At 38.8% G+C, this 144,179-nt stretch overlaps 1 protein-coding gene and 2 long non-coding RNA genes across 4 annotated transcripts; 1 reads left to right on the top strand and 2 right to left on the bottom strand.

The window, feature by feature from the left end:
• The first annotated feature begins 60,131 nt into the window (after window positions 1-60,131).
• LOC121065749 lies at window positions 60,132-93,252 on the top strand. The gene is made up of 3 exons (XR_005817291.1): window positions 60,132-60,272; window positions 63,675-63,713; window positions 93,112-93,252. It is a non-coding gene; the product is annotated as an uncharacterized LOC121065749 (long non-coding RNA).
• LOC121065750 lies at window positions 72,080-78,881 on the bottom strand. Its single transcript, XR_005817292.1, has 2 exons — window positions 78,552-78,881; window positions 72,080-72,375 (listed from the first exon to the last, which is right to left on the bottom strand). It is a non-coding gene; the product is annotated as an uncharacterized LOC121065750 (long non-coding RNA).
• An 11,142-nt stretch (window positions 93,253-104,394) lies between the features above and the next one.
• On the bottom strand, window positions 104,395-140,970 carry LOC121065748. 2 transcript variants are annotated; one of them, XM_040548760.1, is made up of 3 exons: window positions 140,860-140,970; window positions 124,358-124,487; window positions 104,395-106,231 (listed from the first exon to the last, which is right to left on the bottom strand). In XM_040548760.1, the coding sequence occupies exon 3, from the start codon at window positions 106,204-106,206 to the stop codon at window positions 105,412-105,414; it is 795 nt and encodes a 264-aa protein (XP_040404694.1). In that variant the 5' UTR covers window positions 106,207-106,231; window positions 124,358-124,487; window positions 140,860-140,970; the 3' UTR covers window positions 104,395-105,411. The 2 variants fall into 2 exon arrangements, with proteins under 2 accessions (XP_040404694.1, XP_040404695.1); XM_040548761.1 differs by lacking the exons at window positions 124,358-124,487; window positions 140,860-140,970 and adding an exon at window positions 106,821-106,949.
• Between the last annotated feature and the right edge of the window lie 3,209 nt (window positions 140,971-144,179).

Below are 144,179 nucleotides of genomic sequence, written 5' to 3'. Positions count from 1 at the left end.
TCTCTTTTCCACTTCAGAATTGATATTTTATAACAGGCACCCAGTCTTTTCTGTAATTTTCTCATTTGCTCCAAACAGCAAGCATTAGAGAAATGTGAGAACTGTGAAAACCTGTGGACTGAAATCCAAAAGGCCCAAGAAATTAATACCCACTGATAAGCAGTGGGTACAACCAGCAGAAGATCCTCTTACAACAGAAGGTCCTCTATTCTAGTACCAAATCAGCATCTTACTAGCTAGATTTGGGGCTTGTGGATTTGGAGCTAAAACTGGAAAAAAAAACACCTGATAAGGGATAGCTAAAGGAAAAGAGAAACTTTTTTTTTTTCCTGTTAGACTTTCTTCATCTTTTCCTTATACTTCATGTTTCAGTCATTTCCAACTGTTGACTAAGGAAGATGAAAAGCTGTTATTGTTTTATTAAAAGCTCAGTGCTCTTTGCTACTCCTTTCCTGTGGGTAGGAAGCATCTAAACTGACAATGCCATGGTCTCCAATGGTTACAGAGAAAAACAAATATTCCAGTACACATGCACCCTAATAATTAGCACTTTTAAAGACATCGAGTACTCACTTGCACTGGAGGACCCATCTTAATATTATACGTGTAGTCATACACCTTACTCTTGAGACAACTTTATATGACAGAACAATGAGAATTTTAAATTAAGACTGGAAAAGTACTAATATTTTCCTTTTTAACTTGTGGAATGAACCTGCAACTACATTTAATTTTCTTTATGCTAAGATTTGGCCATATGTAATGATCTTATCTTTCCTCTACTAAAATTATAAACCACTGGGAAAGCATAATTGCTATTGCACAGTGATTTTGGAAGATGAGTTATGTACCGAACCATATTTTAAGGAAAGGTATATAGACCTTACTAAATGGTGGTGTCAGAACAGCTGTACTATATATTGAATGTTATTGGCTTTTGACTTAACTGAAGGTTTTTAACTGAAGGTAGAAACTTCATTTTGGCAAAGGGGTGACTTCTGAAAGATGGTGCAGTCTCACAGCGAAAGAATGAGCTATCTACTGTGCTAATGTAAATACCACAAGACTGTGCAGGGTTAATGCAAAACTACTGCAGAGATGCTCAGGGAATACCTCTGCCCAATTTAATACAGTGAGGTGTTAGTCAACGGAGCTTTTGATGGTGGGAACTGTCTGTCTAGCTCATTATGGGAAAAGTCTCATAGTTTAACTATGGAAGATTGATATATTATTTTAGTCTGTAAAATGAATACCATCATTTAAATGGTGAGTGTTGAAGGATTGCTGGGTGAAATATAACCAAAGCTTAGTATGAAATTCAGTGAAAAATACCAAATAAAAATAAATGCAGATGTTTTAGGCTATAATCATCAAGGACATGGACTAAATCTGACTATTTTTTTGACAAATTCAGAGGAAGCATTAAGAATAGGAAACTGTGTTGTAAAATGTTGACAGGATCAGGGCCTTAGGTATTGCAAAGCCAATGTCTATGTATGATCTGACTAATGTATATATTTTGTAAGCAATTACTATCATTTCTCTTCTGACAGGGGTTTCTGAAACATTACGGAGAAATGAATAATACCTTTAATTTGTACTGTATTAAATTATATTTGTATTAATTATTAAATAAAGATTATTACTAAAAGTTAATGAAAGAAACTATCATTATTATATTTGCCACAAATAAAAAATCTACCTGTTGTATTGTAGAAATGATGTCACCCAGTAATTAGTTTATATATCCCAAAAACTAAGGGAATGTCAAAAATTTCCCAGATTTCCTCAAATACATCTTGCTAGAATATATATGAAATTTCTGATGCAGCCAAAAGATATTCTTCTCACTTTACTACAAAATCTCTCCCTTGTTCAGATTGCTGGATGTTTAAAATTAAAAAATAAAATAAAATAAAATAAAATAAAATAAAATAAAACAAAAATAAAAAGTTATTGTTTTACATCATCTATATCTTAGGGATTAGTCATTGTAAATTTTCAAGGAATGATTATTTGCCTGATTTAACATCTTGTAAGTTAGAAGCAAACTGACTGATTACAAACTCCAGCATTGCTTTTTGGTCTGTCATGACTGAGGTTTGTCCAGATTCACAGGTGCAGGGGAAATTTATAATTAAATTCATTCCAGAACTGCATGTATATTATGTATATGTCCTTAATTTCTTAAAACAGTATTTTTTTTTTTCCAGGGTATTTTCAAGGCAGTATTTTGTCGTTACTATTCAGGGTGACACAAGACTAAATAATCTTGACCTTCTTATATTTTGTTACTTTTGAAACTTGTCTAATTTATAGGAAACCACTGCTTTGTTGCAAATTAGGTTGAATTAAGGAAAAGAGATATTTTTAATTTCTCTATTTTGAAAGAGAAAATGTCTTGTTTGCTGAGTATGTGGGAGAGGAAGTGGCTTTTTTTTTTTTTAAGCCCCCCATCATCTCCCAGGATGTGCAGTACCTGTGATATTCTGTGAAAAAGAACCCCATTGGGCTGGGGCTGCAATAATTATGTTGTACACAAAAACAGTCTTTAAGGGCATGAAGCCCTCAAGCATAGATCTACTGTGAAGAGAGGAAAAAAACGCTATTTGAGGAAAAGATGAAGCATCCACTGCCCTTTTTATTGTTATGTTCTACAGTAGTTTTCTTGCACTAGAGGATGTGAGGTATTTTAATGTGGTTATACCTGCAAAGCTATACATCACTGCCCACAAAACCAGCATGGCCACAACACCAGCAAGTGCTGACTACGGGGCCCCCACCACGTTGGGAGAGAAATCCACTGATCCTATCTTTGCTGATCTTTCTTTCTTTCAGTTGTTTTGCACAGGCCCTGGGGAATTCAACCGTACTAAAAAAACAAAAACAACAACAAAAAAAACTTCACAAATGTGTGCAAGTAGGACATGCAGCTTTACAATTTTGATGTGTCCAGAAAGTCATGCAAATACGATATGAATATGTGATGTACTAGTCAGGGAGACAGTCTCAGTTAAAACAGCTGACATACAGATCTGTAAAAATAGATGAACTATGCTGGGGTGAAAAGTATAACTGTGCTTTTAATATTAACGAACAGTATAATAGCTATACAGCTCTTTAGGGACAAGACAATACAGAGCCAGATGTGTTCAGAAAAGTTGGATATCACTGGACAAACACGTGACTGTGTTTCTGGAAGCAATGCTTCTCAAGGACATTATTTTTTTATAGGGATAATGTCCTTGATCTTGAATGACTACAGGTTTTAAGCGAATGCAGAGTAACAGTATGTCAACACTTTCACACTGAAATAATTTCATGTGACAACTTTAAAACACACAAAACATATTCCACTGATAGAGATGCTTAAACTAGTGCAGCCCAGAAATAAATATCTGGTAGCAGTATGTATGTATATACACACACACAAACACACCCCTACAGATATATACATAGACATGAATATGCATGTATATACACGAATAGGTATAGGTATAGAGAATCATAGAATCATCTAGGTTGGAAAAGACATTCAGGATCACCAAGTCCAACCGACAACCTGACCTACCAAGTCCCATCACTAAACCATGTCCCTTAGTGTCACATCCACATGTCTTAAACGCCTCCAGGGATGGAGAATCCACCACTTCCCTGGGCAGCCAGCTTGACCACCCTCTCTGGGCAGAAATTCTTCCACATACCCCTTCTAACGCTCTCTGGTGTAAGTTGAGACCGTTTCCTCATGTCCTATCACTTGTCACCTAAGAAAAGAGACTGACATCCTACTCTCTGAAACTTCTTTTCAAGTAGCTGTAGAGAACAATGAGGTCTCCCCTCAGCTTCCTCTTCTACAGAATAAACAACCAAAATTCCCTCAGTTGCTCCTCATAAGTCTTGTTTTCACCAGCTTATTGCTGTTTTCTGCACACACTCAAGCAACTTAATATCCTTCATATAGCGAGGGGCCCAAACCTAAACACAATATTCAAGGTGCTGTCTCACCACTGCTACATACATGGGGACTGTAAGCCCCCACTCCTGCTGGCCAGACTATTTCTGATGCAGGCCAGGATGCCATTGGCCTTCTTGGACACCTGGGCTCATGTTCAGCTGCCTATCGACCAGAACCCCCAGTTTTTGGCTACGCAACTTCCCAGCCACTCTTCCCCAAGCTTAAACCGCTGCATGGGTTTGGTATGACCCAAGTGCAGTACCCAGCATTTAGCCTTGTTGAATGTTAATGTTGAATGTTAATGTTGATCCAGTCTATTCAGATCGCTCTGCAAACCTTTCTACCCTCAAGCAGATCATTACCTGGTATCATCAGTGAACTTACTGAGTGCATGCATTAAATGTATGGAACGCTACACAGAAATGCATATAGAAAAACACATATATGAACATGTATATGCATATAGAATCATAGAATCATTTAGGTTGGAAAAGACCTTCTAGATCATCAAGTCTGACCATCAATGTATGTGTATGCATATGTCTATAATAGTCCTATAGCTGACAATAACAAACTATTCAGAAAGCAGCAGGTTCATTTACAACAAACAAGACATTTTATTACTGCATTTCACTTGGTCTTTTTTAACCAATCTCATATCTCTTAGCTGCTGATTAGAAAATGCAGTCATATGTGGCACTGTTGTGTTTCAAAACATACAAAATCTCATCTTCTAAATCATCGCGATGAGACCTGCAGGTACTAAGCTCCTCTGGAAATGCTGACCTACTACAATGAATCCTTGGTAAAAGTATCTCTATCTTCAGGTTTTGATATGGTATCTGACACCTGGCTATCAGGTTTTAGACATCTGTTTGACAGTTTTGACTTGTAATTATTATGATAAATCCTTAAACAAACAGATCATAGTAGACAGTGGAAACACACGAACAATGTAGAAACTTGGCTGTTGCTAGGACATGTTTCTGGAAGAGGAATCAATAAACACCTATGCTTTTATTTATATATATATATATGTAAACCAGCAATTTGTTTTACTTTAATGCCTACTGAAAGCGTATACTACAATGCATTTGGCGTTGACGGTTTAAATTGTGAATTATGTGGTAGAACTTCATAAGCATAACATCTTCATAAGCAAAAATATATTATTGATTTTACTATGATGTATTTACTATGGCACATACTTACAAAATGAAGAACCTGAAGTAATACTCCTAACACCCTATTCAGACACTCAGACCTAAGCAGAATGAAATCAAAGCACCAATTGCTCTCCTTTAATTCAATAGGATTTGTGAGAGTATGACATGTTAAGAAGATAAGGCCATTTTTACTTTGATTCCTTAATAAATGGACTTAGGATCCTAACTGGAAAGCCGTAACTTATGTGCATAGCAAGGGGGTTAAGGTGGCACAGGGTTAAGGTGGGAAGGCATCATAAGTCGCTGCTCTGTTTCAATCTTCTGATATTTGATGCCATTCACCAGAGGTCTCCTAAGTGTAAAAAGTTTGTCTCCTCTTGTTAAACTGCCACCTGCTCAGGGAAAAGCTAATCCATTAAGGTCAAGCGGTTCTGAGAAGGTGCTGCAGTGCCTGGGGCAGCCTCTTGAGTTTCACTTCTAGCAGCTGCAGGAAGATGAAGTCGGGATGGTCCTTGTTACTGAAATTAGACAGATCAGGAAGTAAACAGAGCTTGCCTTTCATCTGATCTGGCTTTGAGATGGGAAAGGTTGGGGAGGGGGGCAGAGAAGAGGGTGAATTCCTCTTCTAATTACTTTACAGGTCAGTTCCCCAGACTTTATGTCAATGTCAGACATGCATAATCTTTTTTATTTTTAAATGAGAGAAAAGGAAAAAAAGAAATCTCATGGACTACTGAAGATTTTAGGTATTACTATTGTTTAGCTCTCAATATCATGACTTTCATGGGGATTTTCATTTTCCTTTGAGAATGCCAACAGAACTAAGGCAGAGGAAGCGCCATATTCTCTGCATAAACTTCTTTTAAACTTCTTTTAAAACTTCTTCTTTACATATTAAAACCTTCACCTTCTGTTTTTTACTTTGCTCCTTTCCTCTGACGTGAATTTGGGGCTTATGCAGGGTGCTGGACTGACAGTACTTGAGCTGCTGGGATAGCTGCCCTACCTTCTGAGGCCACCTCCTCCCTACCGAACTGAATGGACAGCCTCCCACAATCAGGAAGGGTCATGCACCACCTCCATGGCAAAGGCTTCTCAGTTCCTCACCCCCCACAGCCTGCACCAAGTCCAGCTGGCCCCCATCCCATGGGAACCACCACAGCCCTCTGGAGCACCACCTTGCAGGACTCCCTTGCTCCTTGGACAGAAAAGCAAAAAAAATTAAATGACGGAAGATCATTCAGGAGCAATGCATGGGTGTGCTCAGCATGGGCTATATCTTGCAGCTGCATTTGGGTGAGCCACAGCAAATGAATGGACTGGACTCAATCCTGTTTTGTCTCACTGGGAGCCAATATTGTCTGGGATCAGCTGGTGCAGAAGCAGACTTTTCAACACCTTATTTTGAGTAACATGGTGATATGAATTCCACAGAGGCAGGCAGCCTTATTGCTTCAGTCTTCGCTTCTCACACACCCACTTGGAGTCCTATTTTTAAAAGCTGCTTTAGAGAGCTGTGATAATCTGGGGGATTAATGAGAGCCAGAGGGGAGCCAGACACATGATGCCCCACAACTGAAACATGCAGATGCTTTGCTTTGATGTGATAAGGCACAAGGAAGCGTTTTAAAACTGAGATGAAGGAGTGTTTTGTAGAGCACTGCAGCATCCTAAGTCTACCAGGGCCAACAGAAACCAAGATGCTGTGAAGACAGCTGGTCAACCACTTTATTAAGTTATTTTTTCACCCTCTTGATTCTGCTCAGCCAAATCACTCTTCTGCTCCCCCAGTTTATGGAGTGGCAGTGGTGAGCAAGCAAACTGTATTTTACAGGTGGTGTCCTAAGTGAGATGACAAGATGCCTTCCTCCACAGACAACTATGTTTGGATTATAGGTATGCTGAAGAAGGCTTTTGACTAAATGAAAATTGTCTTGCTTTAGACAAGTTCTAAAATTCACTTTATTCCTCTGATTTGCAGCAGCCTTTGAGTCTCCCAGAGCCAATGGTTTATTTTGAAACTTTTTTCTCTTCTAAGCTAGGCAAGATACCCAAGTGCCTGCCTTTCCTTCTCTGAATTGTCAGCATAGCTCCCACCAAAGACAGAAATATGTTGCTACATTTCTTTTGCATAACTGTTTCTCCAAATATGTACCAAAAAAATCTCCAACTTGCATGCAGATGCAAATAAGTGCATATTCAGTCATGTATCAATATCTACATACATACAATTTATTTGGGAATCTGAATGTTCACTTGGGAATTTTCATTCATGCAAGAAATTTATATGCACACATTTGGTATCAGTTATGGCATTAGACCTTAATGAGAATTATATTGTGCTGAGCATTTTACAGAGATTAGAGGAAAAACAATCCCAACACCATAGTATTTACAACATACATAGCACAAAATAGTAATAGTGGATAATGTGATGGAAGAAAACCTTTTCTTTTTCTTCTAGTTAGAGGGTGTATTTTTCTAAGACAACACCAAAAATTCTATTTTTTACCTTATGTTAAGAAAGTACAAATATATAATAGCACTTAAATTTTTAAGTCAATAGTTCATAAGTTTTTAGGCCTTGCAGGCCATCAGCAACATTCTGTTTGAATTTATAAAGGATGCTCATCATTAGAAATGTCTGAAAATATGACTTGCTGCTTATGATGATTATGCAGACCACAGGTTAAAAAGTGGGCTCTAAGATGCCACCTAGATGTGTCCTCAAGCTCCATAGACTGACTTTTAATTAGAAAATATACATTTAATGGAAATACCACTAAAATACTGTCACAGACCAAGATCATGAAGCCAGATGTGTCTGCTTAGATCTTAAAATCTATAGAAACTGAATTCTGGACCAAGTTCTTAAAAACTAACCCTCAGGCTCATAACTACTGTATGAGACCAGAATTCTTTCAGAAGTCATCACATACTACCAAATCTCAGACAGATGAATAGGATGGGGAGAGATAATACCACTGTCTGCTTCTTTGTAGTATTGCTACGCTGTTTTCTATGTCCTCCTTTTTTTTTTTTTTTCTTTTTTTTTTAACACTCTGGACTTCTTTTATTTCTCATATCTCAGGTGAAAGTCCTAAAGGGCAAGGTAGAGTGTACTGTGGAGTCATTGCTTGTAGGTGTGTGTGCTTGTGTGTGTGTGCTCATGTATGTGTCTGAGAAAAACTCCTGAAGGTTTTGGTTTCATTCTGCACTGAAATGAAAACAGATCTTGAAACCTCAAAATTTGTCATTAAATGGAATTTGTTGGTTTTTGGCCAGCCTAACTTTTCTCCACCATCTGCTTGGCAAACCATCTTGTCTTTGGGATGCAGTTGGAAAGGGCTTATTATGATTAGTATAAATGCTGGTGGAAAATAAACTCTTTATTGGAATTTTTATGTTATTCTATCAGACAAGGAAACTCTTGCTAATTGGATCCTATCCCTCTACTGCCAGTTTCAGTAAAGGTATGTAAGTAGTACACAGTTGGGATTTTGTCATTGTGATTAAACACATAGTTACTTAAAAGCGATCTAGAGTAGATACATCATTCAACCTTCCATTAGGTATACTTCTTTCCTCAGTCCAAATGTTTGCCTATTGTTATCTGGTACAATCATAAAATGTATGTTTAGTCAAAAATGCCAACTGAATTCTCAAAGTTGGCAAGACTTGAATTGGCAATTCAATTCTAAAAGTTGGCAAGCCAAGACTGGGCACAAACTGAATATTTTTAAAATAATGATGAAAAACCACCAAACTAACCAGACACATTGTTGGAATTGATCAATAACTGTGAAGTGGTTCTAACATGAGCCAAGGTCTGTAAAGATGATGTTTTGTAATAGTCTCACATAAGCAAATTTCTTCAAGACACTCTTTTTAATCTGCAATATCTTGTTTTCAAAGTCCCTGCAGAGTTAGTGATTCTCTCTTTCATTTCAATGCTTAGAAGGTACCACATATTCTTTCAAAAGTCACTTGACAAAGAGAACAGAAGATGTTATCCCCCTTGCCAAATGGAAAGCTTTAAAAAATCCTTATTATTATTCCACAAAATGCAAACAAAGCTCAGGAGGGGTCCCTGTTAGGAAGTGATTTGCATCTCTTGGAATGATTTAAAACTGACGAAGACAACGACTTGAGTGACTTTTTACCCTCTGTGGACCTCAAAGGCTCTGGCAGAAAAGGAAGTTAAATATTGAAATTATTTTGCTATTGAAAGACAGAATCAGATCTGACATTTAGGCTTTCTGTCCCTGCTTCTGGGCCTTTGGCATTTTGTCATCTGTGACCTTGACTCAGGAAGCCACTGATCTCCATTTTATCAACAGCCAGTGGCTGAACAGTCTTTTACTGTTATGACCGCACATTATACTGCTTAAAAATGGTGCCATCTTCCTTGAGAAATTAGTTCCTTTTACAGATTGCTTTAACTAATGGCAACATTGAGATTTATTTATTTTATTTTAATTTTACAACAAAGTCCATTTAGCTCCAGGAGAGCAAGCTGGAGTTGGTGAAGACTCTCAATCAACAGAACTGTTTGCTAAATTTTATTTCTAGAGAAATTCTAAACAGATTCATTATGCTCCAGTTATGCCTCCACTGCAATTTGGCAACTATGTCAGAAGCCCAAGGCATACCTGCTCATAACTAATGGCATTATCTGAGCATGGTAAAGTTACATCAGTTTTAGAGTAGAGCAGTCAAAGATCCAGAAAGTATTTTAAGCAAAAAGAACCTAACCTGACTTTTCCAACACAGTCTGCTATGGTGACAACTAACAAAATATTACTGAAAGTGTAAGCTAACAGTTCTCATTATGGTTGTCACTGTCACATACCAAATGTGGGGAAACAATTGTTCAAAGCTGTTCCTTGGAGATCAGTGGAATTATTGATATTTTTTTATTCAAGTTTCATGAAGGTTTCGTTTCTTTGTTTGTTTAAAACAAAAACAAAACAAACAAAACAAACAAAAAACCACCAAATGTGGATAAGTAACTTCTAAAGTCTTCTGTAAATGGAATATAGTTTATAAGGCATGCAAAGATAGGATCTTCCCATCCATCAATTCATACAAAGTCTTTGAAGGCTTTTGTTCTTTGTCCCTAATTAAAGTAACATCATACATTCTGTTCTTAATAGTGTACAGGATCCTCAATGTGAAGTGAGCTGGAGAGGACTTTTAAATACAACTTAAATGTTTGGGAAAACCACTCACTTCAGAGAAGCAGAAAATACGATCATATTGCAAAGCGGCATAATTTCAGATACAGTCAAAATGATCCTTGGTGTCATTTATACTAAAAATTGGGAGAATTGCATGAGAGGAAAAGATGAAAAAGGGAAGACCAAACTTCCATTTCACTGGGCCTGAACTTAAAGAAGCAAGCAAGCCTGTCTATAAATTCATTCCCATTTAGGAAAACAGATAAATAAGTGTTTGTGGTCAATCGACTGTGAGGAGTTTAGCACCTATTAAGATATTCTAAACATTATCCTTTGATGTTCTTTAAAAAATATCTTTATTCTAAAGAATATCTTAATATTCTTAAGAATAAAAACAAAAAATGCATTCAAGATTTCTTTTTCTCTATACAATAACAGGGTACCAAATAATAAAACCATAATTTTAGATAAAATATACTGTATGCCAAAAGTAGTGGTTTATAGAGAAACACCTCAGGAATGTTAGATAAATACATGGAGGATAACAAAATGCTTCGGTCCTTCTATCTGATTCAGTAATGTGCTGGAAATACAAAGCCAGATGCCTCAGCAGGAATTGCTCTGAGACAACAGAATATTTGTTGTGTAACACAATTTGACAAAAATGAATACAAATTTCTAGTATAAGTTGCTCATCTACTAGACGGGAGTTTGTCCATGCAGTCTGTGAAGTCAACACAAGCTTCACCATTTACTTCAATAGGAACATAAAAAGGCCCGTAAGGACAGAAAAAAAAAAAAAAAAGGAGTGAACCTAACCCATCATACAAATGCCAGGGAAACTATTCATCTAAAGCATGACATAAGTAACACAACTTCAAAAGAACCCCAGACCTCAGTTTGCTTTCCTGGATGCAGTTATTGTTGCTACGTATGGAGCCACAGACTGTCATAAACTAAAAAGAAAAAGCTACAAGGGCCAGCCAGCCGCCGGACTCTCTACACACTGCCTTCCAGTTTTGTCTCCTTTGGGCCCACCACACCCAGCCTGGATCTTTGTCCATCAGCCACAGACAATTAGTGTCTGGGCTATATGACACAATAAGCAACTGTGGCGAAATCATAGCCCATTGAAGTCAATGACAGGGCTGCCATTGACTACCACAGGGGCCATATTTCATGCAGTTACAGTTGTCCACACAAAATGGAATAGCATTTAAGGCCGTCTACTTTACTCTTCTATCTTCTACAGCTGTGCATCCGAGGGTAAATTTTGACTAGCGGGAGTCAGTGTAGTATTTTCCAGCACACCCTCTTAGTGAAGTTGCATTTTTCTGTCAGCTGTGTCCAGAGATGTAAAAGAAATCTTATTCCAGACAGTGACTTTGTACAGCTGTGGTTAGCTGCCAAAGGTAGGGAGTCGATAACAAGTAGGCTGACAGTGACTGCAAAGGAATGAGATATTACCTCTTCCCCCAACTTGAATTTGAAACCCTATTTTAGCAAGGTAGTAAAGGTCAATTTTCTTGCAATCTGAAAGATACTTCCCAGTTAATCTAGGCTTTGGGGAAATGCTAAATAAAAGCCTAACAGCACATAGCACAGTGGTGTTCTGCGCTTTATTAGAGCTTCTAGAGACCACAGCAAATGAAATTAGTAAACAGCAATTATAACAACCAGTCATGCCTCTTGCAACATCAAATATTCAGAAAATCAAAGAAAGGTATTCTTGAAAAATTTAAGTTGTTGTCTGCAGTGCCAGGTGAGAAGAAATAACACAGGGAAAATTCAACATGCAGAGTTACACTTGATATTTCAGATGGACCAGGATGTTGCTTTTGGCTGAACTGAGAAGCTCATAATCTTTTGTATAATGCATCTAGCAAGTAGGTAGCCAGCCATGATTGGGTAATTGAGAACAAAAACAGGCTCTTTTTGGCAGCAAGAATACAATAGTGCCTCTGTTATTACATTCATTTTTTTTTCTCCTTATGTTAGGTTTCTTGCTCATATCTGTTTCATGTTAAAAGGGTAAGGATGTGCACTAAGATCAGAAAGCTGCATGCAGGAGCAAGGATTCTTTTGCAGTGGAATGGCACTGCATTTAATAAGTGTCCTTAGCCTTAGTTCATTCAAATGGATTTCGTAAGGAAGCCTCATTGTTTAATCTTCTCTCCTCCCATAGTTAATAATATTCTAATTATAATAATAATAATGTCTTTGCATTTACATAACACTTTACATCTTCAAAGCATTCTCTAATCATGAATCACCTTGCTCATGAGTTAGGTTATAGAACTAGCCAGAATTTCCCTTCTATTTTTTTTTTTTTGAAAGGAAAACATTTTTTTACAATTTTATGGGGTGGAGAGGTATAGCTCCTACTAGCTCATGTTTGAATCTAAATATCTGGGGGACTTGGGCTTAAAAAATACCCTGGTTCTTGCAGGAACAGATGAGGACCACAGTATGTCCACCTGTAGCATCTAAACAGCTCAGAGTTATTCATATTAATATTGAAAAATAACAAAAAAAAGAATGTGTAAATTTGGTTCAAACAAGTTGAAATAGAATGTTTAGTCATTTATTATTTAAAACTGTCTGAAAAATCTGTAAAAATAATTTTAAAAACATAGAACTTTGGCTAAATAGTGAAAAAAAACATGGAGAGACTTTTTTAATATTGTAATTTGGAACACATAATTTTTGAAGTAATGGAATTTCCTTCAAGATTAACATCGAAGTTTTCATCAACTCTTTTAAGTCCAAAACTGTGTGACAGAGTGTTGTACCATTTCCCTCTCTCCTCTAACCAGTTGCTACATGAATGAATCATGGTCTCAGAAAGCAAATGAGGAAATCACTGTCTCCAGACACATCCAGTTTGAAGAACAAACACAGGAGATGGTGTTTTTAGCTAGGAAAAGGCCAATGGTGAGATTTGTGTCCCCTATTAAACTATTACACTCACCAATAAACCAGGTAATCTGCCAGGAAAACAAGCACTACTGTGTTTAACTTTATATGAGATGATTACTCTTGGACTATGTATATTAATGAGTTTTGAATGAGTGACGTTTAATAAAATATTCACTATCTCTTCAACTTTCTTTCATTTCTTTTCTTGCTGGAGCCCTTTCATATTTGAAAATTAATTATGCACACCATATTCAACCAGGGTGAAAATGAGACTTACATGGAACCTTTCCAGCTCTTCATTACATATTTAATTGTTAAAATAATCAAGCTATTCATCACACATTCTGCCACCCAGTCGTCTGTCACCTTGGAACCTGAGAGATTATAGACAGAGAAGACTAGAAACAAAAATTTCATGTCTCTCATGCTGAACAATTTTGTCTGTGAGAGGAATGGTCTCTGGGTATCTGTGTTACATTTGCAAAAGTAGTAAACAGTATCTTCATGGAATCTTCTACACTTTGGATTACATCCCATTAAACACTAGAAATTCTGGCCATGTTAAAGCACAGTTCTTTAGCACAGAATAAATTCAAGGTCCTGTGTTTTGTCATTGATTTTAGGCAGGCCAATACAGAGTATTTTACGTAGTACACAGTGATCTATCCAGCATTTAGTAATAGCTACCTACTATGTGATGCTGTTCATCAAAAAATTGTCCGTGCACTTTGCTAAAATGCCAAGTAATATTTTCTTTGTTTTATGGAACAGAAATCAGAAACTCTAGAACAGTATTGGGGTATAGCAGTAATCCATTAAACATAACAAGGCACTTTGAGGAGCAGTCTTCTATGCAACAAAACCACAAAACAAACACAGGATCAGGGAAGAAACCTACATCTTCTGAGTCTGACTACAATGCTGTTTCCACCAAGTCTTCCATATACCAAGAGCTGTGAGGAGGCTGCTGGGATGTTTCATTTAAATGCAGGGTTCAGTGCTTGCAAGATCAGAAGCCAAAATGATGCCATGACTGCACAACATTTGAAAGACGCAAAGTACAAAGAATTCAGATCTGTGGATTTTGGATGGGCTCCTGGATTTTTAGAAAGCAGAAGATGATAATATGTACAAAGAAGACAATATTAATTTCATCAAAGTTGTTTTACCCAGACAGTTGTCACTCCTCAACTATCTGACATGACAAGTGTTGATAATATCACCAGCAAAACAAGAACGTTGCACACTGCAGTGAGAACATTTTACAAGTATAGCTATGTTTCAGTAGTCATAGAAATCCAACACATTTTTGATTCAAAAAGGAACTTGAACATGGTGCAAGTTTTAACTTTTCATTTATTAGTGAAAACATCATCATCTTCCATTCTAGAGATGGAAGGTCAGATTTTCAAAGGCATTTTAGTGGGAGCAGAGTACTCCAGTTAGTGGGTTTTCAAAGCCCACTCTCAGTATGTGTTTGTCTAGAAATTAAATATGATTTAAATATAATACTTGATTTTACATTACCAAAAGGGATTTAAAAACTAGATAGGCTTAACTGGGCTCAGGAATATTATAGCTTTAAATGGCTACTGCCTAATGTTTTAACTGTACATAGCCTTAATTGTACATTTTCCTGCAGTCTAAAGGGAAAACAAGCTTTCTCTTATTTCCTGCACAGAGGCAGAACAAAAACTATTAAAATCTAACTCAAGAGCTTTCTAGAGAGTATTAAATAAATCTCAGCTCAGGCAGACTGTGATGTATTGTGAAGGTCAAAGTTGATATGAACAATGAGCTAGCTACTTGCATAGAAATAATGTGTTTGGATGAAGAAGTTGTCCCTACCAAATAGGGATATGAGCTGGTAAAAAAAAAAAAAAAAAAAAAAGAATTTGTAAGAAGCACAAAACAAAAGTCACCAACACCACCCACAGCCTGAAAAGTATCAAGAACAGAAGGACAGAACCAGTGAAGCGAATGATCTATCTTATAAATTAGACTTCAACTAGTGTAAAAGCAGCCAAAGTGAGTGCCCAATTGTTTTTGTAGCCTGTCGGAAATAATTTCAAACCTGACAGGATGCCACAGCTCGTAGTGTGATCTCACAGATTTCAGTGGTCACGCTGAGAGATAAGCAGAGAAGCACAGGAAAAACCGTGGTAGCAAAAGCACTGCAGCCAGCTTTGCTGTACTAAGAAATTATCATTCACTCCAAATAGCAGAACAGGCAAGCACTGAATGACTTCCCTTACCTTTCCTCCGCTCTCCTCCTGCCTCCCTGCTACCTCTTTCTTCCCCTTTCCCCTCCCTGGGAGGACATGAAATGTGTTTTACGGTAACAAAACCAGCTGATATATCCATTAACAACAAACAGCAAAAGAAATTACATCATCGCCAAACTATCTTATAATATCATTAGTGACCTAAATTAAAGCAATCTAATTGCCCCAGAAGACAGCAAACAACCATACACGAATAATAATAGCACTGCGAGTAGGTTCTAGCTCTTCACCAGAGGAGAAGGTGCCATGCACTCGCTCTGTAATTATGTTGGGAATCAACTGACAAAGCTCTTTCTTCAATTACAGATAGCAATGAGCAAAGCAGTTAACTTGGCGTGTGTGCCTCAGGGAGCCGATCGCCCACTCCTTGGCTCCCCAGCTGCTGGTGGGGCCCAGAGGGTTTTGCCAACCTGCCTAAGAAAAGGAGCATCATCATGGCCAGGCTCTGAGGGGGGAAGTGCAGGTCTCAGCATCCCTGCAAAACCATGCTACTGCTGCCTAGACCAACACACAGGGACAAGCGCCAAGGGGACAGGTGGAAAGGGCTGGTACCTCTGCTGCTACAGAAACCATGGAGTTTCCTTGAGAAGCGTGGCAAGAGGACTGACACAGCCCTGGTGTAGACCAAGAGATCTTGGCAGAGGCACGTGGTCTGGAGCACCAGAACCTCTGAATGTGGACTGCTGTTCATTGCTTAACTTGTAAACTTCCATCCTGATAAAGCTGCCTATACGGCTGTTGCCCTCTCTTGGAAAAATCCATGTTAGCCTGCAGAGTGGGAGCGCTTATCTTGTATAGGTCTGCTAAGCTTTATTTCCGCTGACTTTTAAGTATAACCTCATACACTTTGATTAGTATCACTACTATTTGGATTTGTGTAAGATTACAAGGTGTGCACCAAAACAGGACCCCAGAAAATCTATTTATCTGGCAGAAATGGCTATGAATTCCATAAAAGGTACAGTCTGAATCCCCTCTAAGTATGCACACGTTCTTTAAGCTGGCGGGGAGGAAAGAGGGTCCTGCGAGAAAAACACTAAGTAGGGATTTCAGGGAACTGATTTCATTTTCTAGTGTTGCTGCAATTTTGACTGTCAACAAATTACTTCATTAGCCTGTACTCACTATCCCAATTGGAAAACAGAGATAATATTTCCTTTGTTCAACATATCTAATTCTACAGTAACATTTCAGGACAATAGTCATTTAACAAATGCTCACATTTCTAGGGTCTATCATAATTTGAATCCAATATCAATTTGGCTGTCTAGCTACTGTGATGTAAATAACAACTGTGCTGATGGGGTTCATGCACAAGTAGAAGACAGAGTACAGCTCCATGTATCTTTTTCTCAGTAAAGATGCTGAGTTGAGGCTTTCCAAGACCTCTCTGCTCAGTGTCCATCAATTTAACAATCTAATTCAGGTTAAATGCTTTAACACACACACATTTTTATTTTTTTTCCCAGATCCTGCAAATACTTGTACTAACACAGATAAAGGGCTGGAAGAGGAGGCACATGAGGGGGAGAGCAATTTTCCTTCCAAAATTTTACCCTGCTGCTGGAAAGAGGTAGTTGGCAATGTAGTCCTGTAGACAGGCAAAGACAGTATCATCTCCATTTAACAGTCAGAGAATGAAATCACAGAAGTATTAATCGGTTTGCCCCAGGTCACAGAGGAAGTCTGTTGCAGGGCCAGAAATTTGACATAGATCTCCCATGTCTCAGATCAGTACCTTAATCATAAAATAATCACCAGAAGGCTGAATACATAGGTTCACTGTAGAAGAATAAGTTTTAGGTTTTATTTATTTATTTATTTATTGCTGTGGAACATAAAGAAAGAAATGGCAGCAATGAATGTCTAGTTTCTGGAAATCCTTAAGTTCATTTACATTCTGAGAAGTGACTGGGAAAAATGACCCTGTGGGGTTCTCTCTTTATTCTGTCTCAGTTACTTATATGAAATTTGCTCAATTTGTGGTTCAAAGGAAGGTGTTTGCTCAGTGTCAGCACAATGCAAACTCAACTGAGGACTGAAAAATCACACTCTATTCTTTGACTCATGCATCATCAGTAACCAGAAAGCACCTACAAAAATGTTCCAGAAATCAAAGGTACAGATAAAAGAAAACAAAACATTAAATTTATTTTAATTTTACCTGCTCCTACTAGTGGCAGAACAGTGTCCAAAATCTGGAGGCGTAATTTTTTCCAAACCTACTTTGAAATTAAAAATATATTTTTTTCAGTTCAATCCAAGCTATCTAGTTTCCAAGATGGAGTTATCCTCTAAAATACATAAATATGAATACAGTTAATAGAATAATAATATTCCTTCCAACTTGGTTTTAACCAATTCTTATATTAATTTCAGTACAGCAGGAAGGATTTCACTTGTTCATTTTACTTTCTCTTTATGTGATGGATCCTCCTCACTGTAAACTTTCACTAACATGCAGTCTGCTGTGCTACAGGTGCCAGACAGGCAAGAGTGCAGCTTTGCTCGTGCACAGATGTGGGAGAAAGGCAAGGCTTATAGATACCTTTCTCCACAAACAGTTCCAGCAGGTAACTCTCTGTCTAGTGTCTACTGGCATTCACCTCTCAGCCCACGGTCCCGTGCCTGCTGGAACAATGGGCCTCATTCCCTAATGAAAGACACAAAGGTGTCCTGAGACACTCCTGTGAACAGGGTTTGTGGCAGTGAAATGCATGGTCAAGCCCAGGTCTAGCTGATTCAGCACACATACACCTCCAATTCCATCACAAACGAAAATGATCATGTCATGTACAGCCCTTTCCCTTTTTAAGACTGTAAAGCAAACATCCAAAATTTCATCCCAGTGAGTCCAGCCACCTACTATGGTCTTTTTTTTTTTTTTTCTCCCTCAAAGTCTTGAAAGATTTATCCATTGCTCTGCTCTATTCCATATAAAGAAGACAAAAACAAGAACAGGTTTCAAGTTACTGACTCAGAGTGTCAATGGCTTGGAATTTTGTAAGAGTATCCAAAGATGAACCTTCTTGTAAATGTTTACATCCAAGACAAAGCTTAGATTTTAGTCTTGTGTTTGCACAAATGGGCAGCACAGCAGGAGCTCCTCTCCTCATCTCGGGGAGCTACGTACTGCTCACATCCCACATAAGCCCCACTTTGGAAGGCTCTATATCTGGCTAGAATTCGCCACAGGGGAGTGTTTCCTCTGTAATGCTATTGCCTCTATTGCTACATGACTTTTTTTTCCCCTCCTATTTTGAAAGAGTTCTCAAGTTGCTTTTGCAAAATAAATACTAAGAGATCATGACAACAACAAAGTCTAAAGGTTAGGAAGGTATAATAAAACTTAAGAACTGTAATAATGCAGTAGGAGTATTACAGTTGTGTAGTATTCAATAGAGATTGCAGAAGAAAGCATTAGTTAAGCTTCAATCATTTAACTTCTGAGGTAGGTAATGCTACTATACCCACTCCACTAATGAGTAAACAGAGGCCTTAGCATATTACATGCCTTGTCTAAAGTTACCCAACGAGTCAGAAGAAAGGGAAGAGAACTAATTAAATTAACAGCAGTAGTAGCAGTAAATATCTCAAGCATGACTTCATGCAAATTTTCCTCCCCACTTCCAGCAGCTAGCATTACTGTATTTCCCCAATTATGGTATTTTCATATGCACAACCCATGGGCTAACCATCTTTCTGCCTTGATTTAAGAGAAACTCAGGTTGCACTCATGTCTAAGGGTATTTACTCCAGGTTCCCCCTGCTCTTCATTTGCCGTGCTGTCTCTCCTGTCCCTATACTACTTCAGCTTCCTCAGTTGCCTCCCTTTTCTGAGGGGTCAGCTGAGGCTACAGGTATCAGAGGAGGATAATTTTGTGGGTGTACAGGTGTATAGGGTGCCTTTAAAGCCTGAAAATATGCCAACTGGTTGTCAACTGCTTTTTAGCGAGTTCATAACTGCAGCAGCATCTACAGCAAGGAAATCTCTGTATCTATTTCACATATGAAAAAGCGAAATCTATACACAGTCCCCTCTTGGGATAAAGTTAAATTTGGGGAAGTCTCCCCCAGGAGGAGACACATAAGTGATGGCTTACAAATTGACCAACTTGATTTAAAATTCCTCAGACTTCATGAAAATTTCCCTTTTCTACAGAAAGTAGAAGAAAGAGGGCTTCAGACAAATAAGGAAAATCAGGATAGATAACTATATCTACAGAGGAAAGAAAACCAACTGTCTCAACTTTACAGAGACTTCTGAGGATCAGCTATAAATGAGTTGGACCTTAAACCTCTTGCTCAGACCTCAGGTGGCTCCAGACAGCTGGGGAATATTGGAGTAGAGAGACAAGTTTTCACCCCCATGCTGAATTGTTTGGATCTGTGGGCAAGCCACAGCACTATTATGCTTTGCAGCAATGGTAAAGCTTCTTAGCTGGAACATGGAGATGCAAAATCACTTAGCCTTGCACCTCTTACAAAACTGTACGAGACATAAATGATAGCAGTAATACTAAAGGTAGGTAATGAACCAAAGCTGATAAAGGATCTGGCCCACAAATATTTTAAACCTTCTTTTTTGCTTAATTTCTATGCTAACTTATAAAGTTTCCTTTCCTTCTCATTTTGATTCACTAGCCATGACAGACATCCACAGCTCCCGCTCTCTCCCATTTATTCCAAGGCATAATGTAGTAATTATACTCACATTTTTAAAGGTAGACATTTCTCCATAGGCCCTATCAAGCTGTGGCCTCATGATTATAATTACTTGATCTACAGACTGCTATTTTTTTTCTTCCATAGGAATAAAATAGCACAGGAATAGGACCAAGGGAAAATGCAAGAAAGTTACAGACAGATACCAGCTAATGTTTCTCTAATTACTACCATCAATGACAGGAAATATGAATATTAGAGGTGTCAGAAATGCAAGACTCCTACTCCCCCCCCCCCCCCCCCCCCATTTCTCTTTTTTTTTTTTTTTTAACATGTTGACAGAGATTCAGTGAAACACAATCAATGTTTAGGTTGCTTACTGGGTTATAAGCAACAAGAAAACTGTCCATATAGGTTTCTGTTTATTACTTTTCCAATTTGATTTGCATGGCACTGATGCTTGCTCTTGGGAGTCTATTTTCAATATTGGGAAAGGGTGTGAGTGCAATGAGGCCAAGTTCACGACAAGTTTCTACTTAGCCTAGCTTTCCCTCAGTTGCTTATGACATTTCTGTTTTTCCAGCCTGTAAGCTAGATGAAAACCAGGAAAAGCAAGACTTAGTAATAACACTGCTTACTCTAGCTGGAAAAAACTGGTCCAAAAGCGCAAGCCTGGCTTTGATTACATCTAGCAATCAAGTTGTGTTCAGAATTACTTGACTTAATGTCTCAGGAAACATTAATCTGCACATGGAAAGCTTGGTCCACTGACATTGGGTAAAAAGTAAAAGTACTTCATGTTTCCTTGTCTTTTTTTTTTTTTTTTGGTCTTTTTTTTTTTTTCTGTTAGGTCTGCATTTTAGTCTCCTATTTGGGGAACACTAACAGAGATAATGGAAAAGCTGGTAAGTGTGCATTTTTATCTTCTAGGTCACTATGGGAACAGTACTAAACAAACAAACAAACAAACAAACTAGAAAACACCAAACAAAACCCTGCAGCAAGTAAACGAAGCTGGATGTAACTTATGTGGGAGTTTTGTATTGTGCTGTACTTAAGTACACTAATCTGACAGTATATATTTTAGTATACTGTGGCAACGAGAAAAATACTTTGCTTGCGGAGGATACACAATGCAGCAGAAGTATTTAATAATGAGGGTGGATCATAATGGTGATAATTTAAGGTGAACTGTAAATTTTCAAGTACTGTTTCCTCAAAGTCTCCTAGAGAAATGCATACATTAGATCTCAAGACTGTTAACTGTGCCACAGCGAATTACAAAAATTGCACATCACTTTCAAAAATCAGATATGCTGTATAGTGCAGAAGCGGTTTGACTGTTACTGGGAGGTGTGGGGAGACTAAAGAAGCTCAGGGGATGTGTGTTGTCTTGTTTATGTGACCATGGAAGTAATGTGGCACTGCACAAACTCTCCCAATCCCCATCAAGAGTTCTACTTCATTTGGTAAATTTATTTTCATTTTGATATCAAATACCAGCTCCTTCTTAGTATCTATGAACACCTTTCCACCCCTCAACTGCCCAACTGCCTCCCATTGCTGTTAGATATACAAAGAACTATATAGAGAGAATTATAATTATAATAATAATAAAAAGCAGTTTGGGGGGAAATTCATACTAATTATGCAAGATAAATGAGGGAGTGCTTAAGACTGTAATCAAGTTTAACAGAAAAATGAAAGATTAAGCAAAATCTAGCAATCTGGAGAACAATCCCAATAAATTGTCAATGATTATTTTGACAAGGTGTCTTGAAAATAGGTATTTTTAAGCATTTTAGAAACCTGGATGTTATTTTATCTTGTTGTCACTGAGGCTTAATATGTTGCCACAGATCGGAATGATTTTCAAATACTTGTCATAGGTATGGATTTTCTGCGTAAAAGGCTGGAATATACTTAGCTGCCAATACATCCTAGGACTGCATTTCCCTTTTCCACAGGATCAGCCTAATAGGTCTTAGCCATCAATGTGATTGCCTCTTGTGATACAACCAATTCTTTCCCCTCTGAGGTGTTCCTAGATGATGAACTCTAACAAAATGTCTGAAATTGTTATTCCTTCTTGTGTGAATGACCAAACATTTTGTGCTACTGCTGTTCTCTTGTGCAGCATTGCCTAAGACTCCAGTTCCGCCTCTTTGGTATGCATGCTATTTCTCCTCAACCTTAACAAGGCTTTCCCAAGGTTAGGGAAACCTCAACAAGTTTCATTAGTACTCTTCTGCTTTTTATGACATGGTCAATCATGAAAGTATTAAGTAAAACCTGTCCTAAGACCTAGCCTGCAGGAACTTGTGACTGAAATACATGTCCTTTCAGCACAAAGTACTGTTGTATTCCCTTTGATTTGTTCTGCCCTACCTCAAAGTTGTTGACCTAATCCTCCCTTTATGCCTCAGTAATTTCCCCTCAATATGATAGCAGTGCTTCACAAAATTCCAGACAGACAAACAGAATCTCCTGCACTTCTTTTGTCTAAGAAAATCTTACCAAAGAATAACATCACTTCAGTCTGACAACCATCAAAATCAATAAATCTGTGGTGCATTTCTCTCTCTCCCTCTCTTTTTTTTTTCCCATTTGCTTCCATTCTTTTCCAAAGACACATTCTCCAAAGACACATTCTCCAAAAATGTGTTCCAAAGACTTGTGTACTGCAAAATCAAACTAGTAGGCTTGTAGATACCCAGATCCCAACTTGGAGTACTTTATCCCTGTCTGGGGACCCCAGCACAAGAAGGATGCAGAGCTGTTAGAGAGAGTCCAGAGGGCCACAAAGATGATCAAGGGGCTGAAGCATTTCTATGAAGACAGGATGAGGGAGTTGGGGTTGTTCAGCCTGGAGAAGAGAAGGCTCTGCAAAGACCTCATTGCAGCCTTTCAGTACTTGTATTAAAAAGAGGAAGAGCAGCTTTTTACTCAGGCACATAATAATAGAACAAGGGGGAATGGTTTTAAACTAAATGAGGAGAGATTTAGATTAAATGTTGGAAGGAAAATCTTCACTCATAGGGTGGTGAGGCCGTGGAACAGGTTGCCTAGAGAAGATGTGGATACTGCAGCCCTGGAAGTGTTCAAGGCCAGGTTGGATGGGGCTTTGGGCAACCTAATATAGTGGGTGGTGTCCCTACCCAAGTCAGGGGGGTGGAACTAGTTGGTATTTAAGGTCCCTTCCAACCCGAGCCATTCTATGATTCCTGTTTTAAAATCTATCTTGAATAAGAGTTACAAATCATGGCCCACTAGCTTTTAAAATGATAATAATAAAGAACCCATTTAGGGTAAATAGAATTTTCCAGTTAAGAGTTTATCTGAGATAAGCAGCATGGAAAAGTTTCCCACAGGTGTCAATAGCTGTTCATAAAATTTTAGTTAGCTATCAGGGCACATGGTAATTTATTGAATCAAATCACATTTTTGGAAATAAGTTCCCCATAAGCATCATAGCTGAATAGCATTGTGACACACAGTAAGTTTGGCAAGAGCAAAAACATGGTGATGTTTCCATGTAAAATGCAAATAGAAGAAAGATGCCTGACCCAGAGCTCCAGAAATCCTTTGTTCTTTATGGCCAGCAATTTAAAAATAAATAAGCATACGAATTAGCCCATTTCAGGACTTCACCATGCATAAAGCTTGATCCCCACATATTTCCACCCTGAAAATATCACTGCATTATCTTCTGTTTGCAAAATACAAACTGGCACAGCTATCTTAGAGTGACTAATATCTCACTGTAATCAAGGACAGCTGGTTTTCTTGCAGAGTTACCAAATTCTCTTCAGGAGCCCCAGATTCTAATTATCTCTAACTAGGAGCAGCCTTCACCTTCCCTTCCCTCCCCAGCAATACAAGAGACTGTAGTGCAGCACCACCAGCCTCCAACTCTTGTTCCCACACAAAGAAATGCAATGTATTAAACATACAATGCATGTTCTAATAAGTGGAGCCAACGAGAGTTAAAGGGCTTGCAGCTGCTGGTACCACCTGTGTCCCTCAGCTTCCAGCCAGAACAATCTCCTCTCTGCAGTCCCTAGTTGTGGCGAGAGATAAAAGAGGCAGAAAGTAAGAGTGACATGTCTGGCTCGTGTCCTGCTCTCGTCATGAAGGAGCCAGTTGATCTGGAAAGCTTGTTTGCTCCTTTTGCAAATGTGGATGATTATGCCTCTTTCCCCCAAAAGCACACACGCAAAGTGGCCAACTATGAACTCTCTACTTGCTCCTCTGTGGAGTATGCCCCATGTGCTCATTGTCACAGTTTACCAAAATGCAGTTTCATTAGTTGTTGTTAGCTCTCCTGGATCGTGAGGATTGCTGTGGGATGGTAAACTTGGGCTGAGCAGAGCTGGTGGGTAAATGTGGTTTTGGCAGACAGAAGAGAAATCTATCCTGAGGTCCATTTTATCTTAAGTGGCATTTTTATAAAGGTTTTTGACAGGGAACTGGGGCATTTTTTAACCTTTTTTTTTTTTTTTTTTTTAATATGTATATGCTGTTTCTTATCCCCTTATCTGACTGAGTGGTGATATGGACGCCTTTCAAAGTTTGGAATTATCTGCTGGCTACTTCAGTGCCTCAGGACAACTGGCATCTATTCAGGGATCAGAAAGACCATCAGTTGTTTGAATCTTTTTCCTTTCACATAGAGTTTTGTTTTGCTTTTTCCCTTCCCATGTATTCTGAGTTTCATTTCTGCGTTGGTTGTTTTGAATCAATGCCCATCTTGGGACAGATTGTGCCATTAAAGCACTGGCCAGTATTGTAGCCTGAATAGAAGGCAGGGTTGGCAGAAATAGGCAGTCACATAGATTATTACCAATATTACTTCCCAACAATAAGAACTGAAGCTGTTCCTTACATAATTCCTGCTGCATCCCCAAACTAGATGCCTTTCTGCACAAGCTTTTTTTTTTTTTTTCCCAGTTTCTCCTTTATTTTATTTTATTTTTTATTTTTTTATTACTTTTCTTATAGTCTAAGCATGAGTGCTGGAGAAAATTCCCTCAGTCATGTTGCAAGGCCAGCACCAATATTCCTACTGTCTTGTCCTTTTATTAGTTCTAAAATCCAGGCTTTTTATCCCTCCCCTTCTCTTTCGTCACAATGTTATTGCAGGTCTGATAAAGACAGCATATAATGGGCACAACAAAAACCCTTTTCCCGTTCTGTTCCAACATGGAACTGGCTCCTTCTGTTTCAGTTTAAGAGAAACTAGTGATTTAAGTTACAAAAATATTTGAGTTTTGTGGTATATTCTGTTCTTCTTAAAGCCTTCTAAAGCTCTTCTTACAGCTATCACAAGGCTCTGATTTTAACACCATGGACTTCCCGCAGACATATCTTTTCTTCCTAGAAATAGTGTTCACAAACAATTTGAAAATTTCTTGTACTTGTCCAGTGTTTCTGAATCTATGACAGCATTGTTAGGGAATTTTTTTCCCAGAATTTTCTACTCTATCTAGGACCACTCCCTGACTAAAATGTATTTCTTCCCTACTTTAGAAGGAAAACAATACAATGTGGGGCTGTGATCCCTGTTCCAGTCATTGCAGCAGTGGTCCTGTTGCTCCTTTATAGACAGTATTCATGACAGCTAAATGAATTTACCTAGTACAAGCAATTGAATTGATGGAAGACTTTCTCAGAATTTCTCTGAATTGCCCTATAGTGGACTTCTCCCTCTCCACTGACTACGTAAAGAGTCTGGGACTCCTCACTACCTAACTTAGTATGTGAATGAAGTTGGTGGTATGAATTCCCTGCCATGCCACTGCCTATTTACTCTGCTGTGTGTCATTTGTTTCATGTTTATTGTTACGTGCTTTGTTCTCCTTTGTAAAATACTCAGTAAAGCCTTGGATGCAGTGAGAAAAGATGCTTGCGTTCATTGCGTTGATTGATTATGACTGGCCTTGGAACAGAGGGAGCACAAGGGGTAGTACAGCAAACACTTTAGGGGACAATATAATTTGATATTCCTGCTAGTAAATATATCAAGCAGAAAGTGACCGTGTTAAACTAACAACCTACTCTATATCTGTACTATTACTCCCCCTAGTAAAGAGGGAGTAAGTTGACCCTCCAGCTTTGCATGTTGTCCCATGGCAGTTCCTAGCATTTGATTTTGTATTTGCACTGTAGCTCAATCTTTTCAATCATTGCAAACTGGCATTAGACCAATTTCATTTCTCTTGGACTGCTTCTTGCTTATCCTCTGTATGCACTGATGGCCCAGTCCTATAATGTGACAGATGCTGTCCTGGAGCAGACAAAAATTGAACAGCGTTGCCCTGCACCTTCCAGGAATGAACCATAAGACAGCCTAGACTTTTCCAAATGGTGCTGAATTGTACTTCTCTTTCTTATCGTTTTCTGTAGTTGTTGTTCTGGCATCAAACGCATACAGTTAACATCACTTTGCAACTGATACTGAAATTCTACCACAGTGTTTATTTTCTTTAGGAACAATCGGATCTTCATTTTAATTGTGTTCCTCCACTCCTTTTCCAAACATACTATTTATACAGGCCTTTTAGGGAGCCAGATATTACTCCATCCACATTTCTATAAAAACATGGTATGCCAGTTTGAATTCAGATGCATTTATGAGTGCATGAGAGAGAAAATAGTAATGTACGAAGTTGGGTGTAACTCAACAAACCACATTGCTGCTTTGAAAATGTGATCCAGTATTTAAAATGTTGACATATTAAATTAGGAAGTGTTTAAGAGTATTTAACATTTCAAATGTATTTTTTTCTCCCTCCTTAGCATATGCAATTATAGATTCAAAACTTAAAGGTATTCACATTGCCATCTCCTGCAAAACATTGGCGGGGGGGAGGGGGTGTAGTGGTTCTTGCAGGGCGGTACAAGAAAATTATATTTCAATAGCTCTAGTGTGTGGAGCTTGACTAAGAATGTGCAATACTGACCTTAGTTACTCAGTAGGTGGTGTTCAGGCAGAATGTTGATTTAAAATTGCTCTAGTTTAATTATTTTTCATTGTAATAATGTTAACATTGACATTCTACAGAACTGATGCTTTCATAGTCTAGTTATAAAAGATCCAGGCATTTCCTTTCTCTCTCTCTCTCCCTCCCCGTTCTCTATGCCCTGCATCCCACCCCCCACCCCCCCTGCCATGGGTAAGCATGGTCTTCAGATTTCCATGTTTCCAGATTTCCTTTTCATCATTAGTGTCTCTGTTGTAATGACCAAGTTAATGAGATCCAATTTAACATCGTATTCTTCAGCTAGTCCTTTTTTACAGGAAGTAAGAGGGACCTTGGAAGCTGCAGTTCTATGAAATCCTAAACTATGGATCCAAGTCTTGCTGATCTGCCAAGTGTGCAAAAACCACTACTAAACTTAAGAAACTTCAATTATTGCAAAGATTTTCATTTTAGGTATTATTTTTGTAAGTTGCCTAGAGTAAGTGCAAACAGCATGAGTTAAAATGGTATCATTTGTTCATACTAACAGAAAATTCTCCATTCTACAGAAGATTCATAACACATGAATCTGTCAGTTATTCTTACCAATAACATGTATTGATTTCAGTATGGCATCAATCAGTTTGTGTGTATAGTTCACTTAGATATTAAAAAGCTGGATTGATTTTTATTGTATTTTATTTTTAAATTTATTGGTATATTCATTTTCAGACTGGATTCACAAAAAATAGAGAGAGAGAAAAGAACCAGAGGAGACTTCTGAGAACAGTAAATTTTGTGCACTTAGGGCTGGATACAAGCGTCCACTGGTAAGCAGTTATCGCTTATTTAACTATATTATGTTGTCCTCTCAGGATAAAAGGATAGGCAGAACAATATTTTAATGTCATTACCAAATGTGTGTTATAGCAAAAATGTTCAGCAATTATAGCGCACACTGAGATACCTTAACAGATGACATAACCAGAAACAGAAAGATTTGTTGTGTTGGAATTCTTTCTAGTAGTCATTTGCTGTTGAACTGACATTGTGATTTAAACATGGATTTTCTTGTAGAATCACATGCAAGACACCTGCAAACCAGGAAACCAGGCAGTAAAGTTCAGTCTTAATGCAGGAAAACATACATAGAAGGGGGAAAAAAAGAAAAGGAAAAGAAAAGGAAAGGAAAAGAGAAGGAGAAGGAGAAGGAGAAGGAGGAGGAGGAGAAGGAGGAGAAGGAGAAGGAGAAGGAAGGAAAATAAGAGAGAGAAAAAAGAAGCATACAAAAGGGAATTATATGGATCCTGGGCCTGATTCACTGCAGTAGCATACCAGTGAAGTAACTCAAAAGATGTTAAGTCAGCATAACATTGGATGAAATTCACGGTGGTAAATCAGGACTCCTTTTGGCACGCTCATGTGCAAAAGAGAAATTTGCTCATTGGATTCTCCTCTCACTTTCACAGCATAAATCAGCAGTAATTCCACTGAAATCAATGGAGTTAAGCCAGGTTAAAATGAAGGGAAGATGAGAATCAGATTCGCAAAGCACAGTTTGCTGTGATTTAGCACACAAACGAGTGCCTTATAATCTGTTTACTAACAATGGATGAAATATGCAAATTGTCTTTCTGGAAAGCGACCACGAAAGCTGAGCTTCACAAAAGCAAAATGAGGGGTGGGAATGTTCTTAGTTCCAGACTAAGTCAGAGGTCTGATACACAAACACTGCCTCAGCGAGAAGAAAACTGCCAAATGTTGACGACACATGCAGAAGTAAGGTAGATTATAACAAGATGTGAGACCACGATTTGGAATGCCCAACATCCCTCACAGACGCTGGGATAATCCGGCAATCAGGCTCCAAACAATGTGCCTCTGAGCAAACCCGGGGAGGCTGACCATGTCATTTCACAGCATGGGATGTGCCCTAAATCAACTGCAGAGCCACACAAATGCAACTGGGTCCAGGTGGTACCAGTGTCTGGTGGTCCCAGGCAGGAAAAATGTTCACAAATATCCCCTTATATTTAGGAAACCACTGAGGATTTAGATGGCTGCAATTGAGAATCCAAATGTGTAAAGCAACTGAATGAAAGATCTGAAATAACAACACAGTGAAATATTTTCATGTTCACTTACCCATGGAACAGAAAGGAAGAGTAATTTTAATTGGCTCTGAGCAAATGCTCATTTTGGATTTCAGGATGCTGTTGTGTATAGTCCAGTGAAACTGCACCTCATAATTAGACAGACTATTGCCATATGTTGTCTTTAAATTGAGATTTCCTTCTCTGGATTTTTTTTTTGTTCTGATCCTGATCCAGGATTAATGTAGAAATGTATGTTACCTTTGAGAAGACATCTGCCAATTGCTGTATTATGGTATTCAGGATCAGGTTTACTGTGCAGGACACTCAACACAGAGAGATTGGGATTTGCGTTAGCCATATCCCAAAGCATTTCCTGATGAGCACTCCACATACCACAGGAGCACACAAGGGAGAAGGGCAGAGATTATTTTTCCCAGCAAGCTTAACAGCTGATGACCTCTTGTATCACTTCAATTCCTGAATTCTGTGATTTTGTAATAGATTTGAGAATGGCAGTATCACAGTTTGAGACAATAGGGAAAACAAACAGGAGGAGGTGGCAGAATGCACGGGGTCTGGTTGGTGGTAACCATGATTACTCAATAGCAGTGCACTGACTCTCAAATCTTACACAGCTGGCTGTGACGGAATATGAGGGAAACCAAAAAACCTGTTGTCACAGCAGGCTCTGGAGCCCTCTTGCCCAGAAGGGGGCAGACCTACAGTATTTTTCCTTAGACAGTGGCACTCCAGCAGAGCTACTTGTGTTCTGCCTAGTCTGCTGCGTGGGCTGGAGAAATTAAATATAATGCAAAACTACAAATAACCACAACTCTAGAAAAACTCAGACAGTTGTCTCAGTCAATGGGCTCAATCCTTTACTTTTTCAGTCAGGCAAAGGTTTCAGGCAAGGTACAATTTTCCATCTGCCTAATGATCAGCGTAGTCAAGTAAGGAGATTTGAACTAGGTCCATTTCACTGCTTTAGATCAAGACAAAAGGCAAAATGTCCTGCCCCGAATTAAAACTAAAACTTAAGACAGAAGAATTTAATTTTATTAAAGTTCTTGTTTCACCTCCCTAATTAAAATGAAAACTGACTTTCAACTTCTGATTATTTTTCCCTCTTCTTTCTCTCTTCACCTCCTTCTGCTTCCCCAAAAGAAAATGATCGAGAAAAGAAGACCTGAATACATGATGATTCATGTATTATATTTTAAAGAATATCTAACTCTCCAAAAGAAATATTTGAATGGATGGTTCTATTTCACTTAAAGTGCATAGCAGAGAATACAACGAATTCTTGACCAGTTGGACCTAGTTAGTAATATCAGTTAGCTATGATGATCCTGAATAATGTACAAAGAGAAAATAACATCACTATGAATCCAGTTCTTAAAAACACCTCTTTAAGAAGAAGTACTGAATCAGCTTTCTTAGGTTCCAAGCATTTTTACCTTCTGTTTAACTCAGAGAAACAGCTATGAAAAAAAGACACCATTATTTTTTTTTTTTTTTGCTTTAATACAAGCATAAATTCTGTTCTGAAGCAGGTTGTACCGGTAGTGAAATTGGTGTTTGCCAGGTTGTATTTCTTTCTTTTTCTGTGTGTGGTTCTTGCTGTTGAAGACTACTGCTCATCACTCAGCTCTTGCCTACTCTTGCAGTCTGCTTAATACAAAGTCTTACAAGGGTACAAGACATCAGGGGTGCACCACCAAAGCCTAGGTACTCCAGCAGGCAGCCTGACCCAAATGGACCTCTAGCCCAGTCCCTGCACAGGGAAACATGGTACAGGGAAAACTTCTCCAGGTTTTCACTCTTCCTTGATACTGATCTCCCTCTCCTTTCACGCACCTTTAATCAGACATCACTTAAAACTAAGCAGAATCTGGCATAAAATATGCAATATAAACCTACACTTGCTTACGTACACTCTCCACAGACTAGATTATTACAATTAGCTCATCGTCAGGATTCCCTTGAAGCTGACTGGAAAACTGCTGTGGTTGCAGAAGGTGGCTGCTCTCTCACTGTTCAGACAGGCGTGTATGAATCAGACCTGTACTCTTTTTGGAAAACCGCAAATATTTTACTCCACTAATGCATTAAAACTTAAAAGGTATGGAGAAAGTACATACAGGACTATCCTTATTCTTATGTAGCATCAAAGCACTTGAAATCAAATGGGATGCTTCTGCTCCCCACTCCAAGGTTAACACAGACCAGGGCAATGCAAAGATCATGTAAGTGAATTTCACCATGGCATTCTCTCTCCAAGAAAGAGAGGGACCATGCATGCAGTGAATCAGCAATGTAGTAGACATTCTGTGTCAGACCAGATTAGGACTCCACTGCTTCAGAAAGAAATAAATGAGGATACCAGAAAAGTAAACCATAATGCCAATGGCACAGAGAGAATGAATAGGTAATGATTATCATTAGTTCTCTATACATAAGAACATGAAATTATTACAGCCAGTTTAAAGCAAACAGGAGGAAATACTTTTTCATTTAATTAAACTATGGAGCTTATCACTCCGGGAAATAATGGATCCAGAGAGAATAAAGGGGTTAAAAGAGCAATTAGATTGTTATCTAGAAGAAAATTCTATTAGAACTATCAAACACAAAGATGTGCTATCCTCTTTGCTTCTGGAAGGCGTGTATGTGTCCAATGACCTTAGGGTGACAAGTTCTAATATTCAAATTAAAATTTTAGAATTAAGTCTCCCCAAAAGGAAACAATTCCAACAAAATCAGCCCATCCACCATGTCCCAACGTTTATTTATGAGAACTACCTGAAGTAATGTTTGAAACTGAACCTAGCCTCTAAGAGTACTGTTCAGGAAAGGAAAATATTTATGAAATAGCATTAACTTTGGATTTTAAACATTTTCCAGAAAATAAATAAATAAATAAATAAACCTCCTCAAATACCCCAACTATTTAAGCCAACTAGCCATTGTGGTTCCAAATTGTCTGGCAAAAAGTGTTAAATAATTCTATCCACAGCCCACTGTGTCTCCAAAGCAGCAAATAGTGCTAGAAGATTAAAATTTTAACAATATCATCTTTAAAACTTAAAATAACCTACACATAGCCTAATTCAACAACAGATAAATAGTGTCTGTTGCCTCAGAAGTAGAACGAGCAGTTATTATTTACAGTACCATGCAAGTCAGGCTCAGTAGTCTATACTTTCCTCAGATTTAAAGATCTGGATGTGCCAGTACTTCCCCAGCAAGCACTTGTCCCTCCCCTGGTTTGCCTGTCTCTCAGAGGGCAAAAGCAGTAAGAATAAGTGGGTAACATTTCAAAAGCAATGCTAAAACATAAATGAAATTCAAAGGGGGCAAATGTGAGCATCAGTGAGATGCATTCTTAAAACCTTTCCCTATTCTTGGCTCTGTTAAAAAGGCAGAGCTTGCAGAAAGACTAGTTCCTTGTTGAGAGACAAACTATATGGAACAATGGGGACACTTGACCTCAGACCACACACATTCTCTGTTGCTTCATTCCCAGAAGATCTCTGGACACCGAGTAATCACTTTTCCTGAAACACCAGTCTCTTCCCTCCACAGAATTATCCCAACTCTTCAAAAGCCATTGCTTTATTCAGCCCACGGTGAATCAAAGAACACCACATAAGTTTTCAAAAAGTGTGTCTAGCAGAAATGGGACACCTCTTCATCTGGATGCCAGGAACCTGATTTCATCAATTACATGCTGTATATAAAAAGCTTCTGCTATCTGCTTTCCCAGTACTCTGGAGAATGCGTATGAATAATTTTAAACTAGGAAAATACTGCTGGGAATATTGTTTTATTTGGGAATTCTAAACTTTGAAATGCATCTACAAAGACTAGTTTATAATTAATAATATTTAAGTTTATATATGCATGTATCTATTTTGGATTAAAATAAATAGAGTAGGGAAAATACATCTAAGAATTAAATATCATTTAATGCAGATCTTGAAAGATAGTCCAAAGTGCCCTAAAAAGAAATATCTCTGGACAAAGGTGATAAGCATAGGAAATCCTTTGATGTCCTTTGTTCAGACCCACTGGACAAATAAGTGAGAGATGCACTGTCTGCAGCACAGAAATTATTCCAATTATCAGCTATATACCTTCCTTTGTGACATAGTTTTGGAAAATTCTTTAAACATGTCAATATTTATACAGTTTCCACATGGTTTTTTTGACAAATAGGAAGGCTGATATGCTGTAAAGAAGAAAAAGAATGCTGACATTACCTTATAAGAGGTAGTTTAGGATGAGTTGATCTGTGATTATACAACTGATCGTTTTAACCTTCTGGGTCTTTTTGATGCTGCCTCATCGTTACAATAACTTCATTTATTCTCTCTTTTGAACTACAGTCACTCGGTATCATTTGTCTCAGAAACTTTACAGTGATGTCTTAGAGACTGCTGATAAAACACTGTTTTCTCAAAAGAACAATTTTCAGAGCAATACACAGGGGAATTATGCTGTTTCCAAACTGCAATTGTTGGCCACTTCTTTTGTGTTTCATGCTATTCTTTTTGGCGATTTTTTTGATGTAGCAAACAAATTGAATTCATCTTGGAAAATAAATTACAAACTGGGAGTTTTCTGAGCTGTCCTCACAGTATTTGTTTCATCTTCCAGCATATGTTTCAATATGTATCACTGGAACTGCCACTAAGAAAGGAGGTGTTTGCCAGCTGTCACCACAGAGTGGTTTCTGAACTGTTGCGTTATTTCTGGATCTCAAGTGCTATTGCATAAAAAATTATTAGTAAAAGCTGATCTTTTACAGATGGCCAATACATACTAAGGATCAGAGGAAAGTTTGGGAAACTTCTTAATTCTAGCTTTTCTTCTAAAAGATGATTTTGTACTGAAAAAAAATTAAGAAGTCTTTTTATTTTATAAATCTCAGAAAACTGATCTGCTATCCCTTCTTTAGCAATGGAAACAAAATACTTGTTAACAGAATTTCTAACATTCACGTATATTAATTGGATTTATTACACTTTGCAGTACCACAAGATACATTCTGTCTTCCCTGAGACCTGATTTCTTTTTTCTCTCAGCTATGAAATTCTGCAAAACATTTTAAAATTATATTACTTCGGTTATTGTATTAAAATCATAGACTACAGCCATCTCAATCTTCCCAAGGGCCCCCTACACTTTGCATTATATTTCTCTGTTCATCAGCATTTAACTAATGAATTTGACTTTCTAGAAAATATCAGGTTTTCCTTGGAAAGTAACACATTTTTTTCTTTAGGTATTTTCCCAGATGAATGATGTTTAGCATTTAAATTACAACAAGCATATTTATAAACAAACAAACAAAAAACTACCCCTTCAAAAAAATAAGCCCAACATTTGGTGGAGAGAGGTAGATGACAGATCAGGCAAACACAGATTTGCATCTGGTCTCCAACTCTCTCTCCAGCAAACAAACAAACAAACAAAAAACAACAACTAAATCATAAGCTTATGTCATGTTTTAAATATTAATGGATTTATGCTAGATATGACTTTCACCATGTCTTCCTGATTCACCATCAGCAGAAGTCAATGAACTTGTCCTGTACTTTTCCTAACAAAAGTACAAGTACTTAATCATGCTAAATCATGAAAGAAAAAGAGTAAGGATCCATTTCACTAAAGGCTGTATTAGGGTGTCTCATTTCTGTGAGCTGCTGTCTATGTATGGTGTCAAATACTGATGGAAATACTCATATGCTCTACTATGAAGGGAAAGTATGCTGCTGTGATATAGGCTTGCATTTTCAAACAGACCATAGATGAATGGTGTATGTTTATTCACAGACACACACAATACAGTCAAAGTAACTTGCATTAATACCCAGGACACCTGTGGTAAAATACTGCAATGCAAAATAGTTAAACACCTCTTCAAATCAAAAAATGTAGATGACAGAAAGTAGTCTTAAAAACATTTCTTAATAAACTGAAACCTGACAATGTCACCTACCATTAAGTATATCTTCCTTCAAGAAGATATTCCTATGCTGTATTTTTATCCTATGATTTTATCCTATGATTTTTTTTTTTTTTTTTTTTTTTTTTTTTTTGTAGGGGGAGAAACTACTTCTGAACCAGATTCTCAGCTGTACTGATCCTAAGGAAATGAGGGCCATTCCTACCACACCTACGGTAATCAGGCATAACTTCTGTTATTTCAAAGGAGCTAAACTCATTCACATTGACTTCTGATCTGGTCCAAACCGCCTTAGTTGGAAAACTAAGCTGTATGAGACTCTACAGCGAAACCTGGGTTTGCTGTACCAACCAGGGTTGGAAAATACTTTTTAACTATCTCCAATGATCTGCTTTCAGTTAAAAACCATTACACAGTGTGACATGTAAGGAATAAGAAGCAGCATGAGGACCTGGTAGTTGCAGTGTTTACGGACAATCTCCCTGGGTGGTTTGATTAACTCAGGAGCAGATGCTATTTTTCCCCCCTTTCTTGATCTATTTTTGTTTGGAAAATTTGAAGCTGATTGCACATATGCTTGAAGTTTAGGTATGCAGATTTGGAAAAATCTAAACAAGTAAATGCATTTTGTGAATATTACCAAGTAGGCACAAAATGTTTATTCTAACCATTGGATTTCTGTGCATGAATGTTTAGCTGATGCAAACAAAAGAACTCAATTGGTCAAATCTTCTTTAGGTTGTGAAAGGAGTTTGTCTTTGTTTCTGTCCTGGTTTAATTATCTTCCTTGATCCAGATGCCTTCACTGAGCTGCATCTGCAAAATATTTCTCAGCTGAGGTATGACTAAATCTTTCCTATGATTTGGCCATGTGGCCAAGAATCAGAGAACTGTTCTTCCTGCAATAAGGATTGTGAGAGCTCAGCACCCTAAACCATTTTATAGGCAGTTGTACACCTTAAACCATTTTATCGCAATTTTTCTTATCTCAGTGTTGCAAAATTTTTCTAAAGAGGAAACGCTTGTGAACCACTCCTCAGTGCACATATATATATACATGTGCCCCTCATTTTTCATGGGGTGAGACCAGACGGGACATGTCTTGAATGCTCCTGGCAGAAATGGGAGAGCAAAAGGAAACTAGTGCTGGCTAAGACATCTGAGAGAACTTTGTAAGCTTGAGGTGGTGTGATCATGATACAAGGATGGCCAAGGAAAACTCCCTCTCCAAAGAGAGCAGCAAACAGAAGGAAAGGAACCTTTAATAAGAAGAATCAAAGTGCACCCTATGGTACGTTACCACCTGGTGTGCCCAAAGAAATTATTTCTGACTGCACTTTCCAGAGGACAAAGATTAAGCCCTTCAGGAGGCACGATGAGGTGCGATCAGGGATCACAAACCATAACGAAAGCATCAGAGTTGGCTTCTCAGAGAGTTTCTCAAGGTCATCTCACTCTAATTCTGAGTCTCTAAGTGTAACTCAAGGCTCTTTAATTTCCATTGAACAGATGGGTGCACAAAGCCCATGTTTTGATGCCAGGAGGCAACTATTCTTCCTCCATAAAAGTATTTTTATTCTGAAGGGTAATTTTATTCTTAAGGGGCAAAGGAGCAGGACAAGAATATTTCACTGATGTTTTAATTAATCATTCTAATATGAAAATACTAAGAATGCATTTCTGTACATTTTCAACATTGCGTCAGGAAACAAAAAGATTCATTTTGTTTCTAAGGTTTTACTTCAGTTTCTCCCAATTAGCTGAGCAGGAGCAGCTACACTTTCTTCTCACACTAAGTACACAGACCTGAGTGTGTACATCTTTCCAACTCTACCTGTACTGAAGTTTCCACTAAGGAACTGATGTCCTAAACGTTGGCAGTGGTCATTTTTTAAGGCTGGTACATGTGACCTATCTACAGAATTAAATTACATCTCATGAGAATAATTATTAAGCAGGAAACTTCATCAGTAAGAAGGAGAATAACAGCAAATAGGAAAGTAGAATTTTAAGCAAAACAAACAGAATTTTCCAGAATTTAAAATTTCCATTAAAAATGATCAATTTTCACGACATTTTCCCTGAGGAAGGTCTCAATAAAAGGTGGCCTTGAGGCCAGTCAAAGCCTCTCTTTATTTCAAAATTACCTCTTTACCTAATGAGAACTGTAAACTGTAGGTTAACCTCAGACTTTCATGTTGAGGCCTTTGCTCCCCAGCCAGTTTATGAGCCATGACACACCACATCCCTCCATGTTGAGCCCATTACCGTGTCTTGCATGTTTGTCGCACTGGTATTTCCAATATAAAAGTACTTTTTCATTTTGATGGGTCAAACTTTTGTTTCCAGTGGATAGTTCACCCTTTTTTGTCTCAACTTTCCTTTCGGGGGAAAAATCCCCAAACAGTAATTGGAAATTCTATAGTTTAATCTGCTTTCATAGCAATGAACTAACCAATGTGAAGAAACTCATAACAGATACAGACATAATAAGATGCAATTAATGGCTATCCATTTAAGGCAACCTTCTATGAGATTAAATATAACCATAGCACCTACTGTGTGATTAATAGTCACAGACATCATTTAGAGACTTCTGAACTCATTAATGTTTGTGTCCCAGGTCTTAAAGTACCTGTATGGCTGAGATCAACTGACTGAATTACACATGGTGAACTTAGAATGAGAAGGTAATTCCCTGGAAATTCAGTGTGTCAGATAAGTATTATGATTGGAGGAAAGGGGCTTGTTTGCATTATATTGTGCACAGCTAACCATTTTTTGATCAACCACTGGTGGATATTTTTGCCTTCATGCACATAACTTTCTTTTCCTTTCCCAAAATGCACCCTTACAGAAAAACCTGCTTCTTTTCTTAGTACTTGTGAATGCAGTTTACTAAAGGCAGAAAAGCATTATAGTTCACACAGACGGTCTGAATAATACTGATTTCAGCCACTCTAAATGCATGCAATTTCATTGTAGATGTTGTGTTGTAGAAAAAAGTAATTCATATCACTGATTAGAAATTGACTTAGTAAAATTTAGGACAAGAATTTCAAAAGCAAGCAGTAATTATGAGTGCTGGGCAATACCAGAAGTAAACAGGTGGTGTTCAGCATCCTCAGAGAATCTGCTCTCCTGAAGGCATCTAGATTGAGCAGACTCTTGAAATCATGGCTTAAGATGACCAGACAATGGTTTTAAACTGTGGTTTATATGCAATGACATTTTGCATAGCTATCTGGTATGCCTACCCTCTTCTATGTTACACATATGTAAGGCTAAAAAGGACTCAGTTTTTTAATAAAAATGAAAATCTGATGTTTCTCACAAAAGGAGCCTGTCTGCATTTTCGTTTGTTTTAAAACTAAGAATTTCAATTTGGAAATATCTGGGATACTGATATTTCAGACTCCAGTTCCCACTGGAAATGAATGGATTCTGCAATTCATTGCAGCAGCTCAGTAAGAGATGAAAACTATAGGCTAGGTAATCTTTTTAGGGAGCATCACACAGCAATAACAATGGTGGAATAAAGATCCAAAATGTAACTCCCATGAGCACTATGGAAGTATTTTTCAAAAAAAAATGTTCAGTTTTCAATTTTTTGGTCAAGAGTCAACATATTCTACAGAACAGCTGCCTACTTCAATCCAGTCTGGTTAAGTCCTGTGTAACTGTGACAGTAGATGATGCCCTATTTAATGTCTGCATATAATAGCATGACTTATATTTTTTGTGTAGTGCTATGGCACATTATGGCACTTGGAAAACACATATCTTGTTATCCGATATGAAACACTGTAGGAAAGACGTAAGACTCCACTAAATTCTCCAACCTAGTACTGTACTGTTGGTAGCTTAATAGTAGTAAACAGAGGTCAGCATTAAAGTCTATCTGATTTCATTTTCCACTTACCATATATTCTGTACATCAGTCACGGATGATGAGACTTCATGGCTCTTTCCACAGGAGGAAGGATGACTTCACAGTTAGGGTATTAGACTTGAGTTTAAGAGATTTTGGTTCAATTTCCAGCTCTCCTATGGAATCTTGGGCAAATTATTTAATCTGTCTGTTCCTATCCCCTAACTGGGAAGATGTTATTACTTCTTTTGTCACTCTTGTGGTTTATTCATTTAAAAAGCACTTAAGGGCAGGAACTGCCCTACAGTGGATGTCTGTGCACAGGGATCAGCACTGCAGAAATCCAACCCTGCTTGAGGAACCACTGCAAGACCACAGTTATAGCAACAATTATCTATTTCCAGCAATATAAATACACACACAGGTTGGCCTGAGCATGCATTTCAGCTGCCATGGAAGGCAGGCCCACAAGCTGAAGAGACATGCAATGCCTTCAACAAACTTGCAAGCCAGCCATGGCTGTGAGATGAGCCATGCCCTGCTTTAGCTTTTTGCAGCAGCTGTCAGAGCAGCAGCAGGGTGATGCTACCTGGCGCCTGCAGGCTTGTAAAGCTGCACTGCCTGATATCTGCACCCGTAATTTGGAGGGCACTTGACTAACGGGAGCTGAGCAGTATTTCACCCTGTGGGGCTCACAGTAGCCACAGTGTCTGTCAACATGTTCTATCACTCTCTACTTATGCAGACATATTTTTTTTTCCCCTCTCTCTCTTGCTTTCTCTCTTTTTTCTTTTTTTTTTTTTTTCCTGATGTATTCATCACTAGGCTGCAGACACCTAGTTAATCCATTTAGAACCTATCAGCTCTGTTCATCGGCTCATAAACCCATTACCTCGGAGGCGCTGTGCTCAGGGACACAGGTGCCAGACCAGTGCACAAAACGCAATTGAGTTATGTAGCAGGCGGCAAGGACCTCGGATTCATGATTCTGCCTGCATGGGGAATTGCACGCATTATGTGGCAGCAGCCACTTTATTAAATATCGATTTAAATCACAGCCTTTAATCAAATCCGATAGAAGACCTTTCTCACCTCCTGTCTCTCCTCCCCACCATGCCTAACCCATGCTCCCCCCTCTCTCCCAGCTCTGCATGGGTCTGCTTGATGACAGCAAAGCTCAGGAATGAATAGTTAGCAAGTGGTTCAACAGCAAACCCTTATCAACAGTAATGAGGCATTTGCAATAATCGAGTGATGAAATGTAAATGGGCAGTAATGAGCACAATTACATCCACTGGGGAACCATCAAAGCTGCTTCTTTCCTTGCAGATAGATGAGCTCCCTCACCCTCACTGCCCACTGCTGCCTTCGCACAGAGCACGACACACATGCAGGGACGGGCAGAGAGGGAGGTGGCACTGGGGACCTGGCAGTGCCTGGCCAAGGAGCTCTCTGGCAGCACCCAGGCTCCCTCTGTGTTAATGCTACCTTGGATGGTTATCCTCCACCCTCTCCTCCTTCCTGGTCCTTAGGGATGATTTGATTTGCTGCGATGTTTGAAAACTGCCTCATTGTGCTAACAAGATTAACTCTAGCCTGTGTCTGTTTGATGCACTGAAAATGTTCAGGGCAACTCGACGGGGCTTTCAGCTGGAGCTGAAAGAGCTGAGAAATGGGATGGTTGCCAGGAAACAGGCCCAATGGCAGCTTATGTCCTCCTCACAGGTGAGGGACCAGTCGGGAAAAACAGTGGCATGCTCAGGAGATGGAGAAAGTTGGCGCTTCCACAGCCCGGCTGGTAGATGTTAACAGGACCCAAAAATGGCTTGTCAAGAAATAAACACATCAAACTGCATAATCTGTCCCAGTCACTCCATGTATCCAGGGTAATTTGTGCAAATAAATAGTGCTAGAGAAAAGTCAAAGAGCTGAGGTTAAAAAGTTGGGTTGCAGAGAACCCCCTGTAGAAATTATTGCTGTGCCTGCAGTGCCTTCACCCAGCTGCTCTTGACACCATATTTCCTAAGTCTCATAGGATTCACCTGTAGCATACAACCTAATTGTCAGCATCCTTATTTCCCTGCTTTAAACCCATGTTATTGATGGAGAATTATCCAAGGAGTTTAAGAAGTGATCAGTTAGGGAAAGCTCATAAATTGTGACTTTTTTTTTTTTTAAGTCATCAAAAGGCTTCTGTTATGCCTTAGCCCTGCTGTGGTGGTCAAAGTTATGTTTCTGATACTTAAAATTAAAATCTCCTTTAATTATGCATTCATTACATCACATGAAGAATTCCTGTGCTGACAAATCTCCACCCTGCTGGACCACATGCTTGAAAACCAGGCATTGTGCAGATGGGCTGAGAAGTGTGTACTATGTGCCTTCTGACCCTTGGCAGAGCTGCTGAGAAGGGTGGGTGTCAGTTCTGGCATAGCCAAAAACACACCGGCCCACTAATGGGGCAGAAAGGGGCTGCCTGCAGAACTGGGGTTAGGGAGAGGAGAAGCACATATTGGGCAACAAAGTTTACTGGTAACAGTGAACTGAATTTACCCACTGTAAAGACGCAATTCTCATTTACAATTATAGTCTTTCAGAAGCTGGCGAGAAGGCGAGGCTGTGTACTGTTTTTGAAAAGCATACATGGTTTGCTTAATTGAAATGGCCTACAATGTCTCTGGGATGGCCTAGGAAGTCACGCAAAGGTGACTTTGTGGTGGTGCAAGTGATGGTGCAAACTGGTGTTGGTGTTAGTTTGTAATGAAATAGGGTGAATCTTTGGTAGGTCTCTTGTTCAGTAGATCTCCTCTTCTGAGGACACTACAGTGATTGTGATAGGCAGGATCTGAATGAAAACAAGGTTTGCCAGAGAGCAACTTTCTCAGGGGCTAGAAAAAAGACTGTTTTGGAGACCTAAAATACTTGTTTCTACAATGCTATGCTTCAAACAATGTCAGGGTAGCAGACAGGCTGAACGTACCCCAGGGTACCAGCAGAATGAAGCAGTTTTCCAGTACCAGAGTTTCTCATTCATTTCTAACTTCCCAGCTCTCAGAATATGAATGAATATGTCCCTGCAGCAATGAATTCCACAGGTTACCTATAGCACAACCATCCTCTCATCACATTTCCATCTGCTGCCTTTTATTTCAGAAAACATTCCCTGTTTTGGGGGTCAGCAGTGGCTCAAAGAGATCAGTTGCAATACCAAAACAGCATGGTGGAAGCAACCCAAATCGTGGCAAGCAAATCACATCCACTCATCTGGGAATTAATTCTGTTAGCACTGCATCTGGAGACAGATGACTGATATACTGGTGAAGGGAAGATCCTGCAGATTATCCAGCCAGGAGAGGCACCCCAGACACCCACTCTTACACCAGAAAGCAGCTCAACACTGGGCAATCGGGTGGTGCAAGATGGTCATCTCCACTAGCTGTCACAGAAGGCACTGCTGATGTCCTAAGGAGTTACTTAATATTATGGAGTTCCCTTGCCCCTAGTATCTGGGTGGTTTTAACCACACTATTTTCAGTGCACATCACATTTAGAAATACGCTAGGATGTTTTACTTATTAGAAATGCAATAGCTGTTAAATTGTATTAGTTATTGACCTTAGCAGCAATAAACTGTAGCGGGAGTAGTCTACAGTAAACACTGCTAAATCATAATCAGCTGGTACTATGTGGGTATTTCTGACCATTTGCACTATGCTCTGTAAAATACATTTGATCACAGTATATAAAAACATGAAAGTCCTGTACATGATTTTGAAATGTACTAAGTTTAAAGACATATTCAATCAATTTATCATTTAACTTATGGTTTCACAAAAGCTATTAAACGCTGTGAGCCTGGAGGCCACACATGCTACAGCCCTGGAAATGTAAAGAAGTTCCTTTGAATCCCTTAATAATGACCTTGACCTATTGAAAAAGGTGTACGTCTTGTCAATAATTCATCTCATGCTTGACCCTGGCAAGATGCCTAACCACCCTTGAACACTTACAGTGGGGGATTTTTTTTTCTTTCCCCTGGTGAAATGGGCCATTTTTTTCCCCTGTTTAGCAAAATCTGGAACACAGATCATTAGAATGCTTTTGGCAGCTAATTTGAACATCAGTGACTCAACTTGGAGAAGGAAGCCTTTTTCTGCCCTAAAGAATCTCAGGGAGTTTTCAGACTACAGTAATTGAAAAATCCCCAAACACTCACTCACAGAGGAGATACACATTACTGCAGGAACAGTCTACAAATTGTAAAGTATTCAATTTACATTCTCAGTACCTCAGGGCAGTTGTGAAGAATTTATATCTTCAGAAACCTTTGAACTAACAAAAGATAACATTTCACAGCAAAGTCTACTTGCATAAAAGTTTTTTAACTCCCTTCTTTCTTATTCTGAAGGAAGTGTCTTTTGCACTTCCGGAACCAAGGCTCAACACAGGTATCAGAGATGTTAAAAAGGAGATGGAGTCTGAAATAGAGGTGTTAAAAAAATTAACGGACATGCTACATCTCATCTAGATCATGAGTTCATTTTTCACCAGCTCACACATGATGCATTGCTCTGAACTTGATATCTTTTTTAAGGCTGAAGATACTTTGGTTTGATCAATGTGCTAGGATCCTTAGTTACATTAAAACCCTTTACACAAAGGACTTTATAACATGTTGATAACGGGAACAGATACACCCTGGATGAGGGGAAGAGGACCTTTTTCTTCCCTGCGTGCATCATATGGGGCAGTGAACAGTGCCACATCCCCCTTCCCTTTACAATATCATTTTGTCTGCTTGGAGACCTTATTTTTAAAATGAATCATTATAAAACTCAGACCTGACACTTTGAAACTGAAAAGAGAACCCTTGTCTTTAAGAGGCAAAATATTTGAGTTTTGGGGTGTAGGTGTTTTTTTTTTTCTGTTGTTGTTTGTTTGTTTCAGTATTATTTATTTTTTTTTAACAGGGTCACCTCATAGATTATGTCACTTGGATTTTTATCAACAAACCAACATTTTCAGAGGTTCCACTGTTGTGTGTGAACCACACAAGCAGTTTTTTTGTTTGTTTGTTTGTTTGTTTTAAGGATTAAGGAACCCTAAAGGACTGAAGGAACCATAGGTAACTGGTAACTTCAGGCATGTCCTTAAGTCACACGGAAGCCAAAGTTGATATCTGACTGCCGTTTGAGTACACCAAGGAGACAGAGACTGCTAAGTCACTCGGGTTCAAGGGCACAGAATCAGACCCCATTTTTGTGAAGGAAATTGGTAATAGAACCAGGAACAACATTTGCCATCTAGGAAATTATCTTTCTCTTCCTCTCCCCTTTTCTTGATCAAAGAACACTCAAAATAATTACCAGTCTAATGACATCCTTTTGACTATTGTTTTTTACATTTCTCTAGAAAAAAAAAAAGAGAGAGAGAGAGAGAAGGGAGGAAGGACAAAAAAATTCTGCTTCAAGCCAACCCTAAATCTATGATTATCATATTCATGTCCAACACTAACCATTATGTGGAAACATTAATGAAAGTTTTAAATTGCAATCATTGGTTAAAGTTTTTTTTTCCCTTCTCTATCAAGAAATTGATAAATGTTTCTATTAACTAATAACCCAGAAATCAACAGTCTTATAAAACCGGTTTATTCAGCCCAGAAAATTAGGCAATCCATCATGACTGATTTGCTCACATTTTCCCCTGCAAATAAGTGAGATGAAAACTTTAAAACCAATAAGATAATGCACTTAACAAATTCAGCTGAGAGAGATGGATAAACTAAGATGCCACTGGCATCAGTTAAGGAAAATCTGTCGTGTTTCCAATTATTTGAGCAGATTTTGTATCCCAATTTGCTGCCAGACTGGCTGCATCCCCCGCTCCCCTCTTTCAAACCATATCATCTGATCTTAAATCAGAACAAGCTCATCATATCACACTATGAAAGGCCAACAGGGGATAAATGACACCAGATGTTATATGAGTTTTCTTTTAGGCTTTCATTTCAGACTTACTGCATTCCCCATGCCGCTTTTTACTTGTCAAAAACTAAAATGTGCTTTGATAGATAACAACCCTATTTTCTTCACTGCCTGAGCTTAAAGAATACCATTAAGTATTGATATTGATGGTGCTTAACTAGGGAATGCAACCTGGGACTGTGGAAAGCAGGATCCTGGGATTCTGAGGTATCTTTCAGTCCCACAGATGCCTTTTCTGCTAGTCCCAGTGTTTTGCTGTTGTTGCTGTTGGGGGTGGTGTTGGGATACATGCTGTGTGATTTTACAACACAAAATATGAGCACACAGACAGGCAGGAAAAGCAAGGAGGGGCAGGCATGCTCAGGAGCATTACTCTAAGGCCCATCTGCTGCTGTTGTCTGAGCTGCTGAGGGAGATGATATCGCACCAAAAGACTAACAATGAACTTCTGAAGCTGAACTGAGACCCAATAGCGCACAATCCAAGACCCATCATTTTAATTTGCTTTGCGTATGGTCTTCTGGAGTCACTGTGTGCCTGGACTGCTAGGGAAAGGCTGGAAAATGGCAGACACAAAGAACAGTACATGCTGCTCAACCACAGTGGGAGAGCCAGGCTTGCACAGTAGACCGCACGCATGGCTGCTTGTGCCTGCAGGGTGCACTGCACCCCACCACCACAGGTCTGAAGAGAGAAGATGCTCTGTAAGGGAGAGACCTGGAGATCCTCCCTAGGTGTGAGCAGCATTTTAAAAGCTGGCTTTGACCATACACAATGTACTAACTGTGTTCCTAGGCTTAAAATGCCTGTCTGGTGCTGCAAAGGACCTGATACAGAGAAAATGAGAACCACCTCACTATGGGGCAAAGAAATAAATTAATAAATACTCCTGATCATGAAGGAAAAAGATGCTTGTTTCTTTAGTGTTATGAATGATTGGTTTTGAGTATATTTAGAAAGCTGTGCTAGCCTTTCATAATTACCACAAATATCTTCTTAAGAAAATACCTAAATAGCAAATGCACTTTAACTCCCTTAACTCCACAGTGACTTTTAACATCATGTCACGGTGCATGTGTTTGTAAGGAGGCACTACTCTGAGTACTTCATTCTACTGCCCAGGAGGAGCTTACTTGTCTTGTAGGTGGATGTAAGAATTGGAAGCATAACCTCATCAATTTTCCCACACACCCTCCCGATGCAGCGAGGGAGTATATTCATACACATTGTGACTGCAGCTGCTAGCAAGCAGCTTGCTCCAAGGTGCACTGAAGTCAACAGGGTTAAGCTTCAAGAGCAAAGGAAGAGCACGGTCAGAGTAAGTGACAGAAGCAGCAGCTCTCCTTTACAGGTCAGAAATGCTCAATTACAGATTCTGAAGCAAAACACGGCTCCATCTAAACACTGTAACAACTCTTCCTCACCCAAACCTTTTCCACTGCCCTGGCATCTACTGCCAGCCTGTGTATTTCTGCCTGCCATTGCAGTTCCACATACTTCCACTGATATCATCACCTTTGTAACTCATGCAAAATATGCTTGGTGAACAAAATACACCAATAAGCCAGCAGCTGTCAGAAACCATGACTTATAGCATTAAATAGCATCAGTTTGATTTGGCTGACACTCTGCAGTATCTACGTAGAACAGCATCACTCAATACTGAGAATGAGGAATGAGCCAGCCTCAGCTCCCCTCCTAGCAAAACTTTACAGGAAAGCAGAAAACCTCATCAACCAGTTTGTGCAATCAAGTGATAATGCAGAACACACAGGATATGGGGTGGGGGGGCAATAGTTACATCCATGTGCCACAACAGTCTAGAGATCAGTGCCCTTCTGAAACTGCTTCCATCCAAAGATCTCGGCAAAACACAGTGTGAAGAAAGAAGCCAACAACAACTCTTAAACGTGGGATGACAACAAAAGAAATGTCAATGAATATCTCACTGATATCTCACAACAACAAAATTCTGCCAGATTTGCCTCACCTTTAGCTGCTGTACCACTGTATTCTGTCTGTGATTTTCAGAAAGAGCTTGAGTTGGTATTTTATGTCCCTCTCCTTACAATTTTCAGTTTGAGAAAAAGCATCGTATCACTTGCTCATCCTCTCTGTGTGTTTTGTCCTTCTTAGAAAACAAGCAGAATAGGGTAGATGGTCACAAATTGCTTACTAAACTAAAAGCAACAAACAGTGGAGGTTATTCAAGTGAAAACGATAATGCAATCCATTGTCTATTCAACTACTGCCCTCCCCAAAAAGGTGACTTTTTTTCTTTTATAAATGTCTGCTTATTATCAGTGCAGTCAGATATGCTAGTTAGCAGATTGAAAGAAAGATCCTCCTATGCTCTCTTTCAATGCTAATCTTCCTCCACCTAGCTATACACCTGATTACCTGTTTTGTGGATGTTGTGGTTTAGCCCGGCTGGCAGCTAAACACCACACAGCCGTTCGCTCACCCTCCCCCCTCCCTCTCTGGGATGGGGGAGAGAAACGGGAAAGTGAAGCCTGTGAGTTGAGATAACGACAGTTTATTAAGACAGGAAAATAATAATAACTAATAATAATAATAATAATAATAGTATTAATAATGATAATGTGTACGAAACAAGTGATGCACAATGCAATTGCTCACCACCTGTTGACCGATGCCCAACCTATCCCCGAGCAGCCGGCCCCCCCCAACCCTAGCTAGCCACCCCTATATATTGTTCAGCTTGACGTCAGATGGTATGGAATACCTCTTTGGCCAGTTTGGGTCAGCTGTCCTGGGTCTATCCACTCCCAGCTCCTGCTGCACCCCTAGCCTGCTCACTGGCAGGACAGAGGGAGAAGCTGAAAAGTCCTTGGCTTGGTGTAAGTACTGCTCTGCAACAATTAAAACATCAGCATGTTATCAGCACTCTTCTCATCCTAATCCAAAACATAGCACCCTACCAGCTACTAGGAGGAAAATTAACTCTGTCCTAACTGAAACCAGGACAGTGGAAGAGGGACAAATTGCTGCTTTCGGATCTGTCGGCACAAGAGAAAAAAAAAATATATGATTCAGGGATCCTCCATCATCATCAGAAAGGGTCATCCCTATAGTTACCAGGAATATAAGACCTGTGGCCACCTGGTATCCAAGCTAAGGGTGGTTGAAGCTGGGCTGTGGTGGTTAGAAGTATCAGGGACCATATCTCTAGGGATGCTGCCCAAAGAGTCAAGTAGACTTGTAAATGTGTTGTCCTGCATGTAGGCACTTACTTGCTTGAGCAAGCTCTCTTGGAGATCCTTCCTATGTATATGAATTTCTCTGGTGGAAACTTTTGACCAAGCTGAAATTTTAAGTGAAATTGGGAAAACATCTGTACAAAGTGTTTCTGAAATCTCCACTCATGGACAGCCACCCCAGAAAGCTTATTCCTCAAAACAGGAAAGGCAAATAGCCCACTCAAAAGTCTGAAATCAAAGCAGTTGGAACTGCAATAGCAAATGATGACAACAAACTGCTCTCAACCAAACACCAGGCAAAATATTACAAACAGATATTAGTCAGCTAATACTTTGTCATGAACAATCAATTTAAGAAAATCAGCACTCTACTGACATATTAGTCAAGAAACAGGAGCAGAATTAATCAAAGCAATGACTTTGCAGTACAATGTTCAATGCAACTAAATCCCATCATTAGTTTAGGCCACCAATACATAAAAATTGCCATGTTCTACTACTGCTCTGCCAGTACAAGCAGGCTCCTAATTTAATCATTACATACCCTCTGCTCTTATTGCAGGACTATTTCCTTTTACGTTTGCTTTGGTCTAAGACATGCAATTTCCTGGACTGAAAATAAAAGAAACAGCATTGAGGCATCCCTAGCAGTAACCACTTAAAATAAAAGTCTGAAAATTAAGAGAAGCTGCATAGGTATCTTTGGAGATCACAGGAACAACTCTGAATTTCCTGTCATACAATTGTATGAATATTTGCCTTCTCATATCTTTCCAGTTGAGAATGAGGCAGCCAAGTAACGGTATTTGAATGCATATTGGCTTGCTGCCTCTGCTGTTTTGATTTGCAGACTGGCCAAGCAGAACACAATTAGTGGTTATTGACACCTTTACAGGAAGCACTCATAAGGGAAATGGGGAATTGAAAATGTCCTTTAAAAGATGAAAGCAAAATACTGTATCAAAGCTTGCTGGTAAATAAGACGAGCCCAGAAAAGTGCTCAGTCAGAATATTTGTATTTCTGTATCATTTAGGAAAATCCTATTATGGCTTTAGCCACAGAGACATCCCTGGTGTGCAAGATAGAGGCAGTTCATAAAATACATAGCATTTTCAGCTTGAAAATAGGGCAACCTATTGCTTTCTGTAGATGGCTATGTTACACCCCAGTTCCCATCAATAGAACATAATCTCATTGCAGCAGGCAATACTCAATATCAATGAAACACTGGTATTGTAGGTATTTGCAGACTGCCAGTACCTAAAGGACAAAAAGACTCGGTGTTTTTACAAGGGCCAGTATCTCTGGAACACATTTATGAAACAAGGCAGTACACCAAGGAGGCAAACGAGTTATATGCATGTGTCCACAGAGCTGTCTGCAGGCGTTTGCTTGCTCTCTCTTTCTCCCCTCTCTCTTTTCTGATACTTTGCACCATCCCTACCTTCCATACTCTCTAAGTATCACTAGCAATGTCAGTTATGCAATTAGTCCCCTGCCAATTAATGTCAAATTAGATGCCTGCTGTCAGCATTCCCTAGCACTGATGGAGTGTGTGCTAATAATCTGTAACCAGGATAACTCCTAATGCTCCAAGGAGTCTGCATTGTTCTCTGGGAAGGAAAAAAAAATTAAAAAAAAGGGGGGGAGAACAAAAAAGTATGTTGCATGATCACTTATGCCGTCTACAGTAAGTGCAAAAATAAAATAAGTTTTGTTGTGCAGTTATCCCAATGATTAAAATATAATAGGCTAATGAGATTACAAAGCTGATTGTGAACAAGACCAATTGTGTTAATTGGAGACTCCTGAACGGCAATTTGAGCTGCTGCCGCTGCTGAGTTTTGAATTATAATCAGTTTTACTAATTTTATCTGATTTCTTAATGAAGCTTGCCTTGAGCAATTGTTCTATGTGTTCTTTAGCAAACAGCATGTGTCATAACTGCTGACATTAATCTTGGTTACTTTAGTTAAAATAAATAGTTATACTTGGGTGGCTTTCAGAAAATACACCAGAAAAAATGTAATGTTAGGAAGAGATGGGTGTTTGCTTCTTATATTTGTCGCTTTTTCTATTTTGTATTTGCGAAGTCCCAACTGTGAAATATCTTTCTTGTGTGATCTGATCCCTTTCAGACATCCCCATCTTTTACCCGAGCTTCAGAAGGCATTTTTAACACCCACAGAAAGAGGGATAAAGACAGTAACCCTACTACAGAAAAGTCTTTACTAAGAGCATCAAAAAATTTAAATAACATAAAATCCATCAACAAAACCTGTCTCAGAAAAAATACTACAAAGAGTTTTCTCATGCATGAATCTCAGAGTTGGCACGCACAATCTCAGCACCTCATGCTCCAGCTGCCAGTACTAACATTCTAGCCTTATAGAAATGCTCTCTCTCATATAGCTTATTTATTTTTATGGAGGATTGATATACTTAGGATGGCTCTTCAGAGCTTTCGTAGTGCATTTGATGTGATGCTGTACCATATTGCTGTTTACAAAGGGAAACATAAACATTAACAAAACAAACAAACAACAACAACAACAAAAAGTAGAAAAGGGGAAATGGGAATGTGAGTGCATTCTCAATTAATTGCTCATATTTCAGAACTCCTATTATATTATGGCCTTGCCTGTATAAGGATAATCCTTTCAAAATTAAGATAATGGCTAACTGGTCTGATAGGTATTATACATCTTTTTTGAGTCTTTATGCTTAGATGACAACATAATTTGCATGTACTTATTACTGCACTATAAAATATGTGGATTTTATATGTGGATTTTATGTGTAGTTGCATTGATTAGGTACTTGAATGATAAATAGAAACCATTTTGGGAAAGATGATATAGGATATATTAAACATTTATTTCACCTTCTCTTTATAGTCAGCCGTGGTTTGGTAAATTAAAAGTGTTTAGTCTGGCCTGGGTAGTAATCTATGCCCAATTAGGATCTAAATATGTATAATAAACAGTCTAGCTTTTAATCCATATGCATATAGCAATTTCTTTAGTCATGGGATTTTAGAAGGAATTATGAAGTTTTTCCTCTAAGACAGAGTATTCTGAAATAGCAAAAGGTCATGGGCAGCAATGCAAACACAGGGAGCAGCTTGAATGCTGAGGACTGCACTGGTTATCCCCAATGACTAAAATATAAGCATATGTATTATAAACATAACAGTGGCATTTTCTAATCACAGGTCTAAGTTGTGAAAGTCTGAGTTTCTTAAACTCTACTTGCTTGGTGCTTAAATGCACTACTGCTTGAAACCCTGCAGTTAGACAAGATGTTAGGTTTTCAGGAGCAACTCTGGCTTTTATGGAGAATTTGACATCTGATATACAGCCTTTTCAGTTCTATCACTCCCTGCCTCTTAAAAGATTGCCTTTTATTTAAAACATACTTCCTATCAGCTTCAAAAATTGAGCTAGGAATTTTGAGAAGGAAAAAAAAAAAAAAGCCTTCCACTGCCACCTTTCTTGGAAATAATATCTATTTGTAATTGTGATTCAAAGGCATAATTCAAACCCCCATCTAGAACTGCAGTGTCCCCAACATCGTGGGTCCCTCAAACACCTAGCAACATTTTCAGACACTCTCAAGTCTCAAGTGAGTAGACTCCTGGCTACTTTAGAAGGTCCGCTTCACTCAATGAGTAAAAATTAAATGTGAAATTGAATTTGTATATTCTCACTTCTGTTTAATAAATATGAAAATTTATACTTAATGAGAATCTTCTTTTACCCCTCTCTGCTTGTCTTAATGAGAGCTAATTGAATAGAACTACCTTCATTTGGCAGGACACATCATGAGGGTGTCTATACTTAGAAATTTACTGAGATAACTGATCTAAAATGGTTGAGAAATATCCCTACAGCTTTATGCCCAAATAGCTGTTCCAGAGCAATCATTTCAAATGAGCTATTTTTGTAAATTTTCAAGTGTATGCAAGTCTCAAATCTAATATCTGAGTGGCATTACATACCCAGCTAGTTTTTATGGATCAACCTATTTGATCTGGTGAATAAGTCACACTGTTAACAAAAAGAATATACTAACATTGCCTCTGATTTTCCTTTATGATAATGCATGACACTATAAAGAGGCATTAGTGTCACTGATAATTTGGCTATATATGATCCCATAGTGATTCCAAATACTTTAAAAGGTGGCACACAGGCCACCTGGTAATAAATTTTTTCACCTTTTCACTTCCCATTAGGACTGAATAATTTATTTCTCATGCTTTCCTTGCAATTTACAGACAGCTAGGTTGCTGTAACTTTCAAAGGTGCATTAACGTGTGATAAGCCTTATTTTAGGTCCTTGCTGTGCTCAATGTGAGAACAGCTACCAAGTTTCAAAGCTCACACATATTTCTTTGGGGTCTGGCAGCACACCAAAACAGCAGCCTTTACTAAAACAGCCTGGATTCAGCAGACATGGATTGATCCTTTCTTGTTCTGTGTGAGAACCGTTTCCCTCAGCATGACCACTGCTTTAATCATGTATTTTAAACATAAATAGAATGACAGATTTTACAGTATAATCTGGTAGGCACAGCAGCCTTTTAGAAGAATGAATCATTAACCTAACAGCTATGTTTAAGTAAAAAGAACAGACAACAAGAAAGGGGGAGAAAGGGAGAGGGAGAGAGATTGGTTTTGTTCTTGATTTAACACACAACTGTGATCCACCTACCTCCAAAATGTATTGCTGTAGCAGAAATAAACCTCCCTATAAGCAGGGCAGAAAAAAGGGGCAATACAGAAGAGCTTGAGGAGCACAGAGAGAGAGGGAAGGAAAAATGACTAAAATTTTTCCCTTCTCCTTTGCTGCATTTTTGAAATGGAACAGATACTTTTATCTTGTTGCTGTGCTGGTGTAAAGAGACAGAAGAGAAGGAAGGTATGTTGAGAAAACCAATGCCTCTCATTTGACCAACTGGAAAAATAAAAATAAAATAAAAAAATAAAATAAAAAAATAAAGAGAAGAAGAAACACAGATGTACTAGTTTTCCCTGTATTCAAGTCAAGCAGTTTAGAAGAAACTCCCATTCTGTTACAACACTGGGTCATTTTTGTTTAGAGGATAACTAGATTGCAGCTAGCATTGATATATTAATCAATTTGCAGGGGGAGAGCTTCTGAGACAACTTCTCATTTATACCGCTGTCCCTTTTGTATCATGTTGGGCAGGTTAAATGTAATTTACACCCTTGCTTAAGTTTATTTTATGTTATGATGTTATTAGTATAAATACAAATCTGTCCCTCTGCTCTCAAACTACTCCTGAAGATAGCTTAAATAATATAGACCCAGATATAAAACTAATACTACTCACTTGTTACCTCCTTTGTCTTAATAGTACAAATTTTGCTCTCATTCATATGGTTGTAAATGTGCACGTACATCTATTGACATTACAGGTGCATAGGTCCTAACACAGAAGAATTTAGGTTAGCATGGCTATAATTACTATATTTCTGTCTCTTCATTATGTGTACACAGGTAGCTTTCCTTCTCATTGATTACAAGAAAGGTGCTAGACTGATCTCTTATTACTTTAATGCTTTAATTGTGGGTTGCATTTTCAAATTTGACCCCTTAGCAAGACAGCTTGGAGAAATATAAATGTTTAAACTTGTAATTAGAGGCAGTATAGTCTTAGGAAATTTATTTTCTGATGCATGATTTAAATCTTTTTTGCAACATGGACTCATGCTGGCCAGTTGTTCACTGCAGTTGGTATTCCCAAATGCATACGTAACCTATGCAATCAGCAATTTTCTCAGCCATTACCTGGAAATTGCTTTATACACCTGAATCACCAGAAATTATTAAACTAGATCAAAGTAGGGTGACAGTGAGGTCATCCAGTTGGGTGGCTATTGTCATGTGTCCTAATATCATTTGATGATGCACTAGACTATATCACCGTGACAGAATGCAGCAAAAGGAAATATATATTTGAAGGGAGTTCACATCACCAGAAAAACTTGGGGATGGCCAACTGCATGTCTATATATGGGGCTATCTTTAGAGACATCAATAGTGTATCCATGGCCATTTATAAATGCCATACTGCTGACCTGCCTACAAAGGAGGACTGTCATCAGTTGGGCTTTCCATTAGCTCAACGTGATAGCGTGATAGCTCTTTATTCTATTCTTCATTCAAACTAAGTCATTTGTAAACAGCAAGCAAACTCATAGCAGATGGCATTTTACTTTTCATAATGCAAAGACCAAAGTGTTATTTAATCCTTCCAGTCCGATTTACTATATGAGGCATCTCTTCTGTTGTTAATGGTAGGAACTCAGAATTTTGGGGGTTTCTCCCCTTATCCCAGAATGCAGACTGGTTTATTTCCCTGTATTTATGGCTTCTCTTGTAACAACAAATGTGAAGCTATAAATGAATCAATTCATGACATTAGAAGCCTTTCACAAGGGACATCCGTGCTTCTATCTTCCTTTCCTCCTTCAAGCCATCGCTACATATAAGGAAGAAAATGACAGTACAATCCCTTCCTTTAATTCTTCACAAAACTTTTTTTTTTCCTTCTGCTTTCACACTTGCACTTCTGACACACTTTGCTAATCTCTTTTTACCCTTACTTTCTCAAGTGGATCTGCTGAAAATACATAAAATTTCTTCTTCCAGCCAATATTTACTTGAATTATGTCATATACTCTATATTAAGATTTTTCTTTCAGAAAAGGAAAACATTGTCCTGAACTATATGCATGTAGGTAAGACACCTTTGCTTTTCATAGCTTACTTTTTCTTTTTCATAGCTTAGATTTACCTCTTTCTGTATTATTTTTATTTTGATGTTTCTTTTTATTAGGGTTTTTAATGTATTTGTCAAGCATGGCTGTGGTTTTCTCTGTAAGCCTTTAACATATAACGGAAGATTTTTATACAACAAATAAGAATTACTTAATTAAACAAAATAAAAGGAAAAAAAATCCAAAAGATTAAGGTGGGCTTAAAAGCTAAAATTTACCTATAAACACAGTCTAGTACTTAAACAAGCACATAGCTTTAACTATATGAATAATCCTGCTGAAATCTAGGACAGGGAACTGTATTTAGAACAGTTTTAAAAAACACTTCTGACCAACTGGGGTTGTAACAAATTTTGCGTTCAAGCAGAGCACGATTATCAACCATGGAAAAAAAAAAAGAAAAAAAGTTTGCTACATGCTTGTCCCAGGTTGCCTGTAGAGTGATTTTATTTCTGATGCCTTCCCTCATCTGGACAAACTGTTGTCAAAGCATGCTAATATAGCAGCAGTTTGCCTGGCAGCCAGGGTTTGTGGGAACAACCATTTCTGAACGCTAGAGCAAAGGCTGATCTGCTTTTGCTGTCCTTGTGGGCAAGACCTAAAGTGCTAGAAAACAGAGGTACCTTGGTTCTTGAGGTTTGCAGGAGAACGCAGCTAACCTCAGCCAGGCTGCTTTCTTACCTTCCTTTTCCTCCAGAAGTAAATGAAAACCGACAGAGTAAGGAAAAGATTAACACATTTGGAGTTTGGGAACAGAAAGACTGACTCATTTTTGTTTATGATGCTTGCCTGGTTTGTGATTTGGAACAAAAGAAAAGTATCCAGCTAGATTTCTCAAGCACATGCCAAGCATAAAGGGTTGCCAGGCTTCAACCTTCCTTGTGACATCATCTGAAAGGCTGTGTAATTCCCTGCAGCAAAATATCCACGGAGGTCATGGCAGCTTGCTTAAGCAGCTGAAATCTGTTTGCTGTCCTCTATACACTTGCACTTGGAGGAGAGTTTATGATAATTATCTAATTAAGGTATGGAAAAGTTCACAGACTGTTCATAAATAAACAATGAAGGAAGCTGGCTAGAGAGATTAAAACAGATGTGTGATCTAGTGGCAAAATAAAATTTAAGAATGAGCTTTCTTTAGATTTTAGACCCCATGGTTGTTTCCTTTACCTTCCTTCCAGAAGAACTTGTGATCTCAAAACCTAACAAAAAATAATCAGATCACTTTACCTCCTCCAATATCATGTAATCATAAACCATCTGTCAAAAATACCATCTTAATGCTACACAGGTTTACTTGATCCTTGCATGTTCAAATATATTCATATATTTCTTTACATCCCGTTTCAGTTATCTTGTGGATGTAGCTTCACTGTTTTCATCTTGTGGAACAACAGAGTTGTTGATATAATACCAATTCAAACTTTTATCATACTGATAATTCATATATCTGGCGGAACACGTTTTAGCTTTCAGATTTCAAACCAAATGTAATAAATGGTATGTTTTCCTGAGAGGGAAACATTGAATCCAGCCATTTCCTATTTGCTTTATTTCCTATTTGCTTTATTCTGTGCCATCTCTTCATTTTCTTTTGATTTAAAGAAAGACTGCAATAGCACAAACTAATGTAAATTCTGTTTTCGTTTGATAAATTCAGTAATCCTCCATTTTCACTGACTTCAACTTCCAGATCTGCAGACTTCAAACTAAAGAAAGAAAAAAACAAACCTGATGTTTTTATCAGTTGGGCCTTGTCTTTTCTCTATCATTTAGCATTGCAATGCCACGTGATTATAAGCACTGCTAGTTTTACTCTAGGTTTTAAAAACAAGTCAAAACACCAGTCTTGGGGGATCACTGGTAAAGGACTATAAACTAAAGTTGGTTTGAACACCAATGTACTTTTGTACAATGTGCAGTAATTTTGTTTTCAGGATATTTTTTTCTGTTTCAATGAACTCAGTTCTGTTCAATATATACTTTGGTCAACACTGAGAAACCAATCGGAAACTTAAAAAAAAAAAAAAAAAAGCTTGTTTTGTCTTTCAACTCTGATGTACATAGTAGATTTAAAAGCTTGAGCTCTATCAGTTTGAAGGCTTTGATGGATATTACGAACAGGAACAGTTAGCTTAAGTATGTCATTACACTCCTTCTTTTATTTAATATCCTTGTTTTAAATGAAAAAAATCTGTTCAAGTGAATTTAGTTTTTCACTCTGCATGCTCATCAAGTTTAAGACAGATTTGTTTAATGAGAACTATTTTAAAATTATTTTTCCCTACAGTAGTAAAGATGTTGCAAGTTCTATAGAAATAAATTGTAACACAACCAAAATAAAAATTGTATTCACCTAATAAAAAGGAGGTACTGCACTCAACACATTCTAGTATTATATAAAGGTTAAAAAAAAAAAATCCTAAATTATATTAAACTTAAAAGCTGACAAGAAAATGGGTAAAGATATAATGCATCTTTCTGATAAGTGACAAACACATGAAGTGGGCAACTTACTGTGAAGTAAGCCACATGTTTTACTGCTTACCAACCAACAAAAGTCAAGCTTTCTAAAGGGGGAAAAAAAGGACAAATGCAAACAACAGTAACAGCCAACTTAAACCAAGTTAACCTTCTTGATGATTTAAATCCTAGTTAAAATAAACATTTCAAGTCCTCAGGAATTAAATCAAATCAGTGAAAGTTTGGGGTTTGTACGGGCTTTTCACATGTATCACAGCAAGAACCTGGCACATGACTGCAATACCAGTAGTAGTTGATCATGCTTGTTCTTACTTTGGATCTCTTTCCTGGTAATCAAGCCTGACAGGTACCCCTTCTCCATGCTTTAGCTCTGGCTCACAGCTGGATTTTACCCATAACGTTCAAGGAATTCACAACACCCGAGGTTTGCAAACCATGACGTACAATACTGGCCAAGTTGCTAGTAACAGTTTGTAGACCACTTCAGGGTTATCCCTGGTACATGGCTGTGAGCAGCACTGCTACCATGGCTGCTGGTACCCAGAGAGATGCCTGCCACATTCTCCAACCACAGCCAGATGACGGTGACCACCCTGCAGCCCTCGGATCAGAAGGAGCCAACAACATGTTCTGTCAGGGTCTGCAGTGACCAGTCTTGTGAAGACAACCATGAACTTCAGGTTCAGAGCTGTCAGCTGGTCCCCTCATACTCCTTACAACGAGGGCCCTGCCCAGGACCTCCTCATAACTGGATGGCAATAAGCATCACAGAAAAGCACCAAAAGGCTTTTGGTTTGACAACAACTCTCACCAATATTTTCCCCTTCTCAGATATTTCTTTCTCAGAAGTTTGGAGATAAGAACATCCCCTAGTTTTGTACCCCGCTTTCCCTTCTGGCCAGCCGCTGTGCTGCAGGTATAATTTCTCTGGCAAGGAGCACAAGCCATATACAACAAGTATATAAACAAGTAATAAAGTTCAGCCCATGTTTGCTCTGGGGAACATAATGAGGCAATTGCTTCACTAGTCTAAATATGTAACCTGCAACATAGTGATGACGACTCATTTGGCATTTTCTTTTTACTAGAAACCCACCAATTCCAACTGCTAACTCACTGTCTGTGTTGCTGGGATCGAAACCTGTATGAATGAAACACAGTTCAGACCTCACAAAAGCCTTCAGTCAGGGGGGCAGCCTTGATAGCTGGTCTCACAATAGAAGAAATCTGTCTGGTTTTATTTCTGGTAAGAGTCACTTTTTGAGAAATTGGGTCTATAAAACTGCAGGGCATGAAACAATGATAATAAATGCATAGAAGCTTTCATATTTATTAATTGCACATATTATAAGATGGAAACCAGCCACAGTAGTTTTCTAAATTGGGATCAAGATTTTTTAAAGCAGAAGCTCTTTTAGCTATAGATTCTCACACAAAGCCCACCAGTGAGGTTTCTGAGTATCGAGAGACTGTGAATTGTATTAGTATCTAAGATCAGTTAAACCAGACTATCATGTGAAGCACATAGCTCCTTAAAATTACCTTGTTCATATCTCCCAAGATAGATATTAAAAAACAAAACAAGAAGTGACACTTCCTAAAGTCTTGTCCCAAACCAGTCAGTGAGAAGTGACTTCTAGACATTACCTTCTCAGAAATTGCTTACATGTTTCTGTTTACTGATATAAACCTGGATAATAGGTGGCAAAAAGCTGCTGTTATTCCTAGCTCAAAAAAAGCAGAAACTCAGGTGCAGAAAGTTGATTTTTTTTCTTCAGACCTCACAAAGGACTTGGGAACAAAACTCCTATATTTAGCCTCCATCCGTTTTCCAGAAATGGGAGATGTTAATGCGATACCTGTGATGTTCTCCTTAGAGTGGGGAGAACCCACTCCCCCTCCCACCCTATTTCCTTGATATTGCTACTTTGATCTTTCTTGTCAAATCACCTCTTGGTGCTGTCAACAGTACGTTGAAAAAACAAAATGTGTCAGATAGCCATGCCATATAGCAGGTAAAATAAAAAATTTAAAAAAAAAAAAAAAAAAAAAAGAACAGTTTAAGGATTCATGCAAATACTAAAACATACCTCATATATTTGACCTGGTGTTTTTGTGTTGCATTGTTCAGCAGTATTTCATTGTTTCCTACAAAACTATAAAGGATACCTAAAGTATACCTATTTTTTTTCCCCCAGTAATCAGTCACGACAGACATTTAGACACACACAGAGTAAGACCTCCCCACATGTTTTCTTTTGACATTGCTTGAATCAGGCTCTATGCTAAAAGAAAACATTTTCCTACACTACTTCCCTGTATTTTTAAATGAATGTCATCCAAATGGCATTGCCATTCGAACACTGCAATGAAAATTCATTGCATGCTCACAGAGCAGTGTGGGAATCTCTAAAATTGTCCCCCGCAGGTCTGAATGCAGCTCCCGCAGGTTCACTTGAGCTTCATTTCGCTAATCACACAGGGACAGTTATTTTTTGTTCTCACTCAGCTCCTCTTTCACATGTGGGCGCACACACGCCACACACTCTCAGGCTGCGTCTCTCCCGCTCCGTGGCACTTAAGTCCAGATTAGCTCTGACCATTCCCGCACGCAAGCAGAGAGCGAGCGGCACAGCACTCCAGTGCCTAAGACCTTAGGTGGGTCGTTTGCTTCGAGCCAATTCACTCACGTTTGAAATGGTAAGATTGATTTTTATCCTGCATTTCTGAGTTTGTTTAACTGATTTCAGAAGCTGCCACAGAGGTGGGGGCAGAGATCGTCTTCAAGGTTGCTGTCATCTGGAATTTTATGTACTTCATTTTCTTTCACTCTGTATGCCTGTCACATCGGCTTAACTGTGAGTAGTGTACTAGCCAGTACCTCTGGCATTCTGCTGTATATTAATAGAATATTGATATAGCCCAAATACTGTTGTGGGATTCATCATTTGGTAAATCCTCTGCCGTCTGCAGTTTTACAGAGCCATTTAATTAGCAATTTTACAACCTCCTATTCTCTCATTAAATTAATTAATAATTAAGTTCAAATATAGGCATCTTTAATGTCATAATTATATTTCAGTTTTATGGTCACCAGAGTTTAGCTCATTAGGCAAGGTAGTCATAAACCATAGCTCTATTTAGGGGCTGAGGCACTTCCATGCAGGTAGTCTGCTTCTGCTGGGTATTTTTATCTTTCTCACTTGCTCCTCTGCCCCCAACTTTGCTTCTCCCGCTCCCCTCCCTCCCATTGCACTGTGCTAGCACTGGCGTTTTCCTGGGGTTGCCCTTTCTCATTCCTATGTAAGGATTAAAAAAAATCCCTGGCACACACCCTTGTAGTCTCCCCATCACTATCTGCAGAGCGGCAACGCTGGCCTGTTGTAGACACTGCTTCCTCGCAAGCCTCAGGGACCATCACCTTCAGCATTTGGCACCCAGCAGTGGCGCATTTTCCGTAGCATAGTGTCTGTGACATCGTACTCCTGCTTGACTGCATGATTTACCAAGGCTTAGTAATAGCATTTCACACAGTCTGATATGTTGTGCATTGTTTTATATGGAGTGGATTTATTTCAGTCATTATCACTGATTAAACCAACTTAGTTGAAAAGGCAATGCAAAACTTGACTTTGAAATTGTTCTTATTTAATTTTGTTTGTGCTCACATAACCCAGGACAGCACTAATTATCTCTTTAGTGTAGCTCATATTTCTAATGTAATTCATATGTAAAGTGTAATTTAATTCATATGGGAATGTTTGTGTTCCTTGCATATTCTCAGTAAAGAGCACAAACAGTGAATTAAAACTCTTTGGAAATGAAAACTTTATGTTGCCTTTTTTGAACTGTGTTTGATTTGTTTTGCCTTGTTGTTTTTCTAATGAATCTCAATTCAATTGGATGGCTACAGCCAACACACTCAGTCTGCTGTCTCCATATTCAAGCACCTTGCTCACTGGCCTGCTTTTCCTTCTCAGTTTGGGATAGGTAAGGTAGCTTTCTTCATGCTCACTACCTTTGGGAAAAAAAAAAAAAAAGAAAAAAAAAGAAGGGTTGTGCGATGACTATTATTAATAACAAATAATTATAGGGCAAATCTGTATGACTACAGTGCCAACAACAATGGCATGGCACTATTTGTGCCACTTTGCTATGCAAACAAAACTGGAAGAGAGCACGGCAGGGCTTTAGGAGTGTTATTTCTGGTTCAACATATCTGACGATATTAGGTTAAAATTTTAAGGCCAACCTAATTTTTCCAGTATGAACTTTTACTTTATTGCCTTTTTAAAATCATCACATTGCTCAACGCGGTATCACTGCCATTTGCAAAGAAATTCTGCTGCTGAGTCAAAACTAATTGGTATTGGTAAAGTGTAGGAATGTAAAAGTTTTTCCTGGACTGCTGAGTTTTTAGGTCATGTTTGCCTGCTGTATGTGGAAATAATGCTAAAGTACAAAACAAAAGAAGAACTAAAAGTAACAGCAAGTGCAACAAGCTGGGTGTCACCTGGAAGGTGAACATGAGAGCACCTAGAACTACTGGGAGCAGTGCCAGCAGCACCAATCAGCTGGTGCAGCAGAAATTGGGAAGCAAAGGACCTGATGGAAACAGGAAGGGTATAAAGGTCAAATGAAAGGATAGGTAACACTGAAGAGTTGGCAAGTTACTAAATGATGATGCAAATTACAGCCCTATGTATGCCCCTCATATTTCATAGCCTCAACTCTACACACAACATCAGGGAGATGATAACTGCCTATTTCTCAAAAAGATCTGTGGCTGGCCCATGGAAAAAGAAGCCACCTGTGTTGTAAGGACTGAAGTCAAGCCCTGAGTCACTGCTTCGCCCTGGCAAAACACAACACAGGAGTCAATGTGCAGTGGTGCTCCCAAGTTTGGTGGGCATGGTGCAGGAGATTTGTGACACAATGGTCCCGAGAACCCCTTCCAGTGGACAACTGCTGCTCAGGGTGGTATGGAAAGCCCTCTGGGGAAACATCCTGAATTCCCTGCCATCCCCTCTGTCCCTCCTAGGTACCGCTGTAACCAAGAGAGAGGCAGGATTTGAAGACTCGTATCTGTGCATTGGTCCCTGCTGCTCTGTTGCCAGCTCTGGGACAGGGCATCATGGCTTCCCAGTGGAAAGTATTGCATGTACCAAGAAAAGAGGCAGAGGGGTCAGAGCACTGAATGGGCACATGTACCTCATACCATCTCTCTGCTGTCCTCAGCATTACAAAAAGCGCTCACTGTTTTATAGCCATCTCATATTTCTCAAGCTTTTGGGACCTCCACCCCATCCAAAGAAGCTCACTTTGGGAAGCCCCAGCATCATGGTGTTGTTTAGCAGAGCTGAGCAGAGGGCAGCCAAAGTGGGAAAGAGGGGACAGTGCTCTGCTTTGGCTGTGGCCACGCAGCCCCCTTCTTCCCTGCAATGAGGTACCCTCCGGAGACGGATGCTGCCACATCTAGGGCATGCACTGGAGACATGCATGCACACACATCCACACTCCTACCTTATGACAATAAAAGAGCTGTCCAAAACTATTTTCAATAATTGATTTGCTGTTTAATTGAACATCATGACTGACTAACATAGCTCATTACTTTACTCATTAGTTAATTATCGGAGAAAGTAGGACAAGTCAATAAAATGGAAGGCTGTAAATTCCAATACTAATTAGCACCATTTCCTCAGAGACATATTTAAGGGCAGATTGGCTACCCGAACATCCCCGGACCTTGTAGATGAAGGAAAAGGGTAGACTTACCATAAATCTAGATTACCGGCAAGCAAGGCTCATCAGCAGTAAGTAGTCAAGTACACAGGTGCTGAGCTACTGCCAGGCACCCTGTTTGAACTGGCATATTGGAACGCAAGCAGCACTGGAATTCCTATTTTTACAAGAAAAGTGATGGGGGGGAGGGGAGGAGGGAGGGGCAACAGAGGGAGCACTCACACACCAGAGAGGATACATATTTGAAATAAATTATGCAAACTGAATTACTTTTGCAAAGCATGTTTGCTTTTCCTGAGCTCTCTCTGTTCCAGTCTTTCACATAAACTCACTTCCTCCTCTTTTTTTTTCCTCTAGTCCAAATCCAAGTCAAAAGTTCAGTGCATCTTTTCTGAGGTACGTACATTTTTTATACATGGATTCTAATTTATATGTGCTATTTTATGTTAAAAAAAAAAAGATAAACTCATTCAGTAATGGCAATTATATTCTCCTATTATTGTTAGTACATTCTGTATTATCTTAAAATAAATTTGAAATACCATCTGAGGCAGAATTTAATAGCTCCAGCAGAGCTTTAATTAAGCCCCCCAAAAAGATTTAAACAAATAAATATAAAGATAGACCCAAGGAAGTCTGGAGAAGAGGACGAACATAGACTGTATATATGTTTCTTTTCATGGCCTACAATTTATATACACATGAACTTATATATATACAGTTACATATACACTTAAATAAATGGCTATATATGTGTGTATATATAGAAATATATGCAGATGCATACATACATATCCACTGAAATATACAGAGTTCTTGTTGCTCACTTAGAGGAAATCAGCAAACCTTGAGTGCTGCACTTTAAAAGCCTCTAGGTCTTACTGGCTTCCTTTTAAAAAACAAGAGGGCTCAGAGTATGAAAACGCTCTGGTGATATACTACTACTATGCTGTTAAACAATTTGCCTAAACTAATTACAAACAATTTCCCATCACTGAGGGATAAGGAATGATTTGCTTTTTGAGTGTCTTTTGTTGAGACACATCTTGTGTGTCTCCTCTCAACAGCTATCCACATTTGAAAAACTAATTTCCAGTTATGTGAATGAAAATGGAGATCAAAAGCATTATCTAAGATCAACTATGCAAATAAATCACCTTAATAATAGCTCTCAGTCTGGAGCTTTAAATATTTAGCATTTCTAAAAATATATTAGTAGATTAATGTAACAAAAAAAAAATCTATTACTTGACCTACTATATATTGTGCTTGCAGTTCTGATTTTTAAGCCACATGCTTTGATTTATTTTCTTGTGTTTTAAAAAAGCACTCTGCAAAAGTATTCTAAAGATTGCATGGATTTATTTATTTTTTAATCAGCAGTTTTGAGAATCCGGCCTCTGGTACTAATAAAGTAAGACTGAAATTTAGGGCAGAAGGGGGAAATATGGTTGTTTTGCTTCTTATGGCTGTCTTTGCTTTTCTGTTTTGCTTAACAGACAGCTCCTGGTAGAAATAATGCAAAGAAAAATCTCTAATGGTTTCAGTAAAACAGAACGAACCAAACAACAACAACAAAAAAATAACCCACCTGTTACACTGTCATGTTTCATTATCCAATGTTTGGGAGGGGATATTGTGATGTGATGTTCTCTAGGCATTCGTGAAGGAACAAAAAAATACCCATTATGTAAAACTGACCTGCGACAGAACTGAGAGAAAGAAATGTTCTCAAAGAGGAGTTGGTTCAGCATAGGTGTAGGTAAAAGGTGCACGGACCATACACGAGAAAAGCATGCTTGTTAGCTTTTGGAAGTTACAAACAAGAACAATCGGAACAGCAGATGTGATTTCTCTCTTCTTTCCAGACAGCACTAAGCACTTTTTGATAGTGAGATTTTTTTTTTAAATGATTCTGGTTAGGTTTTCAGAACTGAGGCAGGCTGGATCACTAGCTAGGCTTGAGTGCCTTGGCTACATAAATATAGGTAAGAGCCCCCAAACTGAGCAGCCAGCATGCTCCATCCACAAAAGTTCAACCTATGTGCTCAGCCATCTAATGAAGGCAGCGCTCCCAGACAAGCATCCCACCATGGCTTGGGTGCAGACGTGATGAGGTCTCAGCTCCTTCCAGGCAGTCACACAGCCCAGCCACAATGGGAGCGGAGCAGGAGTGGCAAGCAGGGTGACAGTGACAGGCTCCCAGCACTTACACTCAGCTGCCTTCATAGCACAGCATGAAAGGATTATTATGGTATAAATAAATTGTTTGGAAATGGGGAGGAGGCTGGTAGATGACCCAACCACAAGCTTTGAGCCACAAATGGCTCTAAACTTTACACTGAGGCTCAACATTTGCAGTGCTTACATCTTACACTGCTGCTTGTCGTACACAATGCAATGTACATACATAACGTAATGCAATTCTCATTTGCATGTTTAACTTCTTGTCTGTTTCTGTTATCAAACACTCCAAAATTGGAGGCAGAAGTTGATTATTGAGTATGATACCTACAGCACTCTGTGCCAGACAATGTAAAACACACAGGCTGCAAGAGCTCTGGTGAATTTGCAGTGGTCCTCTTTTAGAGGTGGGGCCCCCAGGCCCCTGCAGCCTTTAATCAGCTGTAATTGGAGTGAAGCTGTCAGCTCCTGCTTGTATTCTGTCAGCTTTAGTACCACTTAGAGCATCCCTGACAAACACACAGCGCACATTTAACAGTCAATCTGTGAGTGAGCTTTTCATTTTGGAAGAAACTTTCTCAGGTTCCACTTCCTACAGGGGAAAACTTGTAAATTATTAGGGAGGAAAGGGGAGCAAAACATCCTTCAATCACACTCGCTTGTTTTATGGAGAAACCCACTTCTTATTTTTCCCTTAGCAGAATGATAGATTGGCTCAGTCCAAGGTGAAATCCCAGGCAGTGCAGGAGAGAGCAAGGGCTATCATCATATGACAGTGACACCTCTCCTGCTCCATCAGCCAAACTGCGCTAGCCAAATCGTGAATTGTAGCAGCTCACTGCTATTGGTAGTATTGTCATATAAAGTATGAAATATTTGCTCAGCTCTGGTGTGTTCATAAGTTTCCCATTAAGAATTCAAATATAAAGATCTTTTCCAGCTGCACAAATTTCCCTTAATACCTTTCCCCCACTCACTTCCATCTGGTATTGCCTCAATTGCATGGAGGTGTAACTGGTTGCCTAGGATAAGCAACCTGGAGCAAAGCTGCTCCTATGTTTTGAACATAGTGCATTTTAAAATAAGGCAACCTCCCACCCACACCCAAGAATTCTTTCTTACATACCAATTTTTTGAAAACTTTTTTCTTATCCATTTCCTTCCTGATATGTGGCTGCTTTGCTGTCTTTTTTTTTTTTTTTTTAATTTTTTTTAATGGGCACTTTATGGGCTAGGCCTATTATTCACTAATTAAAGGTCCTTCCTTATCCCTCTGGGAGTTTATAAATCTGAATATTACTTCTTCACAGAGCTCACTCCTATGACACCCCTGCTTTAAAAGCAACTGAATCTCATCTAATGGTGATAAAAAATAAGGCCAGGGCATGCCTGGGCAGATTGGAAGGATAGTAGAGGAGGAAGGGACAAACACAGCTTCTTCACAAGTCAGAATGGTCTGCAACATTCAGTTTTCCCCCAATCCCTAGGGTAATGTCATTGCAAGAGGGAAATTATTGTAACATTACAACACTGAGCTCCAATAACTGCTCTGACCCCTGGGGATTTTGCTGTTTTCTGTCCCACAACATGGAAAATTCCCCGAATAGGCTCCTTCCCTAACCCCATTACAAACACGGTTTTCCCAAGGAGAGGACAAACTTCCTTGAGGTCGCTCTAGGAGTTAGAGTCCTCAAATGACAGTATTTTGAGCTTTTTTATTCCATTTTCGTAAAATGGAAATTAAAACACTTCTGGTCTCTTACAGGTCTCTTAAAGGAAGCTTATGACAACTGCATTCAGACAGAAATTAGGAAATTAATTCTAAATTAATTAGAAATTAAATTAAACATTGAAGTAATTAATATTTGTGTGGCACCAATATGTAAGTATTTACTACTACTGGTGTTACTGTTTTTGGTATTACAATTATTGTTTTATTTTTTATTTTATTTTTTCATTAACATAGCACTTAGAGGCCCTAGCTGGAAACAAGAAGGCTGTGGCACCAGGTACTGTAGGATGCAGAACAAAACAAGGTCCTTCCTTCAAAGGTTTATGGGGCAGTGACAACATCTGTGGAGGCAATTCTGGTCCTAGCAATACAGAGAGTTACCTAGTAAAGTCTGGAAGATTTTTTAAAGGAAAAAGTATTAATTCATATTGATTTTAGTTGGAGTTAGATACCTAACATGCATTACAATCCAGGCCTGGATTAGGCAATTGCAGTAAATGACAAAGAACATTTACTGGCAGGCTCAGCAAACTGAAGTGCAAAAAGCAGCTTTAGAAAAAAATAATGATAAAAAAAAAGCAGCGAAAACTTTTGCAGACTTAAATGTGGGAATGTTTCCAGTCATACTTCTGAAGAGAAAATGTTTCACACAAAGCCAGGGCTGCCCATCTTGCACAAGTCCAAGGAAATAGACCATGCCAAAAGGAGTCAACATAAAACCACACATCTCCATTTCACATGAAGACAGACAAATGAGGAAAGAAATAAATATTTGTCCATATATTTGAAAGGCCCTTCTTTCCTGCAGTTAACATTCATCAAATCTCACTGCCTCTCCCAGTCAATTCTCTCCTTCAACTAACCAATAAATCAATTTGTTCCTTCCCCATCGGAAAAAAAATCCTCTCAGCGAAAACCCATCACTTCACTATCAGATCAATTAACCCTTCCTTCTTGCAGTGGAATCAATATACTCCTCCACTACATCTGTTTAACAACAAGCAGAACAGTGGAAAGAAAACTACCAAGGAAGCTTCTCTCCTTTTAATTGGCAGACTACATATGTATGGATGGCTCAACGGACATTTCTTCTGAGCATGCAAGCACAACAGCAACCTAAAACAATGCTGTAGAGAATCAGGTTTAAAGGTAACAAAGGATACAAACTGAGCTTTTATCAACACCATTACATCTGTTCTGATAATCACAGAAATAGTACTTTAAACCAGAAGGACATGGAAAATTTCACTATATACAAGCTAACAGAAACTTGAGGATGCAGTAAGAGTGCACCATTTGTAGACAATATACAGATTATACAAAACATTCTATTCCACCAAGATATTCTGATTTAGTTAGGAAAAAATAAAAAAATAAAAAAATTAAAGTGCCCATACACAAAGCTCTAGACATCCTTATGTTGCAAATGAAGATGGTTATGCAGTGAAAAAAAAATAAAATAAAATAAAAAAATCAAACCCTGCACTCAAATAAAGAATGACTATAAAACAGGGTTAATTCGTTCCACTTCAACAGAAACATTCAATAAAATTCAGTAAATTCAACATGTTTGCAAGTCAAAAATGTAATCAAATATGGTACTAAAAAACACAAGCTTAATAGGTGGTCACACCTGCTATTCAAAACATATACACAGGCAAACTCAAGAGACTGCCTCAGGATAGGCAAGCATCCATCCATCTGTGGGTGAAATGGTTACCATAAAACTAAGCAAAATGACAATGAACAGCAGATTAGGGCAAGAAATGAAAATTCTGAGTAGTTTAGATTACAAAAAATAATATAAATACCCAAACTGGTCAGGACACTGATATCAACACTCCCAGAAAAGAAAGAACAAGGAGCAAAGAGCTGAGTTTCACCAGAAACTTTAGGAAAACTGCAATAAGCACTCCACATGGTAATTAGGAAATGAGCTTTGCACAATTGTATTTTGGGGGTTTTACCAAACATCTAGGTGTGTAAAGACCTGAAAGAAGAACTGCTAAACACAATGAAACATCCACTTAATTCTTCTAAAAAGTTCTGCTGAGTGCCTTTTCACTTTGGTAGTGCTGTTTGTTTTTGTTGTGTTTTTTTTTTTTTTTTCCCCACTTTGACTACTTTCTGTGGCAATGAGACTGAACACCGATTTTGTTTGTTACACCTGGACTGCATGACCAGGGTTGACACCAAATGTGTATCAAAGCAAAAGTGAAAATTACACCACTTTCTCTGTGAAACATGCAGGAAAACTTAAGATTTGTGAACATTTTCTTAAGTAGAGCACTATTTGAATATTTATGATTATTCATCCATAGAGTACTGAAGAGTTTAACATTATTATTATTAACCAGTCTGTTTCTTAACCTGTTTTGCCATTAACTAGTAATCTCAATGTAATAGTCCAAGTTAGTCTTGGGCAAAAAGCTTTGGCTGAATATTTTATTTAGGAAAGAATGAAAATTTGGGCCAATGCAAACTATTCATAAACTTGTGCTGAGTTTTGTTACTAGGTCACCTGAAACTAAAAAGAAAGAAATTCACTCAAGTCAGGCTGCCCCTTTCCCCTCATTTCAATAACATGATTACAGTTATTGTCTTTAAATTCTCTTCTATTCCAGTGAGAACCAGGTCTCAGTTTAACCCACTTAAATACTTTTTGAGCATCTCCAAGTTTAGGTACCAGAATCTCCCTAAAAACACTAAGGGACCTGTGGTTTCCTTTGGGAGCCCAACTGCTTCAAGTGCCCTGTAGCTGAGCACATTGCTTGCGTCAAAGAGCTCCTGGCATAAGGGCTCCTCCCTGCAAGGATGCTGCATCCCAGTTTAGGCACTGACAGCTCCATTGCAATGAGTCAGTCATACAGCACCTCCAATTTAACCCTCCACGGGATAAAAGAGACTGAGGTTGGAGCTCTAAAGAATGCTACAAGACCTACAAATACTAGTGGCCTTTTCTTCTGAAAAGCTAGAATATTATACAGCTTCTTTGAGACAATTTTTTCCTTTTTCGAAACAGTTTAAATCTATAACGTATCATACATATGTATTTTGCATTATACATTCCATGCTGTGAACACACACCTGATCATTTCTGATATAGCTTCTTTTGAGATCATCACACAGAACCAGAGACATGGACAGTGTCAGCACTGCAGCTCAGTTCACCACTGATTTTCTAAGCATCGCAAACAGACGTTTTGAAGACTGAAAACTCTGAGGCAGCTGAAAGTGCAGTTGCTCTAGCCTGATCTTCCATAATGTAAATGTATGTTTATTTTGAATCACAGCTGATTGTATGCACCATAAGACTCCTACATCACAAAATAGCTCCGATTGAAGTAAGCTCTCCTTGCTCTATTGAGCTGCCAAGATGGATCTTTTCACAGCTGAGCAGCTGTGAGCTGCATGGTGGGGAAGGAGTGGAGAGCTGATCTGTTTGCAAGAAGGTTACGGAGGAAGAGAACGTGGCAGGACACACACTGCACCTACTGCACTCTTTGTGGTCATGACTCAAGGGGTCTCCCTTAATCTGGGAAGGCAGAGAGAAAACTGAGAGGACACAAGGCCAAACAATTTACTTCCACATTGCGTGGCAACAGAGAACAATACCGATGTGTAAGTTGACCAGAAAGATGTGTTCACACTGTTACCCTTGAAATCCTTGGTATTGTTGATCACAGCATTTGCAGCTTAGCTCCCGGTCCTCTCCACCCCCTTCCTTTCAGTTCCTCCTTACACGGAAGGCTGTGGACACCCTGCTCTCGGCCTCGGGGAGGAAGCAGCAGAAGGCTCTCCTTATTTACCTTAGCCATTTCCCCGTGTAATCTGGTTAATCATGTGGCTAATAGGCGGCGCAGACAAGCCCCTCACACTGTCATTCACAATGCCGACCCATTCATATTTCATACAATAGAGCATTTAAGTAACCCCATGCCTTGCCAAGACGATTGGACTCCCTTTGTTCCATCGTTTTGGGTAGGGGTCTCCTGCCCTACCCGCTCTTTGATACTGGCATATGTTCTAGCTCTTGCCTGCTGCAGCTGGGCAAGAGCTGTTAGTTTTGCTTTGTTCCCCGAAACCAATGAATCGATTGTGGTGGTGTGAAATGTGGGTTAAAACAGTCCCCACATATATGCATACATTACCCATTTGCTATGTTTCAACTTAACGGCAAGGTGACTGAGAAGGCAACAGTGTTCATGCCCTCCCGTTTAAAATGGGCAATCTGTTGAGCACAAACAAAATCATAAATAAAAGACTGACTGCATGCATTGTTTCAAAAATGTTTCGCTGTGCTATATCAAAGCAAAATACAAGTGTCTTTACCCCCAATGTACTGCAACCATAAAGAAAGCTCAAAACCTGGTCTGTAACACAAAATCACAGAAAACTAAAATGCATTCACATGGCTATTAAATATTAAATATTCAGACTACATTCCTGCAATAAAGATTGCTATTGCGTACACATCTTTACTTGCTGTCCCTCTCACATTTGGGACATATTGAACTCAACAGCCTTACAGAAGCAACAGGATCTGATCCTGTCTTTATACAAATAAAAAAAGGCAAAATATCCCAAGTAAACAGTTGTGGTTTGGGATTTACATCTTATGTGTATTGACCTGTGGATCAGAACTGGCACAGGGATAGTGCCACCTTCTGCTAGACTAAACCATCAAATCTCTACCAACCCTGGGTGGCAGTGATAAAAAGTCAATTCTCTCCAAAAACTCTTTTGTATCTTGTGCAAAATGAATCTTGTATCTCCGTTTCTCTCCAGAGGTGTAGAGAAATGACGCTCAGAACAGTTTCCTCAAAATGAGTATTACAAGCCAAGGTTAAGACCTAGAACAGAAATGCCTTGTTTATTTTTATTTTTAAGAATAACCTTAAATGCATTACAATGTAAGTCAGTTTATAAAAAAAAAAATAAATTAAAAAAAGAAATGATTTAATGACAAGCTAGAAAGCACCATTCATTCTTAGTTCAGACTCATGCCACTCTGCAGACTGATGCTGAAACATATCACTTGTGGCTTTTCTTCTAGAAATGCCTGAGACATTCTTTGGCTTGAATTCAGAGTTTGGAAGTTCATACCCGTGCTATGTATTACAGATTTCTTTCATTTTCACTCTAGAATAGGAAAAAAAAAGTTTTGAGCAGTCTTTCACAGCCTTGAGAGAGCCAATTTTCCACAGAAAGCTAAGCTTTCCATGAAGAGTTAATTAATTAGTGCACATGCAAGATTTTACAAACTTAGTAATAGTACTGTATTGTTTGATGTAGGCAAAATGAAAAAACAAACAAACAAACAAACAAACAAACTGTAGAGCAAGCTCACATAGCTATTTGAGTGCTTTCCTGTAAAGCTGGAAGAGAAGACAGGAAATTCAAAATCTTGAGGGGAGCAGAGGATAACACAGATGTGTTTAAAAATTTTGTTTTGACTGATCAAAGAAGGCACAATATTTTGTTTCAAAATCCAACTTTTTGATATCAGCATTTTGAAACCTCTACTTTTTCCTCTTCTTAAAATCACAGAAGGACAAAAACACAAACCTTCTTAAAGCTGATCTTTTAGGCCAGACTCCAATACTCTTGTGCACAGCAGCAAATTATCTATCTGTACATCTCCCACTGAAGTAAAGCAGATTTTGTTGAAATTGATATCAATAGAATTTATACCACTAATTTATACTAATACAGCTAAATTTGTAAATGGTTACCTCGTCCAGCACCCAAGCAGTAGGGATGCAGCTAAAGCAATATAAATGTGCTAATCCCAGCACGCATATTCCCACATCTCCCTGTATCAAATCATTCTAAAGGGTTTTCAATATACAAGTTAATTAGCTACAGTGAAGCAGCAGAGTAACATCTAATGAAGACCGGGGCTTAAAATACCAGAAGTGGCCTGTTATACTCTTTCCCCTTTTTTAATATTGACATATTATTTTGATTTGGTTATGGATATGGTACAAGTTTAGTTTAACATGAGATAGAAGTTAAAGGATTGTTTTTCTTACATGGTAAACACACTGGACACATTTAACAGATACAGAATATAATCTCTATGTCTCAAAATGCTACTATCATAAAGTATCTATCTATAAATATATTTATACTTGTAATGCTGAACAAGATGACACTTTTGATATTGAATGTGTATAACATTATATTTTAATTACACACAATTTCTCATTTCTTAAAAAAAATAGTGCACAGGAAAACAGTTATGTACATTCTATTCAAACTAAATCTCTCTAAAACTTGTTGTACAAAGTTAAAATTATACAAGCAATCAATGCTGGTAAAGTAAAACTTGCAGAGAGAAGATAGGAAACAGCAAAGTAGAGTAAACTACCTAAGAAATATCTGCTGCTTTCAGGAAGCAGAGTTGCCACAGTTACATGTTTCTGATTTAACTAAGAAATGAAAATCCCTAATTAATTAAATTAAGGTCCTGATCCTGACTGGATGTGGAAGTCAATGCGACTTTACTTACATGAACCTCATTGCTCGTGTGGGACTCAACACTCCCTTTTGCTGTCTATCAAGGATGAAGCTCATTTTATAACCCCTCCACTTCATTAGCACCTTTCCAGCACATTATCTTTGTCCTAATCCTCCTGTCACTTTAGGGATTCAGGGTCATTAGAGCACTTGAAGGTCGATTTTATTGTCATGGAGGTGTGAATTGATCACTAAAATGACAACTGGTGACAAGTGTACTTTATTAGTTTGCTACTTTGCCTCTTAATTGCAACTGATTAGCCTGTTGGTTACAAAGGAAATTTGGACTCCTGTCACTGGCAAAGATTACACTGCTTTCTATAGGACCATTTGACACCCTACTTCCCTCCCCCCCCCCCAAAGTAACCCATTTAGACATAGTATAATCACCAAGTTAAAGAAACTATTTATGCAAGTAAAAGCAAAAAGTTAGGGCCATTTATCACTCACATATTTTTTTTTTTATAGAGAATATTTTTCTGTTAAAAACCCCAAATATTTCTGATTGTTTCTTCTCATCTGAAACAGCATGAATAAGATCATCTTTTTCCAGAAAAAAATCCCATTTTTGACATGGCCATACTTACTATTTGAATGGATTTTCCAGAGGATGTGCTGGCTCTCTAAATACCACATTGCATTTAAACTACACATTAAAACAAAGCAACAAAAAGAAAAAATTAAACTTGTGTGTCTTGCCCGAGTTCACATGTTTCAAGACTTAATAGCTGTTGACCACAAGAATGGAACATGGAGTCATACAGAGCACATCTGCCAGCAGTGAAGTACACTCAGTATTTGTGTTACACAACTCCCTATTTAAAGGGAGGAGGGAAAAAAAAAAAAAAAAAAACACTTTTCACGGTAGGTAGCAAAGACAGAAATATCTCAAAACAGCACAAATGTACTATTGTACTTATTTGACAGTGACATTCTTTGCATTGCTGGATTTTTGTATCATATTCGGTTAAATATATCTACAAGGAACATGCTCAGCACTAAAATAATATAAATGGTGATCTTTCTGTAAGCTGTCTATTCACTTTTGTTAATTCCGCTTCAAAAAATAAAAAGGACAACAAAAAGAAAACAACTCTCCTCTCCCTACTCTAAAATCCACATAAAAGTCAGTCTCTTGATTATACTTTCTTCCAAAACCAAGTGCTCTACCTTAATCAGCAAAAATTAAGAACTCTAACAAATGCCTAATCTTTAATTGTGTACTGGATACATTATAATATAAATCTAGGATGAATGTTTAACCTTCCTGTATTCATCAGAAGTGTTCAAGGTTATTTTACAGGACCAGTATTTCACATCTTAATTTTCAAGGATGACACATTTCCCATGAAGAAAAACTGCTGCACAAAATTCAGTGATTGGCTCTTTGAATTTTACTGTGGTTGAAAGAACTTCAAACAGCTTGAGCAATATTCTGATTCTTCCCTTCCTTTTAACCATGCCTACATAGAATTTTTGTATGAGCATTTTGTTTGCTCATTAAAAGAAGTCTGAAGATGATGGGAACCTTTAATTATTTTTTTATTATTGGATTTCACTAGAAAAGGAAAAAAAAGCAAATACCTACGGAATTAGTTGTTCAAAAGTATGACCGCTTTTTATAGCATGCATAGTACATGCTTAGTTCATTTCCAGGAAAACACAGGTTCTTTCACTTTACCTCCACAGGTTAATACAAAGTACATCTGTTCCTTTCTAAGAACGTTGTTTTGTCTTCTGCAAAAAGACATCCTGCTATTTGGATGGAAGTCTCTGTAGACCCTATTTTTAAAAGCTACTAAATTTATCTTCACTAGTTTGGGTTTTAAAATGCTTTAAGTAAGGCAAGGCCCACATGTGGTCAACGTAATTTCAGTCTGATTGACTCACCTCAGTTTAGGTTAACCAGTACCTAAACAGCTTGGCTTACCTGAAACAAATTGGCCTATGTGGAAATAAGAATGCTCACACCAGCTGCAAGAGGTAAGTTGATGAGCAAGACAGAACTGGTATCCCAAACATTCATTACCACTAGACTAGTAGTGGTAGCTGGAGGTGGGAAGATGCATGCAAAGTCTTTGTTGACTGAGCAGTCACTTCTAAAATAAATGTCAATGCCTGCTTCAAATGGTCCGCTCCAACAAATGCAGCCATAAGAAATGTTATCTGGCAACATTTTTGGAAACAATCACACCTGGACATTCACATTAGAAGATGGGTACTAAGAAACAGAAGGCACCGTAAAGGCTTTGAGACATACTGGCGCAGTGAGATGTGGTTGGAGATGTTTCTCTCCCTTTGTCAATCTAATAATTCAAAATTTGGTTCCCACAACATATAATTGCCTTCCTACAATAGAAAACTATTGAATAGCCCATCCTGGAAAGAGACTGGCTGACTGCCCATAATCTACTGACTATGATTTAGGTAAATCATAAGGGGAGGTAGATTTTTGGTTAAAAAAACATAAAAAATAAAAAATAAACTAACAATCAATCAGTCAAACAAAAATGTTAAATTATCCCTGCTTGCCTGGGCAGCCTTTCCAATGATTTGAGATAATTTTATTTTACATTCGAAAACATGGACTCTCATGTTGGATGGCCTTTAGATTTCAGTAGAAGTAAATGTCAGACAAATTTTTATGGCTAAGCCATTTCACGCTGTTGAGATCCAGGACTACTCACAGATCAGAATGGAATTGTCATCTAGTTTCCACTCCATTGAAATTTAAAAAGTATGGATTATTTTGCAAAAAACAATTCTGTGGAGACCCAAAAATTCACAAGAACAGCTTTGAGAAAAACTGTATCAAAGAGCATAGCCCTTATGCAAAATGTGAAACAGCAGCTCAGAAGAAAAGACACTGAATGACTTGAGGAGGGGGATCTCAGTGTACTGTAGTGCCAAACTGGGCTAACTTGATGGTACAGACAGGACAATATCCTGAAGAAGCAAGTAGGTCATATACCATGATGTCCATACGTAAAGGATGGGACAGATCATTTGAAAATTTTAAGAGAAAAATCACAAAATTAAAGAAATGAAAAAAAAGTTGGAAATTTTAAATTTCTCCTGGAGGTAAAAAATCAAGCATGAAAAGGGAAATTAGAAATAGAATTAGCTGACAATAGTCAAACTTAGAGCTGAAGGAGGGCATATTTTTTACTATGGACATACCTTTTCAACAACTAAACAGAAAATGTTCAGTAACTGATCCATCTACACATATAGAGTGCTGCATGGTTTTCACAAAAGATTTGCTCTTTCCAAGAACAGCATCAGCAGAATCAGCTCCAGAGGTCATATCTGATGATGCCATCTGATGATGACAGTGATCAGCTGTAGGCTTCTCATCTCTCTAACAAGTATACCTGACCCTTCTGATTTTCTCCTACTACCTGAATAATTCCAGGATTTCTCCTCCTCCCAAAGTCTTGGCTTCACAGCCCATTGCTCTGGAATATAACAACCGGGCATGACGCGTCTGCTGTGCACCAAAGGCCCCTTCTCAAATAGCTGTAGTAAACTAGCCTGAGGATACCACAGCACAAGATCACAAAGAAATAAAGCTCGTCTTTTCCTAAAATATATGTTGATATAATGCATTGGTGTTAGCAGGACTTCCAGTTCAAGAGACAGCTGTTTGGATAGGCAAAGCTCCTGATGTTCTGATCAGATTGATAGCTTTGCTCAGAACTCTGGCATTTGGATTAAAGTAGTATAGAAATGAATCTTATATTTGACATTTAAAACACTTTCAAAGGGAACCTTTTCCACTGCCTGTAGTTTCTTAAATCATAGCAGTAAGAACTGCCATGGCAGAATGGTGTGAGAAATTACTCTCCAACTGCTTCACTGTTTTCCCACATCATGACTGAACACATTATTTCCTGAATCATTTTACATCCTGGCATTATGTGCAACAACACAGCAAGTATTAAACAGATGATGCAACAGAAAGAAAATTTGAAAATGTTTCTCCTTTCTTTTGGACAACATCTAGAATATAAATGTGGTTTGTAGCAGCTTCATTTGAAAGAAAAGAAAGGGCTGCTTTTGGAGGGCTAGCATGACTAAAAACTTTGGATTTATACAGTCTGACTCTCATTTCCTGAGTGACCTTGGCAAAGTCACTTATTGTAACATTTTCAGAAATGGATGCTATTTCCTCAGGCTTTCATTCTACTTCTCATCTCCTGAGTATCTGAGTCTTTTGCATGTATAACCAATAGCAAAAGTAAATGTCTCAATAGACTTTATGGAATCTCTGGTTCTTGACCCTTTCAGGGCTTCAGAGCTGTTTGATATAAGTTATATATGGCATGATTTGATAGCTTGTTCCAGAACTTAGTCCACAACACTTTAGGTTTTACAGAAAGTCTTTATGGACTGCCAGAGTTTTGCAAGCCCTGTTTGAGACCACTAAACTACACAGATGAAGTCAGTGAGAGATAAAGTAATTCTGAAATATAACATATTTTTCCAAATTAATTTCTTCCTGCGCACATTAAAAGATGTATTTAACAACAGAAGGACACAAAATGAAAATTGTGTGTTTCACCTCTCCCATATTTCTCATCTCTCAATGGGGGAGTTTAGCTGCTTAGGAACAGTGAGGCAGGAGACATCTTTCTAGGAGACAACCACCGAACAAGTGCAAGACCTTCATACTTTGAGGAAATGAAGTATTATATTTAACACATATGATTTACACGTTTGGTAGCAACTTGCATTAATTCATAAAGAACATCCTCTCAAGCCCAGATAAGTTAAATTAGCATTTGCAATCTTACCTAGCTGCAGTGTTAGATAAATATTACATACTTTATGACTGAAAGATTCAATCCAGCAAGGAATAACTACATGTCCAGGTTTCAGCTGCGATAGAGTTAATTTTCTTCCTAGTAGCTGGCATGGTGCTGTGTTTTGGATTTGGGATGAGAATAACAGTGATAACACACTGATGTTTTAGTTGTTGCTGAGCAGTTCTTACACTAACTGAAGGACTTTTCGGCTTCCCACACCGCTCTGTCAGGAGACTGGGGTTGCACAAGATGCTGGGAGGGGACAGAACCAGGCCAGCTGACCCAAACTGGCCAAAGGGATGTCCTGTACCATGTGGCATCGTGCTGAACAATAAAACCAGGGGGAGTTGGCCAGGGGGTGGTCTGCCACTACTTGGGGACTAGCTGTGCATCAGTCAGCAGGTGGTGAGCAAGTGCATTGTGCATCACTTGTTTTCTATATCCTTTATTATTATTACTACTATTTTGCCTTCCTTTTCTATTCTATTAAACTGCCTTTATCTCAACGAGTGTTTTGTTTTGTTTTATTTTATTTTATTTTATTTTCCCAATTCTCTCCCCCATCTCATTGTAATGGGGGTGGGGGTGGGGGTGGGGGAGTGAGGGAATGTCTGTGTAGTGCATAGCTGCCTGCTGGGTTAAACCACAACACTATGTCTGATTATACATGCGAACAGACAGAAACCATGATAATCTGTCAAATTAACAAGTGTAGGAGGTTCAAATACACTGCATACTGCCTCTCTATCTTCACCAACCTTTTGCCTGCCAGTGTTCAGACTGAGGTAAGCTACAGACCCATGCAATCTTCAGAAATCACATTTTGATGAATCTTCAGGCAAGTCTGGCAGAGCATGGAAATCCAAAGTGCTCTATCAAGGCTTGGAAAAAACATCAGGTTCTCTGCTAGTGTTCATCCCACCAGCCTCAGATATTCACTTTTTTTTTTTCCCCTTTTTTTTAATCTCAGGACAATTTCAGTGTTGCCATCTTATGATTCTCACTGAATTTTTCCACGTATGTGCCTTACATTTTACAGTGCCATAGGAAATGTCGTTTCACATTGTCATGGCTTGAACATTCATTTTCACTTTCCTCTCAACTACGTGCACAAGAAGCCTTCATTGGCTCATGTTTCTTCCTTTTTTTTTTTCTCCAGAATATATGTAAGCATGACATCACTTACACGCTCTACATAGCCCTTTAAAGATGTTCCATTAAGTTTTTTATCAAAACCATGCCTAGATGAAGACATCTCTTGCCTTACATGCCAGATCATAAAACAGCTTAGCCTTTCTTAAAATTTTGGACAAAACATTTACTCGTAAAAATTGAGAACACTAACAAGTTTCTCATGAACCTATTCTTTACTTCCTTTGGGCAGCTCTAACAGCCAGCAGCAGCACTGCAGACAGTGGTTCCTCCTGCCCTTACCAACAAAACCTACACAGGGACAATAACCAGAAAAGTAATTAAAATACATGCATTTATCCCAGTAGTTCAACTAAAATTAAGTGGACTGAAAATCTTTTGTACAGGTGAATATAAAATTGCATATCCTTTGGTGAAATAAGGACAACTGCATCACTAACTGTTCTTGTACTGACTGTTTTTTATACTGGCAAAATCCAGTTTTACCTAGGTTAGCCAATAAAAGTAATGAAAACAAATGACTGAACTATGATGCGGGTCTCAAATACATAACTATAAACTAAACTATCAGGGAAAAAACAAAACAAACAAACAAACAAAAAAAACAGAAACCTGAAAAAAACAAGATCTGAATAAAATCAGATGAATTAGCTATGGCATTCACTTCAGATTTCCTCAAAAATAATGAAAGATATTATTTGTAAAAAATAGTGACTTGACTCCAACAGGTTACTTAACTTTCATTTTCTAATATTTTAGTAACAAAGCAACTGCAGTACAGAAGTTGTTTGAGCTGAATGGGAGCACAAACTTTCTAACACCCCAGTAAATACTTGAAAGAGAGCGTTACTCTAATACCTGTAAATCAGAGCACTTTGAATTAACCCCATGTTCATTAAAAAGGTTTCTGATTTTATGTTTTTGTTATCATTCTGATATAAGTCAGAGAACAAACATGCCTAACAATTCCAGTCAAATCGGATAAGGGCATTAATTCTAGTTTGGATTCAAGAGCAACATAAATCATCTGTTCCAAGCTAACAATTTAAAGAGTGCACAGCACGTTACGTTAAATAAAGTATTAATACTGAGTTAAGAACAACTATTAAGGGACTTCGAGAGTTCTGGCTCACATTACCGTACACTGGTTTTGAAATAACCTTATTTCAGCTTTTTAATCCTATAATTATTCCACAACAGTATTGTCAGAAAACTCCACTAATTTTAACAATTTATAGCTCTAAGACGTTACTTGAACCACTTCAGTTAAGTTCTTGTACTTAATCATATTATCAGCCTTGCCACATTAGCAACTTATCTTTTAAGTTTTAAGATATCTGAATTTGCAATTGCAAGATAGATTATCAAGTCCAGTTTATTTAACCAAGTCTGTGTTTTTTGAAACAAACAGCTGAAATACTGAAGAAAAAAAAAATCAAATATTATGTGTGCGTGCACATATGCACATACAGACATATTTAATTGTAATTGGCATTCGCTCATTTAGCAAAATGATTTCTTCTCAGTCATTTTCAAAGTTTATGGGTCAACTATTTGAGGCTGTTATTTTAGGACATCAGTTTGCTCTCAGAGTTGTTTTCTACTGGTCTATTCCCAGTATCAAGGAATGTACTAGATCCACTACTGCGCAGATACTCATATTAAAAGCAGAATTAATTCAGAGCCTTTCTTACTGACTGCAACAAGTGCCTGAGATGCCTAAAGGAAAGTGTAAAAATTCCTTAGCGGTGAGCCTGACCTGGCAGAAGAAAGGAACATTGGACAGCACCAGCATGTTCATGAAATCAGGTATTGGGCATGAAATTAGGTATTGGGCTGTATACCTGGTCAGAGATGCCATACCCATCTGTCATTTGTAGGATGTTTTTTTGTTTGTTTTTCTTTTTACAATAAAGGTCAGTACTATGAAACACACCCAACAAACATATCTATGTTACAGCAGTTGTTGCAGCTAGTAACCAATTACCTTGAAGCAGCAGGTCTCTTAATACATATAGTTTTTGGCCATAAGAAAGATGGAGACAAACTGGAGAGTGAAGACCATCCGGTTAGGCTGAGAGCTGGAGCTATATGTGGGAGTTGGACTAGATGACAACAATGTCCCTTCCAGCCTGAATTATTCTGACTCCTTCTGGGAATTCTTTTCACTAGAAATTTGGAATAACACCAGAATAATACAAAGAGAATGTAGGCCGTGAGGATCATCCTGGTCTGTTCCTTTTCCAACCCCACCTCAGCCAGATTTTCCATCTGACATAACTCACTGCAACTCCACTGACCTCCATAAAGCTTTAAGCTAGCTAATAATACAGCACCCAACTCTATTGGATTTAAGCACATTTGTCACAAAAACTGACTGGAATAATTAACTGAATAAATAGACACAGCATATCTTTAAGTGCCATAAAAATGACATGACTGCAAGTAAATCATACGAATAATTACAACCAGGAGTCAGGTTTTTCAATCACTCTCTGTACACTTTGAATTGCTAGGCCTTCTGTTGACTAATTTGCCACTTTTTGTAGAGAAATTAAAGAACAGATTTGCTGTGATGGCCAAGCCATAAGGTAACAGTGAATGAACAGTAAAAATACTCAGATATTACACTTTCAAGAAACTGAATTTATCTTTATTCTTACTTATCACAAATATGATAATGTGAGTACAGTGTCAAAACAGTGAATTTTTATTTCTTGAACCAAGATACATTTGTGATATGAAAATAATTTTGTGAAACAAATAATCCTTATTTCAAGCAGAAGTGAAAGAAGTTTATAAAAACCTTACCCATTCAGAGAAAATAAGAAACTGAATGATTTAGATAAAAACTTCATACAATCAGATTGGTTAATTCTCAAAGGAATGTTCCAACCACAGAATCATTCCAAGCACAGAATCAGTGAGAAAAAAATCAAGTTAATACTCTTTGCATGATATGCAATTGATTTTTTTTGATATTTTAGATAAAAATTCCATTCTGAAAAAAAAAAAAACCCACGATTTTATTGAAATTGTTCTTTGTCAGTTTAAAATAATAATAATAAAAAAAATCATAAAAAAATAAACAGAGAAAAACAACATAACATTTTCCCCCTTTTAGCAAGTAGTTTGGTTAGCTTTTGAAATGGGAAAATTCTGAAAATCTCTGAATATACTTTTAACTACATATAATTTGTTTAAAGAGAAATTTTTCAATGCCTGACCTCTGAACCAACTCTACTTTTCAACAAAATGTCTGTGTACAAAAATAATAAAATTTGCACTAAAGAGGTTACTTATCATTGAAAAAGAGAGGAAAACATTTTCTGTAAGTAATAAGTTGCTCTTACAGATAGATTATCCATCACAAGACTTTACTGAAGACAGTGTCTCTTACACCCTCCAATTATTTAATTTTATATTTTGGATTTCTGATCTAAAATTCTTCTTTATATACATATGCAATGTGTGTATGTGTACATGCGTATAAATTGGATGAATAATCCTGAGAGGAACTCCAACAGACAAGGAAACTTGATATGACAATATTGGCTAACCTCTTCTTTCTCCTCTTTTGGCTTGTTTTATTTCTGATTAACACAATTATTTCCCCACTGACTTTAATTATTTTTGATTTTCTGTTTTTTAACAATTTTAGTAAGACCTGAATTCTACAACAGTCCATGACTGTAATGGAATGTGCCAGGATATCCTCTTGTAAAGGATATTGTAAAAGAGAAGGCTTGGACTATTTGGGAGGAGGTTTTTTTTTTGCACCTTCTCCATTTCTGCTGAAAAATTACTGTTGTGAAATGTAGCTGAACCCATACTTTGAAGTGTCAAAGGGAGAAGATGCATGTTTATATTTCAGAACTGAGTCGCAGCTTGGCCAAGAAACCCAGAAACACGTCCCACCATTGTTGATTTTCTGTCCCTTTGAATGTGATCTTCCTCTAGACACGTTCACAGCCTCAGTTGTGAGCAAATCCATTTGAAAATGACAGGGGACAAAAAAGAACAACAACAAAAAAAAAGCTTTCCATTTTAAAGACATTTGTTTGGTCATTGTTACTTGTGGAAAATGGGTTATAAACTAATGTTAGTGATTCATAATGCATTCAGACATTCAGTTTATATAAACATGCAAAATCTGGAGGGTAACCGAGCGATTGTCAGCCTTGAAATCTGGTGAGAATTCACTTGCTGGGTCTAGCTTCCAACCACATTTGTGTCAGGCCCTCAGCTTCTGAATGAAACCAGAATGAGTTGCCAAAAACAACAGAAAGAGATAACTAGATGTTTTTCAGCCTCAGGAAAAGAAAAATGTAGTTCAGATGGGTACACCCTGAAATTTGGACCACGCTTCAGATCTGTTATTTTATCTGGACTCTGCCTGCCTGAGAGACATGAAGCATTCAGATTATTTCTTATATTTGCCAAAATAGTGCTAAGATCATGTCATCGAACATGAACAATTTAAAATAAGCCTCACTGAATCTTGGCCTAAACAGGAAAGAGAAAAATCTGTAAAACCTGCAAGGCTAGCAATAAAGCAGACTGCAGTTACTCTAGCAGAATAGTAACACTGATACTATACTAAGCACAAAGGTTATGGAACTCCTCAGGCTTCCAGAATTTATTCACTACATCCACCTATTCACTTTATTTTCATACATTAAATGCTAGCTTGTGGAGGCAGGGACCTTCTTTCCTCATACAGATTTTCAGTTCCTAATGCAGTGGAGTTCTGCTTCTCAGCCAAATCCCATGTTAGTTCAAGAGATCAAATACTCATGGACAATGTAATGAGGTGAAGGAAGACAGGCTTCCCAGCCTCTTCCTTTTTTTCTTTTTTTTTTCTTTTTTTTTTTTTTTTTTTTTTCTTTTTTTTTTCTTTTTTTTTTTTTCTTTTTTTTTCACAGAGTTGCAACAGAACACCCAATGGCTTTAACTAGGATGAGGAGATATCAAGACAGCAATTAAGTTCCCTTTAGTTTGAAGCAGCATTTTAAACACCATTTAAGAAAAATAAAATAAAAATAAAAAAATAAAAAAAAGAGAGAGAGAGAAAAAAAGGAACAAGTAAGGAATAAAGTAACAGCAATTTTAGTCCAAACATTTGCAATTCTGCCCATTTATAAACATATCTGTGCCAGTTTCTTTCCATGTAAAATAATGTTATGCAATGTGCTTGGCTTGGGTCAGAGGCTAAAACAAAATAGGAGGGGCTTGGGCCTTTCTGAGAGTGTGTTCATTTGAAAAGGTATTTATTCAGTATATTAAATCAGTTTTCCCACTCAGAATGTTTTTGTTCTCAGTGTTCCTCCCACTTAACCGATTTGGAATTGATGCCTGATCTTGTGAGTCTCTTGCAGCTTGCCTTCAGTCTTCTCCTTAAGGAAATTATGCATGGAAATTCCTTTTTACGAACTTTTACTGAAACCACAAGTCTGTATCTGAAATATATACTACTGCAAAATTTTGCCCAAAGCTTTGTCTTGGCTATATAAAGAAATTATAGGTGTGGACCAATTTTTGAATTAGCAAGAAAACTGCTTTTATGTGCATATGAGAAATGCCTTTGAAACATCTTGCCAAAGGCTTTTTTGTCTTCTGGTTGTTATAAGAAAACATGGTTGCCCAAAAGAAAAAAAAAACTGATCATGGTTCCACCTTATTCAGATTCACAATCATGTCCTAATGCAATTCGTCCTAATCCATTTTTAAGGAAGACAACCATTCATGATTTGGAAAGACATGTGGGAATAAATGTGGCTATATGGAAATCCCCTGAGTCCTTCATGTACTATATTTTACCAGTTCATATAAAAAAAGACTAATTACATTTTAGAGAAGAAGGATTATAGATGCCTTATATAGATGCATTATAGATGTTATGTATATTCTAATACAAAAACCTACCCGGGTGTCCTACAATCAAACTGTACTCAGTTTGCAATAGTACGGTGCATTTTATATCTCTGTGGCTGGTTTTAGAATAACGATGCCATGCTTAACATATTTTAACACTGAACACACATGACTGAAAATGCTTCTATGCTTGTTTTGTCTGGTAAAAGAATGCATTCTGCTTAGTATGGCAGCAAATTGTCCTTGCAGCAAAACAGATAATTACTTGATGCCCACAGAATAAATTAAGTAATATTTGTGTAAACATCTGTAGATTCATCCATACACAAAACCCTATATCATTATATCATTAAAATGACATGCAGCAGAGAATGAAGAGAGAGTTCAGTGCATGCAGGAATCTGCTTAGACACAACTATCCTACCCTGCACTCTGGGAAGTGAAGAGTGGAAGAGGAAAGGGCAAAAGAAAATGCTTAAGAAAAGCTTTGGCTTTTTATGAGTTGTCCTGTTGGAATTGTGTGAATAAAGTTAACCATAAGTGTTTTGAGGACTAGGGGCCTAAAATAATACAGCAGAGTTCCAAATGTAAAATGGACTAGGTTTATTTTGCACTGAAATTCTTTCATGTGCTATTCCCTTCCATACACACACATTAAAATATTAGAAATGTTATTGTTAGGAAAAAAATTGCTGTAAACATTACTGACTATAATGAATGGCATAAAACCGGGACAGGTCAGCAGTATAAACAATCAGAGTCTTTCTATTTACCCATTTGTAATAATTACAAGATCACGTAACTAATGAAATCATAATTATCCAACATTTCATCATTTGTTTTTAACTTGGAAAGCTTGGGAATGAACGATTTTTCCTTTGCATGCGTGCATCTGTGGATGATCATTTGTTCTTCATCTGCTGAGAACTGAGGTCCTAATTCAGAGTTTATCATCTGCCCTATCCTTCTTATCATGTGTTTGGTTTCATGTACTGGTAAAGTTGTTGATGAAGAAACAATAGTTTTATTGGGTTTACCCAATAAAGGATATTTTTGGGGTGTTTGCCTGACGAAGTATAGAGCTTCCCTGAAGTCAAAGTCTTTTCTATCCTACAATCCTGTATAAAACAAAATTGGTCCTTTTCCAAACTGGAGCAAAACCTAAAACAGTGGAGTTGTCTCTGAATGAAAATTCCATTATCTGTTCAAAACACATTGATCTTATTTTGTGCAGATATAAGCTAAATCAAAACAAAATGAAGAGCTGTTGAAAATTAAAAAAAAAAAAAAAAATGAATTGCAAAATACCAAAGCAATATTTCAATATCAAATTTCAATATTTTTTGAATAAATGCAACTTTGCAAAGCACCTCAATTTATAAAAATATGCACATTCTGAAAAAAAGTCCTTAAAGTGTCTTAAATTATCTTTAAAATTTATATAAAATTAAGTAATGTTTCATAAAAAGCTAGAATGTTATTATTTTTCTTTCATTTCTAATTATTTGCTTTTGAACAGGCAGCAGTCCAACATCCCTATTTGTTCTACTGATTCTCTGTGTAGTGCACCATATGACTGTAAAAGAATTGTTTTACCTCTTGAAACCTTATAGTCACTATCGGGGAGAATTCTGGTATTCAGAAAACTTCATACCTTGACAGCACCACTGACAATCAAAGTTTCTGAATAATTCAGGGGGATGGGAAGGAGTGCATTATAAGAGCAAATGTACTAGTGTCTTCTAACAAGTCCCAAGATTAAAGGCCTTCCGATGCATTAACAAAACCTGAAGTAGTTAAGAATAACTGAGTGAAGTTTAGTTTCAGAGAAAATACAAAGTTTTCAACATATTTAGAGATGAATTGAAAGTGAGAGACACTACATTTTTGTGTTGGTGTACTGCATGAGTACGTCTCCAAACTCAAGTCCTAAATAATGTAGGAACCAAACACTGCTTCAACTAATGGATTGCAAGTTATTATATGCATACACAGAATGGAACTGTAATAGAATCATAGAATGGCCTGGGTTGAAAAGGACCTTAAAGATAATCTAGTTTCAACCCCCCTGATATGGGCAGGGTTGCCAACCACTAGAGCAGGCTGCCCAGAGCCACATCCAGCCTGTTCTCCTTTTATTTTTATTATTTGCTCTTTGTCATTGTTATATCAGATCTTGCTGTTATTTGAGTACCATTCCTCCCCACGTACTTGGTTTCAATGCATAGCATATATTTCTTATTCACAAAGCACATAACGTGTAGGCCTGCATCATTGTCCTAGACAATACCACTGGGCAAGTTTTGCAGAGTAAAAGAATATTAGAACTAATATAGAACTGATATGTGGTGAGCTGATATGAAAAATACATATGAAAATAAACATACACGAGACATTTTGGAGAGGACAGTTGTCAAAGAATGGACATTCAGCACTTTCTGAAATTTTGCCTTCTTTATGCTGGATGTCCAAAAATAAAGGTACCCAAAACTTATTTTTATTATTTTTTTTAATTTAATTTTAGATCTATTAAATCTGAAATTTGCAGTTTTTGCAAGTTCAGCATGCTCAATATGCAACTTTGAGTACCTTTAACAAGACAAGACTGATTTTTCTATTGGGAAGATTAATTTCTCATTGCTGTTGTTGTGTAAGTACAGGCCTGTTTTCCTTTGTGATAAATAAACCTGAAGTCAGCACACATAACCACCAGTATAATACATTCATGTTGTGAAACATGTATTGACTCAAATCTGTTTAATGGTTTTCCACTGAAAATTCAACATCTGCCAACACCACACAAATCTTGATAACTGATGTCATCATGAACCCATTAAGCCTTGGTTTTTAACATGTTAGGAAAACAAAGGGTTTATGGAAGACTGCTAACAGAGGGCTAAATCCTGGAGCCCTTATTCAACAGTAGGAATTGTTCCTTAAGTAAGGTGCAAGTTAAGAGCATCTTAAGCCTAGCATAATGTAAGCAAGCTCTTGTTCCACATTAAATTTAATTAGCTAAATCATTCATGAAAATGACACCATACAATATGAAACCTGTCACCACAAATCACCTATGTTTGTGCCTTTCGTCACTGAGGCTGATTTGGGAATGCATGTCCTGCCACACCAGCTACCAGCTTTGATGTGTCACAGCTGTGATACTGAAGCAAGGAAAAACAATTTAAATAAAGGGGGAGCTCTATAGGAGTTAGGCATTTCCCCCGGAGGATCTAAAACTTCTCAGCAGAGGCCATTCAGAGATACATATTGAATAAAAAGGTCCTCATACTAAAATCTCGTAACATGCCTGCAGGATCTCTACAGCTGCAGCTGGGGGAAAAGCTGTGCAGTGCTGAAACAGTAAGGAGCATCCATCCAGATAAAGGAGGAATCCCATGTTATCTCTAACATCCATACACCTGCAAAACTGATAATGCCTTCCCAGCAGTTCGTTTCCTGGGCACATAAGTAGTTAATCAAAGTTACAACACAAGACCTGTGGGGGAGGGAGAGTCATTTAATTAATGTGCCAGATATCCTTGCCAAAGCTTTTGCCAAGATTAGGTTCAGATTGTAAAGAAATCTCCAAGAGAAGGGTAATTCTCAACACCTGCGGGCACTTTTATTAGCTGCTTGCATAGAATAGGAAACCTTATGTTAAAGTATTTGTCTCTGCTCCATCAAACTGACCTCCCATGCTTTTATCTGTCCATAACCATAAGCAGATTTTAAAGCAGGCTGCAGAAAAGATTGCTAATGAGCAAGTGCTCTGTGGCAAATCCACTTGAATAAAAGTAACCTGTGGATGGAAGCATCACAAAGCTGTTCAAAAGGGACACCATCAAAATTCACTGTCAAGGATCAGTTCAAGTGCTCAGAGTAGGAAGAAAGTGAGAAAGATCACTGGCATCTTTAACAAACCCAGAAAAGGCATTTAGCTAATGCAGTGTTATGCTAGATACAGGTCTGGGCTACCAGGGCAGAATCTTGCCCTTGTTAAGGTAAATAGTAAATATCAAAATTTCCCTTGAACCTCTACATTTCCCCCTACCTGGAAAAAAAAAAAAAAAAAGTTTTTTTTTTATTCAGACACAGTTGATTCTACAACTCTGTGCAAAATGAGGTTCAAAAGTTGAATGCATAGCCACAATGCTTTTAAGCAAACAAAACCTCTGTAAACACCTGTTATGTTTAGAAACAGATTACAATAAATCTAGAAAATGATTACAGTTTGGTACTGCACAGTGTAACTTCTCATTAAAAGAAACTAAAGTTAATTTAAGATTTATCTATATTTCGTTGTGAAGTAATACATTTGTATCTGAAATGAACAGTTACAACTGACTAGCAGAGTCTCATGGAGTTGTTACTTACCCTTCCAACAGCATGCACTTTTAGCATACTTATACACAAACACACGGAACTCAATTTCTGCAACCATTTGTGCCCATGGAGCTGGAATTCTCAAATGTTCATTGGCCACTCTTATTGTTTTTATTCACTGAAATTACATTTTTTCTGGGATTCAGAAAACTATCTTCTTACTAAAATAACAGTAAAGAGACACTGTTTTCCATTCTTCTAGTTTTATGAAATTTTATTTATGAAATAAATTTATTATATTATTATATATATTATATATATATTATTATATATTATTTATGAAATAAATTTATTTATTTATGAAATAAAAATAACGAGTAATTTCCAATAAAACTAACAGCCACCCCCAGCTTTTCAAAGTACAGTATGAGTCTTCAGTTTGTTTGTTTGTTTGTTTTTCCAATAAGCGTTCTTGACAATTCACCCTGGGTTTTAGTGGTGTTATTGTTCTCGTTGCATATTCTTTTTCCTGTCTCAGGTATACAAGAATCGCTTTAAATAAAATGTTAATGAGAACTCACTGCTTAGAAATTTCAGGTCAGACTCCTCCTTCACTCATGCTAACTCATTCTGCGAAAATGTAAGTCACTTGAATGAGTGATGGTGATAATGAATAAATGACCAGGAATTTGAGGAGAGCTGCAATGTCTCCTCAATGAAGCCGCAATGAAAAAATTCAACTCATCTGTCCTTCAATTTTTCCCAGTAAACACCACAAAAACAGTGAATCACACATTATTAATTGATAACCCTTTACATCGGGTAATGTAAGTTATGGCACCTATCACTTAGTGTGTTGGCAATGTTTCATGCTCTAAAGCACTACATGAGGTAATGAGAACAGACCTGTGATAGAGTCCTGCCACTTGCTATCATTTGCAGAAGAACTGAAGAATTGTTGGATACTGGTGTCATGCCCCTAAAATTCTGGGGACAAGGCCCTCCCATGGCATTTCTGAGAAGAAATACTGCAGCTGATCTAAAAGTGCACATACCAAAGCAACTCCTGAGCAAATATATTAGTCAATTCAGAACCGACATTGTTTCTTAGTTTTCAGAAAGCTGAACATAATATGAATCATAGCTAACTTTGCACACGTCATACACTGTGATCTATAACCACTATTAGTTTTTACAAAGTTGATCATTAAAAAAAGCGCATGAGTTAGGATATACCTACGGATATTCAATTATACCCAAGAAGGTATAATTGCTGCTAAAGCTTTTATGTTATAGTTCCTAATTTTCTGAGCCACAAGAAAAAGAGCAATCTGGCACTTTCTGTTTACTGGTTCTCTGCACTCCAAATTGAAGGTGATGGCCTTCTCCTGTTATGTTACAGCTTACAGTCTGTATAAACCTATCTCTAGGAATTTACTTTGAAAATTCTTCTGAGTATATATTTTTGAAGAGCTATCTTTTAAAGGAACAAACATGACAGCATTTAACGCACCATTTTTCTGTACAGAAAAAATCACATCCAGCTATGCAGACATCCCTCCTAGGTAGCATTGCTGATACAGGTTGGTTTGGGTGACTATTCGACTTGCTACAAACAGTGGAGTAAGAAATACTGCAGACCTCTGTCAAACGTAACACACTTTCATATTCTGTGGAATGTGCTCAGGCCCCAGCCCTACAGACATCCATGCATCTGAGTTTTACACCTGACTAGTTCCGCCAGTTGAGAGATGTTTAGTCATGCGTATCATGTTAAATGTGAAAATAAGAGCCTGCATGATCATAAGGAGCAATACAGGCACTGAAAAGACAACGTAATGTTGATGGGCAAATAACAAACATGTTGCAGCACACAAGAAAAAGCAAACACCCAAGCCTGCCATAATAGCTTCATCAAAGCAAATTTGGCAAAAAGCACCATGGAGGCTGACTGCAATTTTTCCACTATAAGCCTGACCTGTAACTCATTAACCTACCACTAAAACAGCATTCACCTCTTGTTCAGTTCTTCAAAGCACTCAAAGGAAAAAGAAACCGGAATGCATTTTTATTCCCCTCCCCTGGAAAAAAGGCAAGGCATGCCACATTTGTAAAATTTCATAAACACTAGAATAAGACTATAAAAGTACCTATTACTGGCCTACTGAATATATTCATACTGCACTCAGAATGACTTCAGTGATTTTTTTCCCACATTAACACCGTTAGACTGTAACTCTTCTTTGATGTTGCATTGCTCTCAGATAAAAATAAACAAACCCTTCCGTTACACCAAAATTGCAAAGGTCCCAAGACCAATGACAAAACTGTTTCTTGTTTATTTCCCTGGGTACTTGCCACCTGCCCCATGGCTAACACTGTACTCCATAACGCTTGTATTTCCACAAAGCCCACAATGCCACCAAAATGACTTCTTTTCCTAGAATCTGAGGTCATGAATGACTATTAGTTTAGGAACTATTAAGGGGAGCCATTTGACCAAATACTAACACTGTTTTCTCTTTCACAGGATTGTGCAGAATTTAAGACAACCTATAACAGAGGGCACCATGGTTGTTTTTATATGGGTTTATCAGAGTGTGCCTAACGGAAGATAGGTCCATAAATAAAACATCAAGCATCAAGCTTTTTTTTTTTTTAAATCTGTTATTATCCTCATTAAGACAAGATTAGATCACGCAAAAGGTCACAGTCTGAGAAAGACTGCAAAACATTAGAGGCAACCCCTTTAATTGGAGTTAAATCATTACTTCCCAAATTCCTTCAGGATTTGGAATTTCCTTGGAAATTTCCAAGCAGCTGCATGAAGAAGTTTATTCCAGCTTCTCACAACAATCACATATTGAGGAATTTTAAGAGTTTTTTATTCCTTTAAATATGCTTAAACCTGCCAACAAGAGCACTGCAACCTCTAGATAAAGGAGCATGGGTCCTTGCTATACTGGAAGTGAAAGATCGTTTTTTACTTTTGTTGATAAATCTTAATTTTTCCTACTTTGAATCCCCCTATCTCACTGTTGACTTTTATATTAAGGTCAGTAACACCCAAATTTTAAAGTTGCATGCAGACCAACCAACCGCTTACCTTTCTCCTGCTCTGAAAATCATCTACCTCATTAATATATCACCAAACTCAGATTTCCAGACAGTACTTCAGTGTTTTCTGTTTTTATTTCAGACCAGAGATGACGTCACTTGTCTTAAAGCTCATCTGGTTTAAAGAATGAAGATATGACTTCCTGAAGTTCTAGGCCACATTCTACAAGTCAGTTTGGAGACTGAAAATACTATGGAGCTTTTTGGGAAGAAACTTTATTCTTTTTTTGCTTCTGCTACCCAAGCAATGCAATTAATACAGACATGCATAACTCTTACAAGTGACTGTTCTTCAGAATTGATGCCAAAAATGAACCCTATTGTAATTTCTGTTGTTAAGCTGCGTGGCAGATGCTGGTCGGCCCAGTGCTCACAGACAGGTGAATTCCAGTACTAGATGAATAGCAAGAGCAAGCTCTCAATTCCTGCAGGATTCTCTCTGCTGCCAAGTCTGATTCTATAAAAAATGACGTTCAAATGGAGAGTGGGCCTAATCCTATTCCGAGTTACACATGCATAATTTCAAAGCCTTGTGCTTTGGCACTATCCACATTGAGGCAGATACTGTCTTTTGCTTACTATGCCTCCTCTTCACATACTTCTTTTCTCTCTGAGATGCAGTTGTACATCCCTTTGAGAAAGCACTAGTCTGAGAGAACATATTCCTGCTTGCTCCAGTAAAGCACAATCATAGAGACATTACAAACAGGATTGTTTCTTTTTGTCTTTCCTATTCTGAGAAATATTGGCTTACCATGGGTTAAAAGTCTGCTGTTAAGCACTGGCCATTTTAAGGTGTATTCTTCTCCCCTGCTGATTTGCCCTCTGACCTCTTGGGGGCCAGGGCAGTTGCAGACTTCATTTTTACTCTATTTCCTGGTCTCTCTCCTGGCTGTGCACTCAATGTTTCCACAGCAGATTAATGACAGCTAATAATATCTGATATATCTGGACATTGCCACATAATGAGTTGCAGTCCCACCGGGTGCCCGAAGTGTCACTACTAACAAATTCACCAGAGCTGCACGTAATTAGCATGTAAAGAGAGTGATCATGCAGTAAATCTGGAGGGGAAGATGGATAGCCCATGAGGAAAAAATATAAGGAAAAAAAATACTGTTCTTAACACTCATTGGTAAATGTATGTTTCTTGGCATGAATATTTTCTTGATAACAAACTGTGAACAAGTTACCTTTACAGTAACATTATTCCTTCCTTGGCTGATAGGCAGAATTTCATTATGCCACTGCTAATGTTACAATATTTCTGCAAAATGTCACCATATGTAAATTAGAAGAGGTTAGAGTTTCCATTTTAGTTTTCTTTTGAGATGCACTGTCCCTTCCTGCTCTGGTTTTTAATTCTCCCTTCAACTACTTTACAGACATGCTAACGTTGACCCAACCCTTGCAAAATAAAATTGGCACTGGAGGATCTTCTTTTTCAAATAGCACAGCCAAATAAGAATGAAGAAACTCAACACGTGACAGAGAGCAAACATAGAAGAGTAGAACTTAGTTCCATTGATGAGATTGTATCCAAAGTACAATCTTTCCTGTCACATCAGCAAATACCCAACAAAGAAAAATGGGAAGCATACACAGTTTGAGTTACCTGATCTTAACACACATCTCCACCTTGTGACCACCTACCTGCCCATCATATACTAAGTACCGCCTGCAGACTGGACACATGCAGGCAAAAAGGCCTTCCCAGGAGAAAGAGGACAAGGAGCAGACGAATTGTCCTGACGGGCTGACTTCAGCCTGAAGAATCCTAAATGATGCAGCTCTAATCTAGTTTAAGTCATTCAAACCTTCCCATAGAATCCATTGTCCGCCAGTGCTTAAGGCTTTGTTTTGTTTTAAAGTTTATTAGTTTTATTTGGGTTTATTTTGGCTTTTAGGTTTATTTGGGCAGTTGGCCAAAAAAATAGCTATTTCACAATACAAGTATTTTCAATCTATTATTTACTGAACAGAGAGGTCTTTGGTCCTGAAGGCTTCAGCCTTTAAGTTGTTCTTGTGCATAACGTACTTCTGCTGTCATATGAGAGGAGGGGAAAAAAAAGGAAGCCTCACTTAAAAAAAAAAAAATCCCATCAGTATAAAATATTTCTGTAACTCATATTTTTCCTGTGATAATTACTCAGAAACACGAAAGATCATAATGGCTTATTCTAATCTGTAACTTTCTGCAGAAAGAGATCTTGGCCATGAGAACCTCATGATCTGCAGGATAAGCAAGCATGAGCTGACCCAAAACCATCTTCATATCAAAGGCAGAAGTTGTGAAGAAATCAAGTACCAGCCCTGGTTTGTGATGCTGATGAGCACTATCAATGAACCCAGGCACTGCAAAGAGTGTGAAGGGTTATTCAAGAGTGCAAGGAAGTGCAGGGAAATATCCTGGAAATAATAGTAGCTGCTGCTGTCCAGTACTGCATTCCTGTTCCTGCCAGCATTAAGCAGCTAAGTGCACCAATCCCTAAATTAGCTCATAAGCTGTGAAGTTTCTGGCTTTGCAACTCACACCGAATTTCACCATGGCTAATGTTCTTTTGAATAATCACCTTTTGGAGTCATGAGGCTTTAGCTTTTATCCCTTTTCTAAAGCTGAAGTTTCCAAACTGCATGCTGCACAGAAAAGTATAAACCCTGGAGGCCTGAAAAAAGCCCAGTTAATTAAGAAGTTAGAATTTATTTAAAAAAAAAAAAATCTCAAGTTTTGAACCTTAGAAAGGACAATGCTACTGAATGTTTTTTTGTTGTTTTTAGCTAAAAAAAAAAAAAAATCTTTAAGCTTTCTGACAAACAACTACTTTAATTTTGAATCCTTTGTTCTATCACCCTGTCTGCAATCCATAATGGTAACTCCCAGCACAATTATGCATTTCAAGATTCACCTTCCTCACATCATCTCCTTGTATATAAAAAGGCTCAAATGAAAAAAATACCAAAGAAAGCGTGTATTGTTTGTCTTGTTTTTAATGAAAGAACGAACCTCACAGACTATCCAGCTCCCACAGGGGCCTTTTTTTATGCAATCTTAATGATAATTAACTGACAGTGATTGATGTCCAGTACTGAGGTAATAGAAGATATAACTATCCTATTCTATCCAATTCACTTTTCTTACGAGTTCTTGTTTATTTCAGAATAACATCAAATAAGTTAGTTGTACAATTTGAATTTTGCATTTAAATATCATCTAAAACACATTTGCTGAACTGCTTTGCCACCTTATTGACTGGGATTTCATAGCCTCAAATTTAATTCTGTGTTAAGTTTACAGAAGGCAGCTACTTTTACATTAGAGACTAAAGAAAGCACTCACATACATTTAAATACATTTTGTGGCTAGAAGTATTTCTACTGGAATATGGGCCCAAGATTTTTGAATATGTCCACACGGAATTTTGTTGAAGAGAACATGGCTCTTTTCTAGCTTAATTTCAAAATACTGTTGTTATCACTGTAGACATCTCTAGTGTTTTTGTTGTTGTTGTTGTTTTTGTTTGTTTGTTTTATATAAGTAATTAACATTTACAAAATCTATTATAAAATCACCATTGCTGAAAAATTTGCAGAGTCTCACAATTTTGATCTTGTAAAAATCTCACAGCATCTCATATATTGTAAAGAATGACTACATGACATAAGTACATTTTATGTTTTATTCTTCAAATCCACTGTTTTAAATAATTGTTTCCATTATGCTAGTTGTGTCAGCTTTAAAATTTTGTATATATATCAACTATTTTAAAAGCTTTTTGAAGAGGTCTCTTACTTTACCGGGAAAATGGTCCAATTTGAAATGTATGTTACACAGAACACCTCATGTTTTAAATTTCTTCATCTGACAGGTGAATTCTCTCTAGTATTTTATCACTTGTTACATTTAAATGATATTATTTTAACTGCTTTTCTGAAAGACTCTCTCTCGTTTATTGGTTAAAAGAAAAATAAGGTCTTTTTAGACACGCGGAATTCCCTTAACAGTTTCATTGCCCTTTCAGCTTGTCATTATATACAACAAAATGCACACAAAATGCATTCCTTGGGAGTTGGAGCTTATCACAGTGCAGTAGTTTCAAAGTGAGTCTTTTATGCCATTTGGCACCCTGAGGATGTGAAGTGACACCCCTGATCTCTCAGGAGACATATCACTGATTTCTTGAAGGTCTCAGTGATAAAGAAATTACTCAGTTATTGTATTTTGTAAATTCTAGCTCCCTTCTCCCCTCCAAGACAGAAGTTGTTGTAAATCTGCATCTGCCAGGGCATCAAGGCATGTTCAGTTTTTGCCTACCTTTATGCCCTCCTTGACAAGAGTAACAAATCAAGTTCAAACATCCTGCACAGAAGGGTCCTTCACTGAGTCAGACACTGCTAAACCCAGACTACTGGACAAGACTTCCATGGAGATCTATCAACAAGTCTCAATCATCTGTACAGGTTATTGCTCAGGGACAAGGGACACTTCTTTCAGCCCAGGGGCTTCCTGCTGTTACTGAAGCATTCTTTTCCAATGCAATCAGTGGTCATTTGACACATGGGAGACCTCCAGGATTATGGCCAATAAACCTTCCCCATTATGAGAAGAACAACTAATGGACATGAATCATGTATTTTCAAGCAGTAGAGACAATGGGCAATACATAAATACCTCCTCACTTAAATGATTTTTGAAGAATGCTTTCAATAAAATAGGTTGGAAAATGTCAGTCTGTGCACACAAGAGTATACCTTTGCCTCACGCAGAAGTGATACGGTCCCACTGCTTCAAAGACAACTACATATGGAAAAAACAGTTGCGGGAAAACCAAATATGATTTGTTGTTGTTCTCCTCAACTGAGGTAACAAAACAGCACCAAACAATTTTGTGTGAAAAGAAGCCTTCCAGCAGACCTGACTCTAAACACTTCCTTCTCAAGTACTGAGACCAAAGCAAAGGACACAACTGTACTCAAGTCACAATGTAGGAGCAGGGAGAGGCATTTTACCCTTCACCCTACTGACTGGTGCTTGGATGCAAAAACATCCTCTAGTGAATCCTGTTGAATTGAATGCCCCCTGCCCTCCTTAGGAAAGGATCCTGGCCATCAAGGAATTGCATATTTCAGTCTTTGGCCCAAATTCAGCTGCCTTTTTTTTTTTTTTTTTAATCTAATGAGAAACAAAACTAACAGAGGCTTGAGGACTTCACATTAATTCCCCCGATGTAAATTGTACCAATTTTGTTATTACCTGATAAAATGGTTGATTTAAGTTCAAAACCCAACAGATAAAGGTAGGAAAAGAACTGAGCTCTGTCAGGTCCTAACCTCTGTGTAGCTGCTCTCTGTGCTGCCTAGGTATTCTTTTTTTTTAATTATTATTTTTTTAATGTTCAAAACTTAAGTCCACAGAGTGAGGAAAAAAGAAAGGGAAGGGTCTTAATCCCATTGTGTCTCGTGTATTGCTAATTTAGAAGAATGCATCCAAAGTAGAAGTAGGCACCTCAGTACAATGAAACTAACAGAATCTGCATGCACTGAAGAATGATGCAAAAGGATAGCTGTAAATTATATTTTTCAGTCCATAGTTTCTGACCACCATGCCTGAAAATTTGGAACAAGCCTTCTTTCCAAGCTCCTACTGCATGTGCCTGCTGTGCAGGCAATGGAAAAACATCCTACCAGCTACTGATAACCTGGAGGATACCAAGAACTCTGCCTCTGTTTTGACTCCAGGGTTCAGTCTGAGGAGCTGAGGTTTTACAGACGAAAAGCAGCAGAGATGTTCATTTCTGTTTTTTCTCAAGTACATGTAGTTGAAGGAACAACACACAAGCACCATTGCACTATCTCTGGAAAATTTATCTTCAAAACAGTAGTATTTTGCTAAAAAATAATTTTAGATATGACTGGAAAAGTTCTCTCTTATCTGAAGTAGGATGCTAACAGAATGATATGAGTGTCTGCTCCAATTAACGAGAATGGAGTTTGTTTCTTGGGAAAGGTCCATCTCCCTTTGCCCCACGGAGTTTCAGCAAGGATCTAATGCAGCTTGAAGGCTATTAGCAGGCAGGCAAACAGCCTCTTCCCAGAGCAGACAAAAAACAGTTAAAAGCACAGCTAGTGTCATGACTCCCTACATCCAATTCTATTCTTTCTGGGCATACTGCTTGCTAAAACAATACCTAGTTAGGTCCAGATATTCAGGCATCCCTGTTATGCCCACTCATACAAACACCCATTAATTCTGAGCCAATGTTACTTTGCCAATACCTTATATAGGGAAACTAGAAAAATGGAAAACAGCCCCTGTGAAACTTGGTGATTCATCTAAACAAGTTTTGCTTCAGAAAAGACAAATTTGTACCAGTCTGCAGCCCAATTACCTCAGACAAATCTGCCATGATTTGTAATTATATTATTATTTTAAATTAATCCATCCATGAATTACAGTTGTCTTTTTGTTTATTCACTTGTTTAGACTGGTCTAAAAAATGAGCAAAGCTTTCAGCCATTTATAATAAAGGCAAAACAACTAAAAAGACCTTTCTTTCATTTGCATTAATGAGTTCATCCCAAAATATATATGCAATAATATAGAAAATTAAGTTATAAATGTAGGGATGTGCTCCAAGTCACCATAAAAATCTGCATGCAAATGCATAATAATCACAAATCTACATTATTACAATATTAAAAAATACCTACAATTAAATTATCATGTGGAAATAATCATAATGTTATTGGAAACTCAATTATTGTGGCAACCCTTGTCGGGGAATTAGCAGGCTATGGCAAAGGCAAGTCGGACCTGAATTCATCAAATATATATTATCACAATATTACATGTTCACTTCGATTCCATGCAAAGACAAACATCCTCACTCACTAGTATCTGCTCAATGCATTTGTATTATTCATGAACAACTCTGTGATCTATTATACATACAAAACTGATTGTATGCTGCTTGCCAGAGGCTACAATGCAGAGACACAGAATTAATTTTATTATATACACATGCATGATAATTGTGTAGAATTCGGTCAAATATCAAACTCTGCTCCTGTGCTCCATTATTTTACTTTCCAAAAAAGAGGTCTAAGGTCAGCAGCAATTTCTCTTTGGCGACAGTGAAACTTTGTCATTTAGAGTAGAAAGTTCCTGGGTACTAATGAGCCTGGAGCTGTGATGAATGGTCACACATTCCCTTTCCTCTCCAACCCCCACCCATCAAAGGGAGACTGTAGCTTTTATTGAGATTCTCAAGAATTCATTGCCTCTGCTGCACACAGAAGTCACTTTGGGCTGCAGACTTAGAGACTTCATTTGTCAGAGATGAAGGCAACACTTTTGGCTTTGGAAACTTGACTAAAATTTTGTGTGAAGATGATCAGTGCAATTAGGGAAACTTGTTTTCAGATGTAGTTTTATTTCTGTAGGAGCTCCTGTTATTTTCCAAAAGTTTTGTTAAACTCTTCAGAAGTGTTTTCACAGGGCCATTTTCCCTGCTACAAGTTTTCATTAAGACTAAACAACTACCTGCAACTTTCTTCAACAGCGCAAGGAACTGATAGGAAGACCCTTTTCTTCTTCCAGATCTTTTGCCAGGAAGACAAAGAAATAGAAAAAAAAAAAAAAAGTATAGTGTTTTAAGACAAAAGGAGAGAAATGTATCAAACCTGAGAAGTGAGTTGAACGTGGTGCACCACCTCAAAAATCTGGGCTGCATTCAGCTGTTACCGAAAGCCAGCAGGACACCTTACTTCAACATGTTTCAGATTAGGCAAAAGCTAGGTTGACTGGGATAAGTGGCATATATGTGAATTTCAGCAACAGTAATTACTGTCACTCATCTTCTGAGATGGGCATTGATTCCTGTGCACTGCAGGTACACAACTCAGCATAGTACACATTTGGCTCCAAAATAGTTGTTTCAGGTATAAAAAAGAAAAAGCACTTCCTCAGAGCAAGAAACCTTCCAGTATACCATTCCCCATGCTGCACAAGAATCAAACTGAAATATTTTTCTTTGTAGTTCCATTCACTTCCATTCTCCATCCACCTTGCAGATATTTGGCTATCATATTTATCTGAACCTCTGAGCTTTGAGGTTGAAGAAAATTTACTCCCCACCCTGTACATTCACAGCAGGGTCCTATTCGCATATTCCAAATCTACTATTATGTTACTGCACTGCTTTCAACAGTCATAAGCAGAATATGAACTCCACAACATTTATAATCTAGATTCTAGTTTCCCCTCCAGTCTACTCATCAGCCACATGGAGATTTAAACATCCTCATCTTTAAATCTTTTTATAGTTAATGCCATGCCCAGAGTCAATAATTTTCTCACTCCAAGAACAATACCAGATGATCTGGATTTAGTAATGCCCAGCTCACAAGTTCACGACAATATCATAAATTTGCTATAAATAGGTAAGATCATCACTGTTCTAATTAAGTAATCTGATAGATACAAAATCTCAGGAAGAAGGAAGTGAGCTATTCCTTCACACAACATGATGCTCCATCACAAGAGGTAACAAGTGAATAAAATTGCCTTTTTTCACTTGACAGATTCATAGCCATCAACAACAGAAACAGAAAAAGTCACAGCTCTGACCAGTCTCCAGGTCAGCACCCAAAATGCCAGAGGTGCAAAGCAAAAGTATTTGCATTAAAGAACTGTCAGTAATGCATTCTGCCACTAATTGTTTATAATTCCATTCTGTTCTTAAAGATCTGTTTGGGTTTTTTTTTGTTTGTTTGTTTGTTTGTTTTTTGCCACAAGCTACATCTTCTTTAGTGATAGCAATGACTCTGAGGGTGCCAGCACCTTTTAAACATCTCATTCTTCCACGATAAACACACTTACTTTCTGCCATATTAGGCTTGCTAAGCAATTAGTTAATCAGTGGGACCTTAAGGCTCAGGCAGTGTCATTTATATTCAACCTCTGCTGTAGAAGTAGGTAACATCCTGTTGGGTAATAGATTTTCCTAGAGATTGTTAGCTCAACATGCTCTGACACGCAGTAAGATAATGGGGAGAAAGACCCTACTGAAATAAATTAGTCACTATTACTTGAGACCTGCCAATTCTTATGTACATATAAGAAATTCCAGTAGCTCAAGCTTCTTATACCTCTGATCAGAACTAAATTCATGTGGTTTGGGTTCAGATAAAAATATAGTTTAAGAAATTTTAGTTGAACCTTATCCAAACTACCAAACCTCTTAACCATAAAAGGACATTTAAATAATTGAAAGGACATATTTTTATTAAACCTGAGATTGTAACTTTTTCTGGTCTGTCTGAGAACATCTCCATGGGTTACTCATGATGGCACTTTCCCGCTTGATTTCAGCTGCTAACATATAGAAAAAATATAGACATAACATATAGAAATATAACATATAGAAAACATATAGAAAAGTATAGCTGTTGAGCCACATTTTCCAAGCTTGTAAAATATGCTTATTTAAAAATCACATAACTTTCAATTGGTTTGCCCAACCCCAATTATTAGTAGCCACACTAGCACCACCAGCTAAACAGCAAACTGTTGCAAAGACAAGTGTTCTTATTTCATCGGTTAACATTTATTTTGCACGTATCCATAAAACACTACTTGAAAGACCATGCATACACAGAACAGATCTTGGCTTCATTTTCTTGCCAGCTATCAGACAGCATTACTCATGCACAGATCTCTTGGCATTTAGTATTCACAGTGCAGAAGCATCTACTGATTCTAATAAGGATCAAGAAATCTTATGAGAGGTGTTGTACAAAACAAAGATTGTCACAAAGCACTTACAGTTGTACAGGTTGACAACTCAACTATTGCTGCACTGTGTTTTGTGTGAGCAATATCTTTCAATGTTTTTCAAGTCACCTTTAAAACAATTGTCATTATAGGTATAGGTAGCAGCATATAGTAATGGATAGGGCAATACTACAGCAGCTACTGAGGTAAAATAGCTACTTTATCTTACTTTTGTTCTCATACAGAAAGTTCAATGACATGATAGTATTAGCCAAGTTGAATTTAATTCAGAAGAAATAAAATTTATTAATTCTTCTTCAAACACAATTTATGTCAAAATACATCTTTCAATCTTCTTCCTAATGGGAACAATCCGACACTTGATTTCAGAATTTAGTAGTTTTGCATTTACTTAGTTTTGAGAGATGTGCCCCTTCTCCAACACTTCTTTCCCCAGGAGACACAACCTAATAGTGATCTGTTTGTGTTTGGTTTCTTTCACTCTTAACCAATGAAATTTTTATTTATTTATTTATTTATTTTAGTTCAAGCATTTAAAACAAACAACCAAACAAAATCTTTGCACATCCCTCTTGGCCATGATCATCTTTCCTTCCTGGAGGGCAGAACAAATTACTTCTGAGCTGAATTTAGTATTTAAGTGTTCTTTGGTAAACCTGCATTACTGACAGAGAACAGCCTTCCCAAGACTGAGCTGAGAGCTGGGTGGGTTCAGAACACAGGAGTAATGTCTCCCAGTCACATAGATCCCCAGCTTTCATTTCTGCAGCCCACTAAAGGTCCCTGGCAACCTAAATCCCCGAAATGAGGCAGTACAGGATGCTTCTTCAAATATCTCCTTGATGCCAACGAAGTTTCTATGGTAATTCTGCATACAAAATTCCAGGCTTGTGCTGCGTAAGAGGCTACGCAAGGGCCCAAGGAGATAAATAAGCCCATCTAATGTTGCATATACCCAAGGGGCTTCCATAATTTTGGGTGCAAGGAAATATAAAGATGGAACAATGACAATGTTATGCTGCACTTCAATTGTTGAATTACTTCAATACCTTGCTCACAGATGTGCGCATGTGAATCTAATCAACCAGCTCCTCATAGACAGCAGAGATTATTTTGAGAGATTATTCCTGCTTCTACTACAGGAAATGAAGTGCCAACCTTTCACGACCACTTGTATATAGGTATGTGTGCATACACAAAGACACACACATCCTCCCTCTATTAGCACACAAAAAAGAAAGGGAGAAAAAGTTTCCGATATATAGCATACTATTCACAGAAGAATATGACCTCTAATAATAGACTTGCCTTTTTCATGTAAGGAATAGATTAAAAAAAAAAAATTGCTCACCTACCAAAACATTTCTAACAAACAACAGGGTAAAAGAAAAGGTGGCATCATCAGAATTGCATATGTGAAGAAAAAGAGAATTTTCCATACCACTTTAAGTCCCAGAAAAGGAAGTTTTTCCAATGTCTTTTGTTCTCAAAACATTTTTGCTTCAGATTCTAAACCAGCACATTCAACTATTCAATTTGCTGTTCAATAATAGGGACACAGATTGCCTTTTCAATGCATACAAACAAACAAACAAACAAACAAAAAAGTTGTATCCTTCTTCTTTAATTTTCCCTGTGTGTGTTTGTTACTTACTGACATCAAATTTCCTGCAGGCATCCTAACCTTGCAATTGGAGAAACTGCTCTAGGGTTTTCCAAGTGTCTAATACACCTGGATAAAAAGTGCTAATTGTAACCAACTTCCATTAAATGACAGCAGTAAGGCACAAAATATGCTTGATTTGCAGACACTAGCGCCATTGGGAATTAGCAGCAGATTACTAATTGTGCAGACCTTGAACATTCCCCTGGCACTGACAGTCTGGGCTTCTAACGTAACGTCGGATTATAAAGCCTTTGTTTCTAGCTTGCTTTCCTAAGGAAATAAGGCTTAGGCAATTGTGCTGCTTCTCTGTACGTGTATTTGACTGTTCTACCTTCCTGCAATAATTTCTGGTCAAGATAAATTTTATAGGAGGGTAGAGGTCAGAAGCATAAAATGGCCTTAGCAGTTTTGTGAAAAACAGGCAGCTGGGTAGATACCAAGCCTGAACTTAAGTTCTTCAAATATCCTGGCTTTCTAGGCTTGGGTATCCTTGAGGAGACAAAAAAACAATTCTGCTGAAGTTCCTTTAATGCTGAAAGTCCAAGGGTGATTTGCCATACGACATATTTAATGGGCTGCAGCTTTGGCATCAGATCACCTTTACTGATCATGTGTCAGACTTGGTTCCTTTTTTTTTTTCTTTTTTAATACATTTATTTACTTTTTATATCCTGCTTCAGCTTAAGACCTCAAGTGTGCATCAGCCATCACCTTGCACAGATACAATCTTATTTCAGCTTCCTGCAGAAAAATTCAGGGGCCAATGCTTTACCTTCCCCTTTCTCTTGTTCTGCTGTTGCTGCTTCTGTTCTCCACACATGTGGGCACATACTCTTGGCTAGGAGGACACCACCTCATGGCATGCAAGCTTACTGATTGCTCCAGTGGCATTACAAAGCTCATTTCTACATGCAGCAACATGATTATGGAGAAGGTGAGGGCAAGGCTGAGTGAATGTGTTTCAACACTTCTTTCTTGGTATTTATTACCATGCCATAACATTCCTGCAACCTGGCCTGCTGCTGCTCCAGCTGCTTGTGCAAGCTCCTGATCGAACGCAACAGTAGAAGTCTTCGGTACATAGCTAGCTGTAGCCGGTACTTCTCCTTTTCTTCCTTTTTCTTATTTTCTAAAGTCTTCATTACTTTTGTGGTCTTCATCCAAATGGCCAGGCCCAGACTGCAAGGGGCCACAATGCCCTTAGTGCCGCTCCCCGCATACTGTGTGCTGGCACCCTGCATGTGGCAGCACCCAAGGTTCTTCACTGCCTCGAGGGGCTCACCAGCCACCTTGGACACCTCAGGGGGATGTGGTACCTCCAAATCCTGGTTGCAGTCGCAGCAGAGGCTTTTGGAGCACAGTAAAGTAATGTCCACAGGTTTACAGACTGCCAAGGGGTACGACGAGCCCTCTGCTGGTGCATTTACAGCTGTCAGCTGGTACTTTGCCAACCCAGAGGCCCTGCTCTGTGCCTGGCTGCCACTGATGATATCTGGGCCGGCAAGGGATTTTGCTTGGGCCACAGCCTTGCTAGAGAGGACAGACAGTCTTTCTGGCACCACTGAACTTCCCTTGTCTTCATTAAGGCTGGCCAAAAACAGACTGGCAGGGCAACCAGGGGATGCTGTTACAACATCACAAGTGGGAAATGGGTCTTCCTCACTGTTATTTTGGATCTCCTTTTCATCTCTTGGTATTACATCTGCTTTCTCAGCCATTTATTGCATGAGCTACAGAAACTTTCTGTGAACAAAGTGAAAGCGAGAGGATTTCATTTCCACATACACACATGCGTGCACACAGCAGCCCAGTGCAGAGTAACATTTGAAAAAAGAACCTCTCCTTGTATTTAACCAATGGACCTATTAGTTTTCTAATAAAGCACAACCCTTGGGTCACTTCAGGCCATTTCTTGTGATTTGCATTGGATGTTCTTCGAGACACAACATTAATCCAATAATAATTAAAATGATATACTGTACTATTAACATTCTCAAATCTTTAAAGCATAGTGATCTATCCCTGCAGCACTGGCTGTGCTGACTAATTAAACAGAATACAGCTGTAAATGGGTATTGTAAGCACTTCTCCCATTTAAGAACACAGCTCTAGCAAGTGTAGTTTGTAGAGACGGGCAAGTTATCAGGATTGATCAGCTCTAAAGAGAGGTAGATGTACCACAAACAGCAGGTTGCATTTAAATGCCCTCTCTTAGATCAATCTGTCTGCTAACAGTTTGTTTACAAGATTGCCTTTTCCCCTCCTATTAATTCTAACAGTAGAGCTATATTAGTACTATGCTAGCTATAGACAGGAAAAAAAAAATACTCACCGAGGTTAGTGGGGGAAAGAATAAGAGTTACAGTGCATTGTGTCTGTGCATCATGTTTTCTTGAATATGAGTCAGCAAAAACTGGAACAGAAACATCTCTGTGCAGAAGCAGCAGCAACAACAGCATTACTCAGTTCCACCCAGCAACAACACAGTGAATCCCAATCACTGAGAAGTGCAGGGTTGGCTTTTTTTTTTTTTTTTCCTTCCTTACTAGGAAGATGTTCTTCCCTGGCATCCAGCTTTATGTCACCTTTGAGCATCAAAATGAAAATCGAGATTGGATGACACTACTTTTCAGATTCAAAAGCAAACACACCTGATCCGCTCAATCTACAGGGGGAAAATATATATGGCCCATCCTGTCCCTGTCAGTCAGCAAGGAGGAAATAGAGCACCAAAAAGACAGTGAGGCATTCTGGACTCCAGTGTATACATGTTTTTCTTCAGAGAGAACAAGCTTAGATAAACTTTATATGTATGAAACAAAAGTGAAACAAACTTTCAGTGCCAACTGAATGCTAAGCATAAAGGCAGTCAGAAGCTGCAGATTTAACTGTCTAATGTACACCCATATTTAACTACGCTTGCATAATCTTTAAGAAAAAGCTCTGCATCCAACTCAAGTATCCAAGAGAACAGCAAACTTTATCCACACCTTTGATGTTTAGAAAAGCTACCTTCAGCATCCTCTCTCACTTGTAATGCCAGAGAAAAAATTCAAAAATTATCTATCTGCATCTACTTTGGTGAATTCACCACAGAGATGAAGTTGCTCCAAGGCTTTCTCTACTCCATTCTGATAATATGAATAAAAGAACCAATCCAAAATACCACGCAAAATCTTCCCAGAGCTGGGAAAGAGTGAAGGTAGATATTGTCTCCACTTCTACGTATGCTACAATAAAGATGACCTTTTTTTTTTTTTTTTTAATTTTTCATTTGTATTGGAGATCCTTCTTTCTGATTAATCTGTTAAATGGCATATAATTCTAATCTTGAACATCTGAACTCTAGCTAACAAATTCAGATTTATACCCCAAGGTCAAACTGAACACAGGTTCATTGTGAATTTATATATAGAGAGAGATATAGTATTGAATTGGTGAAATAACTAAACCTGCTGTGTTTATGTGCCAGATCATGCTGTAGGTTGTATAATTAATAATAGGAAGAGATTAATATACAGTGAGTCAATAAACTGCAAGGTTATATCTCACCGATTCTCTCTCATTTATCTGAATCATGAGTCGGGGTAATTGAAGAATATAGAATTAAGATACTAGGGATTTTACTTTATTATACTCCATGAAGAATCATTATAATACAGCATTGTACATGGTCTTCTAGCTTTGGGTGCTCTTCTCTCCAAAGCACTGCAAGCATATCTTCCATCTACAAAGAGGATAGCAGATGAGTGCTAGGTAGTACATTGTCTTCAGCTATGCTTCTAACGGTGATAATATTGTTTTTCACTTCTAACTTTACAGCAGTTTGCTGCAAAAATAACTATTTTCTAATAGTCTAACGGGGCATGATAGAGCAGAGATTGTTTTTTGTTTTGTTTTTTAATTGCTGTACAGCTTAAATTTTTCAGCAAAGTTTTACACGTAGTGTTGATCTTTGAAGGGGGAGGAATGAAAAAGCCGTTTTGCATAGCAAATTTGTTAAATCAAAAATAACATTAATTTCTTATAGGTGTGGATCTGGACGGGATAAGTGACATTTGATACAATCAGCTAAATTTAGTTGACACAATCAACTAAATAAAACTACAAACAAAATCAAAACTCATTGAGCTAGATGACTTTTCATAGAATACAACTACTTCAGCTGAAATCTATGAAATTTAACATCAAGAAGTAGTCAGTCAATTGGACTACCAGCTTCAGAACAACAGAAATACAGTAAGATAATGTAATGCTAAAATGCAATAAAATGCAAATGGCATTTATAGCTAAGTGTGCATGCATGTTTTTTTTTTATCCTTTCTTCCTTCGTTCAAAATTTTTTAAAATTTCACCTGCAGCATCAGATGGATTTTTTCTAGATTCAGTTCCTGCCTGAAAGTAAATATATATTGAACATTTTAGATTTCAGCCAAGGATTGAGATGTTTGAGCAGTCTTATGGGCTTTCCAAAAAAAAAAAAAAAAGGGGGGGGGGGTTGAATGTAGGGGGCTAGGGGACTAACAGATGCATTTGCCTTTTGTCCTATTGACAGACTGGGAAACAAGGAACAAGAACACAGTATTTCAAATTGAAACATGTAAATTCTTGTTCTGAGATGATACAACAATCCCCCCCCCCATGACTGCTACCTTGACAAAATGACTCCTACAGGTCAGCTGTCTTATTTGCAATTCAGCAGTTTAATGGGAGACCTGAGAAGACCTGCCAGTACCTTCTGTGAGACACACATTGTGCCATTCCACTTGGTGAAGAAACTTTTGGAAGAGTTTGCTGTTTTAACTGAGAATCTGTTGCAGGTAGATGTTGGATGTCTCTTGCTCAGTTCGGACTTGTTTTCCTAGGTAATATCTGTGGGAACCTTTACAGGCAGAAGCTGCTTCACATTTCACAGTGAATACATCTGTCAGTTGAGCACAATGAGCATTTCAGTTAAGTAAAATGAAAGCCAGAATGCCTCCAGTTGAGGTTCATTGCATTTTATTCCCACCCATTCAGAGGTAGATATGACCACAGAAGTTTCAAGATGTAAACCCTACGTATCTACATTCAAGCTGTCAGTCTTGCACACACCTACAAGGTTTATGCCAACAGAGGTTTTAATCCATTGTCCTCCATCAAGTATCAACTATGAGAGGTACTTGTCCACTTACAGGCGCAGGTCCATAAACATATGCCAAAGCACTCTGTGCTTGCATGTTTGTGTGATCATGGCTTAGTTCTCACTGGCACATCTCAACACATCACACAGGGACAGGAAATAAATGGTCACAGGAGAATCTCTGCAGATAGCTGTGACAGTTAACCCTCCCCTTCTCTTTCCATTGTAAGGACATTCCCCAGCTTGGACAGTCATGAGGACAGGAAGATGCTTGGCCTTATAGCTAAACACAGTTATGAACAGCATCAAAAAGTGATAAACATTGGTGGAGATATTTTATTGGAGTTACAAGACTGTGGCCTGGGAAGTTATGTTGTTATGTATTTGGGTTTGGGGAATACTTTTAACAAAGTAGTAAAAAATATCCTATTACACAATACTGTAATTCCATATTTTACATTAATTGCTCTTAAAGATCAAAAGCCATATTCTGTCTGTTAATGTACAAACTCACGTGGTTTCCTATGAAATCAATGAGATCCACATGTGTATATCTGAGACCTAAATTTTTCTCCAAAGATTCTTTAAAATCCTTTTACAGGGCAGCAAATCATAGAAGAAAGTCATATGCTCCCTTTCTTCTGCCTCCATACCCAAACCAGACATGAGTTATTACAGGCTGCTCTGAATGACACTGGATGGTAACGGTACCCAGAGGGGCTGCTGGCCAGCCAGGGATTGCCATCGCTCAGCATGTGCCGCTCTCACCTTCATCCACACCTAGTCATTTCTGCAGTCCTCTCATACTAGCAAATAAATGCAAAATAAATGCAGCCCAGCTTCACATGCAGTCCACTGATGATATCAGGAAGCAGTCCACATATTTCAGTGGCAGGGACGATGGGACATCTCAATGGCCTTCTATGGCCTGACAGAAGGAAATTAGGTATCTGCACACATTTGCAATGCAATCATATGTGCAGATAATCTGGAAGTTTTGAAGACAAAAAGTGAAGTGAACACATGATTTTACCAGTGGGGAAATGTTCACTGGCTTCAAACATCAAAGTGCAGGAATTCCAGCTGACTATGTTAAAGACAGAAAACAGTGAAACAATCTGCCATGACTGGCAAAAATTAGCAAGTTTGCTGTCAGTCTCAGCAGAATTGACCACAAGAGGTGCAAATCTCTGAAAGAATAGCTCAAACTAAGGTTGAGTTGAGTTTGCAAGCTTGGAAATCTCATGACAGCAGATGCCAAAATGACCTGAACACTAGGAAGGGCTTGATGACAATTTTCACCGCAGTATTTCAGCAACTCAACTTCTAACCCTGCTTGAGTCTAAATATTCCCAGGGACACAAAATGAAAAATACACTCATATGGTTTCACAAAGGTATCCTAAAAGCAGAATGTGTTGATTTTCAAGGCAGCAGCTGTTCTCCCTATCATCTTTGTGGAAAGCATTAGCTTGTGATTTGAATCCCTGTTAACTAAGAAAAAGAATAATGGTGTCATTGCCTAAACCAGTTAACTGTGTAAGTCTACATTCCCACTATCTGATCCATGAAGCCATCTTTTTATGTTGAAGAAGCTACAAAGAAGTTTCTAAAGTCTTGTTGTGAACTCTGGGATCTACTTCAGCTAGCACAGTAAGCACTTACCATTGCACAGAGACTGAAGTGGACAGGGACAATCAGTAGGCACACGTAGCTGACATGGTGCCTGATTTTCCCTCATCTCAGCAGACAGATGTGTATTGCACAGATTGATGCCCACTCTATTTACCCACTGAAATGGGTGGACTTCTTTCAATGCAAAGCAAGCTCTTTGCATTTCTAGAGCAGGTTAAGAAAGTTACACAGTGGAAAAATAAAGGAGGAAGACTTAGATGTTCATGGCATCTGCAGCATATACCCATAATGGGGCTGGGAAATGAAAATCTTTATATTGAATTCAAAGAAACATGAATCTTGAAAACTGCCTGTTTACCCCAGTTACAATTTCTTTTTCTAATGGAGAGAATATGCTTGTCTATAATTCATTAGAATTGTACTGAAAAGGTAAAACGGATTATATACTGAAAAAATGGATTGTAAGCAATACCTTCCTTTAAAAGTTAGAGTGGAAAACAAATTCCAAAGTATCAGTGAAAGTTTGATTTTTTTTTTTATTTTTTTTTTCCACAATAATGAAAAGATTATGCTTTACAGTAGCAAAATTAAATATGACCTTCTTCAGTGTGATGGTGGTCCTGCCTGCCCCCCCCCCCCCCCTTTTTTTAAATCTTTATTTTGAGGGGTGCCTATCATATTGTTCAGAAAAAAAAGCCTAGGAGATGGAGAGAAAAAAAAAGTAAGAAGATCATGTAACCTGAAACACTGTTACAGCCTTCCTATGGAGGAGAGACTAAAAAATTCTTCCTGCAGAAAAGATGTTACTTGAAATATATTTGAATAACTTCCAGTATTAAAAGATTTAAAAGTATTGCTTATATATTGTAAGAACTTCATGCTTAGCAGGTAAGTAGTGGATTACCCAACCTTGCCATTAGATATCAAATGTGAAAATGAATATACAGACAACTCATGTGTCTAGTTAAAATTCATGTCCAGTACACATTGAGGGAAAAATCCTTTCTGCTGAGGAATATGTATACAGACTATGTAATTTTTGATAATTGATGCTTATGTTTGCTTTCAGTTTGACATTTGATCATAACTGACAAACTGATGGCTAGCAAAAAAGAAAACTAAGCTGTAAGAATAATAAACAGAGCACTGAGAGAGATGGCAGAAAAACATGGGAGGAAAAATTGAGGAAGTGGGGCTAAGCTGCAAACAGGCAGACAAGTAATTGCGTGGTGTTTCACCACAATTTGAAATGAACTTACAGACCTTTTCAGAAGCCAATGCATTTAAAAAAAAAATAACAACATGGTTTTAAAAATGTGTGCATTTTCTGCCTTGGCTGTTAAGCTAGGATGATAAGAGGAGAGAATATTACAAAAATTATACCTAAGGTAAATTTTTTGTTAAAAACTCTTTCAGACCAAGTGGCGGGGGGAAAAATAAAAAATAAAAATAAAAAACATGCTGTTTCAGCCTAACCACTTCTGTGAATCTTAAGATCACTCAAGAGGACCTTAACACTATAGAACAGTATCAAGAAGTGAAAACACTACATCTACAGACACCTTCTTAAAAATTCTGTTTTCTTACTTAGTATACCTACCTGCTAAGTCTACGTGTCAACCCCCTAAGCAATCCAGTTTTACTCAAGAGTGTCTGCACATATGTACCTAACGTTTGTGTTGTTCAATACAAACAATCAAAAACTTTGCTCAAGCTCACTTAAGGTCAGGTTTGCTTACTTCTTAATACACCTGAAGTTGCTAGCATGGCTGAGATGGGTGAGACCAAGTATGCAGCTGTCACCAAAACCCACAAACTCAGCACTACATAGTGTCATTGACCTACACTTCAGTGATAACAAAAGTTAACAGATGACTGATGGGGAGAGAAGGCATATGGACCACAGGGTCCATAGTACTTGACTATGTCTTTATTTTGCATTGTGCAGCAGCCTGGATTTTTGCACCCTTTTTTTCCAGGGGTTAGCCTAAGCATGGAAAATTCTTTCACACTGGCAATTTCACTTTTATACCCAGAGGCCCTTTGCTCAGCTTCTATCAGAGTCCAATTCATTGTCTGCAGAATTATCAGCTAAATCCCTACCCCCTAGAAGTAAAAGTTTTAAGAGATTAGAAAGCAACAGAGAAAATATAGCCATATACAGTTAATGAAAGACGAGTCTCCATATGTTTGGTTATTTATTTTATAAATGTGTATCTACATACCCTTTTTTTTAAACATAAGAACAGATACAGAGTCCAATTTTGACTTGCTTGAATAGAAGACAGGCTAAAAAAGAAGAATCTGAGATACTACCCCGTTGAAGTCTCAGGCTGAACAGAAGAAATCATGTATGACTACCAGAAACAACAACCATAGTTAGGTACTGGATGTCAGAATTAGGTAATGTTTCCTCATACCATTGAGGTTTCCTGAAGCTCTGCCTGCTTGAACCCCCATTGAATGTCCCCAACCCCCTGCCCTGATCCCCAGACAAAGGCCCTGCTAGAACCTCACTGACACATGTAGTCCCAAATCCTTGTCATACACAGAAGGTATTAGCAACCTGCCATTAACTCCAGTGACACCAGAACACAATTTTATCCTCAGTTATGCTCACAGAACTTTCTTTAGAGCTATCTGAACAGTATTAAAAAGCACAGAGCAAGAACATTGCCAACTATCCATGCATTATTTACCACCTTGAAAGCTTTCTCCCTATCATATCTAAAACTTCAGCTAAGGTACCACCAGCCACACTACATTAGTTACTCCAAAAGAGATCCCAGCAGTTAGTGGGGGTGTTGTTCTAATTAAGATTTTAAGAGCAGAAAGCAAAAACAATGTTTGACCTCACGCTTTGAAAATTACTCACACTTCCTTGCTTTCCTACACAAGATTGTCTTGATAACAATAATTGCCAGTAGGGATGTGAGACAGTGAATGAAGGAAATTAATAAATAAATGCCTCCATATGTGAACTCCACTTCCTTAGGCAAAAATAATGAGTCAAATGAGCAAAATATCTGCAGCTCTCTTATGTTTTGTTGCTGTACATATACCAATGTGCAAGAAGCTTTCCAGAGACTTCTGTCATCAATCAGGTAAGTGATAATTCAAAATGCCAGCCTACTGATTTAAGGAAGTTGCATTAATCTCAAGGGAAAGTTGTTTTGTCATTTTAAAAGGGTGGCACACCTCTACAGCTTCTTTTGGTACAGGTTGTAGGAATGAGTACATGACATGTGCCAGAAGGAAGTGGAATTGGCCAAACAGAGCAAGTTAAGGCAATCCAAAGCTTTGAGACGGGAAAAATAGATCCATTTAGAAAGACATGTAGTACATATATGAACAACACCCATGCATACCATCTGAGGACTTACTTTCTTGCTTGGAAGAACAAATTGCCCTTTCTGAACCCTGCTCATTTTGCAGACAAAGCCACCAAGCTCATTCAACAAAAGTACACAAGCTATAAGAGACAGCACCTAATCTAGATAATTTATCTCATCCTAAAGTCAGTTTTTAACAAACAGGAGAAACTGTTATATGGAATAGGCTTCTCTTAACCTCAATTTGAAATGACTCAACTTTCAGATGACTAAGTCCACAGTAGTACACCTTAACCACAAGGCACATTTGACTGACAGACTGAAAGACCAGCCTTAGCACGGTTAAAGCAGAAACTCTTGCCTGTATATTTTAAGTCTTTGGATAAAGATGTAATGGATCAGATTTAGTTATTAGTCTCTTTAGTCATGCAGCTCACACGAACAAAAGCTTACCATACAGACATGGCCAAAAGTGAATTTGGCTGGGTATCCCATCTCAGGAACTTGGTGAGCAACAGCAGATGCTCTATACAGTAAACGAGCAGATCACAGACAGTGTGATCCTTGCACTGGTATAGCCAAACACCTTCTGGCAAGCACTGCTTACAATGTTTCCTAAGCTTGATGGTACATCTAGATAACTGTTTAATACTCATGGACAGAATGATTTGCCACTTGTGCCTTTTGGCTTCCATAACATCCCATGGCAATGAATTCTGCAATTACATTCTACGTTACATGAATAGCATCATTACCAATAGCACAGGCCACACCTTTCCAGGGATTCAGTAACATGCTGACAACGTCTAACTTTTGTCTCATTTAATCTCATGAATTATGAGCACTACAAAGATTTCCATGTCTTTTTTTTTTTTTTTTCTCAATATGAAAAAGTTTTTTTAAAGCAATCTCGTATACTTCTGTGAAGAAATGTGTCTTTTTCACACAGCTCAGGCTACCATATACCCCAGGCTGGCTGATGCTATTCAGCAAAAATGGCAAAAAAAATTAGCATAAATAATTATTTGCAGCAATAGAAAGAGATGTGAGTCTGGGAAAGGACAGTGAATCCCCTCACTCCTGGAACATCCTGAGTAGGAAGTAGTGGAGAGTTCAAGGAGAAAAAAAGACAGGAGAGACCAGCAGAAATTTTAGAGTGAGGGTGAATGAGAAAGAGACAGAGAAGGCAAAAAGAGGTCTTTAAATTTCCACCAACAATAAGCTGGAGAAAGGGGAGTGGGAGGGACAGTGGAGAGACAAGTTAAAGGGATTGTGCTTCTGTCTTTGCCAATACAGAGGGAGTAGGAAACGACCTGGACAGCCTCTCTCCCAAGTCTGTTGCCCTAGGCGACTCTTTACTTTTCCTTTGCCCAAGATAGCATGAGATGTTATAAAATGAGTTTCTACAATGCTCTGAGTCACCAGAATATGGATGAGATACGTGGATTCAAGCCACCTTTCAAGATTGTTAATCTCTTCTGAATATCCATTATGCCAATGACACATATCAAAATCACTGCTGTAATATGATGCATATGTCAACTTTAAGGATACAGTCCCTGCTCAGATGGCATCAGCACAGAGACACGTCAGCATGGTGGATTACCAGAGCAAATGCTTTAGCATGCAATGTGATACAATGCATTCTAACAATTGTTCCCTTATGTTTGTTTGTGTCAGGTTTGACATGCCTATCTGCCAGGACAATGCTCAGGATCCTTTGCATTGCTTTGCAGAGGCTGATTATGTGATCAAATGCTTAAAGCACATAAAATCACTTCCAAGATTCAATGGGATAGATATGCCAGAAGAGTCAGTAGGTGCTTGAAATAATTGATGCTAACAGCTAGACCTGGATTTTTCAAAGGAATAAGTGTTTTTTTTTTTTTTTTTTTTTTTTTTCTAATGCACTATCATATAAACTGCCTAGAAGTTCATCCTTGGCATAATGTTCACATCAAATGAAATTCACCCTTTAAGAAAAAACATACAGAGGGTCCTCCCTGAAGTGGAAAAAACAGTCTCTGAGTAGAGCAGATACCCTGTGAGCTTTCTTATCCTGTGCACATGCCCAGAAAGACACAGCTCTGACTCCAACTGAATGATAGAGCAAATGCTTGCAGGACTCGGAGGCTCAGCACTGAGCTGTACCTCTCAGCAGCCCTTCTCCCCCAGTCTGTGAAACACAGATTCTTTTCCAGTGCAGGCAAAGACCCGCATAGAAAAATTGTACATGCGAATGGCCATACATGGAAGAAGACGGGTTACCTACTCTTAAGTTAATCACATTTATATTGCATTTTCAGTATACACTGAACCATCACGCAGTCCCCAAAGTAAAGTGTGATTCCCATCCAGAAGATAGGGGCAGAAGGCAAAACAACTGTGGCACTTGCCCCAAAGTCATGATCTTATATAAAGGCTTCATCCTGTGCTCCCAAGTTTTGGGTCTAGTCTAGTACTAATGGCTGACTACACATCTTTGAAAGATCTTCAGGCTCTCAGAGGTATTTAGGTACTGAAATTAATGAGAAGTGATACCTATACACTTCTAGAAATCTGTCTTTAATTTCACCATCCCATAAATCTCTTTAATGGAGACATCCTTCATCTTTCCTGCTTCACAAGCCAGTTGTGAAGCCTAATTACATGATGATTATGAAGTCCAGTAAATACAACGTATATTAAGAGTAGTTAATGAGATTTCTGTCACAAGCAGACTCTCTCTTGTGAAATATTACTCACATGTTGCAGAAAAAAAAAAATCAAAAAGAAAAAAATACAGACATTCAATATAAAACAAATCCAGCTTGATTACTTCTGTAAATAATAGGTTATACAACTCAGTGACATTTACAAACACAGCATGGACAATAGCATAGACTTTTCTGGCCAGCACAGAAGTCTGTCAGCTCATATATGTGTCAGTTGTTATCTTGCAGTGCCTGGCCAAGACTGGGACCCCAGACCCACAAGGGCTCTGTGGAATCTAGGGGCTTAAATACCTCCAAAGACCTGACACAAAGTCCTGTCCCCCCAAATTTAATGTAAGTATATTGGAAAAAGATTGACTCAAATTCAATTATGCATACTCGGTAATGCAGTCATACCTTTGCACTGAGTCCCATGTATAAACAGCACACACATGGAATCATGGCCATTTGTAACATATCCAGCCAGTTCAGATTCCTCACACTGCTTGAACCTTTTGTCCATAGCCTTTGCATGACTAAACCACCTAGTATTGATAGAAGAAAAGAAAGATAACTAAGAGGTCTAAAATACTATGCATTGCTGTGTAGCGCGGGGGGGAGGGGTCACTGCAGAAGACAGAAATATTTCCCCAAAAGCTGCTAACATACTGACCTATGAATTCATTTCATAGCACAATGGAACATGACTAGATGACTATGTGCACATCTAAGACTGTAGACAAAGTGTTGCTCACTTATTCAGGCAATACCAAAGCATACAGACCAGCCAGGATAGAAAGACTCAGAAGAGGAAGACAATTGCTTAAGAAGACAGAGCTCTTAGTTACACTTTCTTCTGAGACAGAACAAGCATACACCCTACCTACACTGCTGCTGAGAAAATACATTTCCTGTTAACAGTTATGGTACAGAGTTCATGGAGACTTTTACAGAGATTTTCAGGAGTAATTTTCAGCACACAATGCCTCTTGAAGCAAGTTCTATTAATATTCACTAAAGGAAAACTTGTTTGTTGACCTGAAGTGCAACTGTTTCCTGCTCTCTTATTGTGAAATTATTTAGGTCCTGTGGGAAAACTGTACTGAGCTTTTGACGCAAATATTAAAATTCTATTTAGATGTACAATGTTTTAATGCAAATTTTCACCATAAAACCAAATGCTCCATTCAGTTAAATTAATAGAATTACAAAAAGATGTAATGATAGCAATTAAGTCTTGAAAATGCAAATTTTATAGTCAAGGACAATTACCTCATTTATAGTACACTGGAAAGATGCCAGATGAAGGTAATTTAGATCCCCCTAGCTTACAGTTATATCATGAAGGATATCTTAATTTCATTAGTACAACAAAGACGGGTGAGAAGTTAATACAAAAAAAAAAAAAAAAAAAGAGAGAAAATTTGACCTTTCTCATTTCATTGCAGTTAGAATACATAGATCTTACTGAATTATTAGTAATATTTCTATCTACTCCCATCTCTGAAAAAAAAAAAAAAAGCCTTTTTTATTAGCAGCAATGGAACATTAGTATGTAAAAGGTCAGCTTCATTCAGATGCTTAGAGCCACCTGTACCCACATCACAACAGCTGTGGACCATTCCTTATTTCAATGTTAAGGGTGCATATAGCGTTAGCTCTTGGCTTACAAGGTCTCAAGCCATGGTGTAGGGACACAACATTTTGACTCTGATGTGATTCAAAACATGCCTGAAATTTTTTTTTTTGCCATTACTAGTACACCCCTACCTCCCCCAAACAAGAAAGTCAAATATCATTAGTTTTTTCCATTAGCAATGAAAGAATGATAAAGTAGATGCAGAATACAGAGCATTATACCATAGACTGTCTAGTGTGCTTTGAGGGAAAAACAAAGCAAGACTGTTTCATACAGATTCTTTAGCACGTTATCAAGTTCAAACATGAGTTTGAAAGACTCTAGAGGTGCTTATTCCTTTCCTCCCTCTTTGCTGTAGTAGCGAGTCCTAGACCAAACAGGTATCCAGGGAAAATCATATTAAACAAGGCACATCACAAAGCTTACATAACAAGTCTTTACCTTTCCCAGTTCTTCCTGGCCTGCTGTAGTCACCACAGAGAAACAGAAGACCCAAAGGAATGGGCTCACTGAAGATCTGTATCTACCTGAAATATTCTACTTACAGCAAATTCCCTTCCCAAAACCTGCCATATAAGCTCTGGAGAGAGCTGAAACCTCCAAAGACAAAGCAACAAACTTCACCTTTTTTCCTTTCCCTGAACACAACTAACAAAGACAACATGAAACATTTTTCCAAGAGAAGAAATAGCTGCTTACTCTCAAAATTTGGTAATTTTGCTGTTGATCATACACCCTGGAACCACCCATAAGCCTCCTGCTGGTAAACCTTGGCACCCTGTGTGGGCAGGTGGTGAGGGACCAGATTTATAGCTTTGAACACCACATACTGTGACAAGAATGCGACATTACAGGTCCCCTGGACACCCCTCAGAATGGGTCTCTTGCACCCAGCTTACCGCAGGGTAACAAACAACCTGTACATATAAGGGACACAGGAGTTTTATCCTTCATCCCAGTGTTACCATGACAGGGTAGACTAATAATTTTCAATGGCATAATGAATATGTGCAAGCCTTACTGGGAGGAGAGTCTGAAAAAGTGAAGCTGTTTTATTAATCTGACCTACAAATTCCCTAAATTAGTTATTTGGTGATTTAGTTAAAGGCACCATTTACCATAAAATAGAAAATATGTGAAAATAGAAAGACAACTATGACCTGATTTGAGTTCAGTATTGATTTTAATAATAGGGCTGCTGGCTGTTTTGTTTTGAGGAGAACAAGCCTATTCTGAAGGACAAAGGTACTCTGAGCAGGGATTGTGCTCTACTGTATTCCTGAATTAAAATAAAGCTGACTGCACATGGTCACATGCTGGTTTTGCATTCTTGGTCATTGTCTTCTGAAAATAGGAACAGGTCTGGTGCTTTTTTCCCCCCTTCTAAGTAGAGAGTCAACATGTGCTCACGCATACCTGTAATGCCATCTTTATTTTGCACTGCTTCCACAAATGAAATTCCAACCATGCTAAGGTGAGCTGAAGAGATACTTTGAGACCTTAATATCTCAAAGTTTCACTCCACATTTTTTCATGTCAAGGACACTATCAGTCGCCTCTGCTGCTTGAAACCAATGGATGACACCCTGGTTCAAGGAAAGTCATTGGCTCCCCATGGGGTTAAGATTTCCTTCAGTTAATTCCATCTCCTATCAAACAAGAGCAAAGTTAGACCTTGTGCCACTATTGACTTCATCCCATGCTTTTGATTATTATACTCCCTGTACACCTGACAAGTTAATCTGAGCTTGTTATTTATGTAGATGTATGGACTGATGTAGCATTCCCATTTCTCAGAAAATCTTTGTGGATATTGTTTGGAGATTTGGCCTAAGTGCTTACGTGGGTGTAGATGTTGTATGTTTGTGCCATATTATACAATACAGCTTAAATTTTCATGTCATTTTATTGAAAAACATGGATTTACAAGCTAATAGTTTGTGAATCTGCTGAATCTCTGCTGTTGCAGGGACCAATGTTTTGTCCAGGCTATTCCCAGTATGTCTCAGCTTTAAAAATAACAGGCTATGATCATAATAGGATATTGATTAGTCTGGATCCTGTACAGAGCAGAATTGATTCTTTGGTGGACCACTAAAGGTCATATTGCTTGATTGCTCCATAGCACCTAAAATATAAGAAATATTGAACCAAAACTGCTTTCAATTATCATCATCTTATCTGAGGTCTGGGGATGTAACAGAGAGCAGGATTTGGCCCATTCTGTTAAATATTGGCTGATTCTCAGCATTTCATTTTGTCATTGGCAAAGCTGAACATCGGCTCTGCCTAGTCTAACAGATGTCCTGGGCTGAATTTCATTCTGAGGTATGTAGGTGCAAATATGTTTGATCTATAGACTTAGTTTTAGATGGATCTGGCATAATAATTTGCATTTACTGTTGTCAGAAAATTACATTGGTTTTAGGAGTTATAGTTTACACTTACATCTTCATCTGTATTTCTACAGGACAATATTTACAACTATTTATGTACCAAAGGTCTCCAAATTCCTCACTTGACCTTGACCTGACAGTCACAATGATCTCAGGCTGGCAATAAGCTAATGATGCTGTGGTCAGCAAAATGAATTAGCATTTTTGTGCCAACAAAGATCTAGGCCTAAAATTATATAATGATGTTAAAATATATTGTGAAAAATACTATAGATTTAATTCTTCCTTTTATTACATTGACACAACAGACACTGTAACCACAGAAACAGGCCTCTGGAAACGTTATATGTGAAGGAAGAATTTGTCCCATTCCATTTTCTTTCAAGAAATACAATTTTCTGCTCAGAACTCCAAAAGAGCAATTTCCCTTTGTAATCACACAGCCATTTCAAGACAACTGTGGAGAAAAATTCTAGCAACAAGTCAATTATTTCCTTGATCTTATCATAAATGTGAGTTAGATTTAGCCTTATCCTAAATTCCACTAAATCCTAAAATGCAGTAGGGAAAGAAATAGTCATCCATGAATTTAAGTGAGTGCTGTTCCAAGTTGTCATGCCACTTGATAAGCTAAAAAACAACTTCCCTAGTGCATATTCATTCCAAATTAATACAGCAATTCTGTAAAATGGTGTGTTTTTTTTTTCTTTTTTATGTACTTATTGCTTTATTTGTTTTACTGCTATTCCCAGTCCATAGTGCAATGCTGCTTGTGGAATGCAATCCCCTTTTTTTCTCCTGATCTACCTCTACTCTGAATGCTGTATGTATGGGATCATTTCTTTTCTGTTTATTTTCCCTTTTCCCAACTTTATGAATATTGGATTGGATTTCTTTTGAGATGTGGTTTGGCCTACATTTCAAAGTCCGCATTTTCAGTAATTCCCTTTGATTTCTGGACACTTGGCAGTTTGTAGGTCCAATTTAGACAACTGCTTGATTTTCAAATATACAGAGCATTCACAAAGCCTGTTGATGTGCAGACTATGCTTTCAGTGTCCTTTAGGTCCTTTAGGGTTATTTTCTTCATTAATTCAAAACTGAAGTATTTAGAAAAAGTCTGCTTTTTAAAACTCTTGCCTTCTGTGAATTCCACAATGCTGTGCAGAAAGGCAGTAGGAAGATCGTGTTAAAGCCAGGATTCAAGTTTCTCTTATTATACAACTTGTCTACTGGACTCCACAGCTTCTCAGCAACTACAGCCATCTCTACAATTCAACTAGTAGTGGCAATGATTAGCAATATTCTGTCCAGAAAATGGAAAGCACATAAAATGTTTTGTTTTGATTTTTTTTTTTTTTGGTTTGGTTTGAAAAGAAGAATGGCTTGCTTAGATACTATACAAATATACTTGCCCTTTTTTTCTTTTTGAAAATGCTGTATTCTAAAAGTAAACTTGCATGACAGAAAAAGTAGGTATCAAATCCAGGAAAGAAAGGAAAAGAATAAAGTAATCTTTACAAATGCAGACTGCAGATCCACAGACACTATCTTGTTCACAACAACACATCAAGTAATTTCCTAAAAGGGAACTTTTATCTTATTAATTTAAAATGTTCAAAAAAACCTATCTAGCTAGTAACATTACAGTACCCTTGAAGAGCTTTCACATGCTTTCTAATCTAGCTTTTGATTGGAAGTACTAGTTAATGCATCAGGATAAATAAGGAAATGTATAGATTGATATGGTTCCCAAAGGTATTTTTTATGAAGAAAAAAAAATCAGAAAATATATTTCATTGAAATTAAAAGTAAAACCATATGAAGTTTAATTGCATTGTTACTATAATGACATAAAATTCAGTGAGATGGTGTAGTGTTTAATATTTGACTGTCAAGTCTGTACAGTGAAAGTCTGGGGAATCGTTTAAACATTTAAAACTGAATTTTCTTTCAGCATCATTGCTGTTTCATTACCTGTTTCCCTTTTTTTTTTTTCTTTGCCATAACACTCCTCGTTTCTTTGTTGAATCTGATATTGTCAGTAAAGTATAATAAAAATTTGCGGAGGGCCACATCTCTGTCCTTTGAAGACTTAGTGAGACTAAGCATTCCCTGATGAACACAAGCTGTCTATGCCGATTCACTTTCTCCATCGAGGAAGGACCCCAGCAATGTTTTAGGGCATGGCAAGAAGGGCACTGTCAGGGCAACACTGACCTATGGGCTTTCTCATCATTGGAGGTGGTTTAATATGAGAAGCTCTATCAGCCCTCCACCATTCTGGGAAAGGTTTGGCATAATGCCACCTTTCCCAGATCTGCATTCACATACTCAATTGTAAAGATGACTGAAGCCATCAGCTGTGAAGCCAGAGTGGTCTCTGGCTATGTATAGCCTTTTGTTGGACATTGTGCTGAGTGCTAGGATCAGAAAACTGAAAAGTTTATAGTTTGTCACAGCTCTGTAAGATTTGGATTTTCAGATAAATAAACAAAGTCAAGTCGCCATCCCTGGGACCAAAACTATTCAATATACATAAATAACAATTAACAGTTTGGGATCAAGTTCTTTCTTTAAAATGCAAGCTTGGTTTAGCATTTTCCCAGGATGGATTTCAACAGTTCAAGAGTTGTTTGATTTCATCAGTGTAAAAAACAGGTAGCTGTAAATGTTCTTGAAACATTTACTTGAAGTTTCTGATAAAGCAAAGATCTGATTGTCTTAGCTGCAAGAATTACTCTAGATGTTTCAGCAACTGTAAAATCCTCCATAGCACAATATCTGGTGCCTTTATGACATTTTTTGGAGGCCTGTCTGTAAATGACTATATGAGTTACACTCATATACTGACTTCTGTACTGGAGGTTCTTTTCCACTCTCCTGCTTAGCCACCTTTTGGCAGTAATCACAAGAGCACTTACATATATGAGCGTCAAAGAGCAAAAAGGGGAGATGACAATTATAAAATACCCATTGGTATGTCCTTACTTGTTTACTATAGTGACATCTAAATAGCATTGACAATTGTCAGCAGTGGCTCTACACTGTACCTGCTAAAGGCCATCTGCCAGGTGGGTTTCATCATAACACATGGTGCTGGGGCATCCCTCCTTTCTACTCATCTCTTCTCAATGTCTCCTTCTCAGGCTCACTTCACATGGAGAAGGCAGCCCACCATAGCTTTAGAGGATACAGAGAGATGCTGTTATTAGTCACTAGAAGGCTGAATTTTCAGGTAAGGTTACCCAGGTTAAAGGACTCAAGGAGGCTCTGCAAATGAGGTTTCAGAGATGAGAAAACTGAGGCACATGAATTACTGTCTCAGGACAACTTTGCATAGCCTTGGTTGTGGATGGAATATAGCAAAGTATTCTAGTGTTTTTGACTCATGCTTTTTCCATCAGCCTTGGTCACTGACAGATGATGCAAAGATTGAGGATTTAGGCTTGCTTTATTTATTCTGTTTATTTGTCTTTTGGCCAGATGGGCTGTGATGAGCGGGTTATAACATCCTGAAGACTATTGTGTCATGGGAAAGAAGCAGCCCTGGAGAAATGAAAGATGAAGAGTGGGTGAAGGACTAATAATAGGATATCTTGATTATCTACTCTCCCTACAGATGATCTGACTGTGTTGTGCGGAGCTGGAAGTTGAAAAAAAAGGCCAAGTCTCACACTAGCAATGAGTCCTCTAGCTGTTAAAGGTAAAAGTCATGCTGGGTGAGGTCAGTCTTTCGTGGTGACTCAAAGGGACAGTCTTGCTATTGTCAGCAGAAGCTTAGCTATGGTCACAGCTGCACAAGTGTGAGCACCACTACTCCAGTGAACCACCTAGAGACTTGACAGGTTGCTGCATGTTGGGAAAAGCACACAAGAAATCTGGGAGCGTGGATGCAGGTTGTAGCATCAGCATAAACACCATGACCCCTTCCAGCCCAAGGTTAAAAGCAAAGGGGAAGCCACATTCTGAACTTGGCAGGGCCAGGCATGTAGTGGAAAAGCCTGGGCAGCAGTGGGTCTTTTTTTTCCTAGTTCAAAGGCCTAACCCAAGTAATTCTGAGCACCACGAGCATGAGTAGGGACAGCCCAACAAGTCACTGCCGGTGCTCTGCTGCCCGGCACTGCTGCTGCTTACAGACTCTCTGTTGTTTCATGTTTTTATGACAGCAGGGTAACCAGTCCTTGGCAGGTGCGCCTGGGAACTATTTTAAAGCAAATAAAAATTTTTCAGCTTTCAAAATATCCATGAGCACTCTGGAGAAAACATACTGAAGTTTTGGTTTCAAGTGACTCTCATGCAAGGTCTGAAAATTCAAAATGCTGAGAGAAATTTAGGTTCTGGGCTCCTGAAAGCAAGCAATCTTAGAGTGGTCCCAGCAATTAAACCACTGCCAGCCGATTTCCCATAGAAACAGAAGTGCCAACTACCATGCCAGAGGTTCATTTACTGAGCCAATGCACAGTGGGCAAAAGCTCCGTGTTCCTGCAATGGTCCTTAGGGCAAAAAAGTTCCCTCAAAAAAAAAAAAAGAAAAAAGATGATTCAGAGTTACGTCATGGAAAACGCGCCTGGTATTTTCTGGATCTACTCTAGTGAGGAAACAAATCTACAAGAAAATAAGCATAAATCAATGGGTAAGACACTGCTGAATGTTGGCTCCCATGGATGAGACACAAACCCTTGATATTGAATGAACTTTAAAGTTCTGTAATGCATTTGCTTTATTGTGTTTTGTTTTCCTAACAAAATGGAGCTGTTTGTCCTGAGAGGGAGCTACAGCAAGCTGACAGACTAACAGCCCTTCCTTGCACACCGGTCTACAGTAAATGCTACAGTCAAAATGCTTGCCAAATCTCAGTTGCCAGAGGAAATTGTTGAATTTGCCAGTTTCCCTGTACTCTAAGGTAAAAATACTGTGATAGTTCAAATTACAGGGCAGTAACACCATTTAGCCATATACAACACTGATTTTGAAAAATCATGAATTGTGCTGGATTTATAACATGTAGGATTTAAAGGCAGGCAAGATTGCCAATGTGCTTGCTATACACTGTCTGGATACCTGGTTCACCTGTGTCACTATTTAGTCAATACCTGAAGATAATTTATCAGGTAAGACTGAGGGCTCAGACAGGAAGTTGATGAGACATTACGGTATGAGGACGCCATTAGTTACCATGTCACATCCTCAGGAAGTGGTTTGGTGGGAATGGCTTCCTTTGCCCCATGGTGGGGGAGCTTTCAATCTGCAGCAGGATGGGCAGAGGAGTCCCACTCTTCAATCAGTGCAGATCAAACAGAGCTATTTACCTTTTCAAGTGTTAACATACGTTGGTGGTATAGGCTGGCAATGCTTTTTTCTGCTTAGTTTTGTAGTACACATGTGGGTAATGCCAGATCGAATTCTGGAGCTAAAATCAGAACATCTCGCTGATCTGTGCAATGGGATGTCAGCTGCTGGTGTCATATGAGACAGTAAAAGAAGCTGTTGTCTATCAGCGGGGAATTGCAAAATATGTCAGACTCTGGTAGTGCCAAACCAGAGTGCTCCCCTTTACATCTCATTTTGGTCTTTCCTTCTTTAATGGCCAGCAAATTACAGTCAATTAAAGGTGACTGATAGGAACTGCAGGGAATACATTCATAAACAAATATAAAAAACAGCTATATACCTTGTGATCAGGGTATACAAATTACGTCATAAGCAGAAAGTAGTTATGGTTGATTGGAGCAATTAAATGTTTTCTTTAAGAAAAGAAAAAACCCTCCAGTGAGAATATTTTAGAAAATGACTTTTTAATCATCTGTAGAACTGCTAAAATGACTGTCTCCTAATAGTTTTAAAGTGTTCCTTAGTTAGAATTAGCTGTAATCCCTTTACAGAACATCCGAATACTACCCCAGGATTGTGCTTACATGAAACTTTATTTTTAATTACAAGATCACATCATGCTTTTACATAGCCCAGAGGAGACCAAAGCATCTTTGAGCACCTTTCCCTGGTGTGCAAACAGTCACAAATCTGGGAGCCATTGCACAGGAGAGAACAAGTTCTACAACCAGTCAGGAGGCCATGGCACACAGCAAGATTCACCACTCAAGTAAGAAGCATGAATGCTGATTGAAAAATCAGGTGTTTCCAGTGCTATCAGCTGCATACTAACCAGCATCCTGCCACATTAATCAACCAGCTAACGCCTTCAGTCTTAGCTGGTTCCTCATCTACCATCATCCCTGTGGACACCACTAGTTCTGGTAAGGACACGTTTTGAGAGGAGGAGAACCATGGCCATACTGCTGTGGAAGAGCAGTCTCTGCCCAGCAGTGTGGTTGAGCTGCACACATGCCACATGGGCAGATGGCAAGGGACAGCTTGGCAGTGCCCATGTGAGCCAACAGAGTTGCTCCTGGGCACAGTACACCCCAGTGCTCCACTTCTGCCTGCCCTCAGATGGGAATTCTGCCTGCCTGCACAGCCTGGGCATGGGCACAGGCAGAGAGGGACCAGCCCTGCCAGCGGTGCCTACCTGCTCCCAGCACATAGTGAGAGAGAACACCAGATGGGAGCACACAAATAGGAAACTGACTCTTAGAAATGATAGCCTTAAAAATTATTTTCTCTGAACAGAGAGAACACAGGCTTGATATATATGCTCTACCAGTTGTCTAGTTCAACAATGAGAATGCAGCTTAAGATGTTTTGCAGGTTCAAGCCTTGTCTCAGGGAGACTCAGGATGCTGGAGAAGATAAAGGAAAGGATAAAAATGCTGAAACAAGTCTGCTTTCATCAAAGAAACCTAGATTTTTTGTTGTTGTTGCTGTGCTTTTTTTTAACTCAATGGAAAATTCACAATATTCTTCCTTAATTTTTTCCTCTAACTTTAACTGTACATCCCCTTTGTGTTTCCAAAGAAAGATAATTATTTTTTACTGACCTGCATAAACTGCTTAAAGAACTACAAATGACTGAAGATATAAAAGTGGAAAGGAAATCTGTGTATATGCACGTTATATATAATTGTTATTATTGTTACAGTCTGCCAGGAAAAGATTATTCCTAGCAAAGCATTGGATTTATTCTCTCTCTTTTTTTTAATATGTATAACTTTGGAAGCTGTTTAGTAACTAGTGATCAGGTGAAACTCAACTACCTTTGAAATCGACAAGAACTGAATTATGTGCTGGAGAGGAGGATACTTTAGCAGAAAATGTTTATATTAGTGATTATTTGTTATCTTAGATAATCATCATTTGTTTATATCTTCCAAGAAACTCATTCTGTTCCTCTGAAAAATATATAATGATTTGAAGATAATTTTAGAGGCCAAACCTACTGAAAATTTAAATCTGCGATCTAAATTCTTGCAAATAGTGTCACAGATCAGTAAAAGCAGGCTGAAGAGGATACTCTTTTTAATCATCTCACCATAGTACATTTATTCTGTTTTCTTCTTCTTTAGATGTATGATTTAAAATTACTTCTCTTTTACTGTGCATGATATAAAATCAGTCAATAATGTCAATAAAATTTATTCTAAACATAGCTTAAATGTGTCTCTGCTTCCTCCACTACAAAGGATAACAGCAATTGAGGTAATTTCCCCCACGATCCAAATCCCAATTACTGTCCAGTTCCAGGACACCTAGAACAGTTCCGCGCAGTTACCATGTTGTTCTACACAGATACCATAAGATGGACATACTATTAAAATGGACGCATATTTATATGGTCATACAGTTTGGTTCAATTGTGACCTCATCCTTGAAGTGTGTACATCATACCAAAATCGTACCTCATCCCTGCAATGTAAGTTACTCTGTGATGCCATCATTCTGTGATAGCTCTACTGTGCCCACCAGTGCTACACTGGCCAAACTAACAGCTGAGATTGTCCATACCACTCTACAGTTTCATGAACTGCCTCACTGCTATACTTCACTGCAGAAGTGTCTACAGCAGCAAGAAAAGTGGATGTTAGGCAGGGGCTAGGCTTGCAGTTTGAGCCCTCAGACATTGTTCTTCAAACCTTTTAGGACTTGTTGACACAAGTGACATTTTGATGTGAGGCACATTAGCCCACCAGTCTGAGCACAAGGCCTTGCTGGACCACGTGTATGTAGTCACTAACACTGTGGGAAAGATTTGTATCCACAAGACTGCAGTACCACCCTCAGAAGGAACGCATTGGGCTAATACTGAGGAATAAGAATCTGGAAGAGTGCCCGGGATCATAAGAAAGAGAAAAAAAAAAAAAAAAAACTTCCACTACAACTTGTCAATGAATATGGAAAAAAGATGAGTGATGATTAAGAGTTTAAAATAATCTCCTTTCCACCCTTTCACCTGCCTCCAGTTAAATCCTAAAGCCAGCCATGCCCCTGGCTTCCATTATAATAGAATTATTGTTTGTAGAGTTTTGACCAATCAGCAGCCAACAGTGAAGAAATGACAAATGTGTGCACACGGGAGGGCCTTTGGGAAGAAAAGAGAAAGGAAAAAAGAAAATTTATTATTGCCAGTCTACTGATGAATGCAGGCATTAGAATAGCAGATGTAGAGTATACAAGGGGCTTGAGAGCGAAAAGCTAAGTGTTGCCTCAGAGCACCAGGAAATGGAGCCAGGATTGTGAAACCCATCAAGATGCCTGCGCTGTGCATTCTTTAATATACAATGAAATGCTTTAATAACTAAAACCAAAAGCGCTAAAAACAGCAATTGCTTCCTGCAAGAGCCCTTGAAATGAGGTTTACTGTTTGTGTAGTGTAGTTGTCAGTGTAAAGGAGGAAGATGGAGGGAACTGGAATTCTGCTTGCTAGAATTTGGATGTTTGCCACAGCACATGGGACTGCTGCTTGGAATACACCAAAAAAAAAAAAAAAAAAAAAAAAAAAGGAGTAGAAAGGATGCAGCCTTAGCTCCAAGGTAATGGATAATCCAGAAACAGCTGTTTCTCTTCCGCAACCTTTTTTAAACTGCCACAGGAGACCTCTTTCCACTCAGAGCTCAGTTATTCTTCAGCATTGACTTCTCAACACACCACTTTGGCTTTCACAAGTAATCTGTTGGACAGGCTAGAAAACCTGTGCTGAATTCCCTTGTCTCCAATGTTTGGCTTCAGTTAGGAGAAGATTTGCCCCAAGACTAAACGTGTAATATCAAGCATAACCTTTCCTTAGCTTATTGTACTTGCTCCTAAATCTAAATTATGTATACCTTGTGTGTGTTTATGTGTATCTGAGTGAGAGAGATAAACTCCAACAGCAATGGAAAATGTGGACTCCATTCACTGTGCATCCACTGTAATATGAACAGACTCAGAGGTGTGGGGGCATATATAGACTTAACCACATCTACTGTAAAAAGAGGAAAAAAATGCTGAGAAGCATTTTGTCATGTTTTCCATTTGAAATGTGTGAGCTGTGGAAACTCAAAGCTATAACATTAATGTTTCTTCTGGTAGGCTTTTTCCTGTGCTATTTGTTTGCTATCACGTTTTGTGGGAACTTGACAAGTTTGTGACGTGTTTTTTTTTTTTTTTCCCCCTTTCCCCATATCTAGAAGATATGCACACATTTGAGTTATGACTTTCCTACAGGAACTAACAGCTGTATGTGCAAATCATGCATATAAATCAATTATCGAGGCCTACGTACTATAAATGCATCCATTAATTAAGCAATGTCAGATGCTATGAACCATGAAGTTCATTACATCTTTAGCATTCAAACCAAGGATTATTTGAAGAAGCAATACTATGTTTACCTAATAGCTAATGAAATTAAGCCAGGTTGTTGCCAACATTCTTATTTTATGCCTAATTCAGTGTTTAAATGTTTATGAATAAAACACTAACTGCTGAAAGCAGAAATGTTGAAAAGTAATTACTAGTAAGTTATTACGCACTTGAGGACTCATTATACCAGACTTGGGAGTTTTAAGATCACCAGTGTAACACACTCTCCAAAAACACAGAATTTTTATGGGCTAAAAGCTGGAAAGACATAAATGCTGTTGAATTTGTCCTGGCTGAGTGGAAATTTTGATGATCGTGGTAGCATGATTTATGGGTATAACATTTTCCAGTCATTACGTGGTTACATTTCAACATTGTGACATTATTTGCATATGTGAATATCCCTGCAAATTAACTTCTGATGAGAGCTACATCTGCCTGGATTAAGAAACTCCTATCTTAAAACCAATTCAGCTGTTACCCTGAAGGACCTAGTTGGGAAAAAAAAAAATGCAATGTCATCACATATATTTTTCCATATATATAGCCTGTGATATATTTAAATATTGCAGGACAACACTAGTTACCCTGTTAGAGGTTATTCTAACAGTTGTTATTCTACCAACTAAGAGGCACTCAGTGATATCAGCATTCGGATTTTCTCTGCTGCATAGCACTCTGCTTCCCTCTGTTCCATTAACCTTTCTACAGATACAAGTGTCAAAAGTTAGAGTAGGATTAAGCATTGCTGTTCAAAGTCAATCTTGGCCACGTGAACAAATCAAAGCCAGATGAAAACAATGCAAAGGAAAGAAACAAAACAATAAGCCTCCCTAAAAATACCAGAAAAGAACAGCAAAGACTGTTAGGCAAACACCACATTCTCCTGCTGGCTCAGCATTTCCCAGAAACAGGCATTTCTGGTACAGGACACATATCCACAGAAAAAATCATACAGCCCCTACCACAGGCAACTTACATATGGGCTCTGAATGTAATCAGTAGGCACAAGAGTAGAATCAGGCAGGGGAACACATGATAAATAACATTTTTTGGCAAACTAACAGTACATTCATGTCAGACTCTTGCTGAGAACTTTGCAGACCATGTTGGGGAGTACGGGAGGGGGATTGTTGTTTGTTCTTTTAAGAAGCCTAGTAAAGAGGAATTTCAGGGAAGAACGCAAAGGAGAATCAGGAGGAAGACTTGTGAAAAGAACGGAGAGAGAAGCAGCAGCATATTTGAGCATGGGGAAAGCAAACAAACAAACCAGTGGGCTTCAAACTCCTGACTAGAAGTGGTATGTGATGGCTGGGAGGGGAGGCAGGAAAAGAGATTGTTGCTTATGGAGTCCAACAGAACTGCTCCATACAAAATACTGGGAACAGCATGGAAGAGATGTCAAGGCAGCGTGTCTCTTTGGGCAGGCTCTGAGAAACTGTCCCTTTCTGAAAGAGGTAGAGTTGTAAAGGAATGGATGGGACTTCACTGGGAGGATTAGAGGGAGGAATACGTCACTCTGGAGGCAAGGAACTCCTGGGAGTGGGAGGTTGTACAGGGAAAATGAAGAGACCTATGTGAGCCCTGAGGGGTTTTGAGCTGATCTTCTGAGTGGATCTGAAACACTTCAGAGATGGCAGAGAAGGACAAAAACTGATATTTTAGGGTGAAAGAGAACAGGTCTAAAGAAACAAGGAAACTGTGGTAATCAGTCACAAAGCAGAGTTTGTGCTTGAGCTGAAAATATGCATATTAAGTGTAGAGGGCATCAAGGATAGGAGCATTTGTAAAGGTATTTCACACACTGAGAGCGTGAGTAGAGAGCGAGAACCATGAGAGAAAGTAAGAAGCACCAAACTGAGTGGGGAAAAAAGATATATATATACATATATATATATCATCAGATTTGCCTGAACTTTTAGGAATAGAAGAAATCAGATATTTTGTTAGGAGCATTTTGATTTTTACTGTTGTGGTTTAGCCCGGCTGGCAGCCAAACACCACACAGCCGTTCGCTCACCCTCGCCCCTCCCTCTCCGGGATGGGGGAGAGAAACGGGAAAGTGAAGTCTGTGAGTTGAGATAAAGACAGTTTATTAAGACAGGGAAAAGAATAACAACAACAACAATAATAATAATAGTATTAATAGTAATAATGTGTACGAAATAAGTGATGCACAATGCAATTGCTCACCACCCGTTGACCGATGCCCAGCCTATCCCCGAGCAGCCGGCCCCCCCCTCCACCCCGGCTAGCCACCCCTATATATTGTTCAGCATGACGTCAGATGGTATGGAATACCCCTTTGGCCAGTTTGGGTCAGCTGTCCTGGGTCTGTCCCCTCCCAGCTCCTGCTGCACCCCTAGCCTGCTCGCTAGCAGGACAGAGAGAGAAGCTGAAAAGTCCTTGGCTTGGTGTAAGCACTGCTCTACAACAATTAAAACATCAGCATGTTATCAGCGCTCTTCTCATTCTAATCCAAAACATAGCACCCTGCCAGCTACTAGGAGGAAAATTAACTCTGTCCTACCTGAAACCAGGACAGATATCCACCCCTTATTCCATACCATTTATGTCATGCTCAGGTTACACTCTTTCCAATACCTTCTAATTAATCACCATTTTCATCTATGATATATAGCAACCATGGTAGCGATGACATACAGTGTTATATGATAATTAACATACTACAATTCAACTCATGGGCTATTCTCACCCAGTATTAGGTCCCCTTGAGGTACACACCAGACCTCCCCATTCTTTTGCATTACCCACCAAGTGCGTCCAGGTCCCTGAGCAAAAGCAATCCCACGAATGGGCTTGCCTTTTCCTGAGGCAGGAGTAGCCCAGACTGTCTTACCCAGCATGTTTCTTACGTGCACTACAGGAACTTTATCCCCTTCTACAGTGCGTAACAGGTTTGATTGGGCAGGTCCAGCTCGGCTGGCAGATCCTCTAGTATTGACTAACCAGGTGGCCTTTGCCAAATGTGTTTCCCAATTTTTGAATGTCCCAGCACCCATTGCTTTCAGTGTAGTCTTTAACAGTCCATTGTATCGTTCAACTTTCCCGGAGGCTGGTGCATGATAGGGGATGTGATACACCCACTCAATACCATGTTCTTTGGCCCAAGTGTCTATAAGGTTGTTTCGGAAACGAGTCCCGTTGTCTGACTCAATTCTTTCTGGGGTGCCATGTCGCCATAGGACTTGCTTTTCAAGGCCCAGGATAGTGTTCCAGGCAGTGGCATGGGGCACAGGATATGTTTCCAGCCATCCGGTGGTTGCTTCCACCATTGTAAGTACGTGGCGCTTGCCGTTGCGGGTTTGGGGGAGTGTGATGTAATCAATCTGCCAGGCCTCTCCATACTTGTATTTCAGCCATCGTCCTCCATACCAGAGAGGCTTTGACCGTTTGGCTTGTTTAATTGCAGCACATGTTTCACAATCATGAATAACCTGTGCTATAGTGTCCATGGTCAGGTCCACCCCTCGGTCACGAGCCCATCTGTATGTTGCATCTCTACCTTGATGGCCTGAGGTGTCATGGGCCCATCGGGCTATAAATAATTCACCTTTATGTTGCCAGTCCAGGTCCACCTGAGCCACTTCAGTCTTAGCAGCCTGATCCACCTGCTGGTTGTTTTGATGTTCTTCAGTAGCCCGATTCTCGGGCACATGAGCATCTACATGGCGTACCTTTACAACCAGGTTCTCTACCAGGGCAGCAATATCTTGCCACAATGCAGCAGCCCAGATGGGTTTGCCCCGGCGTTCCCAGTTGTTCTGCTTCCATTGCTGTAGCCACCCCCACAGGGCATTTGCTACCATCCATGAATCAGTATAGAGATAGAGAACTGGCCACTTTTCTCGTTCAGCAATATCTAAGGCCAGCTGAACGGCTTTCACTTCTGCAAACTGACTCGATTCACCTTCTCCCTCAGCAGCTTCTGCAACTCGTCGTGTAGGACTCCATACAGCAGCTTTCCATCTCCGATGCTTTCCCACAATACGACAGGACCCATCAGTGAACAGGGCATATTTCTTCTCATTTTCTGGTAGCTTGTTGTACAGTGGGGCTTCTTCAGCACGGACCACCTCCTCCTCTGATGATATCCCAAAGTACTTGCCTTCTGGCCAGTCCATAATCACTTCCAGGATTCCTGGGCGACTGGGGTTTCCTATTCGAGCCTGCTGAGTAATCAGTGCAACCCACTTGCTCCATGTAGCATCAGTTGCATGATGTGTAGAGGGGACCCTTCCTTTGAACATCCAACCCAGTACCGGCAGTCGGGGTGCCAGGAGGAGCTGCGCTTCAGTACCGACCACTTCCGAAGCAGATCGAACTCCCTCATATGCTGTCAGTATCTCCTTTTCGGTTGGAGTATAGCGGGCCTCAGATCCTCTGTATCCCCGACTCCAAAACCCCAGGGGTCGACCTCGAGTTTCCCCAGGTTCTTTCTGCCAGAGGCTCCAGGTGGGACCATTCTCCCCGGCTGCGGTGTAGAGCACATTCTTTACATCTGGTCCTGTTCGGACTGGCCCAAGGGCTACTGCATGAACTATTTCCTGTTTAATTTGTTCAAAGGCTTGTCGTTGCTCAGGGCCCCATTCAAAAGCATTCTTCTTACGAGTTACTTGGTAGAGCGGGTTTACAATCAGACTGTAATTTGGAATATGCATTCTCCAAAACCCCACGACACCTAGGAAAGTTTGTGTTTCCTTTTTGCTAGTTGGTGGAGACATAGCTGTTATTTTGTTGATCACATTCATTCGGATTTGACGACGTCCATCTTGCCATTTTATTCCTAAAAACTGGATCTCTCGTGCAGGTCCTTTAACTTTATTTTGTTTTATGGCGAAACCGGCCTTCAGAAGGATTTGGACTATTTTCTTCCCTTTCTCGAAAACTTCCTCTGCAGTGTCACCCCACACAATGATGTCATCGATGTACTGCAGGTGTTCAGGAGCCTCCCCCTGCTCCAGCGCAGACTGGATCAGTCCATGGCAAATGGTAGGGCTATGTTTCCACCCCTGGGGCAGCCGATTCCAAGTATATTGGACTCCCCCCCAAGTGAAAGCAAACTGTGGCCTGCACTCTGCTGCTAGAGGGATGGAGAAAAATGCATTAGCAATATCAATTGTGGCATACCACTTGGCTGCCTTTGATTCCAGTTCGTACTGGAGTTCTAGCATGTCCGGCACTGCAGCACTCAGTGGTGGCGTGACTTCGTTCAGGCCACGATAGTCCACTGTTAGTCTCCACTCACCATTAGACTTTCGCACTGGCCATATGGGACTATTAAAAGGTGAATGGGTCTTGCTGATCACTCCTTGGCTCTCCAGTTGACGAATTAGCTCGTGGATGGGAATCAGGGAGTCTCGGTTGGTGCGATATTGCCGCCGGTGCACAGTTGTGGTAGTGATTGGCACTTGCTGTTCTTCAACCCTCAGCAACCCCACAACAGAAGGGTCCTCTGAGAGACCGGGCAAGGTAGACAACTGTTTAATGTCCTCTGTCTCTAAGGCAGCTATGCCAAAAGCCCAGCGGAACCCTTTTGGGTCCTTGAAATATCCTCTTCTAAGATAGTCTATGCCAAGGATGCACGGAGCATCCGGGCCAGTCACAATACAGTGCTTTTGCCACTCATTTCCGGTTAGACTCACTTCAGCTTCCGATACAGTTAACTGCTGGGATCCCCCTGTCACGCCATAAATACAGATGGGCTCTGCCCCTTTACAGCTTGATGGCATTAGAGTACATTGTGCACCGGTGTCTACTAGAGCCTTACACTTCTGTGCGTCAGACGTGCCAGGCCATCGAATCCACACAGTCCAATAAACTCGGTTGTCCCTTTCCTCCCCCTGGCTGGAGGCAGGGCCCCTCTAGTCCTGGTCAGAATCTTCGTTTCTGTGTTTAAAAGACTGCCTGCTAGAAGTTGGAGCAGCAAACTTTTCAGAGAACCCCTTTCTCCCGATTGTTTTCTTTTGCAACTCACGTACCCGTGCCTCTAGGGTCTCAGTAGATTTTCCATCCCATTTTCTCATGTCCTCTCCATGGTCACGTAGGTAAAACCACAGGGTGGCGCGGGGTGTGTACCCATCATATTGTCTTCTTTGCACGGATGCACGTTTACCCCTAATAGCCGAGACGCTGGTTTGTACAGGTGGGGAAGAAAATACACTCTCTTTAAGTTGGTGGACCTCTTCAAAAAGTTTCTCCAAAGTATTCTCTTTTAGTTGGTGGCCACTGGTTCGTTCAGGTAGGGGGGAAGATAAATTCTCTTTAAGTTGGTGGAACTCTTCAGAGAGTTTCTCCACAGCCGAGACGCAGGCCTGTAGGGAAGAGGAGAGATTTCCTTCGTACTCCCGGAGTTGTTTAGCCATGTCACCCACTGTGGGATCTTCACCGTCTTTCCAGGTTATTATTGCCAATGTGCTGGCCCATGTTGATGGTGCATTCCGTACAAACTTCTGCCATATGGGTCGAGTACACTGGACTTCATCTGGATCTGTGGATGTTTGTGCGTCGTCTAGGTCCTTATAAATTACTTCCCGTACGGCTAATTCCCTCAGGTACTGAATTCCCTTCTCCATGGTGGTCCACTTGACTGGTAGACATACAAGTTCTTCCTTGTAGGGATACCTTCCCTTCATAGCTAACAGGAGACGCCTCCAGAGGCTGTGAGATCGTGCTCCATCTCCAATTGCTTTGTCAATGCTTGCATCTCTAGCAAGGGATCCCAAACGCTTGGCTTCCCTGCCCTCTAATTCCACACCATTGGCTCCAGTGTCCCAGCACCGGAGCAGCCAGGTGACAAGCTGTTCACCTATACAGCGACCAAAATCTTTTCGCACATCTCGTAGCTCACGCTGGTATAGGGTTCGGGTAGTTACTGTTGATTTTCTGACATCCTCATCCTCATCTTCATCCTCCTGCACACTTGATGGCCCAGCCTCGTCTTCTCCACACCCAGACTTAGCAGAAGACTTTCTGCGTTCTAAACGACCTGAGTCTCTACACCATTTTTTCACCTTTTCTACAGGGGCAACTTGCACTGCTACAGCTCACCTCTCCAACCCAGCCACAGGGTCTGCCACAGGGGTTGGAATACCCTCTGCAGGGGCAACTTGCACTGCTACAGTTCGTTTCTCCGACCCAGCCACAGGGTCTGCCACAGGGGTTGGAATACCCTCTGCAGGGGCAACTTGCACTGCTACAGTTCGTTTCTCCGACCCAGCCACAGGGTCTGCCACAGGGGTTGGAGTATCCTCTGCAGGGGCAACTTGCACTGCTACAGTTCGTTTCTCTGACCCAGCCACAGGAGTGGGAACGGCTGCGGGAGCCGGGACGGCTGCGGGAGCTGGAGCCGGGCCGGCTGCGGGAGCCGGGACTGGAACGGCCGCAGGGTCTGTCACTAGGTTGATAGTAGCATCAATTGCAGCTCGATAGGCACAAGCCAGACCCCAGCACGCCACAGTGATTTGTGTCACTTTGGAACTGCCAGAGTCATGACACCTTTTTTTGAAGCATTCTACCAGTTTTTTAGGATTTTGCAGTTGTTCAGGGGTGAATGTCCAAAACACTGGAAGTGCCCACTGCCCTAGAAACCTGCCCATATCCTCCCACACTCCCTGCCACTCGCAAATATCCCGCCTCAAGACAGATCTCCGGATGAGATTCCTAAGTAGTTGTTTAATCTTAAACAAAACCTGAAGCGCATTCAAGAGACATAACAACAAGAACATGCTGGTCTGAGTATCCCAAGGATATTCAACATCTTGGAGAGCTACTGTAACTAGCTCGGGGGATAAGAGGGTGGTGAAGGAGGAAGGGAGAGTGAACAGGTAGGAAAAAATATCTTCCCCTGTCCCCTCCAGAGATTGACTCCCTGATGAAAAAAGGCAATAGGTGTAATTGCTAATAGTTTCTGAGATATGGTTTCCGAAGTATAGAGTTGACGACAGTGCTGAGTACAGATACCAGGTTAGAGTCATGACCAGATATCTCATCATTTCATAAACCATTGTTACACCACACAGTACCATAACAATCTTAAACCAGGGCCCGGAAAGGATAAACAGCACGACAGGGAGCACATACAGAAAGTAACTTGCTATAAAACTCAATTTGGGAAACTTGAGATTAAGGCAGACAGACTTGAGATTAAGGCAATCAACATTGTGACTAGCAACTATTAAGCAGGTCGAATACTTATACCAATTTTAGTTTAACACACTCTGGTCAAATCTGTCGATATCTCAACCCTCCGAGCCCCACGTTGGGCGCCAAATGGACTGTTGTGGTTTAGCCCGGCTGGCAGCCAAACACCACACAGCCGTTCGCTCACCCTCGCCCCTCCCTCTCCGGGATGGGGGAGAGAAACGGGAAAGTGAAGTCTGTGAGTTGAGATAAAGACAGTTTATTAAGACAGGGAAAAGAATAACAACAACAACAATAATAATAATAGTATTAATAGTAATAATGTGTACGAAATAAGTGATGCACAATGCAACTGCTCACCACCCGTTGACCGATGCCCAGCCTATCCCCGAGCAGCCGGCCCCCCCCTCCACCCCGGCTAGCCACCCCTATATATTGTTCAGCATGACGTCAGATGGTATGGAATACCCCTTTGGCCAGTTTGGGTCAGCTGTCCTGGGTCTGTCCCCTCCCAGCTCCTGCTGCACCCCTAGCCTGCTCGCTAGCAGGACAGAGAGAGAAGCTGAAAAGTCCTTGGCTTGGTGTAAGCACTGCTCTACAACAATTAAAACATCAGCATGTTATCAGCGCTCTTCTCATTCTAATCCAAAACATAGCACCCTGCCAGCTACTAGGAGGAAAATTAACTCTGTCCTACCTGAAACCAGGACATTTACCAATATAAATATTCTAAGTTCGGTTCAATAACTACTTCAAATCTTCTGTTCCAGAAATTCATTAATATTGCTGCTGCTTGAACACACTGCTTTTGCTAAAAGACATTGCAATTCAGTTGAAATTTTAAAATTGCAATGATTTTATAAACTTGTAATGAAATTCACTATGCGTGCAAGTTGAAAGCTTGACACACAAAAGACAATAGCCAAACCCCAAGGAGCAACTGGAAACTGTTTCAGAAGCTCACATATACAGTCTTAACTGAGGGCTAAATGTACAGAAACTAAAAATGAGCAGAAATAATCATACCCCATTTTTAAATGCTTTTCATTCCAGTGTTGTGAATTAGAGCTACATTTCAACTAACATTTTAAAATCATTAAGAACAAAGTGTCCTCCCATAAGTCCAATAAGGGGTAGAAAATACCACTGTGCTTTGTGTTGCCAAAATCAATAGCTAAAGTAGCTTCTCAAAAAAAAAAAATGTAGGCAAAGGCACAACTAAGTCATATTGTTTGAGTTAAACATGTACAAGTAAATGATACCAACCATTCTTAGACTGAGCAGTGGCTTACTATGAGAGCAGTCTTGATATAAAGTATAGTAGTAAACTGGGAAAGAACAATAGAGTCAACACCATCACATATTTATATATGTTGAACAGACATCTCTCCATGACCATAATACTCTGGCATATCTCTACAGCTTCCAGACTGGAACTGGTTTGCTCCTGCCAGGCAGGCGTGGAGGTAATAGAGCCTGCTTGCCTATACCCCCATGTGGAAACCTAAATCTACTGCTTGAAATCTCAGACTCTGTAGCTTGTTACTACCTCATATAACAAGTTACTTGATAGACTACATCCAGCCATCTTCAGTATTGCTGAATACGGTCACATGAAAAGGTTAGTAAGCAGAACACATATATTTACTCTTACCAGCATTCACAGCAAAGGGATCCGTTCCAATGGTGGTAATTCTTTAGTGAATACCACTGGTATGAAATGTGAACACAGTCTTTGGAAGACAGGAGGGATTCTCTCTCTAAAGCAAAGCTGGTCTCACACACTAGGGAAGACCTTGTGATCTTTATCTAATACAGGCTTTACTTCCTGAAAGCAGCTCCTTTCAGATAGCCATTTAGAAATGCAGAGTCAGCAGCAATAAGTGAACTCATGACCTAAATGTAGACTTCTTATCATAAAGCATTGGTTTTATTTCATTTTGAAACAGTTAGGGGGGAAATCCTTGATATGTCATGTTCCTAAGGAAGTTTCATTTACTAATTGTCTGCAATAAGAAATGTAAGAAATTTCTGCTGGTAAATAGAGTTCAAAATGGCCATATCCACCCTGGTGTAATTCCCAAATGGTTTTGTGAAGGTCTGAAGAAGCAAAGAAGTAAGTAAACTCATTCTCTGTCAGATTTACAATTGCTTCTTCAAGAATGGCTGTCTTGATTGCTGTCTGTCTCTGTCAGTCCCAGGTGGGTTCACACAGAACTCCTTAAATGATGCCAAGAGCAGAGGAAGCTAGAGCAGGGACACATATTGGCTCTCAAGTTATTGGAAGATGTCTTGATTTTATTTCTTCTGGCACCAGTAGTCACCCTTTGTTGTCCGTTTAACATGGAGAAATACAACATAACATGCCCTCACAAGGGAGAAGTGAAAAGGTACAACATTATCTTAAAGCATCAGGTGTTCGTTATAGGTACCAATTAACAAATCTCGGATGTTAGGATGCTTATTCAAGCCACCTGAGTGTATGCTATTAGAAAATCCCTTGAAAACCACATGTGAGAATGCCAAGGCTTCTGCCTCTCAGATGAGATCAAATAAAATAAAATAAAATACTATTTTCCCCTTGTGATGGTTTTACACAGCTGGGCAGGCGAGCTCCACCACAACTGCTGTCTCACTCCCCCTTCTCAAAGGGAAAAGGGGAGAAAATACAATGGAAAGGGCTCAAGGATTGAGATAAGGACAGGCAGACCACTCAGCAATTATCGTCACAGGAAAAACAGACTCAGAACAGGGAGATTTATGTAATTTATTGCTTAATACTAACAAGCAGTGAGAAACTAAAAAGAAAAAAACAATACTAAAAAAACCTTTCCCACCATCCACCCTCTTCCACCTCCTCCCCCTGAGCAGTGCAGGGGAAAGGGAATGGGGGCTGCTGTCAGTCCCTGACACTTCGTCTCCACCGCTCCTTCTTGGTCACTCTCTGCCCCTGCTCCACATGGGGTCCCTCCCACGGGATGCCATCTCATGCCCTCCTGCTGCACTAACGTTGGTGTCTGCAGGGCTGGTTCTCACTCCTCACTCTCCCAGCTGCTGTTGCACAGGAGGTTTTTTTCCCCCTTCCTTAAATCTGCTCTCACAGAGGTGCAACCAACATCACTCACTGGCTCAGCTCTAGGCAGCGGTGGGTCCCTTTGGAGCCAGCTGAAACTGTCCCTTGTCTGACATGGGGCAGCTGCTGGATTCTTCTCACAGAGGTCACCCCCGCAGCCCCCCACTACCAAAACCTTGCCACTAAATTCCAATACATCTCTGTGCCCTGATACTTCTAAAATTGGAAAGAATGAAGTATTGGGTCATGTATGCATTTGCTTTTAGAAAGGTTAATTTGGAATAATTTAATTGTAGGTATTTCTAAGGTTTGTTCACAATACTTAATCTAACAAGTTGGGCTTCAGTTCAATCCTGGCTATGAATACTTGGAAGTGTTTCCTAACAAGTACCGTGTTTTCAAAAGGTGCCAAGGAGTCTGGTTAACTCAGATTTTAAGCACCTTACAGCACTTTAAATAGAGCATCTCAAAGGCCAACCTCAGAAAGTGCCTTCCATGTTTGAAAATACAAAACAGTATTTTGCATACTATATATTTTAGCTCAGCTTTGAACATAGCAAATACCATCCTTAACAAATGGATTCAGTTACAGTTTTGTCACTTGAATGTGTATAGACTAGTTAACTTGGGGTAGTTGCTTCAGAAAAGAGACATCTATTATAGCATAGATACTTCCATGGTTTTCAATTGATAAAATATAGCCCAGGAAAACAAAGTGCCCAGCTGAAGTTAGCTGAAGTAGTCCCTTTTTTTTGTATGGACACTGAGTCAGGCTCTAGGTGCTTTTATTGTTGGATGTTTTCCCAGTGGCCAATGGCAAATATTGATATTTTTGACTCATTCCTCAGAAATAATATACACAGTCCTCTCCCCACTTAGTGTTGTGGTCCAGAATGCTCTAGGATAGAGAATGAATAGTCATCCCACCCTTAGAGGTGCACAGATTAGCAGGACAAGGCAGAAAAAGCCTGCCCTGGCAATGCTTCAGCTGTACTTGCACAGTGGATACAGACAGCCCTTTCATTCGTGGGTATGTGCCCGAGGGGCCAGAAAGAGCAATGAAACCAACAACATTATAATGTAAAACCTTCAATAAGCATTCTAGATAATCCCAGATGGGTATGTGGACTTACTTTAAAACTAGATACTCTGATTGTTTTTTCAGAATTCAGTTTAAGATCAGAATAAATTTTTTCATTATTTTAAAAACTTAAGAAACAATTTGATTCATTTCTTCACTGCACGGACTTCCTCTGGGATCACCAGAGAATAAACAAAATTTTGTCTCTTGTTTTCCCAGTTCCTGCTCTGTAAACTCAAGAAGTTTAGACAAGATAGGTAGGATCTTTTTACCTTTTTTTTTTTTTTTTTAAACCAAGAACCCAGGTCTCCAGGGAACTGTCTGTCTGTCTCCTTTTTGCATGGAGCTGCTATCATAAATGGTTTTTCTCAGAGCATTACACCAGTAGCCATATCTTGTCTGTCTTAATTACCGAAGAAGTATAACTGCCTTAGTAGCCAGAGTAATTTATAATTAATCCTGAATGAAGTGCAGGGAATTAGATCATACTCTTGTCATACTCTTTTTGTCCAACTGACTTAGGAGGGAGTGAGGTTTCATTCAAGGGAATATGGTCAAGCATTGTGTTTGAAATAACTTTGACATAACTGTTTCCACGCTTTGCACTCCGCAAACTTCAGCTTGGTCAAAGCCAGCTTTGTGTCAGGTTGCCAAACACTGAAGTCAACATGCTGTGCTTTATCCTGGAACCATGTTGGTGTGGCTGTGGTTATCAGACTTCTGCGTTTGTCTCTGAACACTCCTCATTAAAGAGAGATCCTGGGAGCTGGAAAAGGAGACGACCTGACATAAAAGTTAATAGTAGAACTGGAAAAAAGGT

Source organism: Cygnus olor, chromosome 2, assembly GCF_009769625.2.
Source record: "Cygnus olor isolate bCygOlo1 chromosome 2, bCygOlo1.pri.v2, whole genome shotgun sequence".
Classification (NCBI taxonomy): Eukaryota; Metazoa; Chordata; class Aves; order Anseriformes; family Anatidae; genus Cygnus; species Cygnus olor.
Note: the sequence above shows the minus strand (reverse complement) of the source record. Positions and strands in the feature narration are given on the sequence as shown.

What these genes read in the sequence shown, in the direction of transcription:
- LOC121065748 (XM_040548760.1), bottom strand. Translation starts at nt 106,206, where the DNA reads ATGGCTGAGAAAGCAGATGTAATACCAAGAGATGAAAAGGAGATCCAA.